The sequence below is a fragment of the Ictalurus furcatus genome, chromosome 12 (assembly GCF_023375685.1).
Source record: "Ictalurus furcatus strain D&B chromosome 12, Billie_1.0, whole genome shotgun sequence".
NCBI lineage: Eukaryota > Metazoa > Chordata > Actinopteri > Siluriformes > Ictaluridae > Ictalurus > Ictalurus furcatus.
The window spans coordinates 9,693,893-9,836,726 of record NC_071266.1 but is presented as its reverse complement, the minus strand read 5'-3'; the positions used below and the strand labels follow the sequence as shown (position 1 = coordinate 9,836,726).

The following is a 142,834-nucleotide window of genomic DNA, read 5'->3' as shown; positions in this document are numbered from 1 at the left end:
GCCAACCCTAACCATTTTTATTTATTAATGAACAGCTGTACTTTTTATCCATTTATAGTTATATTTAATGTTGTGGAATGTCCACAAGACAAGTTAATGTTCTCACAGCTATACACACTTGTTAATTCACCATCCTCTTTTTTTCTCTCTCTTGAAGTTAAAAAGATAGTAAATGCAGATTGTTACTGAGAACCCGGAAGCCCTCTGTCCTGAAAACTTTCCTGTGTCGGAAAATTTTGTATAATATAGATTTACCTCTGTCGGTGTATCTATGACTATGACAGTGTGTGTGTGTGTGTGTGTGTGTGTGTGTGTGTGTGTGTGTGTGTGTGTACCTCTTTGCAGTGTTTGGCGACTGCCATGCCCAGTGGGTGTTCGCTGCTGGCTTCCGCAGTGCCCACTACGGCTAGAACTGTCCGGAGAGGCAAACGTGCTCGATCCCACAGAACCAGCACCCGGGTGACCCGAGGAACCCCGTTAGTGATGGTGCCTGTTTTGTCAAACATCACCGCTCTGATCTGCAGCAGGCAACACGCAGAAGAGTTTACTGTCTTTGTGCCACATAAAAAACATGCCTCAATGACTGAAGATCCAGTTACACTACAGATTTTACTTTCATCAGCATGCACAGTTCAAGACCTTAGTGAAACATCATATTAAACCTTTGAAAGAGCGGCAAGAAATCATGCGGAAAACAATACATAGCATAAACTTTATTATATAGCAAACTAGGGATGGAAATGAATGAACAATTTTTACTATAATCGAATGAGGCAATATCACAGATTTTAGTATATCATTATATCATCATGATATGATATTAAATTATGTATAACATATAAAACTATACAGATTAACCTTTAAAAAGAATGCCTTAACCTTAACGTTTGGTTAAATATTTAGAGCAATATTTGAAATATTTATATGAGTGGAAATGATAATGAAAATCCATGCCTTGTGGGCCATCTCCAGCGGCTCTCCGCCCTTGATAAGAATGCCGTTCTGTGCCCCGATCCCAGTGCCCACCATCACCGCCGTTGGGGTCGCCAGACCGAGAGAGCAGGGGCAGGCGATAGACAAAACGGTGATGGAGGCTTGGAAGGCAAAACGCACCACCACGTCTGTCCGGGATATATTCTTATCATAGTCCTAAACAAAACACACCGCTGTTAAATACAGGGGATTTGGACACACCGAAACATATGGGATGAATTGATAAACAGGCTAACAGGATAACTGCAGTAGGAAAAGTAATCAAGGAAGCCATGTTGTTAAACAGCTGTCATTACTCACGGGAAAATACTTCGCCACGATGTCAAAGTCAAAAGTCCCAATAATAAGCCACGCTGCCAGTGTTGCCACGGAGACAAACACGATGAATGGGACGAAGTATCCACTCAGCTTGTCTGCAAATTGCTGGATTGGTGCCTGAGAAAGACAATCAGGACACATTCATAATCACAATCTAATTAACTTCTAAGTAATTAAAGGTGTGTGTGTGTGTGTGTGTGTGTGTGTGTGTGTGTGTGTGATGAATAAGGGCCATTGTGTGTAATGTTTATCTTGTACAATCATCGTCTTGAAGGGTGCCAATAATTCTGGAGTTGTCTGTGGCACTCCCAGCTGAAATCTGGCTATGTATTTTGTAGGTAAATGTTTACATGCATGTTGTGTTTGTGTATATGTGTGTTACCTTAGACGTCTGTGCCTCCTCCACCAGACGGACGATCTGGCTGAGCGTTGTGTCTCCTCCTACATGTGTGGCCTCGACTAGCAGCGCTCCATGAGCATTAATCGAGCCAGCGATCACACAGCTGCCAGGCTTCTTCCTGACTGGCATGGGCTCTCCTGATGTAACACAACGTGACTAATGAACACTGCAGTCCGTGTTTAGACATTGGGCTAATTGGGTCACAGAGTGATACCTCACTACCACCCACAAACTGAGCCTCAGCTTGGACAAAAGTGAGCGAAAGTTTAAACAGAGTAAAGTGGAAATGTGATGATAATGATCCAGTTATATTCAAGAATTATATTAAAATTCATTATCGTCATTGTGTAATCACATAGCACATTGTTGCCAGTCATATTAGTCATATACATATATATATATATATATATATATATATATATATATATATATATATATATATATATATATATATTAGATAACCAAGTTAGCTAGCGAGTATTGTTAGTTAGCAGTCTAGCACACAAATGCTAATGCAGGTAGTGTTAGCAAGCAGGTGATATTAGTTATCTAAATTTAACATTAACATTAATTTATAGCTAGCTAACCAACCTTAACCAAGGCCATAACTATATCTTGAACACTGGGGGGAGACCAAACCATTTGGTGGGGGTGGGGTCACAAATGTAATAATCCTTTATAGTTCTATATGTAATAAAGGCCCGAATTTTTATATATACATTATTTATATATACTGTAATTTATATTTATATAAACTTTATATATAATGCAAGACCTTTCTATTTAGGACCAAAATAACTACAGTAAGGTCAGTGTGTATTACAATACAAAAACAAGTTAGATTAGATGGTTTATTATATTTCAGATGTACTCATTCTCAACCCCAGGCAGGGGACATCTTATTATGCACAGATATAGTGAATAATATGTTCCAAACAGTAGAGCAGACCAAATATGCATTACAAAACTTCCATTGTGTTTATACTGCTAACCTTTTTCCTGTTCCTGTCAGCTTACCCATTTTTTTTGCTGTCCCAATGAAAAAAACAAATATAATTTCATTCTCTTTTCATTATTGTCATAATGTCTCTGTAAAACAACATGACTGTGTCAGCTAGCCAGACAAAGTTAACTTACACAAAAGTATTTACTCACTCTCAAGATGTTCCAAACCTGTACACTGATTTCAGTGTAACACAAAAGGAGAAATGCCCACTTGCAGTATAGTTTTTATGGCGCCTTTATAGTGCACCTTTAAAGCATGATCGCTATCTTCTGCAATTTTATGGAATAGAGCTGTTATAGAGTGGAAAAGCGTAGGGAGAAATCTTCATTTATGTGGTGAAAAGTAACAGTATTTAGGTTTGGAATGACATAAGGGGAAGTAAATAATAACAGAATTTTCATTTTTACGGGAACTATCCCTTTAACTTTTTGAGCACAGACCTGACAAGGACATACAGACTAGCATCAAAGTACAATGGTTGCAGACACTTCAGGGTTTATTGTCCAGAATAAAGAATTAAAGGAATAAAGAAAAATAGATGAAGCTAGATTTGCAAACAATGTATTTTTATTTTAAATAAATGACTCCGTGCTAGCCACAACCTAAAAATACATGAGTCAAATCCACACGTTTTACTATGTTCTAGTAAGTCTGAGGATGATAACTCTCTGACTTTTAGTTTTATGAATAATTTTCTTAGCTAAGTGAATTCATTGAAAGGCTATCGGTAAAGCCAGATAACCATGTTCACTGGTTTAGTTAAATGTAGTTTAGTGTTTCATGATGCTTTAATGTCTATGGTGGTTACAGCCCTGATCTTAACCAACACCAACTTATAGTCAGCTAAAATGATAAGGTGCTAGCATTAACATTAGATGCAGGTTTGTTAGTGAATAAACTGACATTTCATACAAAGTAACTTTTGTTACAAATCAGTCATTAAAGTCACTTTCTTTTTTAACAATAAATGTATTTAGTAAATTATTAGTTATACATTGTTTAAGTTCACCTTAGCTGGCTAGCTATAGAGTAGATAGCGAAGTTGGATAGTGAATAATGTTAGTTAGCAAGCTAGCAAACAATAGCTAGCAAAATTTAGCAAGCAGGTGACATGAGACAAAACACTAAGTTTGTTGTTAGCTACTTTATAGTTAGCTTACAGGTTAGTTACTGAGTAATGTTAGTTAGCAGGTGATGTTAGCTAGCTAAGTAACATTAGCCAAAACACCAACTTGTACTTAAGAGTTAATATGATAAGTTGTTAGAAAGATAGCATGAATATTTGGCAAAAATTTAATCAGGAAAATCATTTGAGATTTTATAGAAGGTATGTGTTTAACATAAAATCAGTGATCATAAAATCAGAGCCTATTTTTATGATCATTTTAGATCATTTTAAATGTCCCCATGAGACATAATAACAAATAATAATATAATGGAAAAAAAACTCTTCTAGAAATATAAATGTAATATAATTGCTACAGTCAATTAGCTCTATTCTATTAAAGCCTTAATTCTATTTAAATCTTTTGAAAGGAGTACTCGGCGAAGTATCACAAGCTTGATTATCAGAAGTGAAATTCATTGGTACCTGTGATCAGAGACTCATCAGCCATGGAGTTTCCCTCGATCACTTTCCCATCGACAGGAAACTTCCCACCAGGTGCCACTTTAACCACGTCTCCTCTCTGCACCAGCTCCACGGAGATATGCTCCTCGCTTTAGGGGACGTAGTGGAACATTAGGGCACATAGCAGGGCTGCTTGTGTGTATGTTTATGTTTAAGGATTGTACATAGTGTTTTACAGTTTTAAGAAATAATTAATGAATTCTTTTTTCTGCCTCTAACAGTCAGTTTTCCCAGAGACCTCCAATTAGTCATTAATATTCATGAAGCAGACCCAATATGTTTATTAATATCTATTAGTTCTATTGTTTGTCATATAATTTAACCTAAATTTGCATAGCATGCCAAATTAGCATGTGGTTACCAGGTGTCACCTAGTTTACAAGAGTAGCCTACTATTTAGACCAATATGAAGTAGACGTTTGTGTATGTCACTGTATGTTAATTCTAGCTGTGAGTTATTCAAAATGCAAGCGATTTGCCACTGCTGAACTGAAGGAACTGCGCTAGGTAGAGATGACATGTTTTCTCAGTGGCTATGTTTACACGCACATCAAATTCCATTTAAGGTCCATATTCGGGTTGCGGCCATATTCCGAATACGATGCTTATATGCGTACAGACATCGGAATATTCCTGTGAACATGGTTGTTGTAAGTATGCATGAGTTGTCATTCCTAAATACCTAGCCTACAACTAAGCATCTGTTAGCACCCACAATTCCTTGCGGACTGAGCGTGCGCATATATCTCCATTCAGTAGATTTTCTGAATAAGGGGTTTACATGCAACAAATTTCCAATTAAAACAGCCATATCCAATGGGTGGGAATCAGAATATTGTCCTAATCTGAACTGGGCAATTGGATTGTGGTGTTTACATGACTCAATACTAAATATTCCGATATCGGTATATTGATGCACATGTAAACATAGTCAGTCAGTACGTTTACATGGACAACAATAATCCAATATTAACTCGATTAAGACAATACTCTGATTAAGAAACTACCATGTAAACAGCAGTTTTTTGTTACCTTAATCCGATTAAAGTCATACTCGAAGTAAACACAAATCGAATTAAGACATGTGGAGTATTCCTGTTTTAGTCGCATTTATAAAACTTCATAAATCTTTTTGCTGCAGACGACAGTGCCGTTTACTGAGACTGAATAACTTTCTGAAGGGAGCTTGAGATTGCCATTAAAGAAAATGAATATATTGTCATTTGAACATCAGTTTATTTGAAATGAATGTAAACCCACTTTACACTTTTTTCAAATCCAATGTGTGTGAGTGCAGAGCGAAAATCATACTGTAGCACTGTCTTATCGCAGCACTTTAAATATTTTATTTTAACATTCTTGTAGTACTACCGTAATGCCACTAATGTTGCACTACTGTAACTGTGGCATTTCATTTTTGACAATGAATCAGTAATGTGATTTCATATGAATAATTCATACCTGATGATGGAGTTGTCATGGCTCAGTGTCACTATAGTCGCATCTGTGGCCTGCAGAGACATGAGTTTTGCCAGAGCCTTTGATGTCTTACTCTACAAAGACACAAAATAAATACTGTATGTGCTGATCATTTAAATTTAATAGTAAAAAAATTAAAATGTATCCCTTTTCTACAGAGCAGTAACAACAAAGTCACTTACATAATAAGCAATATCAATTTGAGCTTTTTATCACCAAAACATACACAGGGCATTTTAGAATTCTGTTACAGATTAACCTAAGAAAGCAAAACCCAGACTCAAGAACTGGATTTGATTTCAAAAATCACAGAACCTATTTTATGACACTGTCATATCTGGACCACGTGAAGGAAGTGAGTGTGTAGTATGATCAGGCAGAGATAAGTGGGCATGACTTTAACCTCAGATAGATGCCAAACAAAGAGCAGCTTAGAGCAACAACCCACAGAAATCCAGGATGACTCAACCAATTATCAATATTTCTTTACATTGCGCAATATAGAATGTGAGAGTCTTATTGTTTTTACAACACTAAGCCTCAGTATGTTGCTGTTACAAAGCATAATCATTTGGTATCAGCTAACAATCATGAGTATACCAAAACACAAATATACTCTCCCAAATTCTATACATTATTATTACATACAGAAAATATAGTATCATATTTACAAAGTAAGAAGCAATATTTAAATACATTTTCCCTAAGTAATTATATCACTATGGTCTTGCATTATTACAGATATTGTCCCTCCAGAATTTTGCAATTTCGCAATCGCAGAAATGAACGCAAAATCAAGCAAACTCCGCAATATTCGGAGGAGCTTGCAATTTTTCCAAATTATCGCAGATTTTCCGGAGATTTGGGCCGAGACGTATTATGTGACATCATCATCGAGCATGAGTACAGCTAAAAGGTCTCATTTACCATTAAACACAATCACTGTGAAAGAGAATTTCATGCACATGAAATTTCGACAGTTCAAAAAAAAAAGCACAAAAAATTCTGCAAATTGCATCACAAATTTTGAGGGAAAAAAAAAGCTGCAGCAAAATCAAGCCATAACAATCACAAAAAACTCTGCAAAATCCTGTACGGACTGTTTAAAGAACAGCTATGAAACATTAGACCGATCCACTGATGCACATCATACATTCATAAGTTAAAGTAGGTTATACATAATATGCATTTACTGCAGTTTAATTACCTTATTTCTATTGATTTTATAGCGTATTTGCATGGATTAACCTCTGTAATAGCAGGTTTATATTAATGCACTCATTTTCTAATATGTTATCTTTTCTATACCAACAACTAATTCACAGGCAAATGCTCCATACAAACAGAATAGAAACCGTGAGGAACTGGTGCTGTAGTAAAGCGTTTCTGTGAGAAGAATTTTATTGAACATTTTTGGAAGGAGTCCCATGTGTCCACACTTCATACATTTTTTATTAAAATTTCAAATTCAGCTAACTTCCTTAAAGACTAATAGAATTAATCTAATGTCTGCCAAAGGCAGACTTCCAACCCGTCAAACACAATAACAACATCAGCAGTTCAACTGTAGCCGAATTTTGCAGGAAAACCGTGGCCTGGCAACACTGACTGAAACAGCTGGAACAGCCTGTCTGTCAGAGCTTGGCATGTGTGCTGAATTTTGTGTGAAATAAGGCAAAGTCTGAGGTCTACAAACAACCGAAGCTTCGGTTTTACTACTTAAAAATATTATTTAATATTTATACTACCTTCATTTCTGACCTACTATGATTTTTACCCTTTCAGCAGATTTATACAGCAGATCAATTTATGTATGTAATCTTTTTTCTTTTTTTTTTGTAAATATGTAATCTCTTTTTACTTTCAGCTCAAACGCATCTCAGTGACAGGGCTTCCAGGAGTTTTATGACATTTTATTTTACCTTGGCAATGTGCTCCAGCCAGCGTCCAAGGGCAATGAAAACAAACAGCATGGGAGGTGTGTCGAAAAAAGTGACTGGACTTTGCTTGGCCTCCTCGCTCATGGCTACAATCAGCACCACACAGGAGTAAATGTACGCAATAGTGGTGGCCAGAACGATGAGCACGTCCATGTTGGCCACACCATGCCTCAGAGAACGATAAGCTTGGATATAGAAGTATCGACCTCCAAAGATCTGACAGAGGTGGAGATAGAAAGATGGACAGAATCAAATTGAGGCAAACTGCTCAAGGGCCCAACAGTGGCAGCTTGGCAGTGCTGGGGCTTGAACTCACAGCCTTCTCATCAGTAGTCCAACATCTTAACCACTGAGTTACCACTGCACCATATTATTCCTAACAATATCAAGTAACTGTATGTCACTAAGATGTTCTCACATAACACAATGTGTACTAAATTGTATGTGTATTAATAATTAAACTCAACAGAACTTTAAAATGATGTATATTTAATTTAGATTTTTTAATACCACAGCACTGTTGAATTCTCAAATCTGATTGGTCAGAAGGACAAAATACAGAAATGTGTACTGCCACTGCCAAGCTAAAGTAAAAATACAGTAATTGGAATATTTGTTTTTTTTAGAAAAAAGGCCTGGAATTTGAGCACATACTGTATAACTTTTGATAACTGCTAACAATTGATAACTTCTTTCTTTTCTATGAGCTTGACTGGTTTATCCTTATAGTGCACATACCTTTAATAAAACACTAATCTAATCTGCTTCTCCTTTCTCAAATGCAAAGATTGAAGTCTTTGCCAGAACACTTGCTTAATATTTTCCTTATCATTCTGTAGGAATAGTCAGGATTAAACTGTAATAAAACTTTCGAGCTTCAGCGTGCATGTACTGTACTCTTCGATGATAGAAACGAAGCATCACCTGGACCGGGGTACAGAGCAAGAAAAAGATCAGGTTGAGGAGCGAGAGTCCAGGCAGCACGTTCTGCATTTCTGCCATGGATCCTCCATGTTCTCCATGATGCTTGTCCATCACCATCATGTAGATCATCAGACCCATGACAGGGATCCCGAACAGCAGATTCAACAGGAAAGATTGACGCCAACTGCAGGAACAAGACACAGAGTGACGTTTGGGTTTAACATGGCTGTAAACACACTATACATCTGGCAAACACCTTGCCTCCCCTATGTACCGATGATCTATTTTAGCACACTATTACTATAGATACATGCCCAACATATTTTCAGTGGAGAAGGACATCATAGAGGTGCTCGTTTTTTGTGCATTTGGCTCATTATTGTGATAATACTGTATCACTGCATTTTAAAATAGATATATAATTGCTGTGAAAACAGATACTTGCAGTCGTATCTCCTTCTGGTGATCCAAGCCATCATTTTTCCTTAGGGCATCATTCTTTATCAAGGACACACCAAACCCAAGACCCTAAACCACAGAACGTAAATAGTGACACATGAAAATCTGAAATATGGCTGTATATGTTAGCTTCAGTGTATGTGGTTTGAGAAATCCCTTTAGATGACGGTGTGGCTGAAATTTTTTTTCTGCTTATAACATACAGTACTGCGCAAAGGATTTAGGCACCTTATTTTCTCAGTACAAACTTTTTTATAGGTTTTTATTTTGACTTTATTACTACATTATCGAATCAGTATAAAAAACATTTTACATTTCCAAACATTAGTTTTCCAGCACAAAATTAAATGTTACAGAAAAATGTTTGTACTTCAGTAAAGAAAGCAGTATATTATGTAAGAGAACAGACAAAAAAACACGATGAAGGCTGCTGCGTTTCGCTGCAAAAATTGTGCAATAGTCAAAGTCTCCAGAAGAACTGTAGCTGGTTCTGCAAGATGCTCAGTAAAACTTACAGCTCATTTCCTTATTAAACTGCACACACTGTACCGGAGACTACTAATACATTTTTTAAAGCAAATGGTCATCACACCAAATATCGCCTTTGTTTCATTTATTACTGTTTACTGCTCTTTATAGTATTTTTTTTATGTAGAAACATTTAATTTCATTATTTTTGAAGGCATCTTTGCTCTACAACATTTTGTTGCAAGACTATTGCACAGTACTGTACTTTAACACTTCTGTCTTAAACTGTAAATAACAATAAATACTGTTTGCCAAAACATTGCACTTTATTCCCTTCTTAATCTTATCCAAGCCATCTTCCTGGGTAAAGATCATGCTGGGTAGTTTAACAAACAGTCAGTCTGCCTAGAGATATCTAAAACTTCACTAGCTGATTTCATCACACAGAGAATTTCAGGCTTTGATCAAGTTTTTGGATAGCCATGTGCCTCACTGGAATTTACATAAACCCTCTCAGGTCAGTTTGTAATCAGATCTCAGCTATAAAAATGCTCACGATGCTTCTGCACCACAGCCAGAATTAAATCTTTAAATGAAAGTAAACGAAATAAACCCTTTTCACATTTTTGGGGGTAATTAAACTTTAAAATGCTAGAACTTTACTTTTGATTGAGATACATACAGTATTTCAGTTCAGGAAAACATATACACTGATCAGCCATAACATTAAAACCTAATATAGCCTAATATTGTGTACGTCCCCCTGGTGCCACCAAAACAACCCTGATCCATCGAGGCATGGACTCCACAAAACATTTGAGTGTGTGCTGTGGTATCTGGAACCAAAACATTAGCAGCAGATCCTTTAAGTCCTGTGAGTTGCAAGGTGGGGCCTCCATGGATCGGACTTGTTTGTCCAGCACATCCAACAGATGCTCGATCAGATTGAGCCAGTTGCTCAGATCCTTATGCTTGCCCATTTTTCTTGCTTCTAACACATCATCTTGGAGAACTGACTGTTCACTTGCTGCTTAAAATATCCCACCCCTTGACAGGTGCCATTGTAACAAGATAATCAATGTTATTCACTGCACGTGTCAGTGGTTTTAATGTTATGGCTGATCAGTGTACAACACTTCATAAATGAAAAAATAAAATAAAATAGTAATACGTAACATGTATAACCTAAAGAACATTAGCATTAGCTGCTTTATTTCAGTTATTCATTTACTACATAAGAAACATGTTTGTCCATCAATCACCCTGTTTCAACTCCACAACCCTAAACCCCATCATCAGACCATTCATTTGTAAAAAGGCACTCAACCACCTCTTGAATCAGCGCAGCCATTTTTCATCAGGGCAGTAATTACTACTGCGGGACCAAAGCCAAGGCCAGAAGATACAAAGCAATCAAAGCTCTCATTTATCAAATTGGATGTACATATTTAAAAAAAAAAAAAAAAAAAAAAAAAAAAACAGAAATATCTCGTAGGTACATGGATAAACATTCAATTTGTGCAAGGGCACTCCTGTTTACCTCGATAACTCGGATGATGTCACGTACCCCGACCACTTCGGGATCGAACTTAATGCGAGCCTTGTTGGTTGCCAAGGCAACAGTGGCCTCCAGAATGCCATTTGTTCTGTGGAGTTTTGTTTCGATGTTATGGACACAAGAAGCACATGTCATTCCAGTCACCTGTTGAAACAACAAGTATAGATGAGTTCCAGGAGCACATACAGCACATCAATGATAATAACCCTTATAAAAGTATAATTGTGCCCCTTTCTGAAAGGTCCTCAGTGAGTGCGATATGCAACTCAACAAAAGAGCAATAACAGAATATTTATATCATATTTAGAAGGGGAGATGCAAATTTTGAACTATTGCTATTTTTAGGACATCTTACTATATGCAAATTTTTCTTAGTCGTAACAGTGAAATAATATGTGTAGGAATCTAAAACACGAAATATCTCATTGGAATAAAATAAAATTATTTGTCTTCTTGATTTTGTCCTTTTTCTGCACTCAATTTATATTAACATAAACAGTAGACTCATTTACAAATACTGTAAATGATGATGTGTATCAGAATTGTTCAATAAATATTATTTTGCATAAATTATATCGGCAGCTAATAAACTTTTGTTCTAGCTAAATTATCTTTCTTTATATTCTACCGGATATAACCAACCCAGAATGTTAGCTAAAATATTTAAGTGGAGATATAGTTTAGATTTTCCCTTGTTGTCCTTACTACTACATACAAGTTACTACTTTTAAATTTAGGCTATTCTTAATAGGACTCATACATGAAATTGGCCTTTAAAGCTAAATTAATATGTATTGTTGTCACCATTTTTCAATTTAGAGTCAAATCGGAATCTTGTGAGCAAAGGGTCCACCATTTGATCCCTTTAACCATGACTATATAGAAGTAAGCCTTTAAAGTAATAGTGCGTCAACATTTTGCTCAGGAATGACTACAGATTTCAAAGTACTTGTTACAAATGTGATCATGACTTTTTTTTAAAATCTTTTTCTGAGCTCACTCCAGTCAATCCAAATCCTGCATGTAAGCATCCCCAAATCAATCATCTGTACACATGGACTGTATATTACTACAACACATCACATAATCTAGAATCAGTTCTTTTTTTTTTAGTATGACGTCTTTCAGTTAATCATTTACATTTTAAATACTTTAATATATATAAGTGTGTGCTTACACTTTGTACCTAAGATATTGAGAAGCAACGTCCACGTTTAAATGAGACAGATCAAATATTGAGTAAGATATTAAACTTTCAATTTAGTATAATTTTTCTGCGCACAATTCACATGATAACACATAATAACACATAATAACACATAATAACATAACATAACATAACAGCCCAAGCTCACAGAAAGGTCCAGAAGGCCGTTGCTTACTGCACCCTCATCCATTAGAGAAGCTCCAAATCCCAGTCCAGTGATGAGTTTAACTATCTGCTCTGAATCCACGTAGTCTGGGTCATATCTGATTTCAGCTTTACCTGCCATCAGGGCTACAAGGACAGATTTGATACCTATACACATAAACATAGCTTTAAATGAAACATCAAACACAATAGAAAAAGCACACCATACACATTAACACAGATTAACAACACATTAATATAATGGGACATATTATCATAATAACACATTAACACACCTGTATGCTTGTGTAGCTTTCTCTCGATGTTGGCCACACATGAAGCGCACGTCATCCCTGTGACCCGTACAAAACATTTCTGTGTCTTTTCTTCTTCAGGAACCTCTATTCTTGTTGAATTGACTGAAGATTTGGGGGTCTGGGGCATAGTTCTTGGTGGAGTCATGTTCTTGAGGTGTGAGGATGTGCTTTTTTTTGATGCTTGTCTACTGTGTAAGACGTCATTAAGGCCAGAATCTTAGATGGAGAGACAGAAACAGTAAACAGTGAATGGTATACAGAAATATATCATCGATAGCAATCATCAATGAATGATGGAAGGAATAAAACACATGGGGATGTGCCGTTATAGGAAATATTAATATTGTGGAACGTCCACAAAACATGTTAGTTCCTGTTATCACTTACAGTGGAGGAAATAAGTATTGAGCGTGGCAATATTTTTTTCAGTAAATATATTTCCAATGAGGCTAGTCACATGAAATTGAAATTGAAATCCAAACATTAAAGTCCATAAATGAAGTTATGTGTAATAATGTGGAATGACAGTGGAAAAAAGTATTGAACACGCTAATTGAAATTTAATTAAAATTTATTTAAATAAGTGGAGAAGCCTTTGTTTGTAATGACTGCTTCAGGACACTTCCTGTATGAAGAAATGAATCAGCCGAAGTATTCAGGTGTGATTTTGTCCCATCCTTCTAAACATATTGTATTTAAATCTTGTTCATTTGGATTCAAGCCAGGTGACTGGGCCATTCTAACACCTTGATTTTTTTTTCTCTGAAACTAATTGAGAGTTTCCTTTGCTGTATGCTTTGGATCATTGTCCTGTTGGAATGTCCACCCACGTCTCATCTTCATCATCCTGGTGAATGGCAGCAGATTCTTCTCAAGAATCTCCTGGTAAAGGGCTCCATTCATCATTCCTTCAATTATATGAAATCTACCAGTACCATGTGATGAAAAACAGCCCACACCATGATGCTTCCACCTCCAAACTTCACTGTTGGTATAGTGTTTTTAGGGTGATGTGCAGTGCCATTTCTTCTCCAAACATGTTATGTAGTATGTGAGCCAAAAAGTTTAATTTTGCTCTCGTCTGACCAGACTACACTCTCCCAGTACTTCATAGGCTTGTCCAAATGAGTTGTAGCAAACTTTAAACGAGCTTTGACATGCCTTTTCAGTAGTAATGGAGTCTTGCAGGGTGAGCGTGAGCAGTGAAGTGCATTGCCTATTGTTTTCTCTGTGCCTATGGCACCTGCTGTCTCCAAGTGTTTCACCCATTCAATACACATTCAATACTTATTTCCCCACTGTATTATAACTGTACCAGCTTCTCTTTTTCTCTTGAAGTTAATAAGACAAGAAAATGTTACCAAGAAACTGCAAACCATGAAGCCGCCTGTCCTGAAGACTCTCCCGTATTATAACACTTACAGCTTTAACTCTGACTGTTTAGTAAGACAAAGCGCTTACACTGGAGACTCCTTCCAGAAACGTTAAATAAACAACCCCTTGTGTTTATTAGCATTTGCTATATAAGTCTCAATATAGAAACAATGACATATTAGAATGAGAGCATTAATATAAACTTATGATTTACCTTTCAGCCAGAACTATTTTCAGAGTTGCTTTTTTTAAATTAAGAAAATTAATCAACATCTTCTGACCAATCAGAATCGAGAATTCAACCGTGCTGTTGTATACATCATAACTACTTAACAACTACATATTAGTAAGCAAACATCACAACTAGAACTTATAACAAATAATAATAACAACTTGCAAGTGTTAAACTGGGTAGAAAGTCATTTCTGTATCTCTTAACTAAAGTGCTACAGTCATGCTGAGTACTGATACTAATGGCTGCTGAAACATAAAGCAAGCATTAGCCAGAGGGAGAAAAAAAGTAATATAAGCCCTCTATAATCCGCTTAGCTGTTCATTCTCAATCCTGGCACTTGCATACTATTTAAAGGTTGCTAAGTCTGGTTCTGAGTCATTCAAATTCACTATTGAAAAGTTTCTTATTATTCTTCAATGCCCACCTTCTGACGGTTACCAGAGAAACACAGCATCTCAAGATCTCATTTAATGCACATAAGATCATTAGATGTGGCTGATTTTAGTGATTTTAGCCCCCCCCCCCCCCCCATTTATGGCAGTTGCAGCTCAATGGACTTTATCCATTTAATATTTTCTGATTTTGAAATCATGTGAGTTTTAGTTCCTGCATAATAACTAGAAATAAATCAGGAAAAAGTATCTGAGAGATTAGAGTGCCTGGCCGTGGACTTTAAAATCCAACATTTACAGAGTTTGCCTATGGGAAATGTTTGCTTTGACTCCTTTACATTGCCTTGACTTTTTACACAGCTCCACACAGGCAGATCAATCACATCATAAGTCAGGTGAGGTAAACTGCAATGATTAGCAGTAAACATTAGGAAAGTTCATTGATATAACTTAAAATTCCTGTCAGAAATTCAGTCAGGTTAGCGCATCCTAATGAGCTGCCTAACTTAAGCAGTAAAGATTGTGAATATGACCTAAATTGCTGTCAGAAATCATTAAGTTAGTTCGTGTTAGCTAGCTGGCTAGTTTTAGTAGTGAAGATTATTGATATTTGTAAAATGTGAGTCTTAGAAAATTCTGTCAGGTTAGCTTGCTGGCTAGCTTTAACAGTGAAGATTGTGGACATTCCTAAATATGAATTAAATATCATGTCATGTTAGTTAGCTCGCTAGTTGTCTAATTTTACTAGTGAACATTTTAGCAGTGTACATATTACTAAATGTAACTTAAAAATCCTGTCAGAAATCCTGTTAGGTTAGCTCATGTTAACTAGCTGGCTAGTTCTGGCAGCAAAAATTGTATACAGTTGAAAATATGACTTCTTGAAAATTATGAATATGAAAATCCTGACAAATACTGTCAGGTAAGTTCACAATACATTCTTGGCTAGTAGTGAAGATTGTTTACATTCGAAAATATGACTTGTACACCTTGTTTTCCTGCGCAGCATGAGATGGTGCTAGTGTTTCAGTTTCAATCCCTTTACTGGTTTAAAAGAAAAAATTGTCGTATATCCATTTTTCCTCACACTGACTGTGTGAGCTAGTGTTTGCCAGAATTGAGAGCTGTCAGCCAATAAGACACCAGTATTTCCACATATTTTCCTGTAAACCCTGTCTGGTCAAGTCTCCGTTCACTGAAGATATAAAATTGCAACATTGCCGTCTTCTTTTACTGATGTCTAGAAATTGGAGAATTGGAGAATTACTCGGAGCTAAAGAAAAAATCTTCAGAGCTACAGCCCCAAATGCTCAGGCCAGGTTATGCCCAATCATGCATAAAGTGTGATTTATTTTAAAAATGCATTTTACTTAATATTGTTTTCTTAACAATAAATTTGTAATGCAAGTAATGTAATTTTATTGACGTCAGTAACTGTAATCAAATTACATCAATTTAAAATGTAATGCGTTACATGACTGTGTTATCAGAAAAAGTCATTAGAATATAGTAATATGTTACTTTGTAACACGTTATACCCATAAAATTCCTGTCTGAAATTGTTGCACTACTTAATGTTAGCTTGCTGTCTAGTTTTAGAAGTGAAAATGATTAACATCATATAAAAGTTGTGTTAATCAGGTTAGGTCAGGTTAGCTCATCTTAACTAGCTGGCTAGCTTTAGCAATGAGTATTGTGTACATTTGTAAATATGGCTTTAAAATCCTGTCAGAAGTTCGAAGCACTTACTGAAGATAATGAATTAATGAATTAATTAATTAATTAATTTAAAAAATACAGTTATGAATGCAGATTCTCCAGTATGCTACACCATGACTGTTGATGGATATGTGTGCACAGTTTACCTTGTTCAACGGACGCCTCAAAGCCCATGTCCTCAATGGCGTCCCTGAGTTCTGCAGGACGGGTCACTCTGGGGTCAAATGTAATTATTCCCTTCTGTTCCTTTAGATAAACTGTGATAGCATGCACACCAGTTTTCTGGGATATTACTTCCTCTATGGACTCCACACAAGAGTTACATGTCATGCCTTTTATTATAATCATCACTTTCAGGAGTGAAGCGCCGTCCACGGAATGAAACCCACATATTTGAGAGTGCACAAACCCATTAGTCCTGGAAATTTGTTCCTGGAATTCTGGAGTTATTCTAAAATTCCCAAAAGGAAGTTCCTCTATTACTGCTTTGATTGTGACCAAGGTAACTAGAGAGGGATCATATTTCAAATCCACACTTCTGCTTTCCAGAGACACCAACACACCCTGGACACCTGGCATTCCAGATAAGCTCTCTGTAATATTTTTCACACACGACCCACAATGCATCCCTTCCACACCAAAGCTCGCCTCCACCCATTCGGATTGTGCCTTCTTCGGAAAAATATAACTTGAGTCTGTCTGATTGAGACAGGCATCAAAGCCTACGTCTTGTATGTGTTCCCTTAGATTTTCTGGATTCACTTGCTTGGGGTTATACCATATAACGGCTTCCTTGTCACTTAAAGATACGTTCAAACCCTTAACCCCTTGCAGTGCTCCAATCCGGTCCTCGATGGAGCGTACGCATGAGAGGCAGGTCATCCCTTCCACTCTGATCCTTACCAAGCTCCCTTCCTGAGCTGACTCTCCAGGTTGAGGAGCATTTGTCACATCTCTCACTCCATATCCCATCCCCTGAATCTCCTGTAGGATCTCTTTGGCTGTGACTGTAGATGGATGGTAGGCTACCCATGCTCGGCCACCAGACTGGGGAATAAACACATCGGCTACACCGCTGAGCACAGAGAGACATTTCTGGAGGGAGTGAGTGCTGTCTGGGCAGGAAGGGCTGCTAGTTAGAGTTAGAGTTAGTTGAGAAATGGGGCCGACATTGGGTCGAAGTTCACTCAGACTTCCTGCCATATAGGCAAGATTATCGAAGGCATGATTGTTGGAGACTCCTGTCTCACACGGACCTCCATTTTCCTAAAGACAAGGAGTGTGATTAAAACCAATTTGTGCATTTTATAATCCTAAAAAACGTATAGATGCCTCTCTTGTGGCAAGACCTGCACACTGGGAGACAAATGAACCCGAATGAACCCGAAAGTGAACTCTGGAGCTGAATGGAAATCCCACTGCAGATTAAACACACACACACACACACACACACACTACAGGGTATTGTAGGACTAAAGTCCCCCCACCACAAAGTACATCAAAGAGCAGCTTATACAGCAGGAAGGTAAGTCTGACTGATGTATCGTATCACCTCAGCTTATCGAGAGCTTATAGCCTATACATTCAGAGATGCTATTGTATTACGCTCACTTTATTAGTCCTTACTCCTGAGCTTTTATTTGGAACTTTAAGCCTGTTGTTTTCAAGGCTAACAAGGCACTTGATTTATAATTATTTCTCCCTACACAGAACCTTTCCCCTGAAAACCATTCAACAATTTTGGTAGGTGAAAATTAACAGCAGTGTACCCGAAGCACTTTTTAAAATAACTTTTTATATCACTTTTATAACCTCTGCACACATACAAATACATACTGTACATATTAAATATGCTCAATTATTTCCTAAAAGAATTTTACACGTTCCATAATAGTTTTCTTTCATCGGTAGTTTTCAACCACTATAGTTTTCTTTCACTGCTTTCATTCTGTCTGAATATTATTTTATATTACATTATATTAGCCTATATTATATTTTTGGGGGTCTTGGCCTCACACTCCTCCATACATAATGCAAAGATAAAGAGCATTTTGGCTAGACGTATGTAGCTTTATTAAATGACTAAGTTTTTGGAGATGGATTTACAAGCATATTTTTAGCGTAATATATTCTGAGTAAAAAATATCCTTCTCATTAAACTTTAATAATACTTTCAACTTTAAAATAACTTGAAACTTTCAAAACTAGAATGAGCTGCAATGAAACCTAATAATAATTCAGAATAACTGATTGCGTGCACGTTTGTGCGTGTTGATTTGTTGTGCTCATTAAGTCACCGACCTTCAGTTCTTCCAGTCCGTCTGTTTCTCTTGAGGATAGACAGACGCACCGCGGGGACTTGGGGCACGGACACGGGGGCGCGCACTCCACCATGCACACCTGCTCACCGAGAGCCGCGCCGGTACGCGCCAGCTTCACGCGCTTCGCGATGTTATTGAACGAACCAAACTTATTCATGTTGACTTCTTCCTGTCTCAGCTCTCTCTCTCTCTCTCTCTCTCACACACCCACACACACCGCACCTTGCACGGAGTTAACGGTAGATCCGCGGGCAGCGCATTTAAACCGCGTAAGATTTTTTTTTTTTTTTTGCACTCGGTGTGACGTCAAACCACTTTTACTTGTGCTTGTGCTACATTCACGTGTTGTTGGAAAAAAGAAAACCTGAAATACAAAATGCAACGTGTTGTTGTTGTTGTTGTTGTTAATAATAATAATAGTAATAATACTAATAGTTATTTCTCAAACCCAAGGTCACTTTACAATATTTTTTGTAAATTACAAACATAAGCCAGCATTACACTTGAAAATATGTTTATATATTTATATATTACATTATCAACATGTCATAGTGTAGTATAGTATAGTAAATATAGCCTAGTAAAATATGTCATAAACAATTTTTTTTTAATGGCATATTTATGTTTAATACTAATTAGTTATTGTTAGTGTAGTAAGTGATCAACACCCTTCTTAGCTTCCCAAAAGGGTTGTACTTGCAAGCATGTCTGATAAGGAAACACTACTGTTTTGTAGTTATACTCTATCTATAGTGTGAATATACAGTTTGTGAATACAGAATAACCCCACCACCCCACCCCACTCGGTTGCACACCGTTTAAGAGCAGCTCTTGAATACTGCTCGTCTTTGCGCACGGCACAGCTGTCACCGTAGCGCCACATTCCCTGTAGATGATTTACCTGGACGGCTGTTACCGAGTGCACAACATTAGAGATGTAATCACGTGACGTCAGTCACACTGTGAATATTATAGCCTGCTTTGTGTTCAGTCATTTTCTTCCTCTGATAGCCCATGGTGAAAACGAAACTAGGCAAATAATGGGCTATTTAATTGTTTCTATTCACAGAACAACAAATGCAGTGAATTATTGCTTTTGAGATCTTACAGTGCTACAATAACTCTTAACATGCTTATTTGCCTCCTGTTGGTCTGACCAGTGATTGCACTTTCCTCTAAACTTTGCAGTTAAACAACGAGTACAGGCCTAAATGTTTTATTTCTAGGGCAATAACAGGAAAAAAAAAAACATTAGAGTGTAACACAAATACAGGCATTAAATCATTCACCTCTGTTTATAAATGTTTAATTAAGTAATTTAATTAAATTAAATATTTTTAACTTTATAATTGTTTTATTTCTGTATTTCTTCTTTCATCAGTACCTTTCAGTCCCAGTAGAGGAGGAGTGGCCTCGCTGCCTCTCAGGTCAGTAAAGGAGGCGTGGCATCAGTATCTGTCAGTGCCAGTGGAGAGGGTGTGGTCTTTCTGCTCGTCAGGTCAGTAAAGGAGGTGTGGTATCAGTACTTTTTTTGTCCCAGTAGAGGAGGTCTGGCCTCTCTGCCTGTCAGGTCAGTAAAGGAGGCGTGACATCAGTGCCTGTTAGTCCGAGTGGAGGGGGTGTGTGTCCTCTCTGCCTCACAGGTCAGTAAAGCAGGTGTGGCATCAGTACCTGTTAGTCCGAGTGGAGGGGGTGTGTGTCCTCTCTGCCTGACAGGTCAGTAAAGGAAGAGTGGCATGAGTACCTTACCTGTCAGTCCCTGTGGAGGGGGCGTGGCCTCCCATTTCTGAACTGTAATCCTTTTTTTATTTTTGTTTTTTTATTTGCTCAATACTGAATCACATTGTTTCTCAGCAAAACTAAATCTTGCTGAATCGTGGACACCTTTAAATGTGTTCAATATATGTATGATAAAAAAAGTGTAAAGGTCAAAGCACCAAAACACAAAATACACAACCCTTCACATCATACACACACTGCAAAGAGAACCGGTTAAAATGACTGCAATAAAGAAATTACACTCATTTTATTTGATTCTTATCATTAACTATTATAGCATGTCACCAGGGGGGCGCACCAACACACATATGTATGTAAATGATTGGTAAATGACTGAAAACCAGCTCACTGTTTTATAAGCTGCTTTACCCAATGAAAAGAAATAAACAATCCAGCCTCCTTCATAATGATCTAACATGGTCTATTTAATGCTTATTTAAAAATTGGAGTCTATTATTTTAATGTGCATGGATCTCGTAAGCCTAATGGACTGCATTAGCATGTTTTAATAAAGGAAAAAACATCCAAATAAAAACTGGCATTGCTTGTGTGCATTATTCTCAAATGGGCTTTTTTCATTATTGAATTTTACTGCAACCACGGCAGCAAAATTGGGAAAGCATAGCCATTAAAAACAGAGATTCAAAGTCTGAATTAATTAGAATGACTAAACCCAGTCGTTTAAGCTGTACAGTACAACTCCCTCCTCTTGCGACGAGCTACGCAGAGAGCAAAGCAATGATTAATCAACTCTGAATAGGTCTAACAGTTATCTGAGCTCTTAATGTCACTTTTCTAACCAAGTATTCATTTACACATTGTTTTTGTTATTTTGCTATATAATGTTTTGGATTATGCATTAAGGCTTATAAATATTTTAGGGCAAACAAGTTCCTAATTTCAGTCAAAAGTCAACCTGTGATGACAATGATCAATGTGCTCAAGCATAAAACAATGTACTGTTCTGTACAAATGTACTAAATGTTACAACTTCACTAAATACTACTATATTTCATAACAAAACATATTTATAATTCAAAACTCAAAGTGTTGCAGCCTCAATGTGGTGCGCATTCTGAGATGCTTTTCTGCTCACACCGGTTATAAAGAGTGGTTATTTGAGTTACCATAGCACTTCCTGTCAGCTTGAACCAGTCCGGCCATTCTCCTCTGACCTCTTTCATCAACAAGGCATTTCACCCTGCAGAACTGCCGCTCACTGGATGTTTTTTGTTTGTTTGTTTTTCATAACATTCTGTGTTGTGTGCAAAAATCCAAGAAGATTTTCTGAAATACTCAAACCAGCCCACCTGGCAGCAACAACCATGTCACGGTCAAAGTCATTGAGATCACATTTCCCCCCATTCTGATATCTGATGTGAACACAAACTGAAGCTCTTGACCTCTATGACTGGTTGACTGGATAGTCACATGACTGAAAAAAGTGGCAGATGAGTATGTATATAAAGCAAAGCCAGCTTACCCGCTGTGTGAACCATGTAGAGCCGTACATATCTGATGGTTTAATTATCAGCAGCACAAGGTCTGATTAGGAAAGAATCCTGCTGGACCTTTTATAGACTTTATCTAAACCGAATTGCGCTAGATTCCAACTATAATACTCCAACCAGAGTTTTCATAATATCCCTACCGGGTTTATTGGGGCAACTCAGTCTACATTTTTTCCCATGAAAGCAGAGTTGCCAGTTTAATAGGTAGTGACTAATAAATTGGCAACTAGGTGTAATTTAGAATGGGTTTCTTGCATTTGGATTCATTTTAAACCTTTTTTTGTTGGTACGGCCATGTGTTAGCTAGTGTCACTGTGATTGACAGGACAGAGAGTATGCCCCTTCCACCCAGTGAATATGATCATTTCTACAATACAGTATCAACTCAAAAATAAAACATTCCAGAAAGTGCTATTATTGGAAATTAATCAACTTTGTGGTGTAACAGTAACTCTGCTTCTTCACACCACCCGGTCACTGATTGTTTTCCTATAACAGCACACCCCCAAGTGTTTTATTCCTTATTATTTGCCCAGACACATTAAGTGCTCCCATCCAGTTTATTCTATTTACATACCCACATACATTTCAAATTTATGCACAGGTATTTATTATCACACAGAGTTCATAATCCATTAAATATTGTTTCCCAGGATACCGAAAATACAATCCATAAAATCCTTTAAATCCCTCAATATTAAATTTCCCTCAGGATTGTGAACCCATGACTGTAAAAGCGCATTTAACTCAAATGCTATTCTAATCAGCTTTCAGTTCATCCTGAAAAAAAAATTCAATATGAACCCTTGAGAAATCAGATTATGCAAAAGACGGTCAGTTGGATGAATAAGTCAGAAAGCTAGCTATCAAATTGGCAATGCACAAAAGAACAAAAGACAATTTCAGTGCACATGTATAAATAAATAATGAAGCAGCAAAGTCTCATATTTTCAGAATGTGTTTCCCAGCCAGACACTTTTTCATTAAAAGGCAAGTCCCAAAGAATTGCTGCAGTGAGCAGCCCACCTCTGGGACCATCTTTAAACAACAACAACACCACCGTAAAATTGCATTTACTAAAAAGTGTTATATATAGATGGCATATTCGCTGTATTAGTCCTTGAGAATCTGTAGCACTATTTCCTGAATCCTGGAGCCTGAGCAATCCTTATGTCCATAACATAAATGCAACCATTTTGATTTCAGACATGACTCACCATCTCATCTCCTCCATGCTTGTTCAGAGATTCTACCTGGTTCATGTAGGAGGATGTCCCAAATTCGCTGTCCTCTTTCGAATGTCTTAAAGAGTCGTCTCCCTGAAGTGGAAATTTGGAGGAGTGGAAAGCCAAAGGAGGGATTGTGTTGACCAGGATGACCTGGAGCGGCCTGCTTGGCTCACGATATCGGCAGCACATGTAGCGGGTGAATGCTGCGCGGTACGTCTTATTGAAGAGTGTGTAGATGAGTGGGTTGACTGCAGAAGACAGGTACCCCACCCATACAAATACGTTAAGCAGGCTGGTCATGAGCGACGGGTTGCATGCTGAAGAGGCACACGTCACCGCCATGACGTTTGTAATGAAGAACGGACACCACATGACTACAAACAGGAAAAAGACCACACCAAGGACTTTGGAGGCCTTCTGCTCATTGCTGATGGACTGTGCAGTGCGGCGGATGAACGGCCTGGCAGACGGGACAATAGTGTCAGGGCAAAGCGAGGTCCGAGAGAATAAGCGCTCAGAGGAAAGAGAGCCTCGAGGGAGAAGATCCAGCATGGACAGCCACTTGGGACGTGCTATGAGCTGGTCCAGACATAGTGTGGCCTGGCTTTGCAGAGCACTGATCGTCAGGAAATACGTCACCACCATGACGAGGAGTGGAATGAAAAATGCTACGAAAGAGCCGATCAGGACAAAACTGTCATCTGTCAGCTGACAGCTGCCATCTTTGAAGACTTTGGAGCGATCGTGGAGGCCAAGAACTGGGACAGGCATGGAGATTCCTAAGAAAAACAGAGATTAATACAATAAGTATTGTTTCACGTACAAGCTTGTCATGAAGTTATCATAGTAACACACTATTTAAATAGAGTTCTCTAATTTTTATTTTTATTTTTTGGATAGGTAAAGGTTCCTAGCTTCCTAAAGGTGTTCCACTTGGAACTTTTCTGTACATAAATCATTATTCCTACACACCACAAGCTTTCTTGCTTGCTGAAAAGACAAAATCATGACTATTAACATTACCAAATGTTTACTGTTTGCATTTTTAAAAATCCACCAAAAGTTAACATGCAGATCATTTATATTATTAATATAATATATACAAAACAAATACCCCTCAACCTGAGTACAAAAGTATCCAAAGCACCTCAATTCAATCAAAGCACCACAAACCTGGCAACCCTGCTGACTCCTTAAAATATTATCACTAACATCTACAGTCCATTGAATAAAGATTCTGTGTCTGATCTGACGTTGATGCAAATGAGAGCGAAAACTGTTGAAAATCAATCTCGCAATTCTTCAGGAAAATCTGATTTCCACTAATTTGCTGGAAATGACTCAAACATGCCAGAAAGCATGACAGGACGTTTGTATTAATTAATTTGCCTGATGCTTTTATCCAAAGCAACTCGTTAAGAAGGCCCGCTATGAGTGGGAGTAGCCCCAAAGCCATCGTCATAACATCGGTGATGGAGGCCTAGAAGATCATGGACACTGGGCCTGGAGGTTAGCTTTAGTTATTCAAAGCGCCTGGAGCTTCTTTAATGAATCCATTTATGAGATACATGATTGTTGTCCTACAGATCAGTTGAATTTCTGAATTGAAGTATGGCAAGGCATCTGTATTTGTGTTACAAGATCTTATCTTCTTCTTTATTCATATACTACAGGATATAAGCTCTTACCCACAGAGATGGTCCACACAGCTGTGATCTTAACCCGGGCTCGGGCTCGGGAGTTGGTGCGGCTGTGCTGGATGGGATTGCGGATGGCGACGTAACGGTCCAGAGAGATGGCACACAGGTGCATGATGGAGGCTGTGGAGAACAGCACGTCCAGGTAGATCCAGATAGGACATAGAGCAGATGGGAAGGGCCAGGTATAATCTGCAAACAAGAAACACTGCAAGACAACAGGCCTATAGAGCAAAGGAAGAGGTAATGAGGACAGATTTGCTAATAGGTTTAGTATTATAAATCGACTCAAAACTTTTTGTCCAGCAGAGGGTGGTGTAATTCTGAGTCAAGTCATCATATACAGCTGTAGCAAGAGGTGCTTTCCATCAGCTAATTTAGGAGTGCCTAATATCTAAGTACACATCTAACAGAACATTACTATTAATTCCAAAGATCACTTTCAAATCAGCTGGTGGAAGATGTTTCTCTTAGGAAAAAAATGGTTCAGAGTCTACTGGGAACACTGGGTGCAAGGTGGGAGTACACTGTGGATGGGATGTCAGTCCATCGCAGGACACCATGCCCACACAATCACACACTCATTCACACCTAGCATAGCCAATCCACCTACTGGCAGGTTTTTGGAATGTAGGAGGAATCCGGAGAACCTGGAGGACACACAAGTGGACATGGAGGGAGCATACAAATTTCCATAGAAAATTATCCAAGTTAAGGATTGCACCTGGAGCTGTGAGGTGGCAAAGCTCTACTTCAAATATTTTGATTAAATAGAATATTTTGAGTGGATTCAACAGAAAATCTGTCTTTAGAAATAAATATAAACTAGAAATTCAATTGGGCATGGTGGCTTAGTTGTTAGCATGTTTGCCTCACACCTCCAGCATTGGGGATTGATTCCGGCCGTGGCCCTGTGTGGCAGAGTTTGCTCGAGTTTCCTCCCCCAGTCCAAAAGTGTCTGTAGTGTGTGATCGTGCCCTGTCTGGGGTGTCCCCTGCTTTGTGCCCCATGACTCCTGGGATATGCTCCAGGTTCCCCGTGACCCAGTAAGGATAAGCAGTACAGAAAATGGATGGATGGATAGAAATACAATTAAACTAGGAGGATCGTAGTCATGAAGTTTGTGAAATGGGAAATTTATAGTGATGGGAATTCTATCTCTTTTCAGTGAATCAGACAGTTTAACTCAATAAGAGTTGACTCAATAATAGTTGACTCAATAAGAGTTGACTCCAAAAGGTTCATCTTCATTTTTCTCTAAAGTGGACAAAAGTTTGAGCAGTGATTGTTTTTCTTTGGCTGAAATTGTTTCATGAAATATTATTCTACCTTCATTAAATTGCATTTTATTTAAAAAAAAAAAAAAAACAAACAAAAAAACTATTTAAATATTTAAAAATCAGCAAGGCACTTCAACCGTGTAAGCACTCTTGCATTGTTCCTGCTGTCTGTGCTTCATTAAGGAGATTTATTTCTATTTATTCTGATAGCTGATTGCATCTTTAACAAGCAGCCCTCATAAACACAGCTGAGAGGCAAACACATGGCTCAGCATTCACACTAACAAAAAACTCAGATGCTGAAAAGAGGTTTCCATGGAAGTAATTTGATTAAATTAAGTGGTAAGAGCATCGGCATTGCTGACATCTACACAACAAAGAAAAAGTAAAAAGTGCTCACCTAAAAGAGTCAATTCAAAGAACCAGCTCACTGATGAATGACACATCACTAGAAATTCTCTATTAGAATTAAACTAACATGTTTATCTGCCTTACATGTGAAAAAAACAACCTTCTTATGTAATTGCCATGAGGGCTTCCAAAACACTTCAAAAACACTTTTTAAAACATAAGAAAATGAGTCTGATTAACAGTTTCATTTCAGAAAAGCGTGAGATGTATCAGGTTATTAGCAGTTCATGTAACATAGAGAGCAAATCATGGTCTATAAATTACCAAAACACATTCTGGAAGCAGGCGCTTATAACCTAAAATGATGCTTGCTTTTCATTTTGTGACAGCACATCATATCGAACAGATTTGTGCTCTTTGGAGCTAATTGTCATCCCCTGAGCTAACTCTAGATGCGAATCCGTCTGAGACGAGGTTCATTCTGCTTACAGTTGAAAAGCTTAATGACTATTAGTGAACAATTGTGCTGAACAGAAAGGAAAAAGGAAATCATTTGGGAAAGATGAAAGAACTCTGGAGATTATGTGCTGAGGGATTTTGGGTGTGAATGCGCTAGAGCGAGGGGCAAATTTAGAGCTTAGCCTTGGAGCTCATTACAGCTCTTCAGTCACACTCTGGAGAGATATTACATTGTGTAAGGATTCCCAAAATGCATCCAACTCTCATCAGAAGATGACGGAATTAGTCTGACAACAACAAGGCTGCAACGGAATGCCATTCCTACGGTTAAAAAAAAACATATATTCTATAAAACTACAGAAAACAATATTGAAAAGAGACTAAATGTCAAAGACATCCAAAAGTTAAGACCAGCGATAAGCACTGAAAGATGTTTAGTGTTAATTAAACACTCATTTATAACCTTGGGATCATCTATAAGTGCTGTTGAATTCTTGATTCTGATTGGTCAGAAGGCATTGATTAATTTTCTATAACAGCAGCTTTGACAATAGTTAAAATCACAGGTCTATATTAAAGCCATTTTCCAATACATTATCATTTCTATAGTAAAAACTTACAAAGGGACTTGTATCTTGTATTTCGGATGCTCCACATAAACAGATTTTAAAATGTCTAATCATGAAATATTTTGGTGAGAAGTCTCCAATGTGACCTGTGTTTTTTTTCTCTTATTACCTTCAAGAGAGTGAAAAAAGAGGCTGGTGAGAGAAATATATGGTTTATAGCTACTATAATGTAAGTGATAACAGAAACAAACTTGCTTAAGCAATGTTCCACAGCATTAAATCAAACTATAAGTGGATAAAAAGCATGACAGTCAGTTAAAAATGAAAAATTGTAATCATTGGCAAATTTCTGTGTTATAAGAGAAATAAAACACTTAGTAACATGGTGTTATAAGAAAATAATCAATTTCAGGGTGGTAAAAGTAACTCTGCTTCATCACACCACCCTGTTGTTGAATATGTTTCATATAACATAATATCCTGTTGTCTTTATTCCTTATGCATACTCCATCAATCCATCCATCCTCTATACCACTTATCCTTTTCAGGGTCACAGGGAACCTGGAGCCAATCCCAGGGAGCATCGGGCACAAGGCGGGGTACACCCTGGACAGGGTGCCAATCCTTATGCATACTATTTCATATTAATTCAGGCAATAATAGACTATCTAGACAGCTGGTTCATGAAGCTGCACATATTCCTGAGGTAAAAGTTAAATAAGGTCCTGAGGTAAAAGTTAAACAAGTTCCTGAGGTAAAAGTTAAACAATTTCCTGAGGTAAAAGTTAAACATGGTCCTGAGGTAAAAGTTTAACAAGTTCCTGAGGTAAAAGTTAAACATGGTCCTGAGGTAAAAGTTAAACAAGTTCCTGAGGTAAAAGTTAAACAAGTTCCTGAGGTAATAGTTAAACATGGTCCTGAGGTAAAAGTTAAACATGTTCTTGAGGGGAAAATTTACACATGTTCCTGAGATACAAGTTAAACATGCTCCAGTGGTAAAAGTTATATATTTTCCCGAGGTACAAATGACATGTTTCTGAGGTAGAAGTTAAACATGTTCCTGAGATACAAGATAAACATGCTCCAGTGGTAAAAGTTACATATTTTCCTGAGATAAAAATAACATGTTCTTGAAGTAACCATTACACATGTTCCTGATGTGTATAATGTGTACAACTTTTATCTCAGGTCATTTTACTGAAGAAAATGTTACACATTTCCTGAAGTTCCTGAAGAAAATGATAAACATGTTCCTGAGATACAAGTTAAACATGTTCCAGTGGTAAAAGTTATATATGTTCCTGAGGTTAAAATAATGTGTTCTTGAAGTAACAGTTATACATGTACCTGAGATAAACATTGTACACATTTTTCTGAGGAAAATATTAAACATATTCCTGAAGTGAAAATAAAAAATATTTAAAAAGATCCATTTTAAACTTAAAGATTTGTTTTAAGCCTTTGCTTTCTCCATGGGAATGATTTTATGGTATTTCCAGAGCAATTTAATGAGATTTAAACAACAAATTTAAAAAATAATTCGTTTTTTTTTTTTTTTCCCCCAGGCTGTGTAAATGTAGATGTGCTCCCAAGCATTTCCACCATTTTCCCTGATTTTTAAAAGCTCTTTGGACATAGAGTAACATAATTGCTAATCACCTGTATGACCTCTAAGAGCACCTGCTAAGCTAACAAAAAGTTATTATTTAATTCCGTCCACATCAAAAGACTTAGCAGTATCTTTTCATTTCTCATAAAATGCCAGCCAGAAACAGAATCCAATTTACAAACATGTCAGCAGTGTTTGATTCTTTGTTTATGATAGGATGTTCCCCCATCTGCCATCTTCTCAGCTCTGAAATACAGCCCAAATTTGTGCTACTGGAACTGCTGGTGGTGAATGGTATACATGTCAGATTTGTGCTTTTCTCTGTTATTTGATTGACACTGTGTTTTTAGACTTGCTAACATTTTCCTGGGCACTATTTTGGCACCCAATATTTAAAGAAGAAATACATGACCTTCAACACAGTGTGTGAATTAGAGCTCAGGACAGGCATAAAATTGAAGCCTGAGTAAGGAAGTGTGATAATAAATCTGTCTCTCACCGACTCTGACTTGCAGCTGCTACAGGATGGAATGGTGGCTGGAGAGAAGAAAAGCCAGGTCATAGCTATCAATGCTCAAAATATCATTATCAGTGCTGATGCTGTACACCGGGGCTATTCGAATTCTTTAACAAGTGAGCCATGTGGGGAAATCATGTGGGAAATACAGGCCGAGCCACAGTAAATGTAGCACAGATAAGGGTTCTGTCAGAAAAAAAGGTACTGTACAGATATATTCTTGCTAGTTTTATAAGTAATCCTGTGGGAAAATAATTTTTGGTCACAATGGAGTTTCCAATTTTTCAACAAAAAAAACCCCAGTGATATCAAGCGCTTCCAGTAAATAAGGTTTACCTCCCAATTAATCGGACTGCAAATTGGGTTGCAAAGAAGAAAAACAGCATGTTTTTCAATTAAAATATTTGAATGGCAACTTTTCATTGTTGCAATAGACTAAAAATAGCAACTTGCACTATCATTTACATTATAGCAGCTTATATACACCTCTCACCATTCTGTCTTTAACATCATCTATAACATCTCATTATACTGAGAAATAAACATCACACTGTAACAAGAAAAACAACTTGTTATTATGAGAAAAACAGAGTCTTATGAAGAGAAAATCATCATGTTATTACAAGAAAACTACAAATGGCAAAGATTAGACAGAAAATGACAGAAATTAAGGAATAACCTGATATTTTCTCATTATAGCATGATGTTTTTGTAGTTATAACGGGATGTTCCCTTTCAAAGGGAACTCAACGCTGCGTGAGCTTCACACTGTGGGAAGTGCCCTCATGCGTGACCGGTATCTGAAGTGTGTGAAATCACGCCTATTTGTAGGCCTGCCGTGGTCAGGTGATGTGGCAATTTCACGTGTCCCGTGACTATAAAACGGCACCTATGGACCATGTCATCAGCCTTATTATCTTCAGCGAAAGACTGCATGTCAGTTGTTTGTGTGACTGCTCGCAAAAAAAGACTATTCATTTCCTCTTAATTTTTTTCAAAAAATAATTCTTTTTACTTTTCTGTCCTTTAAAAAAAAAGTATGAGTCAGAGAGAGTTCAGGAAGTGTGTCATTTTCTGGTTATAACATGATGTTTTTCTCGTTATAACATGATTTTTTTTCTTGTTACAACATAATGTTTCGGACATTATAATTTGATGTTTTTGACGTTATAATGTGATATTTTTCTCATTTAATGTGATGCTTTTGTTGTTATAACGTGATTCTTGTCTTGTTTTAAAGTGATGTTTTTCTCATTATGACGTTATGTTTTTGTCATTATAACATGATGTTTTTGTCGTTATAACATTTTTTCTGGTTGTAGCGTTTTTTTCTGGTTATAACATGATGTTTTTATAGTTATAACTTGATGTTTTTATTGTTATAACTTTTTTCTGGTTATAACGTGATGTTTTTCTGGTTATAACGTGATGTTTTTCTGGTTATAACGTGATGTTTTTATCGCTATAACTTGATGTTTTTATTGTTATAACGATGTTTTTCTTGTTATAACTTTTTTTCTGGTTATAACGTGATGTTTTTATTGTTATAACTTGATGTTTTTCTCATTATAACATGACATTTTTTTCTTTATGACGTTTTTTTCTTTATAACGTTTTTTTCTGGTTATAACGTGATGTTTTTATTGTTATAACGTGATGTTTTTATCGTTATAACGTGATGTTTTTCTGGTTATAACGTGATGTTTTTATCGTTATAACGATGTTTTTATTGTTATAATTTTTTTCTGGTTATAATGTGATGTTTTTCTGGTTATAACGTGATGTTTTTATCGCTATAACTTGATGTTTTTATTGTTATAACGATGTTTTTCTTGTTATAACTTTTTTTCTGGTTATAACGTGATGTTTTTATTGTTATAACTTGATGTTTTTCTCATTATAACATGACATTTTTTTTTTATAACGTTTTTTCTGGTTATAACGTGATGTTTTTATCGTTATAACGTGATGTTTTATCGTTATAACGATGTTTTTATTGTTATAACTTTTTTTCTGGTTATAGCGTGATGTTTTTCTGGTTATAACATCATGTTTTTCTGGTTATAACATGATGTTTTTCTGGTTATAACGTGATGTTTTTATCGTTATAACATTGTTTTTCTCGTTATAACTTTTTTTCTGGTTATAACTTGATGTTTTTATCGTTATAACAATGTTTTTCTCGTTATAACATTTTTTTCTCGTTATAACGTGATTTTTTTCTGGTTATAACGTGATGTTTTTATCGTTATAACTTGATGTTTTTATTGTTATGATGTTTTTCTCGTTATAACTTTTTTTCTGGTTATATTGTGATGTTTTTCTGGTTATAACGTGATGTTTTTATCGTTATAACTTGATGTTTTTATTGTTATAACTTGATGTTTTTCTCATTATAACATGACGTTTTTTTCTTTATAACGTTTTTTTCTGGTTATAACGTGATGTTTTTATTGTTATAACGTGATGTTTTTCTGGTTATAACGTGATGTTTTTATCGTTATAACGATGTTTTTATTGTTATAATTTTTTTCTGGTTATAATGTGATGTTTTTCTCGTTATAACATGATGTTTTTCGGGTTATAACGTGATGTTTTTATCATTATAACTTGATGTTTTTATCGTTATAACAATGTTTTTCTTGTTATAACTTTTTTTCTGGTTATAACGTGATATTTTTATCGTTATAACTTGATGTTTTTATTGTTATAACTTTTTTCCTGGTTATAACGTGATTTTTTTCTGGTTATAATGTGATGTTTTTCTGGTTATAACATGATGTTTTTATCGTTATAACGTGATGTTTTTATCGTTATAACTTGATGTTTTTATCGTTATAACTTGATGTTTTTATTGTTATAATGATGTTTTTCTCGTTATAACTTTTTTCTGGTTATAACGTGATGTTTTTATCGTTATAACTTGATGTTTTTCTGGTTATAACGTGATGTTTTTATTGTTATAATGATGTTTTTCTGGTTATAACGTGATGTTTTTCTGGTTATAACGTGATGTTTTTCTGGTTATAACGTGATGTTTTTATCGTTATAACTTGATGTTTTTATTGTTATAACTTTTTTTCTGGTTATAACGTGATTTTTTTCTGGTTATAGCTTGATGTTTTTATTGTTATAACTTGATATTTTTATCGTTATAACTTTTTTCTGGTTATACCATGATGTTTTTATCATTATAACTTGATCTTTTTATTGTTATAATGATGTTTTTCTCGTTATAACTTTTTTCTGGTTATAACGTGATGTTTTTATCGTTATAACTTGATGTTTTTCTGGTTATAACGTGATGTTTTTCTGGTTATAACTTGATGTTTTTATTCTTATAATGATGTTTTTTTCATTATAACTTTTTTTATGGTTATAACGTGATGTTTTTCTGGTTACAACATGATGTTTTTCTGGTTATAACGTGATGTTTTTATCGTTATAACGTGATGTTTTTATCGTTATAACGTGATGTTTTCTGGTTATAATGTGATGTTTTTCTCGTTATAAAGTGATGTTTTTCTTGTTATAATGTGATGTTTTTCTTGTTATAATGTGATGTTTTTCTCGTTATAATGTGATGTTTTTCTCGTTATAATGTGATGTTTTCTAGTTATAACAATGTTTTTCTTGTTATAATGGGATGTTTTCTGGTTATAACGTGATGTTTGTCTTGTTATAACGAGATGTTTTTCTCATTATGATAATAGTTTTCTTATTTTAACATTCTTCTCATTATAACAAGATGCAACGTTTCTGTAGTACGGAACAAAAACTTGACATGGGTTCTTGTTGCTTGGACAGCAGGCTTCAAATATGAATTCAATTACACGGACGCTGCTATCTAATAGCATTACATCATTGTTATTGTGATAACTAACTTCTGGTTCACAAGCATGCCATATGGATATCGTTCTGGAAGAGATAAGGGCATAGAGAACAGGAAGGATAACAATAATAAACATTGGACTACGCAATTTTATTCTGCTTTGTTGCGCTTTTTGTATGTTGTGATACAGGTTTTCATGTTTAACTTATCTTGCCTTAATTTACAATTCACGTGAATTTCTACTAGCAGCGAATGCATTATTTATTATGCCATTAAGGCAAATCTGATAGTAAGGCTTACAATACCGGATCATAATTCTGAGTAATATTATTTTTGTATACATGAGCCAAATTATTCAGCTCATCAAAGCAGGAGGGTCAATATTTTTTTGATCACAGATTATCAGCAGAGCTGCATCTGTGCATTTTAATTACTCCAATATCAAAGCAAAGCTAATTCCACACACATGCTCATCACATCCTAATTCATTTTGCTTAAATGTTAAATGTCATATCTGTACAGAATGCAGAAAAGAGCTAAGACAATTTAGGCACAGCTGGATTGTGTTTCCAATCAACCCAATGCTGCCAGTTCACTTGCACACAAATACAAATACGGTCAAGTGTTCTTGGGCGGTCTGTGGTAAAACATGCTTCTTTTTCTTCCTAAACTGTTGATTTCTCTTTGAATAAACATGTATGTTCTGTTTCTTCTTTCTTTCTTTCTTTCTTTCTTTCCTTCTTTCTTTCTTTCTCTGACCTTTTGGCAAGACAGCTGCAGACAGTTAACATATTTCTAAATTTGGTTGTGAGGAAAACAAGAATATTAAGTAATGGATAAAACACTTGGGGGTGTGCTAAAACTGAAAAAAATTCATTTTTGAAGGGGTGAGGGGGTGCTGTGTTAGGGGCTGGGCTCTGTGTGTGTGTCTGTGTAATATATATATATATATATATATATATATATATATATATATATATATATATATATATATATATATATAGTAGATTCATTACACATAAAGTGAAACATTTCAAGCCTTTTTTCTTTTAATCTTGATGATTACAGCTTATAGCTCATGGAAATAAAAAATCCAGTATCTCAACATATTAGATATGCCCCATGTATAACATATTATAAATAAAGAATTTATAATACAGAAATGTCGACCCTCTGAAAAGTATGTTCATTTATGGACTCAATACTTGGTCAGAGCTCCTTTTGCACAAATTACTGCATCAATGTGGATCAGCCTGTGGCACTGCTGAGGTGTTTGTTCTGGAAGCCTAGGTTGCTTTGATAGCGACCTTCAGCTCGTCTGTATTGTTGGGTCTGGTGTCTCTCATAGATTCTCTATGGGGTTCAGGTCAGGCGAGTTGGCTGGCCAATCAAGCACAGTAATACCATGCTCAGCAAACCAGTTACTGGTAGTTTTGGCACTGTGAGCAGGTGCCAAGTCCTGCTGGAAAAGGAAATCAGCATCTCCATAAAGCTTGTCAGCAGATGGAAGCATGAAGTGCTCTAATATCTCCTGGTAGACACTGCATTGACTCTCGACTTGAGAAAACACAGTGGACCAACACCAGCAGATGACACAGCACCCCAAATCATCACTGACTGTGGAAACTTCACACTGGACTTCAAGCAACTTGGATTCTGTTCCTCTCCACTCTTCCTCCAGACTCTGGGACCTTGATTTCCAAATGAAATGCAAAATTTACTTTCATCTTCCCCATGATTATGGTTGTGTACTGAACCAGACTGAGAGATTAAAGGCTCAGGAAACCTTTGCAGGTGTTTTGATTTAATTAGCTGATTGGAGCTCTTCTCACATCGACACTTCTATATTATAAATTCTTTATTCTAATATTTTGAGATAATGGATTTTTGATTTCCGTGAGCTGTAAGCCGTAATAATCAAGATTAAAACAAAAAAAAGGCTTGAAATATTTCACTTTATGTGTAATGAATCTAGAATATATGACAGTTCCACTTTTTGAATTAAATTACAGAAAAAAAAATCTTTTCCATGATATTCTAATTTTTTTAAATGCACCTGTATATAAATACATCTCTATGACAGCCATGACACATTCATGACATAATTCTTAAGTAAAATATGTTTAATTTGACTATTTACTATTTACAACATGTTATAAAGCACTGGTGTCTTATTCAAGCTGTATTCTTGCTTCATGCCTCTGCTTTGGATCCACTATAACCCTGACCAGTATAAAGTGCTTAGTGAAGATAAATGAATGAATGAATGAATGAATGAATGAATGAATGAATATATATAATAAATACTTATGACAAGGCATAGTGCCATAATACCATTGTTATTATAATGTTATGTAATTTCTCTGACCCTGAATTAGAGTATCTATGTGTTTATCTGTGAGTTTAAGAGAGACGATGTTTGGAAGGAATTAAACTTACTTGGCAAGCTTCATCACATCACCATTATGTGACTGACATAAGCTGTAATAACATTTTAATATAAGTCATAACACGTACATGTCAAACAAAATCTGTCACATGACTCAGGTATTATGTCAGCTTGGCATCGAAATTGACAAAAGCACTCTTTATGTCAGAGGACACGTCTTTGAATATGTCATAATATCTGTTAATATGAGTGGATGTGTGTTTAAGGTTTATGAAAGCATCATGTAGCCCTATGCACAACATCCATAAGAAAGGTGTAACTGCACATTTTTGTTATTAAAAGCCTATAAATAAAAAGTTACCCAAATTTACCTTATCTTAATTTTTCCTTTTTTTTCCCTTTGTGTTCTCCCGCTCTATCTCATATATAATATTCACATTATAGTCAAATAAATGTATATGCCTTCAAGTGACTCACTGTAAAGTATGGTCACCATGGCAATGGGCATGACCAGCAGGCCTAGCAGCATGTCCGTTATAGCCAGCGACATCAGGAAGTAGTTTGTGGCATTCTGCAGCTTCCTTTCCAGACTCACAGCCATGATGACCAGGATGTTGCCCGTCACCGTGACGACAATGGCCAGCAGGATCAACAGAGCCAGCCAGTTCTTCTGCACGGTCCCGAGGGCACGTGACTCCATCGGCACGTTTATGCCCTCACCAACCTCGCTGGAGTTTGCAGAATCATTGGGCGAGACGTTACCCAGAAGCCCCGGGAGCCAGAGGTCTGCTCCTGGTCTGAACCCATTTGTGCTCCTGTTTGCTCTTTGTTCCTCGTCCGACATGGTTGTGACGTGGTGAGAGGACAGTCAGTGTAAACAGCAGATCAAATCCAGATACGTAGAGAGGGTCATTGAGGAGCAGTAAATGTCTGACACCAGATTTTCTTCAAAGACACACACACAGAATGTATGTAGAGTGAGGCAGGTTCTGACAGAAGCCAGCTGTGATGATGTATAAATGACTGAAAAAAAAATTGGAGAAACCCAAATGTGATTAACGTGTGCTTGCTTTACCCCCTAAACTCCTTCCTTATTATGTGGTTATCCATCTTCAAGCATATTATTCAGTGACTGAATTGACACTAATAGGAAATGTATGAGTTATGAGGGTGAAGTCTAGATTTGTTGATGGTTCCTGTGAGTTTAAGGTGTTAATTAATACATTAAGCACACACACACACACACACACACACACACATATCAATATATGTACATGCAGGTGTGGCTGATATTATTGTGCTAGCAGGGTTAATCACTCCTATATTTCAAAACATTTTTTGCAGATTATTTGCAGTTAAAAAATGTGGATTTGACTCCCGAGTGGTGCAGCAAAGATCACAAGTTCGAATCCCGACATTTCTACAGCCATCTGTGGCTGGAAGCCAAGGGAGTAAAACTGTTCATGCTTTCTGGGTGGGTGGGTGTAACGGCATATTCTTTCTCCCTTCTCAATCATAGCAACACTAACCAATCATGGGCATCTGTGAGCTCATGTATGTATAAGAGGGCAGACAGTGCTTTTGTCCAAATGTGTTATGCAGCAGCTCAAAAAGATGCCACTGGCTGGCTTCTAGGTTTGGCAAGTGGGAATTGGCAGGTGACCAAATTGGGGAGAAAAGTGGATTATTTTGAATTATAAGTGGATTATTTTTGAAAGAATTTCTCATAAAAATGATATAAAGAAGCAAGACATGAGAAGCGAGGCTGATTTCCTTCTTGCCCAAACTGTAGATTTATGCAGCCAATCAGTGACTGTGGTAACAGGTGATTACACAGACTGACACGGCCCCTAGATTTCATCTCCAGCCACTGTATATGGGCTGATATGTTCTTCACTGAACACATCTGTAACGCATCATCAGCAGTGATATAAAATACAGACGCAATTGTAATGAACATGAACGAGGTGGATTATTCCACCTCAAAATCATCATCTATCATCCTTTTTTTCCCCCAAGATGTGTTTGGAGGAGAAACTAAAGTAGATAAAGTAGTGAAGCATGTATTGTCTAATCAAAATACAAATTCACAAAAATATAGGCAATTGAACTAGTTATAAAAGGGTTACAACTTTTCTGTTTAGGGTGTTTCATATTCGGAGGAATCATGACATGAGCATTACAGGTTTCAAACTCTTAAAAAATATATCAATTCAGAATGCAGCTGCGTATCTAGCTTTAAGTGTAAAGTGTGTGTGTGTGTGTGTGTGTGTGTGTGTGTGTGTGTGTGTAAAATAGAATTCTTATTATGCCATCAATGAGACCTCATGTATAATGTAATCCATTACACAACCCTTATAGTTTCATTCCCCAGGTATTGATACATATTATGTTTTAGCCGCTCATCTAATATCATTGTGTATATATACAGTTACATATGTGTTTGCTAATTATTACCCATTTAAGACTTCCTTGAAAGTTTAGAACCTCACACATCTAATAAATATCAAGCAACCTTTCAAGTTTACCTTCTATTGACTTCAGAAGCATTTCCTGAGCAACACAATCCTTTCTGCTCTTTTTCCATCCAGAAATACCCTCAGAGCTCCAGAGTGGTCAGCATCCAAGTGAGATAAACTCATTGCAGAATCCATTCCCCGTCTCTCTCACGCTCCACACCTCACTGCCTCTATTCCATCTCTCTGTCCCTTTTCACCCTCCCTCTCTCACACTCGCTTACTCACCACTCTCTCTCTCTCTCTCTCTCTCTCTCTCTCACGCTTATTCTTCACAATCCTCTCAGGCGCTACAATCCGTAACTGAAGGCAGCTCGTTTGAGGTCTCTCCAGAAAACCTTTTCTTACTTTGCTCCTTCAAGCGAGACAAAAACATCCAAACACGTGCACAAGAACACATTCACCCACATTTCTCTCCTCATCCTGTATTTATAGAATTACTGAAGCTAATTTTTCATTTCTTTAGCCTCCTCAGAGTTCTCTTCTTTTTCTCTGAAGCCTTGCCATCATATCCAGATGGGTGACTAGATCAGATAAGGAACATCGAATATACAACGATCAACCATAACATTAAACTGCCTAATATTGTGTAAGTTGAGACAGGGACTCCACAAGACCTCTGAAGGTGTGCTGTGGTTTCTGGCACCAAGACGTTAGCAGCAGATTCTTTAAGTTCTGTAAGTTGTGAGGTGGGGACTCCATGGATCAGACTTGTTTGTCCAGCACATCCCACAGATGCTCGATCGGATTGAGATCTGGGGAGTTTGGAGGCCAAGTCAATACCGTGAACTCTTTGTCATGTTCCTCCAACCATTCCTGAACAATTTTTGCAGTGTGGCAGGGCGCATTATCCTGCTGAAAGAGGCCACTGCCATTAGGGAATACCATTGCCATGAAGGGGTGTACTTGGTCTGCAACAATGTTTAGGTAGGTGGTACGTGTCAAAGTAACAACCACATGAATGCCAGGACCCAAGGTTTCCCTGCAGAACATTGCCCAGCGCATCACACTGCCTCTGCCAGTTTGCTTACTTCTCATAGTCCATCCTGATGCCATCTCTTCTCCAGGTAAGCAACGCACACGCACCTGGCCATCCACATGATGTAAAAGAAAACCTGATTCATCAGACCAGGCCACCTTCTACCAGTGGTCCAGATCACCATGGACACACTGACTGGTCTGTTGCCACATAGCAAGCTGCAATGCACTGTGTGTTCTGACACCTTTCTATCATGTAGCCAGCATTAAATTTTTCATCAATTTGTCCTACAGTAGCTCTTCTGTGGGATCGGACCAGACAGGCTAGCCTTCGCTGCCCACATCAGTGAGCCTTGGGCGCCCATGACCCTGTCGGTGGTTCACCGGTTTCCTTCCTTGGACCATTTTTGGTAGGTACTAACCACTGCATACGAGGAATAGCCAACAAGACCTGTCATTTTGGAGATGCTCTGACCCAGTCATCTAGCCATGATAATTTCGCCCTTGTCAAAGTCGTTCAGATCCTTACAGTTGCCCATTTTTCCTGCTTCCAACACCTCAACTTCAATAACCGATTGTTCACTTGCTGCCTAATATACCCCACCCCTTGACAGATGCCACTGTAACAAGATAATCAATGTTATTCACGTCACCTGTCAGTGGTTTTAATGTTATGGCTGATCGCTGTATATCACAGACAACAATTTTCAGGAACAAGATGGAAAGAAGCTTTAATACCATATTGCGTTTATATAAAATATCACAACTGACCACATACAAACAAAGTAGAAACAATAGAAATGGTTCAATTACAGTAGATATGAAAAAGTTTACACATCCCTGTTGCACATCCCTGTGAAAAACAAATGGAAATGATTTAGGGGGAAGAAAAAAAAAGAAAAAACTTACAAAAACCTGAATGCATAAGTGTCCACACTCTTTTATAATGGGGCATGTGACTGTGTTCAAAACGAATCAATCACATTCAAACTACTTTTCAAAAGTAATTATCATACATCCATAATCAATGAAGTGATTAACCTCAAATAATGACCAGTTGTTTCTGTGATATTTTCTCAACATTTTATTGGTTCTATCTGGCTGCGGAAGCCCTAGTACTCAAAGAGCTTACGGGATCATTGTTGGATGATATCAATCAGGAGAGGGATACAAAAGAATTTTCAAAACATTGCATGTACCATGGAACACAGTGAAGGCCATCATCAACAAGTTTGGCACATTACCAAGAACAAAAAAGGGCATCCCTCTAAAAAAGATGAAAGGACAGGATAAAAAACTTATCAGGGAGGCTGCCAGTAGACCTACAGCAACATTAAAGGAGCTGCAGTAATATCTGCCAAGTACTGGTCACTCCTTGCATGTGACAACAATCTCTCATATTCTTCACATGTCTAGGCTATGGGGTGGGGTGGCTAGACGGAAGCCCTTTCCAAGGCTGCCTAAATTTTGCCAAACGATGTGGGAAAATGTGTTCTGGTCTGATGAGAGCCAGGTAAAACATTTTGGGCATAATTCTAAAATATACATTTGGCACAAAAACAGGACAGCATGTAACCCAAAGTATTCTATACCCACAGTGAAACATGGTGGTGGCAGCATCATGCTATGGGACAGCTTCTCTTCAACTGGAACTGGGGATCTAGACAAGATGGCTGGAATCATGGATAGCTCCAGCTGAAGAAAAATTTAAGAAAATCCAAGTCAACAAAGGAATGTATTTAGAAGAAGAAGACCAAAGCTTTAGAATGGCCAAATCAGATCCCAGAGCTAAATCCTACGGAAAATTTGTGGAATGACGGAAAAAAAGAGGGCTGTGCACTGCAGGTCCCCTTGTAGTTTGATAAATCCGGAGCATTTTTTAAGGAAGAGTGGCATAAAATTGGCAAATCAAACTGTGCTAAGTTGGTAGACTCTTACCCAAAAAGGACTGAATGCTGTATTACCAGCAAAAAGTTCTTTAACAAAACAATATTTAAGGAATGTGCAGACTTATGCAGCTAGGTTATTGTAAACTTTTTCTTTTTCCTTTCCTTAAAGTTTTTTTTACTTGCATTTTGTTTGTTGCACATTAAAAGTGGACCTGGTTAAAAATCTGATATTTAATCTTTTTTTTTCTTTACAATTTTACTTTCTCAGTACAAGGAAATGTGTTAATTTTTCCCCACAGTGGTAATGAAACACACTCTACAGATGTGATAGATAGAGACTGGGTTGAAAACTGCTGGCATATTCCTTTAAAATAATCCAACTTAGTTGTCAACCATTTTTAGCCTAAGAGCTCTGTCATCAAAAGATATTACAAATGTATTATTAATCCTTATTATCAATCAATATTTAATATTGCCCAAAAATACACGTCTAATTTCTACCTTTATGATGGGAAAGATTACTGATGGCACCTCTTCTGGGGGAGAAAGGGAAGAGCGAAAAGGTGGTGTTTGTGGAAAAAAAGAGAAGAAAAGAGAGAGAGTAAGATATCAGAGCAGCCCCAGAACGGTTCGTATTATCTTTCACTTTGTCCACATAAGCAGTGGAACAAAAGCATAAATATCGGAAAAAGAAAACAACAAACAAACCTCCTTTTGCATCAGCTGATCTTTTGGGCCTCTAGAGGGTTGAGGATTGAGTATTGAGTCCAGAACGAGTGGGAGGGTGAGAAAGAAGGCCATGGGGCGGAAGAACAGCAACGGGAGACTGACAGGCTGCGGGGAACAGCAAAAATAAAGCCTCTGTCACTTCCCCTCCGCCTCTGCAGCTCAACTCTGACAGATGAGTCCTGAACCTGCAGAGGGCCCTTGTCCTGATAAGTCTGGGGGTGGCAGTGTTATGTGTGTGTGTGTGTGTGTCTGTGTGTAGCGTGGCCGCTGGCTGTGCTGTAATTGCTCACCTGGGAACAGGCTGCTGCTTCAGTGTCTATCACTCGGACTTCTCACACACAGATCCACACACAGATCTGTTTGATGTCCCTCGGTGGTCTCAGGGTGCATCCGCTTATTAAAACCGACTCTAATGCTGCCGATTCACATCTACTTATCGACATCTGCAGGTCTCTGCACTTCAACATAAAACCGCATAATGAACATGACAAAGGTTACACTGGGTTACTTTATGCAGCTAGAGGCTTTATTAGGACCTAGGACTACAGATGCTATGATAGCTTTAGGACTGCAATTGCCACGAACAATTTTGCACTCAAGTTTCCATCAGTGAACAGTTCATAACTTCAAACAAAACAGACTTATCAGACTTAACAGAACACGATAATGAATTTCCTGGTTACACAATTGCACTTTTTTTGACCATGTAGTACATAATTATAGAATTTATTTGTAATCGCACTATTCTGTGTTACCCAGATGAGGATGGGTTCCCTTTCGAGTCTGGTTCCTCTCAAGGTTTCTTCCTCATGTCATCTCAGGGAGTTTTTCCTCACCACCATCGCCACTGTTTTGCTCATCAAATGTAAAATGTATATCCTGAATTTGTATATTTTTGTAAAGCTGCTTTGTGTCAGTGCCCATAGTTAAAAGCGCTATACAAATAAAATTGAATTGAATTGAACTGAATTAGAGTCGCAGCATAGATTCATTTTATAAACTCAGGGTACGTTTACACCACAACAATGAGTGAGTGCAAAATTGAAAACTTTCAGACCCGTTTTCAAAAGTTTGCGTTTTCAGACTCCAAAAAGCCGTTGTCGGGTAAACGAACCGCCAAACCGCATTAAAAGGTTCCCGTTTTTAGTTGAAAATGTTGTTGTGTAAATGGCCCCTTAGTCAAATAACAAACACGTTAGGAGTGTAGCATTAAGCACATCGTGTAGCATCACATTTATTTATCCATTTGAAACAAAATGTATGAAGTTTGATATTTATATTTATCCTTTATATTTTCCAAATTGTTTGTTTGTTTTTATAGCAAAAAAGTAATAAACTATCAAAAAGTGTAAAGATTCATACTTATATATAGTCTAGTGTTTGTTTATAAAGAAACAAAACATTATTAATTAATGTATTTGTTTGTTTGTTTCTTTGAGTTATTAGAGATTTAGACAAGAGGGGGAAAAAAACAAGAGAAATAAAACAAAATGTAATTGCTTGTTTGCTTGCTTGTTTGTTTTATTTGAATTTTCCACCCTGAGAACCCAAGCCGTTTACAATGTTCTAAAATCATATGAACAGCACTTTCTGTAGTTTTTCTTCTATATTTCTGCTTGTTTGTAATCGATTGAGGTTTAGATTAAAACTCGTTCAGTTTAAGTGATCAGTCATTTCTCTGATTTGGTATATCTCTTGTGCAGTCCCCAGACCCCACTGTGAGAACCACAGCCTGAGAAAACTTCATTTAAATGTCTACATGCCCACTGGAAAGTAAACATACCATCAGGAAGACTTGAGTCTGAGTACTGAAATAGTTTTCCTTCAGAAGACTCAGCTTACAGGTGCATATCATTTATAGGATACAGATTTGACACTCAACTTAATAGAAGAAATGTCCTATATAGTACATGTTATATTCCTATCATCCCTATCAGATTGTCTTCGGAGATTCTGAAGGTTGTGGCCAGAAAAGTGTACAAAAAATTGTGAATAATGGGACAGGGCCTAAGTGAATCTCTAATAACAGGGTTAGCAGTTCATAAAAATGCAAGAAATAAAAGCAGTGACAGAAAGAAGAAAATTATTTATAAAAATTAATAATAGTAAAAGTAACACAAATATCCATACATCCATCTTCTATACCGCTTATCCTCTTCAGAGCCACGGGGGAACCTGGAGCCTATCCCAGGGAGCATGGGGCACAAGGCGGGGTACACCCTGGACAGAGTGCCAATCCATCGCAGGGCACACTCACATACACATTCACACACCCATTCATACACTACGGACACTTTGGACATGCCAATCAGCCTACCATGCATGTCTTTGGACTGGGGGAGGAAACCGGAGTACCTGGAGGAAACCCCCGCAGCACGGGGAGAACATGCAAACTCCGCACACACAGGGCCACGGTGGGAATCGAACCCCCGACCCTGGAGGTGTGAGGTGAACGTGCTAACCAAAGGTGAACGTGCTAAGCTACCGCAAATAATAAAAGTTAATTAAATGCTAATGTAAAAAAAAATATTTTAGCTGGGTTTTTTTTGTTGTTGTTTTTAGTCAGTTATAAATGGAACCTGACAAATGTTTAACAGTAATGTGTTCCTGCTCTCTGCTGCTTCACCACTCTTTTTACTGACTTGTATTATTTTCTCAGTGTGAAACATAAGAAACTCTGACAGAAGAGTTATTTGGGTGGTATTCTAGGTACTCTGGTTTCCTTCCCCAATCCAAAGCCATGCGTTGTAGGCTGATTGGCATCTCTAAATTGTTCGTAGTGTGTGAATGGGCGTGTGAGTGTGTCTGCGAATGTGCCCCATCCAGGGTGTCCCCCGCCTTGTGCCCCAAGTCCTTTGGGATAGGCTCCCGGTTCCCCCAGGACCCTGTGTAGGATAAGCAGTATGCGGATGCATTTAAATGTGTAAATATCATGTACAGGAGTTATGATACACACAATATACACAGGCATACAGTGCTGTGAAATGGTATTTGCCCCTATCCTGATTTATTCTGTTTTTGTGTGTATCTCATACTAAACTGTTTCAGAAATTAAAACAAAATCTAAGATAAAACAAAGGCAAACACAAAATACAGTTTTAAATGATAATGTTGTTTACTGAATCAAAAAAAGTTATCCAAAACCATCTGGGCCTGTGTGAAAATATATTTGCCTCTGTAGTTGCATTTTGAAACGGCATTCATAATGGGGTTCAGCTGGACTATGTCACAATTCCCCCTTGAAGCAGCGTGCTCTAAGCGCGAATGCGCGAGCACCTGCTTTTCCGTTGTTGACCGTAGTGATATCTGGACACGTGTGTTTTGTTTATGTTTCTGTCATGTCTCCTCCCTGTTCTGTCATTGGCTGGGATTTCACGTGGGTCTGAATTGCTCTCAGCTGCTAGCGGTTTAGACGCTGATCATGTCCGCATATGTACCACGCGCCTCCCAGCACACAACTCGGAAGATTAATACTTTAGAGTTAGTTTAGTTCGTGTCATAGTCATAGTCATAGTCATAGTCATAGTCCATGTTTAAAGTCAGTTCGCGCTGGATTATCCGCTTCCAGTCCCTCGTCATAGTTCGTTTCTTGTTTTGTTTATCGACCTAGATTCCTGCCTTGCCCCGTGTATGCCTGTTTGCCAATCGCCTGACCTCTTGCATGTTTGTGGATTACGTTTTGGATCACGTTTTGGATTTGTCTGCCTGTCTCTCTTTCCAATAAACAACCGTTCATACTGCACTTGCATCCGTCCTATCTCTGCTCCGTCACGATTCGTGACAGAATCTTCCGCCAAAACATGGATGCAGCAGGAGAACGCAGGAGACGCAGAACCCGGAAGTCGACGCCAACCGTCCCCGCTATGGACTCCGTCCACTTCCCACAAAGGACATTTATGGAGCTTCCTGATCCATTTGACGGATTTTTCGGTGCCCCTGAATATTTTCTGGTAGACTGTCAATACTATTTCGCCAGCCTGTTAGACCCTAAGCCAGAGGAGAAGCAATGGCTCCGATTCATGTGGTCCCGGTTCTTTGGACCGGCCCGTCAATGGGTGCAGCTCAAACTGGATAAGCACTGTAGGAACCTAGACGGTGTAGAACAGTTTGTGGGGGAATTCATGGTGCGATTCGGGAGTCCGGAGGCGAAGGACGAGCTAGAACAACTTCTCAGGGGGGTAAGTCTGGCAGGCGAACCTGCCCTGCCGTTTACCTACTACTACAGGCAACTTCATGCAGAGCTCAACTCTGAAATCCAAGTCAAGTCTCAAGTCCCTGAGATCCAGGTCAAGCCTCCAGTCCCTGAGATCCAGGTCAAGCCTCCAGTCCCTGAGATCCAGGTCAAGCCTCCAGTCTCTGAAATCCAAGTCAAGTCTCAAGTCCCTAAGGTCCAAGTCCAAGTCAAGCCTCCAGTCCCTGAGATCCAAGTCAAGCCTCCAGTCCCTGAGATCCAAGTCAAGCCTCCAGTCCCTGAGATCCAAGTCAAGCCTCCAGTCCCTGAGATCCAGGTCAAGTCTCCAGTCCCTGAGATCCAGGTCAAGTCTCCAGTCCCTGAGGTCCAGGTCAAGCCTCACGTCCCTGAGGTCCAGGTCAAGCCTCACGTCCCTGAGGTCCAAGTCAAGCCTCACGTCCCTGAGGTCCAAGTCAAGCCTCACGTCCCTGAGGTCCAAGTCAAGCCTCACGTCCCTGAGCTCACGTTCAAGCCTGCTGATCCAGTTGACCAAGCTCTGCTAATATCTCAGCCTAATGACCAAATGCTGCTCATGCCCAAGTCTACCGACCCGGTCGCCCAAGTTCAGCCCACGCCCCAGTCTGCTGACACGGCCAGCCAAGCTCCGCCCGCGCCCCAGTCTGCTGACACGGCCAGCCAAGCTCCGCCCGCGCCCCAGTCTGCTGACACGGCCAGCCAAGCTACGCCCGCGCCCCAGTCTGCTGACACGGCCAGCCAAGCTCCGCCCATGCCGAAGGTTCACCTGGTGACCTCAGAGCCTCAGCCCGCCTGTTCAGCTGAGGACGTCGCTCAGCCCGCCTGTTCAGCTGAGGACGTCGCTCAGCCCGCCTGTTCAGCTGAGGTCGTCGCTCAGCCGTCCGGCTCCATGGCAAACGTCGTTCCTCCCTACTGCTTCGAGGAGACCCACGGTCCTCTCCCTGGCCGCACGGAGACCCACGCTCCTCTCCCTGGCCGCACGGAGACCCACGCTCCTCTCCCTGGCCTTACAGGGGACTTCGCTCTGCCTTCCAGTTCAGCTGGGGTCGTCGCTCCGCTTTCATGCTCCACCGAGGACTTCGCTCAGCCTGCCTGCCCGGCTGTGGATGTCGCTCTGCCTTCATGCTCCGCCGAGGACGTCGCTCTGCCTTCATGCTCCGCCGAGGACTTCGCTCAGCCCGCCTGCCCTGCTGTGGTCGTCGCTCTGCCTTCATGCTCCGCCGAGGACTTTGCTTAGCCTGCCTGTCCGGCTGTGGATGTCGCTCTGCTTCCCTGCTACGCCGAGGACGTCGCTCCGCTTCCCTGCGCCGCCAAGAACACCGTGCAGTTTCCTGGCTCTGCCTGGGACATTCAGTCCAGGGGGCCGGGTCCGCCAATTAAATGGGATGACTCATGGCACTCCGGGAGGAGTGCCTTGGGGGGGGGTTCTGTCCCGATTCCCCCTTGAAGCAGCGTGCTCTAAGCGCGAATGCGCGAGCACCTGCTTTTCCGTTGTTGACCGTAGTGATATCTGGACACGTGTGTTTTGTTTATGTTTCTGTCATGTGTCCTCCCTGTTCTGTCATTGGCTGGGATTTCACGTGGGTCTGAATTGCTCTCAGCTGCTAGCGGTTTAGACGCTGATCATGTCCGCATATATACCGCGCGCCTCCCAGCACACAACTCGGAAGATTAATATTTTAGAGTTAGTTTAGGTCGTATCGTAGTCATAGTCATAGCCATAGTCCATGTTTAAAGTCAGTTCGCGCTGGATTATCCGCTTCCAGTCCCTCGTCATAGTTCGTTTCTTGATTTGTTTATTGACCTAGATTCCTGCCTTGCCCCGTGTATGCCTTTTTGCCAATCGCCTGACCTCTTGCATGTTTGTGGATTACGTTTTGGATCACGTTTTGGATTTGTCTGCCTGTCTCTCTTTCCAATAAACAACCGTTCATACTGCACTTGCATCCGTCCTATCTCTGCTCCGTCACGATTCGTGACAGACTAGATGCAGCCAGGTCTGATTACTGCAAACCCTGTTCAAACAAATCAACACTCAAAGAGAACTTTTTCAACAGCATGTTGGTTAAAATGTCTTACCCAGTAACACACTATGCCAGAGTTGAAAGAAATTCCAGAAATGATGAGGAAGAAGGTGATTGAAATACATCAATCTGGGAGGGTTACAAAGCTATTTCAAAGGCTCTGGGACTCCAAAAAATCCCGATGAGAGCCATTATCTAAAAATGGAAAAACTCGACACAATAGAGAACTTGCGCAGAAGTGACCGACCTTCCAAAATTCCTCCAAGAGCACAACAACTACTCATCCAGGAAGTCAGAAAAGAGCCAAGGACAACATCAAAGGACCTACAAGCCTCTCTTGCATCAATAAATGTCACTGTTCATGACTCCACTATCAGAAAGACACTGGGCAAAAATGGCATCCATGGAAGAGTGACGAGGTGAAAACCACTACTAACCCAGAAGAACATTAAGGCTCGTCTAAATTTTGCCAAAACACACCTTGATGATCCTCAAACCTTTGTGTGTGGAGTCGAAAGTGGAACTGTTTGGAAAACAGGGGTCCCGTTACATCTGGCGTAAACCAAACACAGAATTCCAGAAAAATAACATCATACCTAAGGTCAAGCCTGGTGGTGGAAGTGTGATGGTGTGGGGATGCTTTGCTGCTGCAGGGCCTGGGCAACTTGCAATAACTGAGGGAAACATGAATTCTGCTCTCTACCAGAAAGTCCTAAAGGAGAATGTCCGGTCTTCAGTCTGTAAGCTGAAATTCAAGCACAACTGGATTATGTAGCAAGACAATGATCCAAAGCACAGGAGTAAGTACTAGTCCTAGAAGTAAGCAAAATACTGATCTCCAGTTATCGGAAGCGTTTTGCTGTAATTATTGATGCTAAAGGCAAAGTTTAAGGGGGCAATTAGTTTTTCACATGGGTGATAGGTGTTGGATAACTTTTTTTTGCTTCATTAAAATAAATAAATAAAAACTGTATTGTGTGTTTACTCAGGTTGCCTTTGTTTTATCTTGTATTTTGTTTGAAGATCTAAAACTATTTAATATGAGATATACACAAAAACAGAAGAAATCAGTTTTTTCACAGCATTGTATATACAGTACACACATAGCTTCATATGCTGCTGTTTCACACCTAAAATGTGTGTGTGAAGGGGGGTCACATGCCAACATACACACACATCCACACACACATTATATTAATTTTGTTATTGGCATGAGGCCACACGCAAATGCACCATACTCTGTAGGTGCTGGAACAAAAGATAATTGAAGTTAATACCAAGCCAATCTAGCAATCTGGGTTTCATTTCCCAGACCTGTGATTGAGCGCTCGTCCTGATGCACACCCACACCCACATACACACTCACACACAAGCTGAAGCTCTGCACATCCTGCACCTGGTCCAACCAACACTGCATATTATCTCATAAATGCGGCATGGCGACACAATTAACCATGTCCTCTACGGACCAGCAGACAAGCCCTCAATCCCATTAGGACGCAGTGTGATTGAATTAGGAGCAGTGCGCAGCTTTGAAGAGAAGTAAGCCTTCTCCACACACACACCACAAATGGCGACAGAGAGCCGCCTGTCATATCTGGGGGTGGAAGAAAAAGAAAGAGAGAGAGATAGAGAGAGAGAGAGAGAGAGAGAGCTAAACCCTCCATTCAGTGAAACGCTGATGAGAAATTAATGACATGAAGATAAAAGTGACCCTCGAAGGTTTATACAAAAAATAATAACATGCACTTGTATTTCAAAAGCTGGATGATTTATTGTCCTAAAGGAGCTCTTTCAGTGAGATCAGTTTTAGCTACTTATATAATAAATGGTTATTAATTCAAAATGCAAACTACGAGAGGAGGCCGCAGGAGAGCAGAGCTGAGCTGTGCCGCCTCACCTTTGTTTGAGCTCCAGGACTATAATTATAATGGAAATATAAATCATAGCATGGCATAATGGCATTAATACGGAAGATGTAATGCACTTTCACACTACTTTATAGAGAAATGTCGAGAATACTGCATGTCATCCTTCACAGATGTAACACATTGACAATACCTGTATCTATTTAGTGATCTAAATATTCAGATCTGTATCCAGATTTAAAACCTAAAGAGGGCATGGCCTAAACCATAATCGGAAAAAAAAAAAATTCCAGCAGTGTCAGCATGGTGTGAGAATTGTGGCTCTGACAGTTCCTCAACCTCAGCTACATCACACCAGTTCAGAACTGATCTCAACTACAGGGTGTCCAAAAAAGTCAGGAATCCATGAGAGTAAACATATAATTAAGTATGAATTTATTATTTACAACACATGCTCTATATGTTCATCCTTACACGCATTTTCTCAGCCCCTGCATCATGTTTTTGCAGATTTTGATCAATATATTCCCATTAGTTCATGACTGTTCAGACACCCTGTAGAGATGACTGTTTGACACAGTTAATTTTTTTTTGTTTGTACCCGTTTGCGATATTTTCTATCAATCTACTGTAGTTGGTTCGATATCCCAAAATATAAAAAAGTAGGAGCTAAATTGAAACCACTGTGACCTGACCAGGCAGTTACTAAGGATGATTAAGGATTAATGTTCACTGTAAATGCATTGCACAGTGATTCGCGTTCACGTTAACAATTGTGGACTTTCTTTGTCCCACAAGCTTCAAATCTGACTGCATACTCACAAGACCATAAGATCAACCAGCCTTAACACACCATGTCATCATGGAGCTTGCTTTGTGCACAGGGGCATTGTCATACTGGAACAGGTTTGGGTCTCATAGTTCCAGTAAAGGGAAAGCTACAGTATACAATGTCATGCTATACAACGGTGTGATTCCAACTTTGTGGCAGTTTAGAGAAGAACGGGAATGATGGTTGGGTGTCCAAATACTTTTGGGCGTATAGTGTATTTTTATTGTTACACAAATGTTAGAGATGTCTGGGATATGTCTCTATCAGATTTGCACATCTGGGTACAGATATTTTTGCCCATTCCTCTTCGTAAACGCACTCAACCTGTGTGAGATTGGATGCTGCAATTTTCAAGTCTTGCCACGCATTCTTAATCAGATCATGGTCTGGCCATAGACTGGGCTGCTCTAATACATCTGTCCTCTCTGGGGCTTTCCAGGAACAGGTGTATATTTATAGTGACATTTTAATTGTACACAGGTGGACTCCATTCAACTAATTATGGGAACTGGTTGTGCCAGGACTAATTTAGGGGTTTCACAGTAACGGGGCGCATGCTTATTCAAGCACAATTTTTACGCTTTTTATTTGTGAATAATTTTGCAGATTTTACTTCCTACTTTAATATTATGGGCTATCTTGTGTAGATTCGTTTCATATAATCCCAATTAAGCCCATTTCAGTTCCGGTTTTTAACACTACAAAATATGGAAAAGTTCAAATGTGGTGAATACTTGTGCATGGCACTGTATAAACTGAACATTACTGTTCTTACAAGATCATAAGGTGTGTGTCATATCACCAGTTTGTACGGTTTAACTATAAATATGCCTTCTTTTTTGTTCCTTAAACAAAGACGCAGTGTGATTAAATATGGTAATGAAAATGCAGCAGCTATTAAAACTGCTTGAAGCTCATGGCACATCGTGTATTCTCAAACGTAATATAATTCATTTTTAAAAGTTATACTGATAACATTTCTCAATATTGAACATGCTTAATTGGACTGTATTATCATCATCTCCATTTTATAATTTAGCTGCTGGATTTGACGGCACAATCATTCTCAATTTATTACACATTGATAAGAGTTTAAAAAAAAAAGTTCCTTGTGCTTATTCAGTTACAGGAAATGGGTGGCATTAAATCAAGACACACACACACACACACACACACACACACACACGCGCACACACACTTTGAGTGTTCTGTGTCTATCTTTGTGTATGTTTAGTCAAAAATTCAACGTTCATGATTTTCACCAAATTCACAGGGTGTGTTAGGGAGGTCAAGACACAGCAGTGCATTTAGTTTCATTCGATCAAACTCCAGAGCTGAGATCTGAGCCTCTCATTTCCAATATATTACACTCAATAAATTATACAGTTTTGGGAAGCAAAAATTTACACATTTTAATGGTTAATATCAGTTAAAGTACATGTGCATTGCAGGAGCTTGGAGGTAAATATACCTATTTGGTCTGCTATGCTGATCTATACTATACTATACTGTATTTTTACTATACTACACTATAACAATTCATTCTACTATACTATACTATGCTTATACTACACTATAACATTTTATCTGTACTGTAGCATACCTATTTTCACTACTATACCTTACTAAACCATGCTATACCTTGCTGTACAATGTTTTACTGTACTGAATTATACCACTTTTATTGACTATACTTATTTAATCTACTAAATATACTCATGTACACTATAGTATTACTATTTCATACACCCTGTTGTGTACTAAATGTACTACGCTACACTATACTACACAATAATATACTTACACTATAGGGTACAATACTATACTATTTCATACACTGTCCTTAACTGCACTGTACTATGCTACAATACACTACATAATAATATACTTATACTATACAATGCTATACTATACCATACTCACAATATTTCATACATTATACTGAACTGTATTGTACTATGTTACACTTTACAACACAATAATATACTTATACTGTACTTATACTATACTATACTATACTATATCACAGCTTTGGGGCATGGTAAAAACAACGCTAAATGCATCCATCCCTAACATCCATCCATTTTCTATACCGCTTATCCTACAGGGTTGCGGGGAAACTGGGGCCTATCCCAGGGAACATGGGGCACAGGGTGGGGTGCCAATCCATCACAAGGCACAATCACATACACATATACACTATGGAAACTTTGGAAATGCCAATCAGCCTAGCATGCATGTCTTTGGATTGGGAGAGGAAACTGGAGTACCCACAGGAAACCCCCCGCAGCACGGGGAGAACATGCAAGCTCTGCACACACAAGGCCACGGTGGGAATTGAACCCCAACCCTGGAGGTGTGAGGCAAATGTGCAAACCACTAAGCCACCATGCGCCCCACCTCCATAACACATGGTGGGAATTTGGTGTAGATCTGAACACGTCAAATATTTCACTCCCCCCAAAAAATTCAAAACCTTTGTTTTGACTAACACGGGTGTGCAGTTACTTTGTATCCTATCACACTCTAGAGCTGAGATCTGAGCTTCTCATTTCTCAAATATTTATAGGTTTGGGACACACAAATTTATATTCATATTCTCTAGACTTGACTTACCAGAAACAAACTGAGCTATAAAGTTATCTGTTATAACACTCTAATGTCATTCAGGCCAAAAAGAGTCCTAACACATTTTTATTGCAGCAGAAGTCTGAGGCGTTATGTAAATTTGACATCAGAACTGATGAATGCAGTCTTTATGACAGCTGATGCTTACTGGAATTAGCCTTTATAAGTGTTTATGCAGATTCATGCAGTTACTATGTAGCCCTATAAACACTGTCCTTAAATATAGTGTTATTAAGCCTTTTTTGGATCGCTCAGCTCTGACATGTATATTGTATGCCATCACAAAAAAATCCTCTATGGACTGTAAGTGCTAATGGATAAACAAATCCTGGCTATTAATCTGATATTCATGAAGTGAACGCATAGACAGCAGATGCCTCAGAGTTGCATGGAGAAACTAGGCTACATTACATTTGCATCTCATTCTCATAGACTCACTCTTTCCTCAGGAAGTCGTTACTGGAGTCCTCACAGGAGAGATATCAGCGATGCTCATAAACCACAGTGACAGCGAAATGAAGTGAAAGCTTTGACTTTGAAATGCTGAAATGTCTCACACAGTGTTTCAAAAGCAATGAAGCTCTTTAAAAGGCTCAGCGGCAGGCCGAAGCTCACAGCATTGCTCTTGAAGATTGAGGCTATAACATTTGAAATATGGTTCTCAAACATTGTATCACTTTTTCCAGAAGTTTCTCGAGTCCTGGTGCAACATTTCACACAGAGTTTTAAAGTCTTTATCTGCTCAATAAACCTGATGTTGCTAATTATAAGCTTTATGAGAATGATCAAGCTGATAAAGTGTGCTGGGAGCAGGTTAAATCCTGCAGTTCCAGAGGTATTATTGCACCAAGGGGTTAAACATGGGAATTGCAACAAGCACTACTAGAGGCCCATTGGGGCAGGAATCATGCTGCTCCATGCTCACTCTGTGAGCATTTTCATTTCTAATTTAAAAATACACCTGTGCTCAACAAGATCTTGTTTTATAGCAAATAATCTAAATTAAAACTAATAAATTTCTGCAAACAAATGTAAGTGTACACAGTCTGTGTATGACATACAGAACCATTTCTATTGTATGAAATATGGCCACAGTTGCTTCACAGATTGCAACAAAAGCATGATGTTATCAATTTTAAGTCTTCAAAATACAAATTGATTATCATTTTTTTCTACAGTGCAGAGGATTGTGTCAAAGTTTGTGGCCCTTATCATGCATGCCAATAAAGAGTCATTGCTATGAACTGAGTTTCAGTTATCATCTGCAGTGTTCTGCATGTTCTTCTCATGGATATGTGTGTACATATGGTAAATGGCGCACTTATATAGCGCTTTTATCCAAAGCGCTTTACACTGTGTCTCATTCACCCATTCACACACACACACTCACACACCAATGGTAGCAGAGCTGCCATGCAAGGCGCTAACTTGCCATCGGGAGCAACTTGGAATTCAGTGTCTTGCCCAAGGACACTTCGGCATGTGGAGTCACGTGGGCCGGGAATCAAACCTCCAACCCTACGATTAGTGGACAACCCGCTTTACCACCTGAGCCACAGCCACCCTGTGTATGTGTGCATGTACATTTGTACATGTGTGTGTGCATAAAAATACAAATAAAGTAGGGTTGATAAAGGTGGGTTGACAACCATGGCTCTAGGGTACATCATTTGGACATCGTCGTTAAGCAGTGGACTGTTTGGACTAAAGTACAAAATAGCAAAACTCCCAAATAGTGCACTTTATAGTGACTAGGGTGAGTTTTGGATCTGTTTGAATGATGCAGTTAATAGGGAGCAGGACGTTTTTCCTGTTCTCTTCAACATAATCAGCTAAATACTTTAGGATACATTTTCTTCAAAATTACTGACAAACTAAATGATGACTCTGGTGGAAAAGTAATCGGACAAAATGGAACCTGGAACTGAAATAAACTTTTTTTCCTTGTGTGATCAGAGGTAAGAAAAGAAAAAGAGACAACACATGATTTAGAAGAGGGTTAAAGAGAGGAAGGATACATGTTTAATTTTTTTTCGTTAAACAATAAAAGTTACACTTCTTGAATATAAATTCTTTTCTGAAATGGTCACTAATATGGCCTCTGAATACAGAACGCTGTTATTAGAATGACTTTAATTTTCTTTCATAATGCCATTTTCACATTCTGAAATGTCATAACTGATATTACTAGAATCGTCCAGAAATGCTCTTTCATTAAAGCTTTTAATAATTTCACCCTCTCCCACCAATGTGACCTTTGCCAAAGTCAGTGCAAGCCTTCTGACTAACAATGACACCAGAGACTGTCTAGAAGATAATACAGAGAACGTTCTGGTAAGTGGGTTTGTATATGAGAGGTTTGCTTAGGGGAAATAATGTTAAAAATGCTTGTGATGTAAACATTTAGGCAGATTGTGTTTCGTACTGGACATGTCTGGCTAACGTTACCTAAACAACTGTGTTTGCTGTACAAAATGTGATTTCCTTGGGGGCGTGCTATAATATAGTCTATGTCTATATTCTAGTCTATAGAATATAGACATAGACTATATTATACATAGACATAGACATAGAATATATTATAGTCTATAGTCTATATGTTATAATAAAGTCATCAATGACAGGGTTGTGTAACGTGGCCCGCACAATTTTTTCCTTGCTTCTGTTCCTTTAGGTTTATTAACGATTAAAGATTTAGATATATCCAACTATATTTTTTCCATACCACTTATCCTACACAGGGTCACAGAGGACTATCCCAGGGAACTTGGGACACATGGTGGATCGCACACATATTCACACACAACAGACACTTTGGAAATGTCAATCAGCCTACAATGCATGTCTTTGGACTGGAGGAGGAAACCAGAGTAACCAGAGGAAAGTCCTGATGCACAGCGAGAACATGCAAACTCCATGCACACAGGGCTGGGGCGGGATTCAAACCACCAACCTCGGAAGTGCGATGCCACCGTGATAACCACTAAGCCACCATGCCCCCAGGATAGCCACATTTTTGTAAATCTACTTTATGACAATAACAATTGTAAAACAAAATTAAAGAGCACTACATGAATAAAACTGGACCGAACATACAAGAAGATGTGAAGATTGATAGTATCATGAATTTACCTAAATACCAAGATATTTTAGTCCAAAACCTGCTCAGCTCTGCCAGCGGGTTACATTATGGCTATAAACAGAGCTTTCAACAAGATAATGAACCAAAACAATCACTGAAGAGGTTATGGGACATAAAATCAATGTTTCAGCAAACCTTTCAGACATTAAAGGAGGACGCTCAGTGCTCTTCTTCTCTCCAGCACTGGCTTCATGAAATTGACGATGCTGATAGTTTTGCAAAAAAATAAAAAAATGTTGGGGTTAAAAGTAAACTACAGCGTCCTTGAATAACATCACTCATGCATGAAGGGTGCCAACACTTCTGGAATTGACTGTAGTATAGGAAAAAATACATGAATTAAATAATCCTTATGCAATTTAATATTTAACCCATGGTTTATTTCTTGTTTCCTCAGTAACAGTGAGAAAGAAAAAAGCTAAAAGCAAACAAATTCAACCAAACGAGATAATAGTAAGAAAAGTGAAACCCCTGGAGGACATGTGGTAGGAAGTAACCAAGGCAACTGGGTGCTCTTCCACACCAAACTTTTTCACCCCTATGGCACCCTCTTACTCACTTTCACCTCCCACTTCCACGGGAAACAGAGTGTTACGTCCGTCTGGGCAAGACAAATCCCACAATACACATGATTTCCTAACACGTTCATGAAAATACATCGGCTCCTTGGTGAGCTTGTTAAAATAAGGTCTCAGGTAGCTTCGTTTCGATCCTGACACTCTGGAACCCTTTATCTGACATGCATCTGGTTTATAGCTGCTCTGGGTGAGAGGTGAAAATCGCCGTTTCTTCTTCATCTTCATTCACTGTCAATTCTCCCAGCCGAAGATTTATGAACTGCCGTCAGGGCATCACGACTAATGAGTGGGAATGATGCGGCGGGATGTGGAGCGATGAATGGATAGAGAATGGAAAAGACAGCAGGGAATATTACGAGAGTAAATAATAAAGTAGTACAACTTTGAATAACTGTCCGTGTGTTTTAGCTGAGAATTTGTTTACGCCAATGAGTATGAGCTGAGATTCTGTATTTATATACACAATCTGTTATTAAATAGTTCTACATTAAAGCTCCTACATGTGATCTTTTTCCCTGAAGCCTATGTATAATAATAACACAAAAACAGTCATGATAAATTTTTTCATAACACTTTCCACCCATTCCAAATTAAACAGGCTGTTTTGATTACTGTCACTTTAAAACTGCTACATGTAAATGACCTCTGTTCTGTTTGGACAGTGGACTCTGCAACTACCATAATGAAAATTAAAGGAAAATCCCACCCTGAAACACTTTAAATATGTTTATATTGAAATATAATGAAATGTCTTTAGCAATTCTGGTGCTAGTCCATCGATGTATTTCCGTTATTTCTGTCAGAAGTTGTGTCCCGTGCTGATGTCACAGGGGGACATTGTTATGACTAGAGCAGTTACAATTTTCAAACGTAAGTGCTAACGATCAGATTTCTCTGTTGATTCATAAAAACAAAAGAGCAAGCGTTTCTGTTGTCATCTTCCAGTGACGTTTAACATCATATGAATGAGAAATCCAACGCAGAAGTAGTGGAGACGTTGAGACGGAGCAAACATTGAACTCAAAGTCCCAGAATGCAATGCAGCTATACGATGCAGATCCATGCTAGTTAGGGATCTACGAGATGACAAGCGCGATGGTCTTGACAGCTGTATTAGCATGAATGATGAAGCTTTGGAAGTTGCTCTATTTTTGCAGAGTGTACAGATGAGGAGGTGAGAGAGCTGGACAGAATAAAGGACTAAAGCTCTGCTGCATCAGTCTTTTTAGGTAGAGATGAAGCGAGGGCTAAATCTCACTGCACCACTATCAGCACAGCACTGTGAGAATGTGTGATGGTGAGAATTGTCCAATTTGGTAAAGACAATTTAAAGCCAAATTCAGAAGTTCATGACACAATAAATATTTTGTTTATAATTTACCGAATGTATCAACGGCCAAATTTTACTTTGAACGATGAGAATACTGTTGTTGATGCACACGACTGTCTGATTATATACATATATATATATATATATATATATATATATATATATATATATATATATATATATATATATATATATATATATATATATATATATATATATATATATATATATATATGCTGTTCTCTTTTTGAATAAACTGAGAAACTTTGCTATCTGTGTGTGTGTGTGTGTGTGTGTGTGTGTGTGTGTGTGTGTGTGTGTGTGTATGCATGCCTTATGGCGAATCTCCAGAACGTTCGATACAGGACATAGCTGTGGCAGTGTGATGGCGCCTTTTATTCTCATGCTCATCAGTTTCATAGTTTATATTTTCCACTTCATGTTGGATGTCATATTTTCAACATCATCCATGTTGATTGATCTAAAGGAAATACTTATGTATGTATATACAGTATAAACCCATTTATAAGGTACAAAGTGCTGCTTTGTTTACTTGCTGAGCTCTGGGTTAAGGAGACCTTCCTGAGAACCAGAGTAAGAATTCTTTTCGAGCGTCGAGGGAGCATTTTCTTTTGGGGGTTTTTCTGCTCTGAGGTCGGGAATTATGAGTTACGACCTCCAGATGAAAGCAGAATTAATTAGAGCAGGAAAAAAAAAATCTGCGTGTAATACTTGACTCCAGACCTCCATGAGCATGGGCATGGTTGTAGCACATCTGTCTTTTCCTGCTTGATTTCTGTAACACTGAGTTATATAACAGAGTGAATAAGGTACTGTGGCCTTTCTCCCATTTTCACCTCGAGTGGCTTCATCAGACATCCTCGAGACAAATTCAAATCCCCAGGAAATAACGCTTTACTGTGCCAGTTTAATTTAGCTCTGCTGATTTCACAGGCAAAGCCCTCACACGCCTTTACCCCAAGATAAAGTTGCACCTTGAGGTGTCACTGGGGAATAATGTCAGCTTTAAAGTTGCAACATCTCTCTCTCTCTCTCTCAAAACAAGCAAACAAAAAAACAAGCACGGCATGCTGGGCAATTATGCTAATCTCAGTTTCAGGAATATGGATAAGAAGGAGCTGTGGTGTGAGGAGACCATAAACAGTAATGATTACAGAACTCACCAACTGTAAATAATATACTGTGACCTCCAGAAGTATTGGTATCTTTTAAGAAAATGAGCAGAAATGTACAGTATATATTTTCTAGAAAATGTCCTAAAAATGTAAAAGCACAAATTTTTAATATACAATTAATATATATATATATAAAAAAACTAAAAAATAAAAAAAACTATTAGTGCCTCCTAATAAAATGTACTGCATTCTGAACTTTTATTTCTCATACTTTTTGAAATTGTTACTGGAAGATTACTGGAATCTGAACGTTTACTGGACAGTCTCTCTAGGATTTCACGATCGCAGAAATGAAAACAAGATCGAGGAAACGCCGAAATATTCATAGGCACACGCAATTTTTCAAAATTACTGCAGATTTCCTATTTCCCGCTTCGATTCATGTGCACTAAAAGGTCTCATTTACTAACAAACATCACTGTGAAAGATCATGCAACATCATTTTTCCACGAAATCCTGTCCAGACTGACTGGAATACATCATTTCAATGGGGTTCAAATTATTGTTATGAATTTGTTTTAGGTTAAAGTTGTAAAGTGAGTCCCCCACACACACACACACGCTTCTTTTCTTTCTTCTTCCTTACTGTCCTGCTTTCTTTATCCATCTACTGCATTTCCTTTTCTTTTTTGTTTTTTTGCAATTGTTCTTTCTTTCTGCAATTATTCCTGAACTCTTTCCTTCCTTCTACATTTATGTATTTATTCTTTTCACAAGTCTTTAGAATGGAGAAAGGGTAAAAGGACCTTCTACATGTGCTTCTTTTTAACAGAGTGATCTGGGCAAAAAAGATTTGAATCTTACTATCTGTTCCAGTTTTAGAAAAACATTTGGCCACAAGTTTTAGCTGTCACTAATGTCATGAAGTCATTTATCGAGTAAAGCCTTTAACAGTTCTTTCTTCTGGCTCATGATAGATGCAGAGACAGAGAGAGAGAGAGAGAGAGAGAGAGCAAGAGAGATAGAGAGAGCAAGAGATAGAGAGAGCAAGTGAGAGAGAGCAAGAGAGAGCAAGAGAGAGAGCAAGATATAGCTAGAGAGAGAGAGAGAGAGAGAAAGAGAGAGAGAGAGAGAGAGAGAGAGAGAGAGAGAGAGAGAGAGAGAGGCAGGTGTTAAACATATTTCCGGAAACATGTACAATGGGACATACAGTGATGTATCCCTCACATTAGTTTCTTCCCACCATGTCTGAAAGATATTTGTGAGGTGTGTGTGTGTGTGTGTGTGTAAGGAGGGCTAATGAATACTATCTTTAATCTGCCCTCGCCCTTCTCCTCAAACCAAAAAAAAATGACTCGCCACGTCTCCTTACGAGACTCACAGCATAATTTATAGCCGTCTGCAACCATTTAATCATTTCTTTCCATTTATGATGAAGCTGCTCCAACGAGGCCATTTACTAATGGATTTATTGTTTTAATCTCCTATTCCACAGTGAACGTACACCTGTTCGGGCCCGAGGAGGAACACGAGTTCACCCAGCAGGCTCATTTTAAATTTATGTGCGCATTAACACCTGACCAAGACCGAATATAAATCCCTTTACACTTCAGCGCAAATAGAGCAGCTCTTTAAATCCGTCTCGAGTCGTCGAGAAGAAAGGGACCGGTCACTGCACGAGAGCTTTACGCCATACAGAATCGAATAGGAATACCGAGCAAGCTCATCTGCAGTTATTGTTTGTACAAGTTTACTTGGTTTCATTTCAAAAAATAGAAACAAAAGTCCAGGTGATGTTCGTCCAATCTTCACCCGGCCTCAGATTCCTGTTCTCAGCTTCCAGGAGCAGAACCCAATGCGGTCCTCTGCTGTCAAGATGCTTTTCTGCTCATCACCGGTTGTAAAGAATGGTTATTTGAGTTCCCATTGGCTTTTTGTCAGCTCCAGATAAAAGGTCACTCAAATAGTTTGTTCAGAATGCACTGAAAGTTTATCTGGTTGGTTTCTAGACAAGATCGCTCTCTCTAAAATTGACTATTTGTCAAAACTAGTGAATAAAATGACCTTGTAAGATCCAGGAAAAAAATGTATATTCGTGTGCCAGTCTGGAAAAACGATCATGAGTCAATTCCATGCTGTTGTTTCATCATGTTTTTGGCATTTTTGGATTTATTTTTGCCTTTTACAATCATTGATAATGGATTTCGGACTGCCTTCTTGCCTCCTGCTCGCACTTTGATCTAAATTTCTGTGAAATTAAGGAAGGAAGATTTTATTTTTTATTGACGCTCTACATCAAATTCTAACCACTTTTCTTTTCTAAATAAATAATAGAATGCCCTTTTAATCTCTGCATATATATGCATCTAATTCTACATGCATGCTGTATCTTTTACTGAGTCTCTCTCACACACACACACATACACGAGAAGTTCTTTCAACTCGAAACCTTTGAGCAGAATTTATCCTCCTCATGATTATCAAAAACTTTATTTTTTCCTTTCTTATTTTATTCATTCCCTCCTGCTAACCAGCAGTTCTTCATACAGAGCCAAAAGAACACACAGTAAGATTACAGAGATTCCCCAGAGAAGTGGTTTGTGCGTTTGAAGGGGGTAGGAAACGGTGACGTGCTCTTCAGAAAACACTGACTGAAGCAGAAAATGAGGCTCTTCTCCAACAACGCATGCCGGGAGATTTTTTTTTAAATCAGACTCTAGAGATATGTGTATATGTTTTAAACATATTCTACGTCCAGCTTGCTTCACCTCAGCATCCTTCCATATAAATACAGTCCCACATAAATAGATCCACATCTTCAAAAAAAAAAAAAAAATTTAAAAAAATTTTAAAAAACCAAGACATTAACAAAATAAACAAGGGTAAAGAACAGGTAGTAAGACTGACCTGACCTAAACAACAAACCCAGACAATGCGTGATGAGAGCGTATCTCATATCTAAGCGCTGAAGCACCTTATGACGAACACAGAAAGTAGCAGAACACAGTGGAGGAGTGGGATGTGAAATGTGGGACTGGGTCAAGTCAGTTCATGGAGTTTTGTAGTTAATAGATGTGGAGTTCTTTAGATGGGCAGCTGGAACTTTACATCCACTTGAGCCTCTTTGGCCAATGAAACGATTTCAGAAAGCTTTACAACCTACAGGAGAGAGCGAGAGAGAAAAAAGTGAGAGGCATAGACAGGAGTGTGAATGCACATTTAAATCCAGTGTCAAAATGGTGTTAAATATAATTCTTTTTGCTGTGTCCAGCTAGTTAAAAACAAAACAAAACAAAACAAAAAAAACACTATGCTGATTAACATATCATATTGTAAAGGTTGCCACTCAGTATGTTTACATGGACAACAATAATCTGATATTAACCCGATTAAGACGATACTCTGATTAAGAGACTAGCATGTAAACAACGATTACTGATGACCTTAATCCGGCTAAAGTCATACTCGAAGTAAAGACAAATCGAATTAAGACATGTGGAGTATTCCTGTTTTAGTCGCATTATCGAAGTGCATTACAGACATGTACACACCTTAATCACACTATTAACGTCGTGTGAGAGTTTTCACCGCATTTTGCGACCGGACACGTACACACACGGCAGTGCTCAACTGTTTAATGGCAAACGAGAGAGTACGGCTGCGTCCGAAACCGTGTACTTACCTACTATATAGTAGGAGAAATACATGTAGATATGGTTTAGGATGCAGCCCGCGGCTTCAAGCAGTCATCTATTTGCACGTATAGCATGACAAATAATCAACTGCACTTGAAGCTTTCGTAAAAATTTAAAATAAAAAACACCCAAAACTGTATACGGTACCATAACGAAGACCAACTGTATGTTGAAACGTGAAATTCTGGAGGGACGTCAGACGGCGTGCCGTTAATCGAACTATGTTCTATAACATGTAAAACATGAACATGAAAGGAGTATTCTAAAAGCAACTCATGTAAACACCTTAATCACAATATTGTCTTATTCAGAATAAGCTCAATAATTAGATTACTGCTGTCCATGTAAACGTACTCACTGTTACAACTTCGGTTTTATGAATCCGTGATGTTTGGGAAAGTAGAGTTGCTGAACTACAGCCAGGTTCTGCTACAGTATTTTCCAAGCGCTCATTTCAATCAGATGCAGTGTTGGCTAAGGTACTTCAAAAAAGTAATTAATTACGAATTACATCAACAACGTTGAAATTAAGTTACTGATTAATTACTCTGCCTGAAAAGTAATTGCACTACTCACTATTAATTACTACTTTCTTATTACTTCTTTTCATTTGAGTCAAACATGGAATAGTTCAGCCTGTTAAGCACAGCTGTATTAAACCATTTTTTAATACAAAAATGTAAACAAATAATATAAACTGGCTTAACAATAAGCGCTACTACTTTAGAGAGAGGCTGATAGTGTTTTTCCCCAGGACATAACTTATATTTTACCGTGATGTTCTTGTCTACATGCATCAGAAAAATGAAGTAGTGGGAATAATTACATTTAGCCAAACAGCCACTGGTTTCCTTTAACTTGAGCAACTTCACACTGACCTGACGCGAACTTGAACGCACGCATGCACACACGCACTCACACTTAGCCTACAACTAACGAATATAAAGGGGTCGAGTTAAATTACAAAGCAAATTAAATCTTTAGATGATAAATTTAGATTTTTATTTCAATACTTTTTTATACAGAATTGTTGAAAGTCTATACAGTATGTAATTTAAGTACATCATAATTAACTGTAATTAAATTACTTAAAAGTGCAATCCGTTACTTAACTTTTTTTCCAGAGGAAAAGTAATTGAATTACAGTGATGCGTTACTTAGAAACGCGTTACACCCAACATTGATCGGCGGAAATAATTTGCTGTATCAGCATCGGGACCGTTGTCCATTATCAGCTGACCCCTCTGCTACACATATAACAGGAAGAAAGAAAAGTTTTTTTTTTATGGTGCTGTGTTTTTGAGTGTACCATCTTAGCCGCCTCATCTAGGTCATCACAGGCTAGGATCTTCAGAGGACTAGCAGCGATAAGAGCCTTTGCGTCATCCACTCTTGTTCCTGCAAGACACACCAACAGCAATGAGGATTAACACACACACACACACACACACACACACACACACACACACATGAGAGATAGAGAGAGAGAGAGAGAGAGAGAGAGAGAGAGGACTTCTCTCCAAAGAACCCACATCAGCTTTTGTGACCTATTCTTTGAGCCTTCGTCCACTTGAACTTTGTTTTTCTGCGTACTTCTATACGCTTTAGTGCAGTCATAACAATGAAGCATTCGCACGATATGTTCAGTATCGTCTGAATCAAACCCTGGCGTGTTCTCTTCCTCGGTGCAGTTCTTAAGGCAGGTCAGAATACAGCAATCACATTCGGGGGAGAACCGAGGTGCGTTCAACCCACTTCCAAGTGAACTCTTGTGAAAAAGTGAGTCGACTCTGAATCGACTCACCTTATGACTCAGGAAGTGATTCAAAAACGCCATGTGTTTTCAATGTGAACTGCCTAACTGATCCAAAAGACAGAACTGTAGCACTTTCGTGTTCCTCTGTGCTTGGAGCATTTTTTTACGTGATTTGTACACTCAATTGATAAAGGGTTGTTTTTTTGTCCGTCGCTGTATTTCTGATTAACAAATAAAAGACATTTTACAAGTCTGTTTTCAGCCCCTACGCACCTCTCACCCAGCAGTCTTACTTTTTTTTACTTTCCGGTTTGTTTAAATATTAAACTAAATACTAAAACAAAAAAATAGCAAAAACTATCAATTTCACTCAGATTCAATTGTGGGAAAATGGACTAACAGGAGGCACAAACTTAAGTGTCAGTGAGACATGTTGGACAGGGACAGCTGATGTGTTAATTACAATTACAGTTAATATGGCTGTGGCTCAGGTGGTAGAGCAGGGAGAACAGGTTGTCCACTAATCATAGGGTTGGCGGTTGGATTCCCAGCCCACATGACTTCACTTACCGAAGTGTCCTTGGGCAAGACAATGACACCGTTGTAGATGATTTTGAAATTCGCACCATGTAAGAGATTTGAATGCATCTTTATGGAGTTTATATTAGACTCGGCGTGTAAATCCAGCACAGCAGGACACACGCCTAACAGAGAGTGGATTGAGTGATTGATTTAAACACGCGCGTGTTAGCATCACAACGAACTGCTGCGTGACGTGAATCTTCAGAAAAGGTCTGGAGAACGAAAACTGAGATTTACGAAGAGAGCAGCACTCAAGTAAATGAAGCCGATTGTTCTTTTCTTTGTTGACTGTACAGCAAAAATGTGCAAAAAAAATTAATAAGGGTTCATTCAAACCTTAGGCAAGAATCCAACTAGTTTCCAAATTGAGGAGAAAATTAGTGGTATGAATTCTGTACTGTTTCCATGGAAACGCAATCATGAGCTTGCTGTTTAAATCACTGCAATGAATTCTGACAATTCAAATTGAGCATTTTATTATCAGTTATAATGCGAAGTAATACATAATCCGATCTAATGAAGCCTTTACTTCCTATTTTGCCAAGTTTTCTGTGCTTCACTATTTTAAATGAACGTTGCGTGAAATGCCACACGTCATGCTCATCACCTTTTCCCCCCTCACTGTAATGACTGCATTTCAACACGACATCATTTCCTCTCCACCAGTGAAAGAATAACTCTCTTTACCCATCTGTCAGTTTCTTCATTCCCTTGCCCTTTTCATCCACTTCTCCCTCGCTCACCTTGTAACCGCACTACGATGGGGATTTTCAGATCTAAGTCCCTGACGGCCATGATGATGCCCTGAGCGATGACGTCACACCTCATGATGCCGCCAAAAATGTTGACGAGGATGGCCTGCACCTGCCAAAAAAAAGAAAAGGGGAAAAAAAAGGTGGAATCAGAGCTCGCTTTCTAATCAGTACGACTCGCGGCGATTCCGTGATGCATTACATCACAGTGTTACCTTTTTGTCCGAGGTGATGAGCTTGAAGGCTTCCGTCACTTGATGCGCCGTGGCTCCGCCTCCTACGTCAAGGAAGTTGGCAGGCGTCCCGCCGTGGAGTTTAATGATGTCCATGGTTGCCATGGCGAGACCGGCTCCGTTGACTAAGGAGAGATACAAGCGGGGGTTCTGTCATTATATCATTATTAAATCTTTCTTAGCAGAAAATAAATGAACCTGAATTAATTTGTCATCATCGAAGATTTATATTTAATTAAAGTTAATTCTAAAAGCGTTAAAATGACTTGCATTTTACACAGTTTTCTTTATTGCACATATTTTTGCACATAATTTCTGCTAATTTTGTTTCACAAAATATGTTTATTTTGTGGTAATCATTTAGGCTCACTTTTCTATATGACGTAAATCTAATAATAAGTGCTGGATGAAAATGCTCGCTGCATCTTATAAGCACTAATAAGCTTCATTTTCAGAAGCAGTGTGTGTACATCAAGAAGAGGACTGTAGATTTGATTGTTTGCGTTTGTAAATTGTGTAAATACAAGTTTAAAATTAAAAGAAAGACAAATAACTGTTCAGTGGCAATCCCATGTTTGGTGCAGAATGAGACTGTAGCATATACATTAATAATCATGCCTGTAGTGTTGGAATTAAAGCGCAGCTATTACGGTTTTGAAAAGTGCCTAATTTTGTTTTAAAGGTCTCATAGAATAGATTTACATGCATCTAAGATCAAAAAACACCTTAATGTGCTCATAATTTAAACTGCAGCATCACCTTTTTCCCCCAGTGTCACAAACGACTCATTAAATGATCCATTCTAAATGATTCATTCTAAACACCTCCTTTCAGAGAGCATACTCTGCTCTGATTGGTCAGATGTCCCAGTCTGTTGTGATTGGTCTACCACTGTCAGTGTGTTTCAAAAAGGAAACGCCCACTACCATAACAAGTATCAGCTCCGTCTGTCAGTGAGCAGCCGATGAAGACCAGAGGCGGGGTTTTTTGTTACAAACCTACGTAAATTAGTATAGGATGTAAAGTCTGGAATTACTAACAACTCGTTTCAGCTGTTCAGAATCACTTCCTTCTTTTGGGAGTCAATAACTCAGTTTGTCGTGCGCTTTGATTTCTGAAATTTTGCAGACTTTTAACATTCAAAAACAGCTCTATAAACACACTACATGAAACACGTAGGTGCACTTAAAAATAAACGGTGTAAGGGTTGTTTAACTGACCCAGGCAGCCGATGGTGCCATCCAGGCCGATGTAGTTCAGATCGGCTTTAGCTGCCTCTCTGTCTCGTATGTCCTCCTGACTCCAGTCCTGCATGTCGAACACTTTCTTCTGTCTGTATGCGGCGTTGGAGTCAAAGTTGATCTTAGCGTCCATGCACATCACTGCACAACCCAAAGAGGAAAATACTGATAATGATACAAACACGTACAACCAATAACAATAATCGCTGTGCCAACACTGCTAGCATGAAAAAAAACATAATTTAAAAATAAATACAACAATACATGGATAATCCAATAGTATGTACCTCTCTAAAAATTTTCTATCAGTTTCGCCGTCATTTTAAATCCATCTCGGCTTCAACCATGGCACCTATATGTAATAGCCACCTCTTTCCCCCTCCTTTATAGATTCCACATTCTCTTTGTGGGAAAAGAAGGGTCTGAAACACTTTGAGGATCTTTTCATTAATAATGTGTTTGCAAACTTTTCTGAATTATCCTCGTCATTCGGCCTGCCTCCGTCTCACCTATTCCGTTTCTTTCAAGTTAGGCATTGTGTCTCCTCCCTATTCACTGGTTTTCCCTCCTTACCTACAAAGTCTGCATGGGAAGAGGTGTTCAAGTTGAATCCTAATAAGGGTGGCATTATTTCACGGATATATGCAACGATCTGGTCACAGGACGATTCTTACAATATCAAAACCATTAGTGCTTGGGAAGAGGAATTGGGCCTGGAGCTTGAGGATGATTACTGGGGCAGAGCGTTAGATAATATACGTACCACCACGTCCTGTGCTAAACTTAGTTTCATACAATTTAAAGTGGTCCATAGAGCTCACCTCTCTAGGAGTAAACTGTCTAAAATATATCCTAATGTCCCTGACATGTGTGAAAAATGTAAACTTTCACCCTGTAACCTCAGTCACATGTTTGCACCCTGTCCCAAATTGCAGAACTTTTGGATCTCTTTCTTCAAAACTATGTCCGACGTTCTTAAAATCAAATTAGATGTCTGTCCTTTAATTGCCATCTTTGGTGTTCCATCTCAGCGTCAACCTCTGAACCATAAAGAAGCGAGTGTTGTGGCCTTTGCATCGTTACTTGCTCGGCGCAGAATACTGTTGTCTTGGACCTCTCCACAACCCCCCTCTATATCAGTCTGGCTTAAAGATTTAATCTTCTTTTTAAAACTTGAAAAAATCAAGTATAACATCAGAGGCACGGGTGAATCATTTTTGGGAAAATGGGCACAATTTATTACCTACTTCAATGATGTACACACCCTGGTGGTGGATTGAGGAGAGGTAGACTGTAATTCATGATCATCTTACCACTTTTTTTTTGTTGTTGTTTTGGGTTGTTACGTTTGTTAGTTTTTTTTTCTCTGGTTGTTTGTTTATTGTTTTTTGTTTCCCCGTTTCTTTTGGTTTTGGCTGTGGTTGTTTGTTGGGGTTGTTGGGTGGGGTGTTATGTAAAATGTAAATTCTCAATAAAAATTCTATGATCAAAAAAAAAAAAAAACCATAATAATAATGTATTACACACAGACACGTATATGTGTATATGTATGTATTTTTTTCTATTTCCCACGAATAACCCTATGTTGTTGGACAAGACAGCAGGTTTACTTTCTCCCAGATGTGCACCATGCAACAATAAGACAGTCCAGTATAATGCTACTTAATAATAAGCAGCTCCGCCATCCTTTTTTATTCTTTTTTTTTACCAACTATACATACAAACATACTATAATCTTGTTTCCTATTGGCTCAAAAAACTGAGGTTTGCGTCATGACAGGTCAAAGTTCACCTTCGGTTAATTGGCTCTTCCACTGGACGAATTGTACGCGTGTTTGGTCGGTCACTGGAGCAAAAACCATAAACCCTACAGCTAACGTGTAGATGTTAGCACCTCTGTTTGTACACAACTTTTATAACCCAGAAAGATGAAAAAAGAAAAAGCTGGCGAGTGTTAATTCAGATTGCATGAAAAGCCTTGTATGCGTGCGTGCGTGTGTGCAGTATACCAATGCCAGAGGAGTCTTCCACCATAGGGTTGATTTCCACCATAGACGCGTCGTATTTGATAAAAAGGTCGTAGAGTTTGATCATGTTCTCGGCCGCTTCGTTCACCAAAGCCACTGGGAAACCCATTTTCTTAGCAACCTGGAGGAAGAAAGTGACGTGTGTGCTTGACATCACGGCTCATACGACATGTCAGTGCTATTTCTTAATCTTTCATCTTTCCCTCTGCCTCACCTTTATGGCTTGATCCATCTTGATGCCCTCTACGATGTCGATGGGCTCTTTCACGATGGCGTCTGGATTCTCAGCTGCCACGTCCTCTATGTTCACGCCCCCCTGAGAGCTGCCAATCAGCACCGGGCCCTAAGCACAGACCATCATCATCATTATCATCTTTAGTGGTGGAATGAGACTAATCTACAGCTATGACATATAAGGGAATGCTGCAGCTCAGAGACTATAGTGGGCGGGAAGATAAACAAAGGTGACTGTCAATCATTTTTTTGCATCACCCATTTAAGTAACTGCTTATGCCCATCAGCTACAGAGCATCCCCAAGTACACTATTGGACAAAGAGATCAATCATGTAAGGAATAAAAAACTTAGGGACGTGATGTTATAGAAAAATAGTCAACAGCCAGACACCCCAAAGTGATTATTTTCCTATAACTGGATTTTCCAGGGAGTTCTATTGCTCTTGTACCATAGCAATTTTCCAACGATTACATTTTTTTCACACTTTTTATCCACGTACAGTTTCGGAACGTTCACAAAACATGTTGCTATCAAGTATGTTGTTATTTCCTCACTAGATTATTTTTTTATTCTCGCCGTCTTAAAGTTATTAAGACCATAAAAACACCGCTTGTCATGTTCCCAAGAAACCGTAATAATACAAGTGGCTGATGTATAATATGACGAACGTGTACTTCTAAAATTTTAATGGCTCAATGTAATTTGCGATTGATTGTGATTAAATGATTAGCTAATCCTAATCCTGACATTAACCCTATATGATTGGTTGATGCGTGGAATGATTGACAGTGTGTCTGCTTCCTTGTCACACCCACTAGTTCCTCTGAGAGGCAGTTTAATCCAGTTTTGAGTGTGATATAACGTTCTTGTGACCCCTGCTGGACACTTCACACACTAATATCTCCAGAATACTGCACCAATCTCCACCCATTCGAGTTTTTGTGCTTTTCTGCACTGATATTGATACGATTGAGGCAAAACCACCATAACGGGATAAAGTAACATTTCAGAGTATGTCGATAATCAAGGCCTGTATAAAAGAAGCAACGTTTTAGTCTAAAAGCTGTTGAAAAGTTTGTTTAGGCAAGGGTGTGGTGTCTCTCGAACACTATTGGATGATGGGTAAATCAGTCACGCGCATTAAAAATACTGAATCAAATCACTACTGTCTAGCCATTTCATGGGGGCTTTAATAATATGAGTAGGGGTTTTTGTTTTGGATAAAAATAACCACTCAGTGATTTATCTAACGTGTCTTTCCTGGCAACGTATGGGCTTCTGACCAACTACATGACCCGTGTGCGAAAGGGGTTTCAGTGAAACTGTTACCAGGGAGTGGTGGTATCAATCACAATTCAATGTGCTGTACACCAATATCCCACCCCACTCCAGTGACATCATCAGGGCTCAAACCTGGAAAGATCTCTCCATGGTGATGGCGAAGTAATACTCTCTGCGGGGATAACGGCGCTCACAGATGAACACCTGGTTACAGATGCGGCCCGCCTCGCCCGTCTGCTTGGTGAACAGCTTCTTACCGATCATCATTGAGGAGATTTCCCTCGCTTCCTCTGGCCTGAGAGCACAGATGGAGAGAACAGATATGGATATAACAGTGGTGTAGTAGCACAAAGGATTCATGACATGATGGCGTGATGGCAGATCCCACTCACGAGTAAACGATTCGGACTCCTCCTTTCAACCCTCCCTCAAACGTTCCTTTGCCTCTTCCTCCAGCCAACACCTGAGCTTTCACCACCAGATCCTTAGAGCCTGCGCAGGAGACAGAGAGAGAGAGAAGCATGAGAATATCATCATCATTGAAATTACGGGTCAACTCCGAAATAATAAAATTCTATGCACAGATGATTTATATTTAAGGACTCCATAGAATTTTCACGAATAACACATTTCTTCTGCAAATGCTCTCATGAACAGCTGATAAATCCATTTGTTCAGATCCAACTTGATAAACGAGGCTCACTGTTTTTACATTTTCCACTCAAACAACTGAAGAAACGACCCACAAACAGGCTTCTCTTAACAATTTCATATTCATATATTACACATACACGCATATATATGTGTGTGTGTGTGTGCCAAAGTGATGGCAAGCCCACAGAATATTAAAAATAAATATTCTCCAGAAATTCTATTATCACAACCATAATGTGCTTGTTGGACGTCCCATTCCAGATTTAGTCCTCTTTTGCTCTTATAATTAGCTCCGCTGTTCTGGGAAGGCTTTCCACTAGTTATTGGAGCGTGGCTATGGGGATTTGTGATCATTTAGCTAGAGGAGCATTAGTGAGGTCATGTCGGGCGGGGAGGCCTGGGGTGCAGTCGGCATCTATCTATCTACAGTCCCCTCCGAAACTATTAGAACAGCAAGGCCTATTCATTCGTTTTTGCTGTAGACACAAGACATTTGGGTTTGATAGTCATCAAAAGATGAACATGAGAAAAGAGTTTAGAATTACAGCTTTTATTTCCTGGTATTTATATGTAGACGTGTTAAATGACATAGAAGTTAGAACATAGCACATTTTGTATCAGACCACCCAATTTGTAGGCGAGTAAAAACATTGCAACGTGTGACTGATAGGCATTTCTTGCTATCCAGGTAGGTCCTGTTAGACTGATCGTTTAAACAATAAATAGCTCTGAACAGTTACTCTTGGTTTTAGCCTTCAGTTTCGCCTGTGAAGACTGTTAAAAAGGATCAACCGACATGAAGATCAGAGAGCTGTCTATGGGAGTAAAGCCAGCCATTTTCAAGCTGAGAAAAAAGGGAAAATCAATCAGAGACATTGCACAAACATTAGGCATAGCCAATATAACCATTTGGAATGTCCTGAAAAAGAAAGAAACCACTAGTGTACTGAGCAACAGACACTGAATGGGTTGGCCAAGGAAAACAACAACAGCTGATGACAGAAACATTGTGAGAGCTGTGAATAAAAACCCAAAAACAACAGCCAGTGACATCACCAACCATCTCTAGAGGGCAGGGCAAATGAATTGGCCTTGCCATTTCAATAGTTTCAGAGGGAACAAACTATCTATCTATCTATCTATCTATCTAATAATGTAAAAGTGTCGTTATTTATTTCATATAGTCAGTTTTGCATGTTTTCATGCAGGGTGTCATTAAATCTGCCGTTTATCATCAGCTCGTGCAAAATGAATGTGATTATCTGAAATTCCTGCAACCGTATAATTAAGGTTTTAAGTTTTAAATTCACATTACATTATCTGCTATGTAATTAACGCTACATTATAGATTTAAATGTTCTAACATTGTCTGTGGAATAAACTTACTGAACACATAAAACATTCAATAATGACAAGTGCACAATCTGTCTCGCTGTACTGTCAAAATTTTTTAAATGACACACCCTAAGTGTGACTTAAATGTAATCCTCCACTTTTTCATTGAGATACTTTCACATGTAGGACTGTACGATCACAAACCGACACACGTCCATGGTTTGGATATGTTCTCAAGCTGAGCTGTATGTAGTTGAAGCGACCTTCTTAGAGCCCAAGGTGATATATAAGACACACACACACACACACACACATATAGTATCAGCTAAGTTTAGGAGGTTGGTTGCAATGGTCTGTGCATGCCTCTACAACTCCGAAATTCCATTACAACTTCAAACAAGCTAACAAACGAGCAGCGACATGCTAAATGCACTAACACTGTACAGCATTTTAACCATACAGTATGATAATCATCTAAAAATGATTATAAAAATATGAGTCAGGTGGAGAAAAAAAAAAACAAGCATTTACATGAGGCGCTTGTTCTAATATATTTTTGTTTCTATAGTAACATCACACACAGGACACGCCACACAAACAAGTGTGTAATATTGTTGATGTGGTGAAGTTTCTGCAAGGAGATGTTTATTTAGCTTTTATGGAAGGAGTCTCCAGTGCCAGCGCTTTGTCACAGTCAGAGGTAACGATTTCCAACACGGGAAAGTCTTCTGGACAGAGAAGCTTGAGAGGCTGGTGAGGGAACGACTGTTTATAGCTGCCATGACGTTAAGTGAGAACAGGAACTAACTTGTCTCATGGACGTTCCACAACATTACATGATTACGTTACATTACATCGCACACACTTTCACAGTGATGCTGGTTGGTAAATGAGATGGTACTCATGTTTGACGCACGTGAATCAAAGATGGCTTTGACTGAATGCAAGTTGTGATGACATCACATGACGCGTCTTAGCCCAAATCTGCAGAAAATCTGTGGTAATTTTGAAAAATTGCAAGCTGCTCCAAATATTGCGGCGTTTGTTTGATTTTGCGTTCATTTCTGTAAAAATCGTGACATCCTAGAGGGACTGTAAAAGTCTGCTCCGACAATAATGGGGGGGGGATCTTTTCTCCCTGTTTGGAGCAAACTAACTTTTAATTGGAAGGTAGAATTTTTTGATGTGGGAAATTGAAACTGTAGAAAATTTTGTCAGCACAAATAATCGCAATGAAATCAAGACATTATGATGAAGCCCAGGTCTGCACCGAATATTAGATGAATATACAGTTTATCGCTCACTGGCTTCTCAGCTTAGCTAGAAAATGAAGACATCACGCTGCTTATTCCTGATGCATGGCTCCTTCTGTCTTGTAGACGTCATCTCCGACTCCGATGGTGTGAGCGAGTCACCTGATGGGTATCATTACAATTGCACGCTCCACCTGGAGAACAGCCAAGTAACACCAAAGTTCAGAGGCATGCTGTTTCAGCAACACACACAGCTACGCCGAAAAGATCACATGTCCACAAAGTCTAAGAGAATCATACAAGAAAAACAAAAGAAGGAAACTCTAACTGGCACAAGCGCTGAGATTCTCCATCAGGAACGTCGTCAAAACCCTCAGATTACACATGATCAAGAGCTGCACAATCAGGACTGAAAGGATCGTCTGGATTATTTACCACGATTATTTACCCAAGTTAGGAACAATATGATGACGTTGCACTTTATTTTGCGTTTTAAATCAACAGAAAACATACAAGTTCTTTCGTATTTTACATTATTTCCAGAAACTCGTTTATTTTGTGTATAAATACGCCACTAGAGTATGGATCCATGGCCTGATCTATGAAAGCTGAAACCGGAGAAAAATGCCAGAGTGCACTGTGATGTCTAACATCCATCTAACATTAATCAATTCGCTAATGTTAGCTGAGACCAACAATGTTGGTATGTTAATTGAGGGCGCCAAAAATTTTGATCACGATTCCAACATCGTTCACTTTGCAGCTGCAGAGCTCACATAATGATCTGACGTGTGTGTGTTTGTGTGTGTGTAGGATTGCACTACAAACCCATTTCCCTTCATTCAGATGCACACGTGCACACACACGCGCACACACACACACCATCATCAACCAGTTGTGTGTGTCAATGCCTAATCAGATTTAATTTGTTTACAATTTTTAATTTTTTTTTTAAAGTAGAACAAAAAAATAAAATATTTTTAATTCTGTTTCACCTGGTGCTTAGATTAGAGTTGAGTTTAACCAAGAATACTAAGGAAGGAATAAAACACTTGGGAACATTCTGTTACAGAAAAACAATCAACAGCAGAGTGGTTTTGGATCTGAACAGAGTTAATATTACCATCGTGAAGCTGAAAAAAAAAATCATGTTACAAAGTATTTTATTCCTCTAATACCACAGCGATTTGCCAACGATTAATAAACATAGACACTAATAAACCTGTGATCTGAAATCTGGCAAGTACAAGTATCAGAGCTGCTGTTATAGAAAATTAATCAACCTTCAGACCAAAATATTTATTAAAATTAAATTTAAAATATGTGGATGGAGTCATAGCTAGTGATAGGGCTGCACAATTAATTCAATATTGATCTCGATTACGATTTTGACTGCCCACGATTTCATGAACATGATCGACTGCGATATTAACGTTTAAAGTTCGTCCTCCGCTCATAGAAAGCTCCGCTGCAGATCAAGGCAAGCGCTTTCTAAACTTACAGCCAATCACCATGGAGTGGCGCAGAGATGACGTCATTTTGTACGCCAAAACTCGGAAACAAGTTAGCATTTTAGCACTCGAGCTGCCATCTTCGCTTCGGGTTTCAGAGCGCGCTGCGTGCTCCAGCGCTTGTGCGAGGGGAAATCATGACACCAACATATTGCTAAATGGGACTACAGACGTTGTCGGGGGACATTAAACGTCATCACGCCGAACAGGAAAAGTCTCTGCAGATAAACTAGTTCAGGTATGCTGTGCACAATTCCCCCAAAAAAGTGGAAGAAGATTCATCCACAGAGTAAATCTGTATTATGGAAAATGTTTTAAATCAAGTTTGGGAAAGTTGTGGGAAGCTTGGTGATCGTGACGTTGAAGCTGAGCAACTGTGGTGTAATTCGTTTATAGCATACGGTTAGCTGTTTATTTCTGGTGATTGTATTTAGGATTCAAACATAAAAGTTGTGTTCATTCGTGAAAATCATCTTGATGGACAGAACGTGTTAGTATTGTCAACTTTTGTTGATCACAGAGCTTATTTTTTACAATAATCCAAAAGCCTATGGGAAAATCCTATTGGGTTTTTATCGAGCGAACCGGTGTGATGATAACTTCCGGGTTCCGGTATAAATTGACGTCATCCCTGTGTCACCACTCTATTGGGTGATTTGTCTGCGTCTCTCCTCCTGTAAACACTGTTACTGCCTTTTCTGCATACGCCTGAATTGTTTTCATTTGGTTGCATATTGTTATATTTGATGCATATTTTCCTTTGGTTGATGTTATTTTTACTTATCCTATAATTTGGGTACTGTTTTATTTATATTTTGCTTCTACGAGATGATGCACTTTAAGGACCAGTCTAATTTGAGTTTCTAATTTGAGTAAAATGTGCTACATTTTTGGAATGTAGCACAACATGGAGGTGAAAGCAGCGGTCTGTTTATTTAAAAGTGAAAGTGCAATAGAAATATGTTCTCCCTAAAATCAATGAATAATCGTGATAAATAATGGTGATCTCAATATTGATCAAAATAATCGTGATTAGCATTTTGGCCATAATCGTGCAGCCCTAGCTAGTGATGTGCAGTACATGTGAATGTAGTAGTTTTATATAGATTTAAATAAAACACAGATTCTCAGCCTTTAAAGCGTAGCGCTATGGCGTCGCATGTTTTTACCGATCTGTTTGGCGACGGCGTAGGCTTCATCAGGTGAGCTGGCCACCATTCCCGCAGGCACAGAGATCCCAGCCTCCTTCAGCAAGCCGATGCTCAGGTACTCGTGCAGCGACAGGTTCCTCTGCTGCTGCCCCATCGCCAGCGGAGACGGCTGGTGGCCATGGTTAACGAACAGCCCCGATTTCGCTGTAATTACCTGGTACGGCAAAGAGACAAACGTAGATAATGTGTTCCTGTAAACTGTAGTCAAATCCCACATCTCAGGGTCCCAAGTGCTCTTCTAATACTTTCTAAGTGAAGTCCATGAGGTGAAACCTGTATACCATCTATGGATAAAAACAATTCAGCAATAGAAATATATTTCAAATATTTAATTAACAGACATTTTCACTCAGTATAAAGAAATTAATAATTTTATCCCCACGAGCATGTTATAAGATTAGTCAGGACACTGTTTGGTTTCTGTGTGTACAGTATGGTGACTTTTTGACCCTGTTTACACTAGTGGGCTTTCAAAATGCCGTTTTAAAATGAAAACGATCCTCGTCCACACTTGCGTTTCGCAAAAACGAAAACGCATGTCACATGACCATTCATGCACACTGGGCATGCGCATACAAGTGTTGGTTGCTAGTCCAAGTTGTAGGACTTACACCGCTTGAAATGAGATTTGTTGCCGATTTCTCTAATCATAGCTTGTCTCTTGTGCATGTAGGCAGCTGCAGTATTATAAAATACAGAATTTAACTGCACAATGGTTACTAAGAATGACAACAAAGCCAGCAAAGCTTGCGGTTCAGCCTCCGTGTTGTCATGTATACGATCAAGTTAGCATAACAGTCATATGGTAGGGGCTTGACGAACCAGGGAAGAATACTCAATGATCCAGACGACCCAATCAGGGGGCGAATGTGGGCGAACCACGCCTTCATTTTCAAAAGTCTTCGTCTTTGTCTGTTTACACTGAAACGCGAGCCCGGAGTTTTCAAACTAAAATGGGGTCTTCGGCGTTTCCAAAAGTCTACCACTACCAGAGTAGTGTAAACGACAGGCGTAACCGTAGCAACAGTTATGCATTTTAAAACGAAAATGCACTAGTGCAAACAGGGCTTCTGTGTTTTGCTGCTACTGAGCAGGGCGGTGGGAAAGGGGAGGGATGAGATCCCCTGCTAGGCAAACTATTCACACACTGGTAAAACTAAAGCTTTTTTGATAGTACAGCACTGCATACAACCGCAACAATATAATTATAACACTTAAACTACTACTACTAACTGCAAATACTTAAAGCCCTGAGTGTCTACTTTCACATGAACCATTAACCACTACTGTGGAGTGTGACATCCTAAAGGTGTGAACACGGGCACCATCAAAATCAGCAGCAATAGATATAATTCTGTACATTCAGCTGGGATTGCTGATGTGACTGTAAATAAAACAAAACTAAAGAACACACCGTGTGTTCACTACAAGGTCAAGTGCCTCAGCTAGACTGTAACACGAGCAAAGGCACAACCTTTCCTCTCGTTCCTGGGGGACTTACAAACAGCTGCTCAGGATAACTGCAAGATTTAAAAGAGCGCAATCAGTCGGACTAGTAATGGGAAGGTCATGAGTTCAAACCCTAGCACCACCAGGCTGCCACTGCTGGGCCCTTGAGCAAGGCCCTTAACCCTCAACTGCTCAGGTGTATAAATGAGATAAATGTAAGTCGCTCTGGATAATGCCGTCTGCCAAATGCCGTAAATGTAAACGTAACAACAATCATTCCTTCTCAAAACCATGTCACAAATCGCCAAAAAGGGCCCAAGGAGCAGCACTGGGACTCCGTGGGGGTGGAAACTGTACATAAGCCAAACCGAAGCACAGATTTGGGAGGGGCTTGAACTTTGATCATTAATACGCTCTTAAATATTTGATGTTCCAAACTAACATAACACTCACATGGTGCAGATGATTATAGACATGTCAGATATAATGTTTGAGCAGTAATTGCGCTTTAATGATTTCGTTTAAAAAAAAAAAAAAAAAAGTCAAAGTCATAATTAAGATTCATTTATATTTAATCACAGAAATGAATTAGTTTGTTTGATCACATTTTGCTGTTATGGTGAGAAACAGGATTAAACAATCGTGCATGAATCATGCATTTCCCCCTTCCCCCAATTTCTGTCTGAGCTCAGGGATAACAAAGTGACAGACGATGAAATACTAGAGGTTTACTACAGGAGTATGGATAGATTAGATTTTATATGCTAAGACATATCCCTATTATTATGCTTGATGTTAAATAAATGACAAATTCTGAACACTGCGGCTGCTCCTACTGCTGTCTGGCATCCACCCGAAACACACAACCGCATCGCACTTATCAACTTAATTGTACAGATATTTCCTCATCCTCCTGAAATTAATTCCTGCCTACGTCACCGAGGCCAAATCATTAGATTTGAGAGCAGAGATTTATTACACCAAGCGTTTATTATCTGACGGCTTATTACCCAATCAGCATACTATGATATCTCGTACCACATTACATAAATCCGATGAATACACCCGGGATATGTGTAGCTTATAACTGTCCTGTATATAAACTCACAGAGTTTTAAACTCCTACACACACTCATGATAGTGTTATGAACTTCATGCAGTAGTTAAGAAAATAGCAGACTTTAATGCTGAACTCACACGAGACAAATACACAGGAAGCAACAACCTTTTTATATTTTAAAATTACTGTAAATCAACCTTAAATGCCTTGCATATTGATTTTCACCTCTACCTAAGGACAGCGATGCAGCGGCACTTTAGTACTTTCAGACTGTCCAGCTCTCTCACCTCCTCCTCCTCCTCCTCATCTGTACACTCTGAGATCATTTAAAAAAGAATTCTCTCTGTAATTCTAGTTAACAGCAGTGGGTTGTTCGTTGTGTTTGTGTGTGTGTGTATTACAAGATTTGTGCACTTTTGCTGCTCTGCGCTGTTTCTTTGCAACAACAGAACAAAAGCCGTGAAACTTTAAACACGACAAAACCTTTTTATCCGTGATCGAATGCTTTTGTGGACTGCTTTTTAAGGAGAGAGGGTTAAATATAACCGTCTCTAAAATAGGTTGTGTTTGACTAGCAGTGGTATCTAGCTGGTTAACATGTTAACTAGCTGTTCTACATGACCTTGAGTTGAGCTGTCTGATTCGTACTTTAAAATCTTAATGGTTTATTAACTGGGTAAAATTCAGAATCCTATTCACTGGAGGTCAAACTAAGCCAAAATAATACAGAAGGCGTGTTGACATGGCTGATTTCCAAACCAGTCTCTTTAAAACAACAAGTGCACTATATAGACTGTGAGATAACAAGCTTTGCACCCTATGTAGTGCACTTTATAGGGAGTAAAGCGCGATTTAGGATTCGGATACAGCTCTGTCGATACAGATTTATAAATCCTACTAGACTTTGTGTATACAAATTGTATTATACAATTTGTGTAGGAGATAAATATTTAGATATAAATATTTCACGTAAAACAACAACAATAATAATTTTACAGCTATAATAACAGAATAGCTTTAGCTAACGCTATTTGCTAAGGATTAATGATGTTGACAGCTAGCTGGCTAATGTCAAATTTGGAATACATCCATTTGGATTAATTCCTTATTTCAAAGGAATTAAAAACATGCAAAATATATCATATATAACCCCTTGATATTTCTTCTCCAAAACCAACCTTAGCTGTTGAACTTAAAGCCGTCCTGGACCCAGAATTCCTCAGTCCAGCGGACAACCGGCCGCAGATCAGGGACGCCGCCATGTTTCTCTCTCCAGCAGCTGTGCTGCGGAAAAACAAATCACTCACTGCGCATGCGTACGTGGAAAGAACTACGCACTTTTCGCATCCGCGCTCTGTGAAAGTGAAAATGGCGTGAATAAGGGCTTTCATTCATCCTCAGGCCAAACACGGCGCCTGGGTTTTAGGACAAAATGTACCACAGTTTAAGAAAATGTATATTATAGATGTTCTCAAGTATTCAGATTGTATTTCTGCTGCTAGAATGATCTAATTTCACCTGTTAATTAGCATGTTATTAGTCAGAAGATTCACAGGCACAGGAAGACATCAGTAAGTATGTTTCTCAATACATAGACATATACAGGAAGGAGTGAGTACTAATCACATTAGTCCACAGCTTGGCTAAGATGGCAGGAGTTGCTCAGAATCACACCCCAAAGCGGCCAGGAGTGGGTCTCGGAGTGATCGTCACTGATTCCTCCCACCCAGGATGTGTGCTTCTAGGAAAGAGAAAGAGTTTGGTTGGGAAAGAGAAGTGGCAGTTACCTGGAGGTCACGTTGAATTCGGGTGAGTGGTCTAAAGGGGCTCTGTATTTTAAAGGTGCAATATGTAAACTTTGAAAGCGTTTCTAGACGTATAATAAACACTGTCGGAGATACCTTAGAACACTTGAACTTGATTCACAATATATTTCTGCATATGTGGTTCTTTATTTTCAGGTCTCTTGTATACAGAGCTGCTCAGTTCTCCCCTGTTTTTTTTTTTTTTTTGACTCATCATTCTTGTCCCCAAAACAAAAATATCTCTATGGGTATAAGACTTGTCAATGTTTGTATTACATCACAGGAGAGAAATTACACACAGCACCTTTAATTGTTTAGAGTACAAAAACAGGGGTAAAGCATGGATTAGATGCTTAATGTGGCATTACATTCATTTCTGTATTTTAAAGGTGCAGTTTGTAATATTTAAAAGTGTTTCTAGATTAATAATGATCAAATTCAAAGATATTTCACTGTTTTAAATAATAATCACAAAAAAGTACCAGTTGTATTAATACCCAGGTTTATACACATTAATCTACATATTACAAAGAATGTATGAATTTACTACGTGGTGTTTAGCCATTTTAACCCAATAGCAAGTGTTATAACATAGTTATGCACATTATATACACAGTGGACCACCTAAACCCCACTGGCCAACTCACAGATATTCCTTTATTTCTTATTTTTTTTAAAAAATTACATTTCCTGCAGCGAGACATGGGAGGAGTGCGCACAGAGAGAGGTGATGGAGGAGGCCGGCATTCAGTTAAAGAACCTCCGGTTTGTCTTCGTAGTGAACTCCATCAAGCTTGAAGAAAACTATCACTACATTACACTCTTCATGCAAGGAGAAGTGGACAAGGACTTCATAACATCCGAGCCAGTAAATATGGAGCCCGAGAAAAATGAAGGTAAACATGTTTGAACATCAGGGCCTGTTAGTGTTTCTGTAATATATGTCAGATTAACATAGACAAGAATTTAACACATTACCTTGTACTGAGGGGTAAAAAAAAAAAATGGGAAACCTGTTTTCTCAAAACTCAATTAGTGAATTCTGTCAGCAGCTGATATGCTTGTTGCAATAGCTACTGTATGTTACATAAACCATATTTGACCAATAATTCTATTTCGTGTCACGTGTGTTCAGGTTGGTCATGGAGAGCCTGGGATGACTTTCCCCCTGAGGAGCAGCTTTTCCTACCACTGGCCAATGTGAGACAGCAGGGTTTCCAGCCATTCAAGAAGACTGAATGCGATCAAGGAATACTTTCCTAAGTGAAGGCCCTCAGAATAAAGTCTCCATCCAGTTGCCCTAACCTTAGAATTGACATGAAATGAGCACCGCAAATATGGCTTCAAGCTACAGCAATAGCATAGCATTTAATGTGTAAGTAATATTAAACATATTTCCAGTTTAGTCCAACTACAGAGACATCGTTTTTTTTGGAGTGTCCCCTGTATTTATAGCAGTATACTTATTACCCATGGTAGTATGACTGATTCATATCTTAGATTTACACTTACAGGATTTACTTTAGTATGAAGCAGATCCATGCATTTGGAGAGGTTAAATTCACCTAAACATTTTGAAAGTGTGGTTTTAAAGCCTTTAAAGGAAATTAATGTAAGTGTGCGCACAAGTCAAAGGAAGAAAATAACCTTTTTGAAAATTCAGTTTTTAAGAAACAGGGTTGAGCTGAAAATCTCTTTAAAAAGCTAAGAACTGAACAGATGATGGGCGAATGTTATTGCATCATAAAATATAACAACCAATCATGTTTCAGTATGCAAACATATTGTTGTACAGTAACAGTGAAAGTGATGGGGATGATTTAAAGGTTTAAAATTACCTTATGGGGCATATTACAGGAAAATCCACCCTGAATCTCTTGCATGTTAATCTTTATAATTAAAACATTATCTTCAGTGGCATCCAGGATTTATTTTATAGTGAGCGGAACTTTTTAATTTAAACTTCTTTCATCAACATGTTGGTCTGTTTTCACTTTGGGTAACGGTTTCCTGTATTACTCGCAATACTGTTCAACACCCCCCCCCCCCGCCCCCCCCGTCCAACTTGAAATCTTGGTGTAGTCTTCTCAATTTCCATACCAGTTTATGGAGTGACATCAATTCACCATGGCTACACACAGCACCAGAAATAAACAAACTAGCATGTTTTACCTTTATATAAGTTATGTAAACCCAATTATTTCCTTTAGATCAATCAACATACAGACATATTCACTTTTTGGAGAAGGAAAATATACTCACTCATTAGTTAGATGGCTTGCTTGTTTCTAACATAGAGACATCCATGTTTTTCCCCAACTGAGGTAAAAAAAAAAAAAAAAGCCATAATTCCGACCTGCGAATGAACACTTAAGTGGTAAGTCGAATGTAGTATTAGCCCTCACTAAATCTCTACCTAAAGAGAGCGATGCAGCATAGGGCACTATGTTTACCAGCACCACGACTCTTGTGCCTTCATCAGTGGATAATTGTGGATATCCACTTCTCGATTGGTCCGCAGCACTTATATAAGACTCTTTTATTTGTTACATATACATTACAGCACAGTGAAATACTTTTCTTCACATATCCCAGCTTATAAGGAAGCTGGGGTCAGATCACAGGGTCCCCCTGGAGCAGAGAGGGTTAAGGGCCTTGTTCAAGGACCAAGCAGTGGTAACTTGACAGTGCTGGGGCTTGAACTCCTGACTTTCTGATCAGTAATACAGAGTAATACGATCTGTTGAGCCACCACTGCTAATAAGTTTAGCAACAGTGTCTTGTGTTATGTGCTTGCCATGTTTCCTGTTTGAGTCCAGGTCAACCTTGCAACAGCTTCCAAATCAAGCCATGAGAATGCTTTCAATGCGTTCTTCTTTTGAGACATTTTTAAAGGCTATTCTGAATATACAGTATATATATATATATATATATATATATATATATATATAAGTATGAATGAAGACATTTTTGCTAAAAAAAAATGGTACATTTACTCAGTTTAAACATTTGATGTGTTTTCTATGTTCTACTGTGAATAACACATGGGTTTATGAGATTTGCAAATCATTGTATTCTGTTTTTATTTACATTTATTTACATTTTACACAGCATCCCAGCCTTTTTGGAATTGGGATTGTATTTGTAGTGGAAACCATTAGAATTTCTAATGGTTTCTATTGGGGGGGGGGGTTCAGTAGGGTTGGGACACCCTGTATGCTGAATTTCTTATTAAAACGATGTCACTGGAAAATGGTGAGAAAAAAGGCTTTAGAAATGTAGTTACAGTTGCATTTTATATAGCGCTTTTCTAGGCACTCAAAGCGCTTTACACTGTAAGGGGGGAATATCTCCCCAACCACCACCAGTGTGTAGCATCCACTTGGATGATGCGACGGCAGCCATAGTGCTCCAGAACGCCCACCACACACCAGCTATTAGTGGAGAGGAGAGGAGAGTGATGTAGCCAAGGGATGGATATTATTAGGGGGCCGTGATAGAGAAGGGACAATGGGGGGAAATGTAGAAATGTATTCTCCTGTTAAATAGCGTTGTTGAGCAGCATGCTAGCCTGTCACCCTGTGGCACACAACCCCTAACTTCTCACAGGAACAGCAACAATACAGCACTAAACAACAAATTAACACCAAAATCACTCAACACATCACAAATACTTTTCCATAAAAAGAATAGAATAGAATTAGAATTGGAATCAGAATTAGAATTTTAGACTGGAGTTTTACTTTAAAGTAAATTAAATAAAGAAAAAAAGGAAGAAAGAAAGAATCCAGTTTAATTTGTGGTTTGTTTTGTTGTTTTGCGCCGCCTGGTGGCCGCAGCTCCAAAGTGAAAGTGGATTTTCCTAAATGCGCCACAGTTAAGTGGAAGCACACAAACATCGGTCTTCACTCGGAGTTTACAGCCAGACAATCAAGTTTACTCGGTGGAGACGTTTTTCCTTTCAGGTTTTGCTTATTTAAACCAGGTTCAAGCATGGTTAAAGTAACATTTAACTCGGCGTTGGCGCAAAAAGAGCTGAAGAAAGGAGAAAAAGACGAGGCTCTAATCCCACAGGAAGGGGTGAGTTAAGTTTACAAAGGCCATGAAGACTTTATTTATTTATTTTTACGTAACACGTAGTAATAACACATTGTAACTCATTATTATAACTAATTACATGAACCGTTAACCCGTATTTTAAAGCCAAAAACAAGCATTTAAATTGAAGAAGAATGTTTGTTTATTTATTTATTGCTGCATAGGTGAGTATTAACGAACCAAACGTTAAACGGTGTAGTCATCTGAAGAGGAAGAAAAAATCGCTAGCTATTATGCTAAATGTTTTATTATTATTATTATTATTATTGTTGTTGTTGGAAATATTTTAAAGGCGCAATAAAAGGGTGTTTGTAGAGTATTTTCAGTTTCAGCCTTACAAAAAAAGGAGAGAGAGCAGGCTGTGAAGAAAGAAAATGGCTGACCTGATTAAAAAAAACGGGAGCTAGGCGACATGGCCGGTTAGGAAGATTCACAATGCACATGTCTGCATAATTGTTAAATGTTATGCTTTAGTAAATGATTACACGTGTATTTGGGTAATTATTTGCTTGCTCTGCGTCCTCCAGAGTCGTGTTTTGTATTGCAGAACCGCACAGGAGGCACAAACCGCAGTGTTTGAGTGAGCACTTCCGGTTTTCCCTCCAGGCGCCAGACTCCAGCCTTGTGTTTCAGCTGAGTGTGAAGCTGCTGCACACAAATCAGAGCAGATCAGATCAGACCGTCTGATCGTGATGAGTCAGTGTGATGTGGGCAAGCTGCGAGGGAAGGGGGGGTGGAGAGAGAAAAGGCTGTGAGAGATTAATTATACAGAGAGAGGATCTCACTGCAGCTCTGCTCTTTTCATCCATCAGAATTCTGACGGATCTCAAGGTGTTGAAGTAAAGAATAAAGCAATAAGGAAAATAATCAACAGAGCCGTGGTGTGAACGGGGCCTGACGCAAACCTGAGCATTACTGTTTTGAAGTGTTTTATTGCTCTTATACCACAGCACTTTGTCAACAATGGGCATTTTGTCATGTGTTAAGGAACATACTTTTTGTCCATTTCTAGTTACGTTTTCTTTTTGTGGAGCGTCCTATCACCACATGCGTTATAGCAGCAATAAATACTCGTTTCGTCACCAGCCCCTCTCTCTCTCTCACTTTAAAAACAATGCAGCTCATCATGTTACAAGAAACCACTCTGTCCTGGTGCAAAGCTTAGTGTTACAGAATCCTAACAGTGGAGACTCCTTCTGTCTTCTTTTTAATTTTTTTTAGATAAACGTTTTCCCCTATTTTCGCAACAGTTTGTTCAATTATAGCTGGAACTACAGAGCTGCTGTTATAGAAAATGAAGCAGCGTTGTTGTAAAATTATCACTTTGTGTCAGGTCACATCACACCATCCGGTCATCGATTATTTCCCTATACAAGCAAAATGCTTGGGTTTTTTTAATATATCTTTATATCTTTTCGAAAGATTCTTTGGACAACCGTTTCACAACATTTCCAAACAATTGATGTCACTACAGCCCCACTACAGTAGTATCAGATTGTTAAATCTCTAGTTAAAAGGATTGTCTCACTGTGGTATGCTGTCAGTAATTCCTCATCAGAACAGTGTGTGTGGTCTGATCAGGTTCCAGACGTCTCTCTTTTCTGCCACACGGCTGATCAAAGCCTAGTTGAGTCTTAAAAAAAAAGCCTCATACCAGACCTCACGTTCCAACAAAGACCGTCTCTGTTAGGACAAGGGTTGTGTGTGTGTGTGAATGGGTGAAACTCATACCCCTGTTTCCGTGTTTGAGTTTCAGATTAGCGAGAATACGTCACCCGGAATATCACAGGCTCTGATCAAACCGTGTTTAGAGACGTTTATTGATTAATGGATTATTTGGAGCCTTTCCGCAACATAGTGTGCTCAGATTGGATTTGTCTCTCAGCTGAAGTCCATTTTTTTCTCCCCACTTTGGATCACGGTTATCCGATGGTTAGTTTTGTATCCGAATGGAAACGGTTTGGGGTGTGTGTGTGTGTGTGTGTGTGTGTGTGTGTGTGTGTGTACGTAATTACTTATTTATATTAGGAATGAATATTATAACGGGGAGAATCCAGAAGGTTGTTCAGAGGATACAAGAGCTCGGAGGCAGGAGACTTGTATAACGTTCAGAGGGGAAATTCGAACCTCTCGGGTGTTACTAGGTGAAAGGAAAGCAGGAGGTGTGACTGTGTTCCACTGCAGGATTGCACCATCGTCGTGGGAGAAAGCAACTCTCAGCTGTATACACACCTGCATTACCTCAGCGTTGTTCTTCTGACGCCACTTCAGCAGATACGCAGGATTAAAGGAGCAGCTTGTCTTTTTGTTTTAGAGCAAAATAAATACATAAAAACATTAAAAAAGAAAAATTCTGGAGTGCTGTATATAAATTTGTCAGCACTAACTATTTTTTGTTAACACTTTTTTTTTTTAAATCCATTTATAGTTACATTTAATGCTGTGGCACAGTTGTGATGCATCATAGGAGCAGTTCCCTCACATCCCCTCAATTTTGTTTCTCTCCTGAAGTTAATATGACAATTTTTTTTTTTAATTCCTGCAACTTGTCATGTGAGCGAGAAAGCACAAACTCCTTCTCAAAGTGCTGACACTGGAAACTCCTTCCATAAACGTATCATTACAGAATACGTCAGTGTTGATGTAGCGTCTAGATCTTCTGGATGCGAAAAGCAAACTTTCGCATTCACTTTCTCGCTCACACACACACACACATTTATGTGTAAATTTTCTTGGAAATCCCTTAAAATTTTTGGAAATCTCCCAGCTCGGCTCAAAGCGCTTTAGAAAACATGTAGAGGTTCTTGTAAATCTTTTGTATCGTGCAGGTTTACTTACAGTACGTCTATATCCTGTGTAATAAAACAAAGGATTGAGGAAACAGTCCCTGAGTGCTTATTGTCCCTGAAGAGAAGAGAATAGAAGTGCCTTTTAGTCCACAGTTGGCGTTATATTGTCAGAGCGCGGGGGGGGGGACTAAAATAGGAAGCGCTGGCCGTATCCTCTGTTATGACTGTCAGCAGTAAAGCGCTTTCTCCTAACCATCTGGTTTAGCTGTCGCTGTTTGTGTCCTGGTCGTGTTCCAGAGCAGATCGACGCTCGTGGGTTTGGATTCAAATAACAGCCAGCTCATTCATTAATGCCTTTTGCTCTTTTGCAGTTGAATTGTATAAAAGCTGTTCCTACAAAAATCTGTGGAAACAGAGATTATGCTGATGACCAAAATAAACACTACCATATATATATATATATATATATATATATATATATATATATATATATATATATATATATATATATATATATATATAATTATACGGATGTGTTTAAAAAAAAAAAAGTAGCACTGTCGCTGGGTCCCATCCACACAAAAACAGCATTTTGGCTCATTGAAGCTTCTAGGGGGGGAAAAAAAAATATAAGCTTTGAAAATGTGTGTGTGGACAAAAACCCAAAACTGGATATGTTTATTAGCAGTATTAACTCTGTGTGTGTAGGATGTGGAGGAGGTCGTGCGGGTCAGGCAGCAGTCTTGGGCCTGGTGCTGGTGCATGTGCCTGGGTCTGGCCTTTATGCTGTCCGGGGTGGTGGTCGGTGGAGCTTACCTGTACAAGCATTACATCATGGAGGTGAGAGAAAACACACACACCGTCTTAACATTTGCTTTCTTGGAGTACGTAGATGTATTTCAGCATTCATACACGGGTCTTAAATGTGAAATGTTTTGACGGAAGAGCTTGTGTAAATGATTATTGGCTCATGATGATGAGGAGGAGGAGGACAGTTAATCAGAAGCAGGAGATGTTTACACACACACAGGGTGCTGTCAGTGCCAAGCGCGACCATGATGGTGCTGTTGTTCCGCAGGAGGAGGGAGTGTATTTCTGCGGCGTTAGCTACAGCGAGGAGCGCTACATGATCCCCGACGACGACGACGCCGAGGAGCACGGCGCACCTCTCAAGAGACTCGATGAACGAGTCCGGATCCTAGAGAACGAGCAGGTGGAGCTGATCAGCGTGCCCGTGCCAGAGTTCAGCGACAGCAACGCAGCCGAGATCGTGCACGACTTCGTCCTTGTAATATCTCTCTCACACACACACACACACACACAAATAGGGTGTGTGTATATAGGTTGTATTCTCACTCAGCTTGGGCCATAGGCTAGAGGATACACATACACACACCTCCTTTTAGTCTTTTCTAACAAAAACTGAACATTTCTCTCTTTTTATCGCTAAGTCGAAAGTATTATCATGCAGCAAGTGTGTGTCAGTGTGTGTGTGTCAGGCTCTGTAGGGACTGCACCACACTCTGGATACACACTCTAAGCTAGAGGCTTTTCAATCACATGGTTATATAATGAGACATTAAATAAGAGCACACAGAAGAGCACGCGCAGTGATGCATTACTCACTCTCCCTCCCCCCACTCTGTGTTGTGTCTCTCTCTAGCGTCTGACTGCTTACCTGGATCTGAGTCTGAATAAGTGTTACATCACCCCTCTGAACACCTCCGTCGTCATGCCACCCAGAGATCTTCTCGATCTGCTCATCAACATCAAGGTAACTGACAAAGAAAGTCAAGAAAAAGAAAGAAGAAATAACACTCTGGATTTCTGCTGTTGTGTTAACCATATATATATATATATATTAATAATAATAATAATAATAATAATAATAATGTGTATGTGTGTGTGTGTGTAGGCCGGCACCTACCTGCCGCACTCGTACATGGTGCGTGAGCAGATGGTTGTGACGGAGAAGGTGGAGGATTTGGAGCAGCTCGGTTACTCCATCTACATGCTGTGCAAAGATAAAGACACTTACAAACTACAGCGCAGGGACACCATACCAGGTGGGTACACACACACACTACAGATCTACAAGTATACTCATCTTCACACAAGAACACATGCATACACACACCATGCACATTAGCACACATATTTTGCCATCATCATGTAGATATTAGTCAGAGTAACAGAGTAACTTGGTGTCAGTATAAAAGTGGAGTGTGGTGATGCTCTCGTTCTCTCTCTCACAGGCATTCAGAAGCGCGAGGCGCTCAACTGCCACAAGATCCGCCATTTCGAGAACAAGTTTGTGTTGGAGACGCTGATCTGCGAATAGTTTCAACACGAAGTAGTGTTTCTGAGAAATTCCACTCGAGTACAGTGAGATGTTAGCGTGTCACCTCTGACCTCCTGCTCTTCCTGTTCCCTGTGTGTGTGTGTGTGTGTGTGTGTGTGTGTGTGTGTGTGTGGTGCTCTTCTGCTTTCTGACCTTTTGTTCTGTACAGCAGCAGGGTGGTGGAGACCGAAAGGAAAGTGTGTATCTAAAAGTGTGTGTCTCTCTCTCTCTCTCTCTCTCTCTCTCGGAGTGAATTAACGATTTCCTGGGCTTTTTGTAAAATAGGGAAGATTATTTTGGTGGTAGTTTCACTTTGAGATCTGCTCAAGGAGCGCAAAAATTAATTCCCCTGAAAGGACTTTAAAACACATTTTGTATAGCTTAAGGTGTGTGTATAAACACAAGGCAATAGAAATCACTTTTGTGTCTTTATAAAAACTGTGAAAATTATTTTATAAAGTCACAGGCCAGTCCAGCATATTGTACACTGGAATGTGTGAATATGTAGGAGATATACATATATATATTTTGTCACAGTTTAACTTCACCATCTTGTACACTGGAGCTTCACAAAATAAACACAACTGTAGGAATTTTGTCGTATTAATTCTGTTGATTAGAGGTTGTTTTTCTTAACTTGCTTTTATTAACTGTAATATTAATCTAAATGTAACTGCATTAAGACATCAGGAAGAATCATACAGAAAGTTGATTTCAGACCTTTCACATTTCAGTTATTTGTGATTTAAATATTAAACCAGAATTAGAAGCGTTCTATGGTTTAGGTCGTATACCACAGATGTTTATTTCAGTTAAACATTTTGCGGTCATTTATTGTGGATAACATTTACAGTCGAAATGAATAAGTGTAAAGGGTTAACTCAATAAAACTGGACCACTTCATTTGTCTTGTGCTTTTTTGTTGTTGTTGCTGCTGCCTAGACAGAACCGTCCAAAAGAAATGTCCCTGTACAGTCCCCTCAAAAAGTATTGGAACAGCAAGGCCAATTCTATTGTTTTCGCTATACATTGAAGACATTTGTGTTTGAGATCAAAAGATGAATGAGACGATGGATCAGAATGTCAGCTTTCATTTCCTCATATTTATCTCTCAACTGCATTGAACCAGTGTCCCAGTGGCATCACCAAACTGGTGCATTTTTCTTTTGTGATGCTTTTATTGCAGCCTCTTTCAGTTGTTTATTTTAAGGGGGGTTTTCCCCCTTCAGTCTCATCATCGCGAGGTGAAATGCTGCTCAATTGGGTTATGGTTTGGTGATTAACTTGGTCAGTCTAAAACCTTCCACTTTCTCCCTGATTTCGCCTCCTTTTGTTCAGTTGGCAGTGTGTTTTGGATCATTGTCTTGCTGCATGATGAAGTTCCTCCAGATTAGACTGAATGCATTTCTCTGTAAAGTGACAAACTGTTCCTGTAAACTTCTGAATTCATTCTGCTGCTACCATCATGAGCTACATTAATTAATATTAGTGATCCTGTCCCAGAAGCAGCCGTGCAAGCCCAAGCCATGATACTACCTCCACCACACCTGAATGATGAGCTTGTATGTTTTGGATCATGAGCAGACCTTTTCCTTCTGATTCTTACTGCTGATGAGTGGTTTGAATCTTCTATAGCCTCTATATTTCTGCTGTTGAAGTCTTCTTCAAATGGTGGCTTGGTGGCAAACCTTCACCCCTGCCCTGTGGAGGTTGTTGATGAGGTCACTAATTGTTGTTCTTGGGTTTTTCTTCACAGCTCTCACAATGTTTGTCATCAACTGATGTTGTTTCCTTGACTGACCTGTTTCCATGTCTGGTTGTTAGTACACTAGTGGTGTCTTTCTTTTTCAGGTCATTCGAGATTGACGTATTGGCTATGCCCAATGTTTGGGCAATGGCTCTGACAGCTCTCGGCTCTTTTCTCAGTTTCAAAAGGGCTTGCTTTTCTTCCAGAGACAGCTCTCTGGTCTTTATGTTGGTTTATCCTTTTTAACAACAAATGCAGTCTTCACAGGCAAAACCTAGGGCTCAAACCAAGAGTAGACATTCAGAGCTATTAATTCTTTCACCAATCATTTTAACAGGGCACACCTGGGTAGCAGTAAACACCTACGTGTCATGTGTTCCAATATTTTTGATCACTTGTAACAAATTAATTGGGTGGGTTCAAACAAAAGGTGCCATGTTCTAATTTTAACATATCTAAATGTAAAGATGAGAAAATGATAGCTGAATTCCAATCCATCATCTCCTTCATCTTTTGATCCCAAATGTTTTCAATGTATAGCGATTAAAAAAAGGATTGTCGTTGCTGTTCCGGTACCTACAGATGGAGCTGTGTGGGAAGAATTAATTACGTGTTTAAAAAAAAAAAAAAAAAAGAAAGAAAAGTGTCCTATATGTAAGAAAGGAATTTTGTGAAAATAACAACCATGCAAAAATGTAATTAAAAGGACACCCATCCCCTACACATAAAAGGAAATTAATCGGGGGGGGAGGTAAATAGAATTGTAAAATAATTGTTAAATTACTGTTGTGCTTGAATCATGTGGAAATGTTTAAAAAAGTAAAAAATTAATTACACAAAATGCAATTCACATAAAAACTTTTTTCAATGTGCTAAAACAGCGAAAAGTCAAACTCTCCTAAAAATTCGCGTGAAAATAATTTTTCACATGTCCAGCGTTTGTTTAATGTCAAAAATAAACAACGAACTAATCATGTGGAAGAATAAAAACTCATGCTCCACATGTGAACAATTACAGAGGAAAAAAAAATTAAGTGGGGTTTTATTGTGTGAATATTGTATGTAAAAACAACAAAAATAAAAACATCTTTAAAAATTAAATAAATAAAAATTTACGAGTAAAATGAAAATGTTTCGATTTTAAACCCTGAGGTACTGAACAGAGCACGTGATGCAGAGTGTGAGTTGTGCAGACTAGATCAATCCAGTTTATTCTCCATCAGCAGAAAATAATAATAATAATAATAATAAAGTCACAGAAATGATCAACATGCAGGAGTCAGTTCACACACGACCACTAACCCTCCATAGAAAGAAAGAAAATTTGCACGGGCGAGCAAATAGTTCACAACCATCGGGATCACACAACACATTCATGCTCACATCACACACACACTCTCTCTCTCTCACATACACACACACACACACACACTCTCTCTCTCTCACACACACACACACACACTAACACATGTATAGACATCGTTGTACCTCATAGTGTAAAAAATTAACTTAAAAAAAAGAAGGAGAACAAACCACGGCTCTGTGAGGATGTTCAGCAGTTTGGGCTGGTTTCAGTTTCTTCCACTCACACAAACGCTTGTGCTATCTTCTCTCTGTGCTAACCTTATTGCAGGTGAAAAGGGGGAGGGTCTCTTATTCTTACATCGTCATATACACCGACATCATCATCATTAATAATAATAATTGTAATAAGCAATATAGTATCACATCCACATAGTGTTGTATTTTCAAGTCCAGAGCTGGTCCAAAAAAATAATTATTCTAGAGCTTCAGTTATTTTTCCCCACAAACACAAACAGCGGTGGCGCGAGCTGTAATAGAATCGTAAAGAATCTTCTTCATAAACATCTCTCACTATCTATAAACACTTCTTTATGGCACGAGCTTAATTTCAATAGCTTTAGCAAACACACACACATACACACACACTCACACAAATACAGAGAATCGGTAAAGTCTTCAATGTAAATCTCTGATGTAAAAGTGTCAATGGTAAGAAAGGAAACGGAAAACTCGTCCCGTCGTTTACGCTCCACTGTGCACATCTGACGGTATCCTTTGGTATAAACTACCGCTAAAGACTGCAAAGTGACGAAGTGGAATGAAAAGGGGAGAGGAGGAGAAAATAAATAATAAAAACAGACTAGAGCTGGGCAATGTGGGGGAAATTACCACAATCGATGTTTTAGAAAATGCCTTTATGAGGGTTCAAAGGAAAACTCCGCGCTGAATAACCCGCGTATTAATCTTTATAGTTAACGTTAGTCTCTTCACTTCTGACTACCCACAGTGAAGATTATCCGAACACAGCGATGCAGCGGCGCTTTAGTGATTTACTGTGTCTCAGTCTCTCATCTTCTCATGTGTGACACTCCCTCAGGAAGGATCCACGTGTGAATCCTGACCTCGATGTCATCGAGGAGTCTCTGCCGTAACTCATTTCCTCTGCTGAAGCATCATGTAGCTGCTCTGCGCTCTCTTCGAGGGAGTAAACATCTCTAATACTCCTACGTTGGCTTTGGCATTAATATGATGCTGAACGTCACTGGAAAACTGCGAGTGAGAATAGAAGCCAGTTTGTTTTTTGGCGCCAACGACGATTCGCCATGATGTCAGCATGTGACACGCATTATAGGCTACACATATTTATTCAGTCCATACAGGATTTCACTGAGGGTTTTTTTTATTTTGCAGAAAACTACATGAATTGATGAAACTAATTTCACTGAATTGTTTTGCGCGGTCTTTCGCAGTGATGTTCGTTGCTAAACGAGACCTTTTAGCTGTACTCATGTTCGATGCATGTGAATGGAAGAGGGCTTCGGCTGAGTGCGCGTTGTGATGACGTCACGTGACGTCTCTGCCCAATTCTGCGGAAAATCTGCAGTAATTTAGAAAAATTGCAAGCTCCTCCGATTGTTGCGGATTCTACTTGCTTTTGCGTTCATTTCTGCGATCGCAAAATCCTGGAGGGACTGTATAATGCGTTTCAGAGTAGAGTTTTCCTTTAAGAAACAGATGATTTAAGAGCAGTGAGCTGAAATAGTTTGAACAGGCCCCGCCTCTTTTCTAGATTAATGTCAATCATTTGTGCCAGGTTTGCCCTGATTGGCTGTTTGCAGCGAGACCATTCATTATCAACATTTTCAGAGATGGTTGGGAAGTAAAAATCGGAATAATCGCCCAGCCCTATACTGAGAACAAGACCCCTTCCTTAATGAAAGAGAAAACGAATACTCCGTTTCATGTGCTGATCGTGTTCGTGTCCACAACACTGAGTGTCAGGAGAGTCGGGAAAGGAGGAGCTGAGAGACGACGTCCTTCTCACTGTCCTTCAGTAATCTCTCAGTGCAGGAGGGGAAGAAAAAAAAAAAAAAACGAGTCAAGGGAACAGAAGTACACAGTCTAGTTCACCTAGTGTCGAGCAAAACCAGCAGCAGGAACATTTAGTGTTTCTATAAGACTCAAATTAAGACAAAAAAAAAATGGTCCTTATAAATCTTTAAGTCTAAATCTTAAAAGATATCAGTCTCCCAACAGTCACACACACAAAGTTCACTAATGAGATAGATCTGAGTCTGGAAAAAAGACAAACAAAATTTTCACAAATATACAGATGTGTATCGTCCTCTTTGTCACATGTCCAGATGTTGTTCTGTGTCACCTCTGGGTCAGTGTGTGATGAGGTCTGTGCGTGTGAGCGTGTGTATGGGTGTGTAAGAGAGAGGTTGTCGGTTGAGTGTGGGAGACGGAATGAGAGAGTGAGAGATGGAGAGCAGCTCCTCCAGGTGGCTCAGTCAGCGTAGTGCATGATGGACTCGACGTAGTTTCCGGGGAAGAGCCCCGTGGTGCCGCTCATGACGCCCTCGAACCATCCGTCGTCGTTCTTCTTGATGACGTAGATGATCGCTCCTTCCTGGAAGGACAGCTCGTCCTCTTTGTCGCGCGTGTAGTCGTAGATCGCCACCACTGGGAGGACAAAAACAAGGGCAGAAATTACAGAGGGCAGGCAAAAAAAAAAAAAAAAAAAAACTGCCATAGTCTAGTGTTCATCTCGCTATTCTGCAACAAAATGAATTAATTATTGGCACCCCTGGTGAGATGGGATTTGAGGGAACGTAATGATAATGTCATTAAGCCCAGTATAACCCCTAACTGATTATTTTACTATACTTTTTTTTTTTACACCTTATATTTTATCATATCTTACTTTTACTACATTGCACTATTTTAATAATATATTTATTTATTATTTAAATCTATTGCTTGTTTATTTTACCTCACCATACGTTATTATTATTGCTAATCAACTCTAGAGGAAATGGCACCCTAACTAACCATCTAACTCTAAAAGTATTAGCAACCTATCTACCTACCCTACCATGACTCTCTTGTTTTCTTAAAACTGCAACTTACCTTCTGTTTTCAAACTGATTACTATTTAAAACTTTCAGACGGCTAACAAGCTAAGATCAAAGTTTGTATTGATGAACTTTGCCTATCTAGTAACTAATAATATCATACAATATATCATATCAAGTTTTATTATTTATTTAACTATTATTTTATGTGATACTACTACAGCCCACCCTTGTCTACTATTGTCTGAGAGAAGGGTTCAAATTGATCAAAATGCATAACTGTTGATTGTAACCATTGGTTTATTACATTTAAATGTTCATCCAGTTATGAGTACCTTATTTAAATAAAAAAATATTTAAATAAAAAAAATAAAAAAAAGGAAGGATCCCTAGAACATTCCTCCCAGCACTGTACAGGATGCTATTTTTTTGTGCTTTTTGTGACTTTTTATTTTATATAACATAGGTACAGTTAAAGGTACAGTTTGTAAATGTTTAAAAAGTGTTTCGATCTTAAAACTTTGTCAAGCTTTGCTTTAGAGCTTAATCTTCACTGATGGAACACTTTCATATCTTGGAAAACTGTGATCTAGCTTCACAAAAGGCTCGTTTCCTGTTGTCTGGCCAGGAAATTAGCCCCGCTCCCATCTGCACCACCCAAACGTGCCAGGTAGGTGAACCATGGAGTTGTTTTCTTGTTACGGAAAATTCAATACGTTGCCCAAATGTCTGTATTGAGCATCATATTATCATAAACATGCTCCATCACTGTTTTGAAACAAAGCCATTTTAAAAACCTTTCTCCAGGTAGCTGCGAGGAGCCCATGGCGGATCCTCCTCGGCATACGGGTCGCTGTACTCCACCACTGCCGACTCTTCATCCTCGTCGCCCTCCTCATCCTCATAGTCCTCTGGTGGAGGCGGGGGCGGAGCAGAGTCCACAAACGCCGGCTCTTCCGCAGGGGGCAGAGGAGGAGGTGCGTCTGAGACTGAAGAGCAGAGGAGACATGAAAATGATTAGAGACAACCCAGACTGGTGTGAATAAAACCTAGAACAAATGCGAAACTACACAAGTAACACATATGGAATCAGACGATTGTACAGAAGTATAGCATGCGCTACCCAACACCCCTACACCCAATCGGACTATACGACAGACTAATCTTTTATTTAACGCTTCTGATCCTAGAAGTAGTAAGCGTGGAGCGAACACTGCATGCATACACACACACACACACACACACAGTTTAAACTGCACACTTACTGGTCTCCTGAACCCGAGCCACAAAGCCCATCAAAGGCAGCTGGGGTGTGATCTGTAATATGGAGGGAGGAGGCGGTGCCATGGAGGCTACCAAAGATGAGGTAATGTATGAGAAGTGTGGTGGAGGGTTGGTGAGGACAAAACCAGAAAACAGAAATTTTAACGAAAGCTCATTTTGGGTCAGAGAAACCACATTTAGGGTCACTCTCAATAGAAAAAAAAAGAAAGAAAATAAACCCAAAACAACAACGACAAAACACACAACAGCCCACCTTGGTTCTGGTTGTAGTGTGGTCCTCCGTTAAGCTGGGTCTGGCTCATGCTTGCGTGAGTGTTCTGAGGTGCGTTGCTCGGCTGGTTGGTGACCGAGGACGGCCTGCGATACGGCAGAGACCCGCCTACCGAAGGTGTATTTTGCCGTGCCATTGGTCGGTTCATGCTGTAGAACTGAGGTCCATTTCCTAGAAGGCAGAATAAGAGAATGCTCAAAATCAAACGTACTGAATGAGGAGTTTAGATCCGATTACACAAACACATACTGTCTGACGTCTGCAGTTTCATTTTGCACTAGAGGCTGATGGCTGAGCTAACAATTAAAGCAAAACCTGCCACATCTAAAATCAACAAACCTTCATATACTTGCTTCAAATTATTTTATGTAGGGTAACATTAATACATTTATTTATCTACCTATCTAGCTACTCACCTCGACATCTGTCTACACTATAGGCCCAAAAGTATGTGGACACCTGACCATCACGCCCATCGTACGGGCCTTCCCTAAACTGTTGCCACGAAGCTGGAAGCACACAATTATACAGAATGTCTTTGTATTACAATTTCGGTTCACTGCAACTAAGCAATGCGATGCCCAGGTGCACAAAGCGAGCTCCATGAACACATGATTTGCCAATGTTCAAGTGGAAGAACTCAAGTGTTCTGCACCCTCAACCCCACTGAACACCTTTGGGATGAACTGGAACACCGACTGCACCCCAGGCCTCTTTGCCCAACATCAGTGCCTGACCTCACCAATGCTCTTGTATCTGAATGAACACAAATCCCCACAGCCACGCTCCAAAATCTAGCTGAAAACCTTCCCAGAAGAGTGGAGCTTATTATAAGAGCAAAGGGGGACTAAATCTGGAACGGGACGTCCAACAAGCACATATGATGGGTGTGATGTTTAGGTGTCCACATACTTCTCGGTCAGACCTTTCATTTAAGCTCATTCTGCTTGCACAAATTGAGAGATGCTTGAAGATAAAAAAAAAAAAAAGAAAGAAAAAGAAAAGAAAGAAACACACACAACCACCAACAATCCATGGAGGAGAAGAGGAGGGAGCGGTAATGTGACAATCACAGCTGATATATCTGACACAAGAGCAGGAAATAAAGATGATCACTACAGAAGTACAAGTGAAATGACACAATAAAAAGCACAAAGGAAGTGGAACCTGACACCAGTCAAGCCTTGGACGTGAACAATATAAAAATGGAGGTAGGGTGTTTACAATATTTCTTGACTAATGATGACCCAAATGAGGATGTGGCACAGGAACACGGCGATGTGGGTAGAAGGGACAACTCACCTTGCGCGGTCACGGTGCCAGTGGTGGGGGGCAGTTGTGGGGGAGGAGGGATCTCAGGGGGAGCAGGAGGGGCAGCAGGAGGTGTGGGTTCAGGGGTAGGAGGTGGAGGAGGTGCTGGGGGAGCCGGGATAGACACACTGGGAGGGGGCTTGGGGGGGTTCGGGGATGTGGAGGCAGTACCTGCTACAGAACAGGCCGCAGAGCGAGGGAGCAGAGCGGAAGAAGAGAGGAAGAACGGAGAGGTCAGGAGCAGAGAGAGCACAAAACGTGTAAGACGGCAAGAAGGAAGAAACACAGGGAGAAAGAAAGAGCTGGTAGTAGTAGCGCAGATCACGTGTCAGTCATAAGAGACAACAATTACAGCAACGTTTACACATATTCAACGAATTATAAATAATAATGATCGACTGAGGTCAATTTCCATTTCAATTTCATTCACTCATCTACAGTAAGCACTTCATCCTGCTGAGTCTGTCCCAAGAACACCGGATGTGAAGCGGGAATACACCACCACGCACACACACACACACACACACACACACACACACACACACACACACACACTTATTTAAACCTGGGGGTACTTTAAAGGCCGCTTGCACATCTATGAAAAGGATTACCTTGCTTACCTGGGAATGCAGTGGGAGGGGCCGGCGTCGGCACGGCAATAGGCACGCCCACACTGCCACTTCCGCTGTTCTCTCGGCTGCTGCTGCGACTGCTTGGGTGACTTCCTCCGCTACTGCCACTGCTGAAATAGCATGCAGAGAGAGAGAGAGAGAGAGAGAGAGAGAGAAAAACACAAAGGAAAGAGATTTTCTAATGTCTACTCACATACAATCCAGCATACTTTGGGGTGGGGGGTGGGGGGTGTTTGGGAATCAGGTTAAACACAGTGCTGGGCTAATAAATAAATAAATAAATAAATAAAAACATTCAATCAATAGCACTTCTCTACTTTTTCAGGAAGGTGACCTTTGGCAGGACGGCAGCTATAAATTTCATTCAGTCCAGGACGATCAATTAGCTTTGTAAGGGCAAGCCACAGGAAAGAAACAGAACACTTTAAAAAGGGTTTAAAATAGCACCGTGGACCAGGAAGCGATTCACTGATCCCGTTAAGGCCCGGAAACTTGAGCGTCTGCATTTAATTCTACGTTTATCCCTTTTCCAATCAGAGCGTGCGTGTAGTAACATGCTGCTGGGAGCTGTGTGAAATATCATCTTGCTCTTGCTGTTCCTTTCAAGTTGATCCTTTACAGAAGTCTGGGAGTAAGAGTTCTGCTCAAAGAGACAAACAGGAAAGAAAAAAAAAGAAGCAAAAAAGACGCTGAAAGAGAAACAGGAGAAAGGAGTGTGAGGAGAAAGAGAGCGCAAGAGAGAGAGGTCTTCTTTAAGGATGTCATGACTATTTCAAAGGTCAGAGGATGAAAAAGTAAAAAAGCCAGAGAGAGAAAGAAGGAAAGAGGAAGTTAGTGAGTGGCTAGTTAGTGATTTTCAGCACCAACAAAGACGAGACACAAAAAGACAAGACAGGTTAATAACACATAGAGCTGCAGAGACAGAGAGAGAGAGAGAGAGAGAGTGAGAGAGAGAGAGAAAGTGAGGATGGATAAGTAAGGGATAATGTTTCCTCAGATAGAATATCGCCTCTATGAGTTCTAAGTGTGTTGTTGTTGTTGATGATGATGTTGTTGAGATGTGCGTGTGTGTGTACCTGTACGTGCGGGTCCTCTGATTAACGGAGGCGGTGCGTGCCGGGCTCTGGAGGGGCGGAGCTGTGTTGCGGGTCGGGCTCGGCACATAGTCGTTAGGAATGACGGGGGGGCGCACGGGTTCGAGCGTCCTGTATGGTGAGTGGCGCCTGCCGGATGGGGGCGGGGTCACAGTTTAACATCTCTTGATGGCAATAATAATTTAAAAAAAAAACGCCCCACCCCACCCCCTTAATGACATCTGATCATTTAGAACCGTGACTGAGTGACTGACAGCTGTGTTACCATGGCGACAGTGTGAAGGAGCAGGGCATGAGGAGAAGAGAATCACACAATAAAAAGGGGTGCAACAGGAACAAAACATCAGCATTAAGTACACAAGGACATGAAATGCACGACGTTCTGAATAGGACAAAGCGACAGTTTACAGGATGTTTTCCAGCGCGGCCTGTCAGGGAAGAAAAGCGCACACGTTTAAAGGGAAGAGAAAAACACAAAACGAGTCCCAGAGTCCTCAAGTGAAAGAGAACAAAAGACATTAAAGCTTTTGTGAGTGAGACTTTCCAGGAGCATCTGGACTTGAGCATAACATACTGTAAAATAACATAAAATCCGAACCGAAACAGAAACCTTGGACGAGAAACGATGTTTTCTGATATGAATTCGTTAGTTTGCAAAGTGGGCCTTAGAAAAAAGTGTCATCAGTATCGATCACTTAAGAAACAAACTCCACCTCAAGTCTCTGATCATTCCCATACAAGTAATGTCCGAATGGGCGTGGTCTAATATTCTAATGAGCACGATTGTTTGGACCAGTATTATCTCACGTGAAGTAAGAAATGAGTCCGTGTCCACTCCAGGAGAAGAAATGATTGCAATCCAATAAACCAGCACTCTCTCTCATTCATACACACACATACCCAATAGTGCCCTTCCCCGGGCCTGGAGGGCTGGGTGGTTTCTGCGTAGGGGCACCTGTGCGTGGGGTCGTGCCTGCTTTCATGTTCTGGGCGTTCACCTGTAAAATTCAAACGTCAAGGTGTGGCTTAGACTGTCCTTACTCATAAATCTACAACACACACACACATGCAAAGAGATACCTGGACGACGTCTTACCTTGAACCTTAACAACCACTACATTGTTACGAAGCAACAGAGAGAAAAGACACAGAGTGTTAAGAGTGCAGAGGATTAGATAAACACACGTGAGTACCACGTAACAGCAAACAGCAAGGTTAGAGAAGCTTTAAAGAAAATGTTATTGCAATTAAACGTAAACATTTCGCGCCGGTGTACCTTCACGCCATGTCCTACGTCGTCCAGCAGGCTGTAGTCGATAGGCTTGCGGATGTAGCGCACAGGCCTCTCGGGATTGGCCGGAGCGATGATCTTGTGTGTGCGAGAGGTATTCTTATTGGTAGTGAGGATGCCAATCTCACGCCTGGCCACCTTCTCTTTGTGGATGTCGACCGTCTAGAGAATGAACAAACGCCGGGTCTCATCTGTCAAGTCTTTTCGTAAAAAGTCATGCGGAAACGTTTGAGCAGCCAAACCAAACTAAAACTTCCCGCCAGATTCACAAAAAAGTTTCGTTTTTAACGCCGATTTTCTTCGTAGTTGTGTTGATTAAATGCTGATCGGCAAGAAAAACAATCCAAGCTCATGTTCATGTTGCAGTTCGGTTTACATTGAGTGACACACATACAACTGGATGAAAGAGCGCCTTCTAAACATGATGTACACCAGAACCTCCAATAATGCAGCTCAGCCTCTGCAGCACGTCAGCTACCATTTACACACACCACCTCTTCCTGTGTTTAATTGTGTCACAGCCTTAGTAACAAAACCCAAAAGTACCCAAAAGTAACCCAAAAGTAACTGTTTATACAATTTGAAGCCGACCAGTCAAAGTTCAAGGTTCTCCGTATATGTACGTTCACACAAACTCGGGAGATCTCAAACGCTTCTTTTCTTCCAGAATGTTCTGAATTTTCATGAACACCGTGTTTCTTATGTAAATGCTCCTATTAATAAATCGTTTTGTATTGATTGTGATCAATGAGGCGCATTGTCCCATTAACTACAATAATAAATTTGTATTGAGCTTTATTCAAAATGGCCGCTGTGCAAATTATATCTGCGAGCAATGCAACAACAAAAAAACACAATATTCTAAAACATGTATATACCTACATATAAACATATATCCTTATATACTATATTTATGATGTCATGTATATCACCCAGCCCCACGTGTGTACCTGTGAGATGTGGTTGATGGAGGACTCCATGCGGCGTAGCTGAGACGCCTGGATGTCGAGCATCTGCAGCACATTGTTGGCGAGTGTGTTGATCAGGTAGGCGACGCTGGCCAGGGATTGAGTAGTGTAGCTTTTAGTCTCCTCTAATGCTCTCTGCTTATCAGGAGACTGCAGAGAGAAACGAGGAGGACAGATTAATGCCGGAGCGTAATTAATGACTCCCACTCAGTGACATGATGCCAAGTGATGACAGGAAGTGATGCGTAGTGTACCCTGTTCTTAACAGGGTTTCCATCCACCTGCTTTTAAAAGAAACACTCAAGAGATGTTTGTCTAATCCTTATCTCTATCCACGGTGAATAAATGGGAAATAAACAACTGGAGTTTGAAACATTTTCGCTTGTCTAATGAGGAAATTCAGGGATGTGTGGCATTTCTTTTCCAACACCAACTTCTTCTCCATCTCTCTCTCTCGTTCGCTCTCTCTCTCTCTCTCTCACACACACTCATTCATGACTGATCTCCAAGTGACAGAAAGAGCGTGAACACCGAAACCAATCACAAACCAGAAAGCCATCATCCAAACCCACGGTAGGGTGCCACCTTATTGGTCGCCTTAAGCCATCAATCATTTTGTGCCAGTGTAACCATGGTGACGCTGTCACTTAGACGAAGTGTGGACGATAAATGGGAGAGGGTGTAAATGCACACGTGTGTGCGTGTGAGGAAACGTGGGCGAGCGGATATTGAATAGTGCAATCTATCGTTTTTTTAAAAAGACAAAAATATATCCTGATTATGCAACTGTTAAAGAACCAGGTGTACATTTCTGTATCTGTGCTCTTTTTTGTTGTTGTTCTGTTTGTTTTTTGCCCTGGACTTTTTAATATTAAAAATGAAAGAAGTGAAGAGACATGTTACACAGCTTACTTACTTTGTTGTATGCAGGCCTGCATACAGAGGTTTAAAAATAGATATAGACAGCAGGCTTTTAAAATAAATGGAGCACGCTGCCATTTAAAGAAACCCCATCTCTGAGGAACACTCTTTTCTCTTCACAATTCCCTCTACACTTCACTACGTTATCGACTCGTCGTACGCTATACGGACGTGACCTCGATCGTTTTTGCTGACCTCGATATCGCCCGTTACCGATGTTTCGGCTGTTCATGCTGCTTCTGTAGTCTCGTCTGCTCTAGGGCTGTCAAATTAAAATTCGAACTTCGAATACTCGTCGAATTTAACGCACATTCGAATGCAAAAACTGAGTGCATTCGCATTTATGATATAATCGATGCATTAACAATGTTTTTTTAAGGAAGAAAAATCTAGAAAGAATAGTTCTAGCATTTCAAATAATCCAGTCATAGTCAGTAATGTCGGGGATCGAGCCGCTTAAGCTGAAGCTTAACAGTGAATGTACACTGGTAAACTGAAGCGCTTTACTAGCGGGTTAATTAACTCACCCAAACACATCTTATACACCAGAGGTTCTCATCCCCCCACGCCTCCCCTATCATGGGGCACTCCCCCCCCACCTTGGAGGAGACCAAGTATAATGATCATCTATTCTATATAAAATCTATTTATATATCACCTAATATCTAATCTGTTTTGATAGATAGATTTTTTTTTCACCTTTGTGTTTTTGTACTTTTTTCATTACTTTTCATAACTTGTTCTTTTTTAAATAACATTTATAAAACTATATAACAAACAGGTATGGAACATGAATGATCAGAAATGTTTCTGAACACTATAACTACTTTGAACAAGAGAAGTAGGCTGTAATAACGTGGACTATTTTACATGTAAAACATTCTAAAAACATTCGCATGTGAATGATGTAAATTGGGATGAAGGATGCATTTCCTTATTGACATTGTTAAATCTCCGGCTCTCAGACTCTCACTGAACAGAGCAGACGCAGAGAGAGGTGTGAAGCCTTGTTTATACTTCCGCCTGGCTCCGCACCACGAGCCTCCACTGATTGTGCGCGCACCTCCCCAAACGGATGAGGCGTTTATACTTGACGCGCTCGCCGCTGTAATAATCTTTGAAACGAAAGGGGGCGACTCGAGTAATCGTCCTATAAATCAACAGGAAGTAGCTGAGAGAAGAAGTAGTTTGTCGGAACAACCATAGCAACGCTATGGTCTCGCGTGGAGTTGCTGAATGCTGAGGAAGAATCGTTGTGTTTGTTGTTGACGATGTTTGTTTTCAGTAAACTTCACTAAAACCCACAGTTTGAAAAAAGAGCAAAGAATCATATAAAACCCAATAAACCCTGAGATTATCACTTGTCACATTACAATAAAATACAGCTATAAATATGAGAACATGTATAAAACTAAATTGAAAGCCGATTTTTGTATTTTATTCATTTCATTAAGATTTTTATTAAACATGGTCATTTACTTTCTTGAAATATACTGTTATTGTAGGCTCATTTTGTAAATGTTAGCAATTACTGTAGACATAAGCAAAAAGTGGGAGCTTCCTGTAAATGTCATTTCTCACATTTACAAAATCAGGTGATAATGTTCGCCCATCAGTGTAAATGTCTCTATGTATAGAGACAAAAGAAAGATATTACAGAATGAACACTCTGTATGTTCTCCCATCAGTGTAAACGTCTCTATGTATAAAGACAGCAGAATGAGGTTTAATCAGGGTCTGACGGTTTAGTGTAGTGACTGTGTTTATTTGTGCAGATACTGATGAATGAAAACATGGTACACCACCAAAAAAACCTTTCAGCTTTGGCTTTATTCTTTCAACAGTATGTACAAAGCAAATCAAAACCACTATTTTTAAAAACCTTTCCATGAATTTTGTGCCATCTGGATCTCTCTATGGTCCCGCATGGATGGATTATAGAGATGCCTGTACAATCGTACCTTTCGCAAGAGTCGCCTCCAAGTCATTCATTTTCAGACACGGCACCACGTAGCAAAAAAAATGCCATGCACACTGCCACGCGGAATGAGGCCTCGCACACTCAACACGCTCGAATGCCCACTACGCAATGACACCATTTTTAGCACACGCTCCCTCGCGCTATTGCGGATGCGTTAAGCATAAAACAGGCTTAAGTGCAGCAGGAAAGCAAGACCTCGCACTTGCAGGACAGTATTAGCGACACTTGGTAAGTTGCTAAAGTTTGTCCAAAAAGTCGCTAGATTTGTCATTAGGCACTCTATGTTTTTTTTTTTGCAAAAAAAGTCTCTAAGTTGGCAGCGCAGGTCTGCACTGACAGCTAGATAAAAGGCAGATAAGCTCCACCTCTCCCCAGCTAAAAGAAAATACAGAGGGAGAGGGAACACGGGGTTTTTCATTTACGCACATTCTATTTGAAAAGCAATAAAATACACCGAGCCCCCAAATGATGCCCTGTCTGTGTTTTTTTTTTCTTGAAAAAAAAAATTCTCATGCCCCCGTGTTGAGAACCACTGCGTTAGAGAATCATGGCACAATATTTTCGTCCTATCGCCCAATCCTACTAGGTGTGGAAAGATGATGGACGACACTTTCCGATTCAACTAACAAATGTTTTATTTGTTCACAGCTATCCCCAAAACTGACACACGGATCGCTTCCTTCACACAAACACCCACAACGGCTTCCTGAAACTTAACACCGCAACACTAATTACTGAGCCGTACAGATTCTGTCTTTTCATTACGCAAAAAAAACAAAACACCTTTCTCTTTCGAGAAACTCAATCTGAACCGGTGAGGCGAGGAGGAAGTGAAATGAAAACGAAGCCATAGGTGAAGAGCACACAGAGACAGAAGGTAAAATAGATGAGGAGAAAACACTTGCAGTGGAATAAAATAAGCAAAATAATATATAATGAATGCCCTACACTCCAGGTGTGTAAATGATACGCACCTGTGTTTCCTGTTGCTACAGGAATGAACAAACACTCACAAACATACTAAAAAGATCTGTGATGCTTTTGGGAATCTGGGTTATGGTCTCCGAGGAGGAATCTCACATCACTAGACTGATCTACTCAAACAAAAGTTAGGCTACACACACACACACACACACACACACATACACACCTTTTCCCCCCTGAGGTAACCTACCAAAAACAATTGTCATAATTATGTTAATGGAGATAAACAAGGTATAAAGATGCTTTGCATAACCAGTCTGTCGTGTTCGAAGTCACTGAGCAAACACACTTTACTAAAATATCTATCGTCCTTCAGACACAGCGTTTCAATAATGTGTGTGGTTTAGTGTGCGGTGTGACACCACCGTCCCAACTCCACACCGATGAACTCTTCCTGGTCAATGTACACGGCATTTTTTTTGTTATGCAAATTAAAAGCCAACCCCCCCCCCCACCATTTTCATAGGAAAATCGTAGTTTTGTGTTCTTGCTGATCAAAAAACTGGACATAAATTAAACGTTGCCGTCTGGTAACACTATGCAGTAAAGTGATTGAAGGAATGAGTCTCCAGCATCCACGCTTTGTCAACAGTCAGAGGTAAAGCTGTAACTTTTTTTTTGCAAAGCTTCCCACCATGGGAAATTCTTCAAAACTGACACGTTCCTGCTTCCTCTGTTCTCCGTCAGCATGTTTTTTTATATAATTAAATATAAAATATTAAATATAATAGTGGCTGGTGAAGGGACAACTTGGACAAGCAAAAGGGGACATGCACGCAAAAATGTCCCCCTGTGACGTCACCGCGGGACACGACATCTCACGTCTCACTGGGAATAACGAAAATACACCACCAACCAACACATTAGCAACGGAATTACTAAACACATCAAAGATATCTCTAGCTAAACAAATTTATTATATTTTATGGTGGACTTCTCCTTTAATATGTATGGCTTTTTTTATGCAAGATATTTTTCTTCCTAGTACTGTATCTATAATTCTAGCTTGTGGGTGTCTAATGCGAATCAATTCCTCCATAATACATACATACATATATATACACATACATATATATATATATATATATATATATATATATATATATATATATATATATTAATGTTATTGACGTATAAATGCTGTAACTGTTAGAAATAAGCCAATACAGAGCTACTACTGAGCTAGCTTTATAACGACACACACAAAGCATTAGGCGTTAAATTCTACAACAAGATGGCCGCTTAATACAACTAATAAAATACATATTTTACGCGTCTTGTTTAAACATTATAGCTTTACATAAATATTATTAATTAGCACGTCGTTATGTAACGCAACACAACCATACTGTCGTCGACCAAGCTACCGAGTTAGCCTAGCTAGCATCAGTGGCTGTTTGCATCATTCCACAGCAGTCAACAGCACTCAGTGGCTCAATCCCAAACAGCAGCCTACAGTGTTGCACTGCGCACTACACGTGACGTAAAAGTCATTACGTCACGCCCTATGTAGTGCACACCTCTAGGTAGTAAGCAACCATTTGGGATTCGACCATCATCATGTCGATCCTTCCGAGTAATGTTTACTACGTTGGAGGTTCTTTATAAATTTTTGTAAGATTTGGCGATTACCTGAATGTAATTGCTCTCGCAATATTCGGCGACTCGCTCTAAATTCGCATAGCTGTCCAGTAAAGCTCCTCTGCCCGCAGGAATCTCCTCTTCCAGAAGCATTTGTAACTCCGCCATCTTCACATCTTTTTACTAGCTGCCTGTCACACAATCCCAGGATTTCGGGAGCGCACCGCGCGTGCGCGTTGCAGAGCAGTGCGCGTGCGCGTTGCAGAGCAGTACGCATGCGCGGTGTGCTGATGTACTCTGTTGGAGAATTTCACATTAATTATTTGAAACAAAGTGGTTAAAAAGAACAATTTTCAAGGTGCTATGCAGATTCAATGGATAACAAATAATAATAAAAAAAGTTCTTAATTTGTAAGGTGACTGCCCACCTCCAGTATATATTCATAATGTATTTGTTTTGTTTAATATGTGGAGTATATATCATTTTTAAAAATGTCTTTTTACAAAAAAAAAAGACATCTACGGCTGAATGCAAAGGTTCATATTTTTGTTGTTGTTATTGTTGTTTTAATATAATATAATTCCAAAAATTAAACATGATCATGCATTGACAGTCCAAAACACAAGACAAAATTAACTGAAAAACAATTTTTAAAAATTTAAAAAATTCAAAAGTAAAAATTTTGCTGTGATCCTCTGGTCTCCGGACATGAAAAACAAATAGGCTAGCTTGTACAAAGGCATACAAGTCATGTATTTGTTCAACATTCAATCAATGAATCAATGATTGTGTTTCTATTTAACCTAGTAAATTTAGTTTTATTACACTGAAATTAAAACCATGCATATAATATCCATTCCAAAAATGTATTAAACATGACTTTGTTTATTTTTATTTATTTTAATTTTTTTTACAAGGTTTCTTTACTGAAAGTGGCTCCAAATGACTAACAGGGTGGAAAGTAACGTGGTTGATTTTCTTTTCTTTTTTTTCATAGAAATATCCTAGAATTATAAACTGTATTCATAGCATGAGAACATTCTAATGACTTACTTAAAATTATTATTATTTTAATTAATAATTTACCCTCAATTGATCATTTGGGGTACATGGAAAAAAATGGAAGAAAATAACTTACTTTTCTACTCCTCATGATCTGCAGGATATTCAGACGTTACTATGTCCTGATAAACAAACTTGTGGAGTAACTCAATGCATAGTGTTGTACATGGGTTGTTATAAAGGAAACTTTACCTGCTTAAAATGTCTTTTACCTTTATTTCCATTATATGCTATATATGTAAGTGTAATATCAGTGGGACATAGACAGAACACTGATTGTAGAATCACTGTAATGTCATTTTATTTCTTCTTTTTAAAATTATCCAACTATATTCATTACAAAAGTGATAAAGAAACATCAGTCTTTTTCATTTTGTCCAAAGGGTGTGCAAATTTTTGGACCCAGCTATGTACAAATACAGAATTCTTATGATTGTTAATCCTCGTAACAAACAAAAGACTTTTTCATTTCAAGATATTTTTTCATTAATGGAATGACCTGAAAGAAGCACACTGCAGCAAACAAGTTATTTATCTAAAAGGAATTAGATATTAAACGGCTCACTGAAATTACTCATTAGACTTAACACTTTAGAAGGCATTAGAAATCATTCTTGTCCAGTGGTCATGCCTGATGTTACGAGCAACAAAATCATCAACACTCCAACAACACGGCACCATGTTTGATATCCGACGTCCTGGAAAACCGATCTCTTCAAAGTGTCCTTTACGGTTGTGTGTGACACGCGGGAACCTGCCGAATCAGTTTCTCTTGCTCACTGTGATCCAGGTGTCGTCTTTCGGTGTGGTCACGAGCTCATACCTGGACTCCACCACCTGGCCATCGAGGCGCTGCAGCCGCAGTCTGCGCACCAGTGAGCTCAGCAGCACCGCCGCCACGGTGTATGCAAATCTGTGCGGGGAAAGAAGGAATGAAGAAAGCATGTTTTATACTTTTGTAATTGTTGCCATGAACTGGCAACACTTTTCACAAAACTCTTACTGCAATGTTCCTTACTACATAAAGAAACATTTTGAACATTATCACAAAATCACAGTGAAATCATCCTGTAGTAAGGAGTACTGGGTTAAATGCTGAAAATATTCTGCAAATATTCACCTAAGCTCAGGGCAGGCCCGATTTCCTGAAAAGCCCAACAGCGAGAAGCTCTTCATCACCGTCTCATCTGTAAATCGATCTGGATTGAACCTGCACAGGAAGAGACATGATCACGAAAAATGTTTTTGTTTATATATATACACATATACATACAGTATAAAATGGGGTTTAGTGCATCCTGATAAAATATATCTGTTATAATATCACAGAAAACAATGACACAATCAATCATTTCTATGACACAAAACAGCACAAACAAGTGACAATGAGTTTAGTCAATTTCTTTTTATATGGGCTTTTACAACATCAAGGAGGCAAAATATTATTATATCTACGTGGATATATGCGTACACACACACCTGTATGGTAATGTCCACGTTTCTGCATCCTGAAGGACAACACCAAGCGCGTAGATAACCAAAGTCTGTTTGAGGGAGGAAAAAACAAACATACAACAAAAAAACACGAAATAATTACAGCAACACACACTGACTAATGTCAAATCCCCAAATTTTGGACAATGTCTTTTCAAATACTCTTTCACACTACGCTAGACTTTTTTCTGCTGGATTTTCACCAGTGATCCTTCACATGATAAAAAATTATACTGAAAAAACTATTATGCTTAAAAAAAAAAAAAAAAAAAACACAATCAAACGTTTTAGTTTTCAAACTCGTGTAAATTATTAAATCCAATAAATAAATAAATAACAATTACAGATCTAAATTTACAAGCTCCATGTGCTTTACAGTGTAAAAACTAAAAAGAAAATAACAAAAAGTGGCCAAAAAAAAAAAAAACAAAACAGAAAAAAGACCCAAAAAAACCCAAATATAATTTAAAAAAATATGTATATAAATAGTAATGTAAAAATAAAGTGCCAGTACAAATAAAACACTTAAATAAAATCATTTTTAGGATACATTTTATTATCGCTAAAGTGAATAAATATGTTTCAGGTGCATTAAAGTCATACAGTAAGGAAGAAAACAAATAATAATCAAGTAATTAATGAGGTTGAAGTGCTGTCGCAGTCGAGCTGGTGTGATGTGAAGCAGAGTCACTGTTACCACCCTGAAGTTGAGTGTTTTCCTTTCACGACATGTCCCGAAGTGTTTTGCTCCTTACATAATAAACATTTCAGCATAAAGACTACTGACCTCTTTAGGAATAACATGTCCATCCACCTTCCCTTCTACCTCCTGAAGTCTGGCTGCGATCGGGGTGAGTTTGGCCGTGCGTACCGTCTCGTTCAGGACCTGCTGGCAGTACCTGCAGAGAGACAACGCCACTACAGAGTCACTCAGCTAATTCTACAGGCACTCAATCATTACAGCACACAGGAGCGCCCTCTAGTAGCAGTGCAAGAGGCTCAGGACAAACCTGAGCTGTGGAATCTTGTCCAGGGACACAGGCTCATCACCCAGCACCTCTGCTAATTCCTCCTGCAGTTTCTCCTGCACTGCCTCCGACAGGGACAGAAAGTGTACTGCCCAGATGCACACTGGGAAAAATAAAAATTCAGTGAGGGGAAGAAAAAAAACAAGGAAAGAAACAGCAACAATGCCAGCGAGAAGTCAAATATTGAAACACGGCTCCAAACGATTTTATTTATTTTATTCTCTTATACCACAACAACACTGAATTAGTTATCTATCTATCTGTCTGTCTGTCTATCTATCTATCTATCAGCAGCAGTTTCTTCGACAATCCACAACATGAATTGTAACTATAAACAGACAAAAAGTATAATGTGTTGTTATATAATTGTACAATTGTAGTGGAGGAATAAAGCACTTCAGGATGTGCTGACATAGAAAAATAACACCCTTTCTTTCTGTATTTTCCTATAAGGACACGCCCCTGAGGGTTTCGGACTTATAAATTATCGTGATGGTAAAATTAAGCTACTTTCAAAATCATCTTGAAATCACAATTCCTCTCTAAATTCACCAAATCAGGGCGATAACCAAGAACGTGCAAGCTGCAGAATGACACGCTGAGATCGAAGCGAAAGAAGGAAACGCCAAGAGAGCGAAAGAAGGAAACGCCAAGAGAGCGAAAGAAGCAGCTTACGATTTGCAGTGATGACGGAGCCGGCGAGGGTGAACACCATGCTCTCTTCCATTACCTGTGGAGAAAATGCAGTACACTAAACAACACTTAAATGGAATTCCAAAAAAAATGCTCACTTCCTTAAGCCCGGCCTCGACACTTGCTGCGTCCCAATTCGCACTAAAAGTATGTACTCTTTTTTGTGAAGAAAAAGTACATACTTTTGAGTGTGTAGCAAATAAGGAATGCAAGTACTAGGACATACCGACTCGTCATATAAGGGAAGAGCATTGTTGCTCAGTCTCTTCATCTGACCCTATGAGATAAACACACTACTATTTTTACACAACATCTAACCATTAATCTTACATGACAATAAAAATAAAATAAAAAAACTTTGGTCACTGCTTAAATACTGAAACACTGAAGACGCATCACTGACGTTACACTCTTCTGCCATGTTTGCAGGTTGAATTTGGCAAAGCAAACAGTCACAAAACTCCTCCTCCCTCGCGCAAAGAGTTGTGGGTAATACTAGCTGAAAAAGTGTCCATGCTTTGAAAATCTACCGGAAATAGTAGATCATCCAGGATAATCATTTATACATACTAGGATTCGCGACACACTAATTCTAATCTCGAATACTATTTAGGACATATAGTAGACGAACTGGGACGCAGCGACCGTTCTGTTTTATATTTTTATTATTCCTGAGACTATATTCCCTTTTTTTTCCCCACCTGAAAACATCAGAGGGATGTAAACTTTCGCTCTGAGCTGTAACTATGACCGAATGCTGTGTATACTGTAGATCAGTCTCTGTGGTGTGTGTTGCTGGGACGTCACCTGTCTCTCTGACAGTTTGGCCTGCAGTAAAGAGTCCATGAAAGCCGACTGGCTCGAGCCACGCCCACTTCTCTCCTTTATAACAGACTTCAGCATGGACTCCATCTCGGACAACGCTGTAAGCACACCCAGTCAGTTTGAAGTTATCGAAATGAACTACAGACAACAGATATGTAAGGAATTAAACACTTGTGTGTGTGGTGTTATAGGAAAATAATCAATGTTGGGGCAGAATAATTGTTCTCAAGTTAATTCTTTTCTGATCGCGGCACGTCCTGTATATGAATGGATTATTTACCAAGGATTACAGTGTCTCACGTATTAAAGAATGATGTATCGTACTTTCTATTGGTTTATAGTTACATTCAATGTCGTGAAAGAGTTAGTTCCTGTTATTATTAAGTTATTTCAGCTATAATCAGTAACTGCAACTTGTCACGTTACCAAGAAAATAGCTGTTACTATAGAAACGGTTACATATTATAACGAGTGCATTAATATAAACATGTGACTTGCCTTGCAGATGAAACCACTGCCCAAGCTGCTGTTATAAAAAATGTAATAAAATAAAAAAAATCAACCAATCAGAATGGAGAGTCAGATGCCGTCACTCACCGCTCTCATAGTGCGCCTTCCTGCTGGAGCTCTTCTCCATAGAACCGTCCAGGTAACCTTTCCCAATCTCTGACCAGATCTGCGCAACAAAACTACAACTTGTTTCTAATTACAACAGAATACAATCTCGACATAAAGCGCAAGAGCTTATAACTACTCACGGCCTCGTGGTTCTTGCGGAAGCGGATGACTTCGGAATCTTCTGCGAAACGACTGCCCATGGCAAGCTGACTGACGGCCTTCATGGCCAATCCTAGCAGGTGAGCACAGATGGGCGTGTGCTGGGACTTTGGATCCGACTGCCACTTTTCGACTAACTCCTCGACCAGCTGCAAACAAAAGAGCACAAGGAAACCAGTTTATTACAAACGTAAGAAACCAAGGAAGACGGTTGCATTTGATTAAACACAGTCCAAATTCCGTACTTACTTTGAGCAGAAGAGGGAAGTTATTCTCCAGTGTTTTGTTAATAGCCCCTTCATACACTTTCTTCCTCATCAGCGCCTCAGCCCCTCCCACGCCTGCTCCTGACTGGTAACCGAGCAAGGACTTGAGCATCGTCTCGAAGGAATCCGCTAAAGAAGAAAGGAAATAAATGTTGAAATCAAATCTTCAGTATATAACTGGGTGCAAAAGGTTGCACACCCTTTGAATAAAAACGAGAAATGTAATTTATAATGTGGCCAGTGTCACAAATGTTTCTTCAACAAATGTCACAAATAACAAAATGGTCCTATATGTTAAGATAAGAGAGTTATGACTAAACTAATTTTTTTCTGTTTGGAATATGCGTCTTGTTTCAGAATGCACACGTTGCATTTATATTTTCTTGGAATTCTGGGTTTGGGAAACATTTGCACTCAACTAAATCCTGTACGAAAGAAAATCATGCAATTGATCATATGTGTAAAGTAGTGTTGCTAAAAATCCGGTCTGTGATTTAAAAAAATAAAAAATATATAAATAATACCTTCAGTTACAGTGGTGACAATCACAAGTCAAAGTTATACTTACTTTTGCGTTTTTGAGTTCTTCTCACTTAAATTAAATGGACCTAATCCAAACAAGAGTTCAACCGATACTGGATTTTACCGATACCAATAAATAAGTTGGGCAGTACCTGCCGATAACCGATTAATCAACCAATACTTTTACTGATACTGACTGATAACTGATAAGGAATGAAAATATAATGCTCAAAGAAAATACTGCTGAACTTTATTACAAAAACAAACAATACTGACTGTACCATGAAAATATGCTGTACTTTTTTAATGAAATATATATTAATATATCCTAACTATTAATAAATATTAACATAAATAAAAGATCTACATCCAAATTGAACCAAAAAGTAATACTCCAAATAACAAATAAATATAGACATCTAAAATGTACCAAATAACACAACAAAATTGGTTAGTGATAGTTTTTATTTCGCCTCTAGAGGCTGCTCTCGTACTGTATAATGGCATTGGACCCTTCTCAGTCGCTCTGCAACCGGGAAAATCTATCGGTCTGGATTTTTGCCCATAACCGATATTTCCAGCAATCATTTATCAGTGCAGTACAAGTTGCCTTAATGTCATAAATAACATCACCTTGAAACTAATGTGTTCTATTAGAGACATGTTCAGAAATAGAAAGGACCTTGGCTGTAATAGATAGACAAAATATTATTGTGCCGTTTTAAACAAGCTTCGTGAAATAAATCGGTACAAAGAAGGTCTGTGTAATTTATTTTACAGTTAAAGGAGTTCTTCAGGGTATTTTTAAAAAAAACTGTCAGCACTCATTAAAAGGGGGGACTTGAAGATGTCTCGCTACTCACTGGTCCAGTTTGGGTTGATGTGCTGTCGCAGTTCATCTACAGAGCCTAGACTCACTACTGGTCTCCGCCCGAACCAGAACGACGCCACAGGACCGAACCGATCATGAAGCCCGACCAGGAACTCATGCAGGCTTCCCTTGTTTACAATATCTTGCAGGTTACCGTCCCTAAAAAGCGAAGGAAGCATAGCACAGAGTGTGTGTTTATGTGTGTGTGCGCACGGGAGAAAGGTCAAGGAGAGGAACTGGTTTGTGTTGATGCTTACTTCTCTTCAGTAGGGTTTAAGCCAGGAACACCGGAAGCTCGCCTTGATGACTGTAGAGTGTAAATTAGAGGTCAGGACACTGTAGGTAAGGTCAATGCTACTCAGTGCTATCTACTGGATGTGTAAAAGTTTACACACCCTTCAAAAAAATGAATGAAATTCCTCCTCCCACTGCTTAAAAACAAACTAGTATGCAGATTAGTGTCCCTTATTTGCCCCCCAAGGTGTGAGTAAGTGTGTGAATTTGTGTGCTAGGTGCCCTGCGATGGACTGGTGTCCCACATCCAGGGTGTATTCCCACCTCACGATGAGTGTTCCCGGGATAGTATCCAGATCCACCATGACCTTGACCAGGATAAAACACTTACTGAAGATGAATGAATGAATGAATGAATGAATTTGCAATACATTATTCAGGTTTTTGAATATTTTACGCCCATCCTCTGCCTTTATAGCTCCTCCAATCTCCTTTTAAAATCCTTTCGGTTGTAATATTCACCTCCAGTTATTATAATTTAGCCATTTAGATTTCATACTCTTCATACTTCTTCAGTTCAGGTCTGCAGGGTGACAATGTTTCCAGTGAAAGTTGAATTGCTTTTGCAGGACACACTCTCAATTAATGCTAAATCCTTATTATTTGTAGCGAAATGATATATCCATATATATATATATATATATATATATATATATATATATATATATATATATATCCATATATATTTTTAAAAGGTCAAATTATATTAACATTAAACTATAGGGTGCACAAACGTTTGCACTCAACTGTATAATTTGTCTGTCTTTCTATAGCCCCCACATAAGAAGCATGAAGTTTGCTTTAATAACTTCTGCACTTTAATTCTCCTTAAACGTTTAGTTTCTATCAAACACTTCACAGAACTTCACAGAAGCGACAAGCTTCTTCACTTTAACAGAAATGAGCTAGAACATTTAAAAAGCTAAGTATGTATTTGAAAACAAAATTCTTACCGGATATAAATACAGCACAGCTCCGACCAAAATAACGACAAACGTCACAGCAAATATAGCGAAGTCCAACATATTTGCAGGCTTAATTATTCTTTTTCTATCACTTAGCTCAGTTAGCTAATGTAATGTAAGTAATGCCGTTACGTATTAGTTGTTAGCTAGCTAATATAAACTAGCTAACTGTGTACCACGTCTACAAAACATTCTCCGACCCCTGAGTTCGGCTATCGATTTACAGGACTAGTAAATGGTTAATCGACTGAAATGGCCAGACATAACCAACTGATTATTGAGAACATCGATGGCTGAAAACCTTTTTCCACTGCACCATATACAGCATACAGAAGCTTAAGATTTTGAATTTCATTCTATGGTTATGTTATTTTATATTACTTATTATTATTACTAATACTATTTTGTAATGGAAATTCTATTTCTATCTACTGAACGTACAGTATTGTACAAATTTAAAAAATGTTAATAATTGTCTGTCTTTTTCCAAAATGCCTGTTTCGACAGAGCTGTTTCCCATAAAATGAAACGTCCACAAAAAAAAGTGTAAATATTTTATTTTGCAAATAAAAATTAAATCAGAATAAAGAATATCATTGATGTCACTGTTTGTCTTTTTCTAAAATGCCCATACTGACAACAGAGACTTTTCTAATTATTTTTTTTTATCTCCAAACCCACACCCCCACCCCCAAAAAAAACACACAAATTTTTGTAAATCAATTGCTCAGCTTAAACTTAATTTTAAAAGGAAATTTTTCCTTATTTTTACATTATTTGTCATAGAAAATATATTTGTAGCTATTAAACATTACTGTAACTTCTTGTCATACCACTATAACATAAGCTTAAAATACTACTACTAATAATAATAAGAAGAAGAAGAAGAAGAGGAAGAAGAAGAAGAAGAAGAAGAAGAGGCATCCATCCATCCATCTTCTACCACTTACTGTTTTTCAGGGTCACAGGGAACCTGGAGCCTATCCCAGGGAGCATTGGGCACAAGGCGGGGTACACCATGGACAGGTGCCAGTCCATCGCAGGGCATAATCACATACACATTCACACACCCATTCACACACTACGGACACTTTAGACACGCCAATCAGCCTACCATGCATGTCTTTGGACTGGGGGAGGAAACCGGAGTACCCGGAGGAAACCCCCGCAGCACAGGGAGAACATGCAAACTCCGCACACGCAGGGCCCCGGAGGGACTCGAACTTTAATAAAGGAAACAGTGAACTTTATATGAGCTACCTCACATGTAGCTTTAAACATACCACTATAACATATGTTTAAAAATAATAATAATAATAATAATAATAATAATAAGTAGTAGTAGTAGTAGTAGTAGAAGAAGAAGTTTTAAAGGGTTTTTTTAACCCTTAATAAAGGAAACAATGAACTTTATATGAGCTACCTCACATGTAGCTTTAAACAATTATAAAACTCTGTTCAAGAGACAAATTAATTGTGGGAGTGACCACCCCAAAGCAGGGTTGCCAGGCCCTCAATGAAATCCATTTCCATTAAAAACAATCTTCTTATTTTTTATTTTATATGGATTAACCATACCTAATTTTGACAGATAAACTGTTTTGCCTGTTAAATTCACTACATTTTAGTCATAACCACTGCCCATTTACATTGTAAACATACATTTATGTTTACATTAAAAAGTAACCAGCTTGTGGCTTGAAAATCATTAACATCTCATGTGTGCAAAATAGCTATCCCCAACCCAGAGTGATGACCTGGCAACCCGAAAGCCTCTTAAATAGTTCTCAGGCGGTGTTAGAAAGTTTATTTGTTTGAGTAAATATGGTGGGTAAGGTGTTGCCTGTGCTGGCATTAGTTTTCCTTATCCTATATGCCAGTTTTTGTAGTGCCCAAATGACAAAAGTCCCATCACGGCACGTTCCATCTTTCCAGTCATCTGTGGATCAGAGCCAGTTAACACAATCAGGAGTCACTCAGCAAGAAGGAACCCTGCTTCAGGAATCTCTCCCGAAGACTAATCAATCATGGCAGCAGATCCAAAAGGTCTCAGAAGCTTCACAGCTCTGTGAGGTGGATGAATCTTCTCGGGTGGGTTGTGGTGAACCTGGCATCAGTCCTGTTGAGTGTGAAGCGCTGGAATGTTGTTATGATAACAGACGGTTCATTCAAGCTTACGATGGCCCCATGTGCTATTATGGAAATGCAGGTGAGGAATGGAAACTAAATTGCTTTTTTTTGGTCATTATCAGTTGTTCCATTTAAACCAATGGGACATGGCAGGTTGCTCATGCAAGAGCACACAACACATCTTGCAGCATTCATTCATTCATCTTGAGTAAATGATTTATATTGGTTGGGGTTGCAAAATATAATTTCCTTATTTTGGGAAATAGAAATAATTAAGCTCATTAGAAAATCAGTATCAACATATTTTGGCAACAGTGAATCTGTAAAACTTGAATGACATACAAATGTATACAAAGGCTGAGGTTGGTGTTGGGTTGAGCTTGTGAAATCACAATAAATCCAATCACATTGGCTCAAAATTCATACAGATGTCTCAAGATCAGTTTGATATTTATCGCTTGACCCAATTATATCTAGGCATTGTGAACTCCAAAAATGCCAAGATTGCACTGACCACCGGTTGCTCTTGTACTTGGCTGTTTCAGTCACTGTGCAATGCACCATGGATGGGCAGTTTGTATTGGTCATATCCAGAGACGTCACAATACCAAGCATCAGTCTGGACAGCATCTGTATCCTGGAGGCTACTGGCAGCCCCTGTACAGCTGTTGATGGCAATGATGACTTTGCCATCTACCAGTTCCCAGTCACAGCCTGTGGTGCTAAAACAAAGGTCTGTTGGTTGTCTATTAGAAGTGTGTGTGTGTGTGTGTGTGTGTGTGTGTTTTTATTTATTTATTTATTTATTTATTTATTTATATTGACCTTCAGGTTACCCAAAGTACTCTCATTGCAAGATAAGCTTAAGTGTGAACCTGAGTTTGTAGATCAAAGGTTCTTAACTTCTTGGTTCTCCTCCTATCAGTACCTTCATACTTCCATGCTATGCCTTGTCCTGTCTTAGTCCTTTCAAATGTATTTCCTTCAGGTGGAAGGTGATTACATTGTTTATGAGAACATTATGGTATCATCTTATGAAGTGGGGTTTGGTCCTCATGGTGCAATCACAAGAGACAGCTCTTTTGAGTAAGTGGTAGCCATTATGTACTGACCTTAAAATGGCTTTGCAACTTGGTTAAATCTAAACTCTAGATGGTTGCTCTTCTTTCAGGCTAACATTCCAGTGCAGATTTTTGGCCACAACAGTGGAGGATTTAGTGGTAGATGTGAACACACTTCCTCCTCTTCCTGTGGTTCAGCAAGGTGCCCTGAGAGTGGAGCTCAGGCTTGCTAATGGGGTGTGTACGACTAAAGGCTGCTCTGATGGTAAGCACCATGGACTGCTTAACATTTTTACCTTGGAAGTGTTGCCCTGATGGATGCCACAAAGTGGGTAAACTGGGGATGATTGTCTGGGTTGGGGTGGGATGAGGGCTCTGGCAGGGCCGAACAATAACCATGGGAGTGGGCAATTTGTATTTTCATGCAGTTGGGAGCAGATGGTGAGATGTGAAACTAGTGGAATATAAGAATGGATGAGGTTAAATCTAGTCTGAACAGGTCAATGAATTGTATGGTAGTTTGGGTGGGGGGGGGGGAGCCTAATTTATTGTAGTGTCATTCCAGCTGAGGTGTATAGGTCACACTACACTGAGGCTGACTACCCTGTGACCAAGGTATTGCAGGATCCAGTGTATGTGGAGGTACGTGTACTGGACAGGGCAGATCCAAATATCGCCCTTGTGCTGAACCACTGCTGGGCAACTAGTTCCCCAGATTCCTCAAGCAAACCTCAGTGGGACCTGCTGGTTGATGGGTAAGCATTTTGCCTTGGTAATGTTGGCCAACAAGCCAACATCCCCCTTACTTGATTACAAGCTGAAAATGATTCCTTTGGACCATCTGATTTGAATGAAACATTCTTACTGTTGTGCCTTTACAAGGTGTCCTTATGAAGATGATCGCTACCTGACAACACTGGTTCCTGTCGGCCCGTCTTATGGTCTGCAGTATCCAACTCACTACAGGCGCTTTGTTGTAAAGATGTTTACCTTTGTTGACAAGGACTTACTAATGCCTAAAAAGGAACAGGTATGCCTCTTAATTTTGCTGTTTGTGGAGGATGGGGATATAATATATATGAAGCTCAGATCTTTATGGTTTTGTCCTTTTTTTTTTTGTTTTTTTTTTTTGTTTTTTTTTTTTTTTTTTCCCTTCAGCTCTACATCCACTGTAGTACAGCTGTGTGCCAGCTCTCAGCCACAGAGTCCTGTGAACCAAGCTGTCATAGGACAAGTAAGTTAGTCTTGGACTAAGGAAAAGCTCATACTACTCCTTATCCCCCTTTGCCTTATATCTATCAACTTCTTGATCCAACAGAAAGATCAGTTTCAGCTGTGCAGAATTCTGGGAAGAAAGTCCTAGTCTCTAGTGGTATGGTCCTTGTTCTTGCCGACTTGCCAGTTTCGTCTAAGAGCCAAGCAGATGGTCTTCAGGAAGGTAAGACCTTGGTTGAAAAGCTCTTCAATCTATAGGAACTAAAACTGTCTTGATATTTTCCCCCATATGTTTAGTGCCTCAGGGTATCTGCTATGGACTGTATGGTGTAGCTGCTCTCGTGGTGATGAGTGTCTGTGTGCTCCTGGTGGCTGTTCTGAGACAAAGGCCAAGATGGTGTCCTCACCTTCAGATTACAAGGCTGTAGTGAATAAAGTGACTTTCTTTAACAAACTACCCTGGTATGATTTTTAATAAAAGTAACTACAACCAATTGGGTTTTGTTGCTTAAGACACCCACATCTGCTTGGAATACTTAACCCTTTAAATCCTGGTGGTTATGGAGAGCAATCCCAAGTTCTCAGTTCAAACACTATTTACAGATTAAAAGGTTTACTTCTAGCTTTAAGCAAACAGTAGTGGCGCAGCAGCAGCATCCTACCACTCTGCCTTCAGAACCCCAATTTAAGTCGAAATGCAGACAAATGTATTTGTTCTTCTTAAAACTTTATTTACAAATGTACATGGTGCAGCAGGAGTACAAATATGAAACCTTTCATCCAGTGCTACTTCTCAGGCACTGATGCCTCCTTTCTCCTCCACACTGGGATATTCTATCTTCATTGCCATCAAGGACTCTGCACAAATAAAACACCAGGCATTTTGGCATCTGAGACAATGCTACAGCTGAAGTGCTCAATTTTGACACACTGAGAACTTGCCTTCTGTGTAATCCACATCTGGGGTGGTGGACACTAGGACCCAGGCCAAGCCCACCAACAGAGTGACCACCAGCTGTACTATGATCCAAGGATACAGCACACTGTGCTCTGACCCAGGCAGCCTGGCAGAGAAATGTGACATGGTTTGTTGGTTCAGAAGGACAGGAAAGCATCAATATAAAACAAATATACATTTGAGACCGAGACACTGATTAAGCAGCATAGCTTCCCTACTGGTGGTCCCTCTGTGCACTGTAAATTAAACTGCATCTATGAACCCAACATGCAGATATAATGGTATTGTTTCCCACCAACGCCACCTAAGGGGTGTGAGTTAATGTTGGAGCTCTCAGAAACACTTATGCAACTGTCAATCATTCCAGATCTATATGCTGATCAACTCCTCTGCCCTTTTGGCCTATAATGAGTGATAACTCATACTCTGTTGTTACAATGTGGAACTCCTACACAAAATTAGTGAATGTGACTTGTCTGCCTTCAGTCAGTGGGTCATTGTGTATTACGTAGGAGACTCACCATAGTGAGGCGTTCACACTGCGGTAGAGATTAATACGATCACTAGTCATCTGCTGGCTTAGAGACAGGACCAGAGCTGAGAAATACACTGGGGGGTACACACAGAAGAATCAGAACAGCACATCTCAAATACTTCTGAATTAGTTAGAAAACAAACTCACAGAAGGAAGCGAGGGCCACAGGATCGAGAGTGAGGAAACTCCTGATGGCGGTTGGTGCTCTGGCAAGATTCACTCTTAAACATTAACAAAAGAGGAACAGAAGTCATTTTTATTTCCATATAAACATATTTAATGTGTTTCAGGGTGGGTTTTTTTTTTAAACAGTAAATCACCTCCGGTGTCCTACCTGTCGAAGGCTGAAACAGTGCTAAGGGCCAGGAGGAAGTAAAAGAGGCACTGTGCAGGGTAGGCCAGACTGTAGTACTGCTGCAGTAAGTTTGGCAATGCGCTCATCTGATCTCCAGCCAATACGTAGAGCACAATAATATTCCAAACAGCATAACCGGCTAGAAAGCCATGAGAGAACAAGCCGATCACCCTGCAGGAAAGGAATGCGGGTATTATTGAGTGATATTGAAGGAGTAGTTCATTTAAAAAAATTATTTAAGACTGGTTCAGTTACAGCTTCATAATGTGTAAAAGTTTAAGGGGGTGAATATTTATGCAAGGCACTGTACATCACAAAAACCCACCTGAAGCCATGGTGCACCCTCATGGACACATCTCTGGTGGTCCACGTGGACTGGACGTCCATGAAATTGTGCTCCATCTGATTGCTGGTCCTACGCCGAACTGTACGCTCAGCAGGCTGAAAACGGCCTGACCCCACACACACAAACACACACTTATTATAGATTAGATAAACTGTATACAGTGACTTACATAAGTATTCAACCCCTTTGAAATTTTATAGATTGTCCATTTAATTAAAATTATTGTGTTGAATCTAAACCAAATAACCCATAATACTGGGGGAGGGTCAATATAGTTTAGATTTTAAAAAATGTAAAACAGCATTATGAAGACCAAGGAACTATTGTAATGAATCTGGGACAACCTTCTGGAAAAGTATCAGTCAGAGGGTTTGGTTATAATAAAATATATTTTAAAAAATTGTTTACATTATTAAAATATTAAACATATTATATTATACTTCTTTGAAGAGGTTGTCCAGAGAAGCAACAAAGAAGCCAACAGTAACTGTCAACATGATGCTACCACCACCATGCTTCACTGTGGGAATGCTGCTCTCAGCAAGATGAACAAAATAAGTCTTGTTCACCGGCCATGGAACTACATGGTCAGTGAAAGTGTGAACGTACGTTCCCTCTCGATGAACACCTTGGCCACAGGTTGACTTTGACCCTGAGGAGCGGAGAACAATGCATGCTGGGGGATCGGAGGTTGGGTGCCTGTGATGATGTCATCATCTTCGATGCCCAGGTCATTATTCTGCTCCGTTTCTGTCACTTTAGGCTTCGTCCTGTAAAGACAAAGACAGAAAAACAAGTGAATGAAGGATTTGAATGGAAAGTACACTGTATTAGTAAATAGTAACAACATGAAGCATCTTTTATTGATGATTCACTTCTTCTTCTTCGGTTTCCGTGTCGTTTCCTCGTCCGAGTTCTGATCCGCCATGTCGCTGTTCAGCACCAGGTTGGCCTGATCGCCGTCTTGATCTGACCAATCACAGCATCACCAAATGGATCAATCAACTGAAAACTGCATTTCACCTAATACACGATTATGTTATGCTATTTTGTGCTTTGAGTCACACCGACTGTCTCAGCTTTCTTCTTCTTTTTCTTTGTCTGTGGCAGGTTTTCAGGAGGTTCGGGCGTTAAACGCTCTCGGCTCGCCGATTGTCTCGGACTGGGCAGGCCTCCCATCTCGATCCCGCCATCTCCTAAAGTAAAAGAACCATTACATTACATACAGGCTGTATGCTCCTTCAACAGGAAATTCACGTCTTATCATCTTAAAGGGGCAGTTTGTAAAGTTTAAAAACACTTCTAGACCTGAATCAACTCAAAAATATAATTTCAAAAATACTAGTATTGTTATACTGCTAGCATTTTCATTTCTGGCTTCTGTTTATATTTTTTCTGGCCCAGAAATTATCTCTGCCTTGCACAGCTGATCAGCTTTGCCTCTTTTTCCTTAAAAGGAAACTGACAGAGCATAACTAGTTTCACGAGTAGGTCAGTTAAGGGAAAAACGGAAGCTCGTCAGTGTTCTCATTGCAACGACTTCACAAAAATATGTTTTGTTTGAAAATCACAAACTGCCCCTTTAAGATATTCTTTAAGAGAACCAGTATCTTGAGTTGAATCAAATCATCTAACTCTCTGCTTTTCTATGACTATTATTTGAGTAGTCCACAATAACATTTGGTTTGGCTTCCTTCATATAGCTTAAAATACAGTGTCTCTCAACACGCCTCATTGACTCTCAGAGCTATGACCTTGTGGTGGTTAAACATTTTCCAGTGTAAATTCTGACAGAAAATTCTGAAAGGCTATAATAATTTTCAGGGGGGATATTTGCTGTAGGTATCAACAGGGAATAATAATAATAATAATAATAATAATAATAATAATAATAAAGGTACTTATAAGAGGTTGAAGAATTCCTCCTAATTGTGCACTGCATACTGGGTAAGGTGCTGCTGATGCAATAATAATGTGAATTCTTTGTTTAATCCTTGGTTTATCCTCCTTTTAAGAATGACTTAAGCTGGAGCTGAGGATCTCGTGTGATCTCACCTTTAGGAACCTCGGCCGCCTCCGTGCTCTCCGCCGGCTTGGCCTTCTTCTTCTTTTTCTTCTTTGGAACAGGCATCTCGTCTGGGCAGACGAACAGCAAAGATGAATAAACCTCAGGATTTTGATTATAGATGATATTTCTGAAGCTGGAAATGAATTCCAACGTTGACGAAAATTTCAACCAACAGTAAATCCCACCACCCCTTCGTTGATTATTTTCTTAAAACTGCAACCCCCCAAGTGTCTTATTCATGAACCGGTTTCATTAACCAATGAAGATGTCGTACTAACCTGCCGTATCTTGGCTTATTTTAGTGAAGGGCGAAGCAAAGGTGGAGGAGAGAGACAAAGAAATCAGGGGAAAATGACCCAGCTGACACACTGTGCATAAAAAACAGTGAAAAGTAACATCGGACTATATACTAACTCTGGTGCTTACCTTGGCAAAGACGGCAATGCACGTGGACCCCACTAATAAATAATAAAAAAAAGTTACATTTATTTACTTTGATTATATATTCACAGAACACACAGGTATAAAAATGGACAAGCAGATGCATTTAGAGATCACAATACACGCTCTTTAACCATTCTAGCTCTCTTTTCTGTCTCCTACACAAGCATGTGATGTCTTCAGAAAACTCACCGGTCGTATCTTCGCCTACACAAAAACACACATACACACATGGAGGTGTGTGCATGGATTAGTGCTGAGCTAAATCTGAGGCCAGGATTATCACTACTTACTCAAGTGTTGACATTAATGAGCTTTACTTCACTTTTTTTTTTTTTTAATAAAATACAAATGGACATACACAGTTTACGGAGACATTCGGAATTTGTTTTCTGAGACTCCTAAGCTCAGTCCTGACCCAGAGCAAGATCTTTAAGCAAGATAAAGAGTGTGTGAGGAAATGGTGTTTAGTCTGATGATAGGATGCCCCTAAGCTCTGGAATTAATTCCCCCATCACATCCGCAACTGTGAATCCATTGCAAGATTCAAAAGTTCTTTAAAAACTCATCTCTTCAGGCTTGCATATTCTCTGTGACATGGTTACATAATACTTAATTATAATATACACAAAACACTAAAGTACATAATATTGTATAGTGTATATATGCATATGCATAATTCTGTGTGTATATATATATATATATATATATATATATATATATATATATATATAGTGTTTTAGTGTTTTGTTAATTGTATTTGCATGTTGTATTTGTAAAGTGACCTTGGGTGTCGTGAAAGGCGCTTTTTAAAAAAATAAAATGTGTTATTATAATAATAATAATAATAATAATAATAATAATAATAATATCACGATCATGATATAATTACACAATACACTTTCTTGAGTATGGTCTACATGGTCAGGTGTCAGTGCTTTTACAAATCCTTTGTTCATTGTAACACAAATGATTGGACATTCTAACTATATTTCCCCATCCATCCATTTTCCATACCGCTTATCCTACACAGGGTAGTGGAAAGCCTGGAGCCTTTCCCAGGGAACTCAGGGCAGAAGGCAGGGGACACCCTTGACGGGGTGCCAACTATCGCAGGGCACAATTGCTTACATATTCAAGAATGTCTTTGGACTGGGGGAGGAAACCGGAGTACCCGGAGGAAACCACCGAAGCACAGGGAGAACGTGCAAACTTTGCGCACGCAGGACGGAGGTGGGATTCGAACCCCCAACCCTGGTGTGATATGATATTTTCACTATATCACCCACCCCTAGTGTATAGATTTCAAATCCAGACAAATTTTCTGAATCTATTCAAAGATCAAGAAGGTCATGAAGGCTATGCATTTTTTTCTGTCTGGTGTCTTGAGAACACTATAAGCAATTTTCACCAGCGACAGGTTTTGTTTTGTCAGATTTTTTTTTTGACAGTAACTGTTGAATCCAGACCTCATAAACGGACTGGGATTCGAGGCTTGGAAATGTGTATGGACTCAAACTCAATAATGCATAAAGTCTGGGTTATTTTGTTTTAGCTACATGATTAGTCAGAGTTATTACCTAAGACTTAAAATGTTTTGGAATTAATGCAGGGATGAATGTTGTGTTCCCTGCTGAAAAAAACCCCACAAGTAATAGAAACCATCACATAAATTCTAATGGTTTCCACTACAAATACAATTAAAAACCATCAGTTGTTAACCATTAAAACCATTACCAAATAGTTTCCATTTGTAATATGCAGTAGAACGTATTAAGGAGGTAGGGCCTAAAAGGTATCCACTAGAAATAACATGTCAGCAACTGAAGGTGACAAATTACCAGTAGAGCCCCATTAGAGTATCCATTAAAAACAATACAATTCCCATTAAAACCATTACAAATTCTATGAGAGTTTCTACTGTTTTTTTTCAGCAGGGTTTTTTTTTAAATTAAATAATGTTGTATTAGGGTTAGTCAAAGCAAATATGTAGCACTTAGCTGATTTTTAACATTTAATTAAACACATTTAAAACGTTTTTTTAAGAAACTGACAAGAAGCCGTTCTTATGGTTGATGAAAGATGAAAGAGTCGATTCTTATTGGAGAGCTGAACCGAGTGCATTGACTCACTGAAAAGAACTCAGGTGTCGACTCAGACAACTCGTGCTTTGATTCCTGAAGCACTGAAGCCTGGGTTATTCAAATTCAGGTGTAGGTTTACTCAAGAGTAGGCTTTTAAAAACCTCTTATAAATCATCGCAAACCAACACCAGCAATTTCTGGCCACAGCGTAAATACGGTCAATCTGGCAACCGGTTTCCATAGTAATGCGGCATATAGAAGCAGTCCTTAGCATGCAAAACTTACTTTCTGCACCTGTGAAATTGGCGGGAGCTCTCTTCTTCTGGTGCTGTAAACCTGCGTTACATAAAATTCATGAATATATATATATCTTTAAAAAAAATACTGTGATTAACGTGCTTACATCAAGCTAGCTAGCAAGCTAACTCCCGTTAACCAACCAACATGCTAACAACATCTCTATCTCAACACTTACCTTTTCATCGTCGGTGTCCATTGTCATTTTTATTTAAAATAAAAAAACACCCTTGTCAACTCATAAATCTCAGCTTTTAATCTATTGTGAATTTTAATTAAAACGCTCAGATTTCTCTGTTTTCAGCCTTTACGCGGCTAAATCTCAAAAACACCCGTATAGGGTATATCGTGCACTAGATATGACGTAGACATCCGTTAAATCATGCCCTATGTAGTGCACTTCTGATCCTGTAGGGAGTCGTTTGGAATGAAGCCGTTGTGTTGTTTGTTGCCGTTGGATGCAGAACGTTCACTTCCGTCTTCTGTTGTTAAATCTGGGTTATAAAGTTCATTAAACTTTATATATATATATACATATATTTTTTACACACACACATATATATATATTAATATATACAGAGAGAGAGAGGCTATAATAATTTTATATCTAAAATTGTGCCAATATATTCATTTCTTTCATTAGAAAACTAACATTTTATTTACAAAAAATATGTTTTTAAATGGATGACTTGGAGCGAAATATTCCGAAAAGCAGCCAATAAATGTTAAAAAGCATCTCAGGGGTATTCCTCAAGAAATTGGTTGAGAAAATGCCAAGAATACATTTCTGGAAATTCTAGCCAAAAAGGGTATCTACTTTGAAGATGCTAAAATATTAAATTATTTTGATTTATTTATTTTACTCAAAAATTATTTTCCATTTGTGTTACTCCAGAGTTTTGACGACTTTATTATTATTCTAAAATGTGGAAATAAATAAATAAATAATGAGTGTGTCTAAACTTTTGACTGGTTTTGTTTAGTATGCAGTGTTTGAATATGGGGCATAATTTATGCTAAAAATGTAAGAAACAAAAAAATGTGCAAGTAACGTCATACCCCGAGTTAAAATAACCACACAGAATACAGTATAATATATTTTTAAGTGAATTTCATGAAAAAAAAGATCATATCAGTACAGTATCTATTCACACAATGTAAATTGACATGTCCCAGCTCCATGCCTCAAGGGCTTCATCGCACAGCGTTTTTACTCCACTAACAAGGTTCTGATTCATCTCATGAGTGTTTTGGTGTTAGGAGTTAAATCAGTTGTCTTTAAAACCAGCAAAACCCCTTAAACTGAGCCCTAAACATCATGTTCACATTCAGATTTGCTCAGGCGGTCTGATCCATGAGGCAGGAACCCATTGCGGCTCGTCCTGAGCTCTCCTCACCGCCGTCATCAGCCGCACGCAGGCCGCCTGCAGGCCGTCGTTTATGATCACGTGATCAAAAAACTGACCGTAATGCTGCTCCATCCTGCAAGCTGCCTCCTCGATCTCATGAAAGTCCTCATCCTGCGAGAGAGAAATGAAAAAGGTACAACACAAATGACAAGAAGGCATTCTGTTCACTATATTTGGATCTTCATACACTTAAATAATGTTATTATTTTGCTCAGGTAATCTCTAGGCTATATATTGGCAATTCATTGATGTGTGTGATCACACAAACCCACCCTAAACGGTCGACTGGTGCAGTAATTAGTCACCTGGGCTTTGAGCCGTGTTCGTTTCATTTGGGCTAAAGGAGGAGGTTTTATATAGATGATGTACGCTTTCAGCTCATGAGTCCGTACTGACGCAATGGCCTGGGGAGTAAACAACAAGCACAGACCATTCTCATTGTTAAATTATATATTAAAAGTATATCTTTTGCTCTCAGAAACTCAACATTTGACTATTTCCTGTTTCCCCAGAGTTCATACAGTGTACTGTATGTGGTGACACACATCTGCCATCCATTACCCTTGGAGAACACCCAAGACTGAGTCAGGTAATGGATTTTAAAAACTACATTTAAGCACAACTGTAGCCAGAACAAAAGATTGAAACTGCTGAAAATTTTGCTAGGAAGAAGTTAATAAGACCCTACTATCGAAAACAAGTTTCATGCTCACATATGGATCAATATCAATGGTGCAGATCTTTCCAGCAGCCAGAACGTCCTTAATTGCGTCCACGCTAGTGCCGTAGAGGTGACCCCTGAACTCCCCGTATTCCACAAACCTGAGGAAACAAACATCTCACTGCGACAGCTGCGTATAATTTTTACAGTATCAGTAAGATCAGACCAGTAAATACAGTTCCTGTAATTAGGTATGACTAAATATGACAAAATCCTTTCAGAGAACATGAAAGACATCATGTGGGTATAGAAATGATTAGGGAATTAATTAATACCCCCCCACACTATTAATGCCTCATCGTGTACTATCTGACCACTGCTGTGATAATGAAGGCGATAAGAATCTGTGAAACCTAATGCACTACATATCTTATTGCAATAAATTGTGCTAAGGGCGCACAAACTTTTGTACTCAACTACAAAGACCCTTTAAAGTGTGAAATCACCTGTTGTTGTACACCATGCTCTCGAACTGATCCCTAGTGATGTAGTGATACTCCCGTCCAGGTTCCTCGTACCATTTCCGTGGCCTCGTCGTGTCTGTAAACGGAAAAATACAGCACACATGGCGTAGAACGCAGAGAGAGATCATGTTTTTCGATCAAACGTGTGAGAGCGAGTGCGTACTGACGTGGTGTGGCTCCCTGGAAGGTCCTCGGGTTGATCTCGATCAGTTTCCTGCGTAACTCGTTCACACCGACTCCAGACGGACCTGAGAGAACCGTGCATATATATTGGAAATAAGAAGGCAAACAACGTTCACGCATACAAAATCAGCAGAGTTCCAATGTGTAGTTAGTATAATTTAATACAGTTATACAAATGAGTTGTTCGGCAATAAGGCGATAAGGTTTGTGTGTTCTGAGATGCTTTTCTGCTCACCACGGTTGTAAAGAGTGGTTATTTGAGTAACCATAGCATGTTCAGCTTAATAACCAGATTTATTCTAATGATATGTTGTTATTATTATTATTATTATTATTATTATAGTAATTTATGGTAATTTACAACTTTTGAGAGCAAACATTTACATCCCCCATGATGTTGGTTTGGAACGAAGACATTTAAGGATAATTAAAGGATATACACTAAAAATATAAAATACATCCTGCCATGATCCTCTTGCAGAACAAATTGGTATGGAGAAAGTGGGAATTATTAGAATAGATGCTGAATATTTATATTATATTCAGAAAAGGGGTTTTAACTTAATTTTTTTTATAAAAAAAAATTTCACAATTAATATCTTAACACATACTATGTGACTATTTTTTTTTTACTTTATATATATATTAGAGATGCACCAATACTAAATTTCTCAGCCAATACGATAACCGATTATTCAGAGTGATATCGGCCGATACCGATAACCAATATATATATACGCGAACACGTACACCCCTGTGCACACCCAGACTCACCCAGCAGGGCAATGAGGCGGTGTCTGTCCTCTGGGTGGCGCTGGTACCGTACCACCTCCTCATACGGGCTGACAAGGGAGCTGGAGCTGGAGCAGCATGGGGAGCGGTTCAGGCCTAAACCTCCACCTTGAACCCTATGCCGACGACACACACGCAGACTCCTCCGGAACCCAGCTGAGACAAACAAACACACACACACACACACACACAGCATGTAGAACTAAAGGTTCCAGCACACAGACTCTCAGTATATTAAAAGCATTAACAAAGCTACAAAAATTTTAAAGAGGGAAAATAATCTATGTAGAACTAATAATAATCTATGTCCTTTCACTGTTATAATACTTGTCATTTGTTTCTATCAAAATATACATTGTGTTATATTTGTGTATAAGTTTGTACATAATTGAAATCGCCTTCAGTACACAAATATATACTTGTACAGGTACTGTATATTGTATCATACAGTTCGATAGCTATTGCATTTTAAAACATGAAAAAATGTATACTACATATTTAAGTCCAGATGTTGTACAGCAGTACTGACATCGAGATGCAGCCTTTACACAATACTCGAGTGAAAATGGAGCTCTACCGTGGTCCTGCTACAGATATGTTGTGTTGAATACATTTTCATAAAGGATAATGGTTGACCCGTACCGAGATAGATGCCATCAACGCTAGCACTAAACTCGCTCTCATCTGAAACCAGAAACAAACCAATAAGCAGATTATGTGTGACTGATAAACAGCACAAATAAAAACAAGATGATTAAATGTAATTAAAGTGCACTTACCCTCCTTTAGTTCCTCTTCTCAATCACCAATAAATGGAATAGATGGAAATTTAAGTCTTAAATCAAACTAAATCATTCACATTATATTCATTTGACTATTCTAAAACCAAAGGACTTGCCTACCAGATTCAAAAGCTTCCTCATCTAAGAAAAGAATAAATCTCATTAGTCTCATTCGTGGAATACTGAAATTGTGGCAAGATTTTTAAGATGAAGATAAAGATACCCGTTTCTACAACAGACACATCTATTGCCATCATGTCATCCTCTGAAGAAAGGAGAGACGAAACAGCATAGTTATATTGATTTATTGTTTTTTTAAAAGGTTATTTATTCATAAAATAACACTGATGACTGCTTCTTACCTTCATCCACTGTGCTCACTTCAGATTGGCACAAAAAAAAGCCCAAAGACATTTTTTTTCCAATATGAAATTATGATCAAAATAAACATTACACATGATTCAGTTTTTTAAACAATTAAAATGATTTCATCTAACAACCGTTTTCATCATTAAATTATCCCAAAAACACAATTATTGGCACACCTGAAGAACACTTAAAAGACCAAAAGTAATTTGTGAGAATTTATTTGAATTTAAAGTTCTGACCTGAAGGGTGCGCAAATATCAAATCCCTGTTAGCGATTCCGATGGAGAAAATAGCTTGTTAACACAAAAGAGACGGATGCTTGTTGACCCGCACAAAGAGGAGAACAACAATCTGTTTGGAAGGGTTGCATGAAAGATGCTTTCCACAAAATGCAGCGCCTGAAGTTTACCACGTGTCAGTGAAACTACAACTGGAATCATGTGGGGTTCATACAAGACCAGATTCAAACTTTTGGCAACATCATCAACGGTTGTGGCGAAACAGAGGGCTGCATGTGAGGAAAAGCGCCTGACTGGCACTGTAAAATATAACGAGGCGCCACTGATGTCATTTGTGGCTCTTGTAAAGATTGATGGCTATGGATTATTCTGGTAACTTCCACGATATTCCAGTATGGAAACCATATTGCCTCTGCCAGAAGGTTACAACAATGGGATGGAAGATCACTTACATACACATTATGGCTGAAGTACACACAATCAGTGTTTTGCATTGAACATGCATAGATATGTGCGAATGTAAGATTATAAAAGAGTTTAAAATGTTCGGCATGGAGAAGTGGACCAAAATGTTCTACAAGTGACTCAAACCTTGTTAGACATTACAGGAAAAAGGCCGTTATACTCTCCAGGAACGACCTCGCCAAAACATTGTAAGGGTGCCAATATATAAAACTATACGGCGTCCCTATATGGTTCAGTTCAGTTATGCAGGTGTTATTCATTTTTACTCATTTTAATTAAGGGTGCCATTAATTTTGGACTGTTACTCACAGACTTTGTTGCAGGTGTGGGGCTGCGACCACCAGAAATCTTTCAGCTTCCTTGACACCCAGAACACAAAAAAACAGATGATGTGAAATGTTAATGCTTTTATGTATTAGGTTTATATTTTAACCCACTTATACAGATCATTGAGTATAATCAAGACATCTTGAACCCCTGACCTCTTGAGCATGCAGGCGGAGGGGACAAGGCCAGCGCAAGTCAAGCTACATGGCAGTTTCTTTGCCTGCCACCAGAGGGCGTCTGTCTGGTCCACTATCTCCAGCAGGTTGCCCTTCCTGAAGGCCATGCCAGCATCCACACACGGGATGCCAGGGTCCTGGTGGGGGTTGTAGTCCACCATGGCTCGCACAAACAGCTACGGTCGAGACAGACATGAGTGCCAGAACAAAGAGAGGACAAAGTAGCAGTTGTTTAGAGAAGAATAAGCTGTAACTATTGATCTGATGCTAAAATAGTATAGAAACCCAGGAAGAAAGAAAGAAATAACTGACCGTGGTCTTGTTGTTGACGGGTCTGTCAGTAATCGGGACTACTTTAAACATAACGGTCCCGTGTGAGTGAGCCTGTTGGGGGAGGACACGACTCATCAGGTCACATCCAACACTTTTCACATAAGACAGAAAAAAGTGAGAATGGAATTAAAAACCCTAACCAGTATTTTTATTATCTGCTCTGGTTCCAGTCCAAACACAGGATGTCCGTTCACCTCCACGAGTCTGTCTCCGGCATGCAAAAGACCTGCAAGGTCACACGGAAATAAGATAAGAAAATGCTCAGAACAGCTGGAGCTATCCAATCCCATGAAAACAGATGCACATGACACCATGATCAGCTACATCTGACAGGTTTTCCCCCAAACTGCCATACAAATACTATCCATCCATTAACTTTTCCATATCGCTTATCCTACATAGGGTCATGGGGAAACCTGGAGCCTATACCAGGGGACTCGGGGCACAAGGTGGGAGACACCCTGGCTGGGGTGCCAACCCATCGCAGGGCACAACTGCACACCCATTCACACACTACGGACAATTTGGAAATGCCAATCAGCCTACAACGCATGTCTTTGGACTGAGGGAGGAAACTGGAGTACCCAGAATAAACCCCCAAAGCACAGGGAGAACCCCAGAGGTGCGAGGCAAATGTGCTAACCACCAAGCCCCCCCCCCCATAGACTAATGCTTCAGAAACATACTGTAAATTACCTTTGACTAACATTGGTAGCAATTACCAGTGCTACCAATGTTCCCAATGTGTCCATCATGTATTAGTGTGTTCCCTGCTCTGACACACTGGGGAACCTGTGGCCTAGAGCATAATGTCACATGTGCTACATGTGAGTATGGTCAATAAGGCATGGAAGTAATCTCACCACTGCGGTCAGCCAATCCTCCATGAATAACTCGAGCCACGTAGATCTCTCCTGTCATTTCATCTCTCCGTATAGTCGCTCCCTGAAATGAATGAATGTACTTAAAGTGGACAAAAACTTTTACTTATAAACGGTGGTCAAATGATCAATAAAGAAAAAGATGAAGGAGTGTCAGGTCAGGAAAGATGATGAAAGAGGAGAGTTGCATCCAAACTAGAGTGGGTGATGAATGATGATGTGGAAGACGTTGAAGACAATTGGATGAAATCCATGATGATGATCCATGAGATGTAAAAAATGAAAAAAAGAAGACAGATTACTCTATAAAAGTGGGATAAGTGATAAGAAAAGAGAAAACCACCTAATTTATTTCCATTCTTTTTCCTCCGAATATCGAAACACCCGATTCCACCACTCCTATCCCTGGGGTTTTGGGAATAGCTGGACAGTTGCAGGTCATTGGACACATTGAAGTGTTTGTCATCCTGATGCCTTGGAGATGTGGATGGAGGTTTGGGTTTGCCGCTTACTTTTGGCGAAGTGGTGCTGGTGGAAACCTGAGATGCCATTGGCTGAGCTGGAACAATACTAACAGAGCTGGAGGAAGAAGAAAAGGAAGACGCAGAGGAACAGTAGGAAGGGCAGTGAAAATGGCCATCCAGGCTGCCAGCGGGATTAGCATGCCTAGAGATGCTTTTGACATCAGCTCGCTGAATATTAACAGAAACATTAGCACATAAATCTGCATTTCCACAGTAAGGAGATGCTCTATAATCATAGGTTTTTCCATCCGTAGATTCCCCAGAAGCTGCTTGTGTTGTTAATGCTGCATTGGTAAGATTTTCCAGTGCCCGTGTCAATAAGAGAAGCACCTTTGCATTTTCCTGCATATTCTCAGATATGCACTCAGTGGCTGCAGCCATCTTCTGACTAAGTAGCTGCACATCCAGACTCTCCTGCTTGGTCAGATTCACTCGAGAGTTGGTTGGTGACTGCATCACTCGATGGTGGGGAAGAGGACTTGAAGGAGCAGTGCATACATATCGGAGAACTTTAGGGGGAAGAGGAGGAGATTGTGAGATTTGGGTCCATGGAGAAAGAATGGCATCATGTGGAGGGACAAGAAGTGTAGCGTTTCTTATATCAGAGCCAGATCCAGCATCCAAGTCTTTGGTAAAATCTTGAAATCCAGATCTATACCCCCTAGCAAGAAATACTGAGTAACTGAGGCGCCTGTCCCAGCATGCACTGGTCTGCTGGAAAGCAGGTATATCTCCAGGTGTGATATTGAATTTCTGTAAGGTCTTCGTTCTTGGGTCTTCTTCATACTTGTTAGTATGAAGAGCCACTCTTTGGGCCATCTGGGTTGGGGTGAGGGTTTTGGTATCCCTTTGGTTATGGATCCCCCTACTTACACCATGTTCCTTCACAGGATACAAGAGCCAAGTTATTCATCAAAGCACAAAGGGTCAAAAAGATAACACGTGGAAGACTTAAAGTCAAGCATCAACAAATTAAGCTTACCATATTTCTACACTGAAACTTGGTGGTGCAATAAGCTAACAACGAGTTTCTTCAGATGATGCTCACCAGAGGTTGGTTGTTCTTGACCATGCAGACGATCCTCATGGCCTCCTCATTGTTGACCAGGTCTTCAGGCAGTGCAGGCAATACAGGCTCGTAGTCCTTCAGTCCCACGACATCATGGGCTGAGAGCAGAGCCTGAAAACACATACCTCTAAATTTCTCTGCATGCAAAACATCGTATTTTCAGATAATAGCCGTGTTTCGCGGACATCAAGTGCTGGAGTAACCCTACACTTTCCATTTCTCTAACACCTGATTCAAGTCACTAGTTAAACATCAAGCCTTGAAGTAATTATTAGCAGAGGTGGGAATACTTGCTATAATTAAATACCATTTTAACATGGATACGTATGAACTGAATTAAATTTCCATTAAAAACATTTTTTTACTCCTTACCTTGTCATTTTAGGCTTTCCACATAATCATTACACAAATTTCAAAAGTACGTGACTCAAATATGTTTTCTTTTGTCCAGCTAACAATTCAGCTTGTTTTCTGTGTATATTTTTTATTTATTATCTGTATTTTAAACATATTTTAATTAAATCCATAGCAGTTTGTAACCTGTGCAAACTGAACCGCGAGGTTTTACTATATACGAAAATGTCAAACTCTACCAAAGTATGTAATGATTTAATTTCACTTAGTATAAGCACTAGTTACCTGCATGTGGGGCTCCATGAGAAGGCAGTAAAGTTCTCTGGCTTCATAGGATGGATACGGCAGAGCTCTCAAATCTGACAGAATCTGAAACATGCCACAGGTACAGTAGAGTCAGGAGTAGTTATTTATTCATATTGTTCAGCTGTTTGGGAGAAAGTGAGAAGCTGAGTGAAAAGTTGATCATTAAAAACATCAGCATTCTTAACCTCAAGCGAGAGCCCAGAGGCGTAGGAGAGATACGGGGTAGCCAAGGTCCTCAGATATTGCTGCAGACACTCATAAACCTGCAGAGAGAGAGAGAGAGAGAGAGAGAGAGATTCTGATTGGTCAGAAGGTGTTCTGACAGTAACTCCAGCTACAAGGCAAATCACAGGTTTATATTAGTGCACTCATTTTGAATATATTATTGTTTCTATAGTAAAAACGTTGTATGGTGGACCCTTATTTGGCATTTTTGGAAGGAGTCTCCAGTGTCAGAAAATAAACTTCAGGGTGGTAACAGTAACTCCAGGTTGTGTCAGGCCACATCACACTGTAGGGTGTCCCAAAAGTCTCCTTACATATGCTAAACTAACACTTTTAAGCAAAACGTCTTCCAAAATATTTCATATTTAGTTTATATAAAATATAATACATACACACACACACACACACACACACACACACACATATATATATATATATATACATACATATATATATATATATACACACACACACACACACACACATATATATACACATAAATATGCATACATATGTACATATGTACATATGTATATATGTACATATGTACATATATACATATGTATATATGTATATGTATATACATATACATATATACATATGTCATATGTACATACATATGTACATATGTATGTATATATGTCTATGTATATACATAGACATACATATGTACAAATACATATACACACACACACTCTCTCTCTCTCTCTCTCTCTCTCTCTCTCTCTCATATATATATATATATATATATATAAATTTTTTCCTGCTGGCCTTTAAGACAAAAGAAGAATGTATTGAAATCATTCTCATGGCTGGATCGGGAAGCTGTCAGAAGGTTGCGGTAGACTTTAACAGGAAACATGGCGAGCACATCACACTCGACACTGCTGCCAAACTTATTAACAAATTCAAAAAGTCTGGAAGTGCTGTTGACCAACCGAGAACTGGACGTCCACGAACATCCATTGACGAAGGCACAACCAACGTGGTGCTGGTATACATAGTCCCCTTTGTATGGAGACTTTTGGGACACACTGTGTGTTGATTATACTCCAACGACAGCAGCCCCAAGTGTTTTAATCTTTACATAACTGACCTTCAGTAAAGACTGCAGCCATGGAGTGTTCAGGAGACTGTGCAGCAATTCAGTCCCATTTATGTCCCTGCCAGTGGAGTCCTTCACTTCTTTGAGCACGTGAGACAAGATCTGCACAAGATCTGGATGTGGTTTGAGGCAGATATTTAAAGAAAATATTTCGGGTGAGACAGATTGCCATTACTTGTTATCTACATAAGTTTTGTAGCTCCAGTGCAAAATTTCAGAATCATCCACCAGACACCAAGCATATCCTGGCAAATCAACAAACTTCTTCAACAAACCATAATGAACCGCATCATATCACGTCATCATGATTCAAATTCGTCCCATCTCTTACCCTCGTCTTTTACATTGAGTAGATCCACTTTGGCTCTGTTCTCCATTGCTGGTTTCATTGTCCAGAGATCTGAAGTCTGGATGATTTCACATCCACCACTGCACACAATAATTCACATCTTCATTAGCACTAATGATGCACAGGACAAAGTTTATTTTAATGATGTCAAAGTCATGAGACTGGTTCTCATATTAGCATCAATAAGCAAGCTGAACATTTATGATTGGAAAGATGGAACTATAATAACCTTAGGACAAGAAAACATTTATTTCATAGCAACAAACATTTTGTGTGTGTGTTTCTTTGCTTTCTTTCCTTTTGTTGATCTTCCTGAACACACTAACATTTAACTTTTAACTGTAACTTCTTGTAGATGAATTGTACAAGAGAAGAATATTTCAATTTTTTTCATCCACAAGCCATGTGGGTGCAAACTTTTGCACTTAACTGAAGTTTGCTTTAAGCCCTGTGCCAGTGTGCAGACTGTTACTGCTGTAGGAACTAACTTGCTTCACAGACATTCCACAACATTAAACAATATCATAACTATAAGCGTATAAAAAGTATGCAGTTCTTTAATGAATTGCTAGCAAAATGTATATGTCCGAGAATAGATTGCAGGAGTGTATGCTTTCTTGCATGCTACAGAATTTGCATTAAAAAATTCACCAAATTTGAATTCCTGGTGCCTTTAAACTTTAAGTAGAAATAACATTCGTTTAAATATGTCAGGCTATTTATAATAAAGTTCGATCGGATTGTGGTCTGAATTAACATGCAGAATGCTTTCATCCATATGAAATGCTACATAAAGATCTTAGCCCCTAAGGAGGAAGCTACTTAAGCGACAAATCATCATTTACCTTTTTCTCTCTCTATGTCCTCTTCTTGTTAGTGTCCTTTTCCAGTCAGGAGCAGAGTTCAGACCATAACCCGACCCGAGAGTTGTGTCAGGACAGAATGTAATCCCTCTCTATCCTTAATCCCTCGCAAACAGAATGAGGAAAGCTGTGAGTGAGTGGGGGAGGGGATTAAAGCTGCTGTAAATAATTTTTTTTAATGAATACACTGGCTAAACTGTCTTTACATAATGATAGTTATCACTAAGATTAAAAAAAATATTAAGAAAAAATGTCACTGTGTACATCCCTGACTCTATAATCAGCAAAAAAATAAAAAAATTCACCATGGTCCAGCTGTATTGACCAGTCAGGATGCATTTTTTTTTTTTTGTATTCAATTGCAGTATATTCTAGCGTTCTACAGAGGGTCTTCTTGGAACCCTGTCTGTTGTCTATAATCAGGGAAACCCTCCATTATAGGGGTCTACACAGAACCTTTAACTGTCCTCCCAAAAGGACGATATGTTACCACCTCGAATGTATGTTTTAATAACAGCAAATGCCAAACATTAATACATTAGTATACATCTCATACTACAGCAATTTTCCAACAATTATAATAAATATAAAGTTTTATCTACATTAAATGGAGAATCCTTACATGTTCTTCAGTTGTCTGTTTGGGGAAAACTTTAAAGGTTTAATATGGAACTCTACGACTGAGTGTTTCTTGCGGTGAAAGGATTCCAAGTAGAAAACAAAGACCCCATTAAAGCAGGGGTCTTCAATCTTATCCAGGAAGGGCTGGTGTGGCTGCATTAAACCTGATTTCACTTGTTTAATCGGTTCATCTTAATCTCCCATCAGCTATCAAGTATGCCTCCAATTTGGATGTAATGAAATCCGACCCTTTGTGGATAAGATCGAAGA

The 142,834-nt window shown here is 39.1% G+C and overlaps 10 protein-coding genes across 29 annotated transcripts in view; 3 read left to right on the top strand and 7 right to left on the bottom strand.

The window, feature by feature from the left end:
• atp7b (ATPase copper transporting beta) overlaps window positions 1–19,148 on the bottom strand; it is a 25,100-nt gene extending 5,952 nt beyond the window's left edge. Inside the window, exons 1-14 of the mRNA XM_053638350.1 lie at window positions 18,865–19,148; window positions 16,710–17,829; window positions 12,823–13,059; window positions 12,531–12,694; window positions 11,158–11,319; window positions 9,136–9,218; window positions 8,691–8,874; window positions 7,749–7,982; window positions 5,809–5,900; window positions 4,309–4,436; window positions 1,694–1,848; window positions 1,294–1,428; window positions 955–1,149; window positions 336–518 (exon numbers count right to left, since the gene is read on the bottom strand). Of these exons, the coding sequence (XP_053494325.1) occupies window positions 336–518; window positions 955–1,149; window positions 1,294–1,428; window positions 1,694–1,848; window positions 4,309–4,436; window positions 5,809–5,900; window positions 7,749–7,982; window positions 8,691–8,874; window positions 9,136–9,218; window positions 11,158–11,319; window positions 12,531–12,694; window positions 12,823–13,059; window positions 16,710–17,829; window positions 18,865–19,041 (3,249 nt within the window). The 5' untranslated portion in view covers window positions 19,042–19,148. The remainder of the gene's footprint in view (window positions 1–335; window positions 519–954; window positions 1,150–1,293; window positions 1,429–1,693; window positions 1,849–4,308; window positions 4,437–5,808; window positions 5,901–7,748; window positions 7,983–8,690; window positions 8,875–9,135; window positions 9,219–11,157; window positions 11,320–12,530; window positions 12,695–12,822; window positions 13,060–16,709; window positions 17,830–18,864) is intronic.
• Window positions 19,149–23,376: 4,228 nt separating this feature from the next.
• On the bottom strand, window positions 23,377–37,368 carry htr2ab (5-hydroxytryptamine (serotonin) receptor 2A, genome duplicate b). Its single transcript, XM_053638080.1, has 3 exons — window positions 36,584–37,368; window positions 25,092–25,292; window positions 23,377–24,182 (listed from the first exon to the last, which is right to left on the bottom strand). The coding sequence occupies exons 1-3, from the start codon at window positions 36,948–36,950 to the stop codon at window positions 23,377–23,379; spliced, it is 1,374 nt and encodes a 457-aa protein (XP_053494055.1). The 5' UTR covers window positions 36,951–37,368.
• A 25,027-nt stretch (window positions 37,369–62,395) lies between these two features.
• On the bottom strand, window positions 62,396–81,540 carry sucla2 (succinate-CoA ligase ADP-forming subunit beta). The gene is made up of 11 exons (XM_053638305.1): window positions 81,418–81,540; window positions 77,689–77,884; window positions 72,159–72,258; window positions 71,899–72,061; window positions 70,464–70,592; window positions 70,232–70,370; window positions 68,202–68,363; window positions 66,964–67,106; window positions 66,740–66,860; window positions 64,968–65,056; window positions 62,396–63,122 (listed from the first exon to the last, which is right to left on the bottom strand). The coding sequence occupies exons 1-11, from the start codon at window positions 81,499–81,501 to the stop codon at window positions 63,048–63,050; spliced, it is 1,401 nt and encodes a 466-aa protein (XP_053494280.1). The 5' UTR covers window positions 81,502–81,540; the 3' UTR covers window positions 62,396–63,047.
• Window positions 81,541–81,643: 103 nt separating this feature from the next.
• Window positions 81,644–84,042, top strand: nudt15 (nudix (nucleoside diphosphate linked moiety X)-type motif 15). The gene is made up of 4 exons (XM_053638306.1): window positions 81,644–81,810; window positions 81,878–82,048; window positions 82,741–82,940; window positions 83,180–84,042. Exons 1-4 carry the CDS (start codon window positions 81,770–81,772, stop codon window positions 83,305–83,307), a joined length of 540 nt encoding a protein of 179 aa, XP_053494281.1. The 5' UTR covers window positions 81,644–81,769; the 3' UTR covers window positions 83,308–84,042.
• A 1,776-nt stretch (window positions 84,043–85,818) lies between these two features.
• itm2ba (integral membrane protein 2Ba) lies at window positions 85,819–92,175 on the top strand. Of its 2 annotated transcripts, none has more exons than XM_053637529.1 (6): window positions 85,819–86,124; window positions 89,640–89,771; window positions 89,962–90,219; window positions 90,595–90,705; window positions 90,847–90,997; window positions 91,187–92,175. In XM_053637529.1, exons 1-6 carry the CDS (start codon window positions 86,038–86,040, stop codon window positions 91,270–91,272), a joined length of 825 nt encoding a protein of 274 aa, XP_053493504.1. In that variant the 5' UTR covers window positions 85,819–86,037; the 3' UTR covers window positions 91,273–92,175. The 2 variants fall into 2 exon arrangements, with proteins under 2 accessions (XP_053493504.1, XP_053493505.1); XM_053637530.1 differs by having other exon boundaries at window positions 85,823–86,124; window positions 90,010–90,219.
• A 2,025-nt stretch (window positions 92,176–94,200) lies between these two features.
• Window positions 94,201–109,928, bottom strand: abi2b (abl-interactor 2b). Of its 13 annotated transcripts, XM_053637526.1 has the most exons (12): window positions 109,771–109,928; window positions 104,235–104,402; window positions 103,270–103,446; window positions 103,090–103,107; window positions 102,894–102,991; window positions 101,976–102,122; window positions 100,888–101,009; window positions 100,259–100,438; window positions 98,939–99,127; window positions 98,667–98,753; window positions 98,199–98,390; window positions 94,201–97,009 (listed from the first exon to the last, which is right to left on the bottom strand). In XM_053637526.1, exons 1-12 carry the CDS (start codon window positions 109,885–109,887, stop codon window positions 96,834–96,836), a joined length of 1,671 nt encoding a protein of 556 aa, XP_053493501.1. In that variant the 5' UTR covers window positions 109,888–109,928; the 3' UTR covers window positions 94,201–96,833. The 13 variants fall into 13 exon arrangements, with proteins under 13 accessions (XP_053493501.1, XP_053493490.1, XP_053493491.1 ...); XM_053637515.1 differs by lacking the exon at window positions 100,259–100,438 and having other exon boundaries at window positions 100,879–101,009; XM_053637516.1 differs by lacking the exon at window positions 100,259–100,438.
• A 1,108-nt stretch (window positions 109,929–111,036) lies between these two features.
• Window positions 111,037–118,750, bottom strand: LOC128615857 (cytochrome P450 20A1). Its single transcript, XM_053638214.1, has 13 exons — window positions 118,506–118,750; window positions 117,516–117,565; window positions 117,251–117,417; window positions 115,849–115,994; window positions 115,581–115,748; window positions 115,420–115,498; window positions 114,805–114,920; window positions 113,980–114,034; window positions 113,287–113,407; window positions 113,064–113,175; window positions 112,262–112,326; window positions 111,903–111,992; window positions 111,037–111,695 (listed from the first exon to the last, which is right to left on the bottom strand). The coding sequence occupies exons 1-13, from the start codon at window positions 118,575–118,577 to the stop codon at window positions 111,545–111,547; spliced, it is 1,392 nt and encodes a 463-aa protein (XP_053494189.1). The 5' UTR covers window positions 118,578–118,750; the 3' UTR covers window positions 111,037–111,544.
• A 1,493-nt stretch (window positions 118,751–120,243) lies between these two features.
• On the top strand, window positions 120,244–123,351 carry zp2l2 (zona pellucida glycoprotein 2, like 2). The gene is made up of 9 exons (XM_053638079.1): window positions 120,244–120,758; window positions 121,096–121,380; window positions 121,636–121,733; window positions 121,819–121,973; window positions 122,274–122,463; window positions 122,591–122,738; window positions 122,867–122,942; window positions 123,027–123,146; window positions 123,221–123,351. The coding sequence occupies exons 1-9, from the start codon at window positions 120,342–120,344 to the stop codon at window positions 123,349–123,351; spliced, it is 1,620 nt and encodes a 539-aa protein (XP_053494054.1). The 5' UTR covers window positions 120,244–120,341.
• On the bottom strand, window positions 122,915–130,448 carry tmem237b (transmembrane protein 237b). 7 transcript variants are annotated; one of them, XM_053638216.1, is made up of 17 exons: window positions 130,186–130,448; window positions 129,996–130,046; window positions 127,819–127,833; window positions 127,612–127,643; window positions 127,464–127,477; window positions 127,173–127,253; window positions 127,019–127,072; window positions 126,185–126,313; window positions 125,993–126,086; window positions 125,727–125,887; window positions 125,097–125,223; window positions 124,751–124,942; window positions 124,564–124,637; window positions 124,403–124,490; window positions 123,866–123,987; window positions 123,697–123,781; window positions 122,915–123,345 (listed from the first exon to the last, which is right to left on the bottom strand). In XM_053638216.1, the coding sequence occupies exons 1-16, from the start codon at window positions 130,210–130,212 to the stop codon at window positions 123,717–123,719; spliced, it is 1,326 nt and encodes a 441-aa protein (XP_053494191.1). In that variant the 5' UTR covers window positions 130,213–130,448; the 3' UTR covers window positions 122,915–123,345; window positions 123,697–123,716. The 7 variants fall into 7 exon arrangements, with proteins under 7 accessions (XP_053494191.1, XP_053494190.1, XP_053494193.1 ...); XM_053638215.1 differs by lacking the exon at window positions 122,915–123,345 and having other exon boundaries at window positions 123,599–123,781; window positions 130,186–130,447; XM_053638218.1 differs by lacking the exons at window positions 122,915–123,345; window positions 127,464–127,477 and having other exon boundaries at window positions 123,599–123,781; window positions 130,186–130,447.
• Window positions 130,449–131,091: 643 nt separating this feature from the next.
• Window positions 131,092–142,283, bottom strand: mpp4b (MAGUK p55 scaffold protein 4b). The gene is made up of 22 exons (XM_053637348.1): window positions 141,926–142,283; window positions 141,063–141,160; window positions 140,723–140,844; window positions 139,587–139,664; window positions 139,381–139,464; window positions 138,721–138,852; window positions 137,131–137,212; window positions 136,408–136,493; window positions 136,247–136,318; window positions 135,914–136,110; window positions 135,741–135,790; window positions 134,721–134,738; window positions 134,582–134,623; window positions 134,479–134,499; window positions 134,356–134,370; window positions 134,219–134,260; window positions 133,559–133,732; window positions 132,769–132,849; window positions 132,584–132,677; window positions 132,130–132,238; window positions 131,689–131,820; window positions 131,092–131,527 (listed from the first exon to the last, which is right to left on the bottom strand). Exons 2-22 carry the CDS (start codon window positions 141,118–141,120, stop codon window positions 131,336–131,338), a joined length of 1,881 nt encoding a protein of 626 aa, XP_053493323.1. The 5' UTR covers window positions 141,121–141,160; window positions 141,926–142,283; the 3' UTR covers window positions 131,092–131,335.
• Window positions 142,284–142,834: the final 551 nt, after the last annotated feature.

What these genes read in the sequence shown, in the direction of transcription:
- htr2ab (XM_053638080.1), bottom strand. Translation starts at nt 36,950, where the DNA reads ATGTCGGACGAGGAACAAAGAGCAAACAGGAGCACAAATGGGTTCAGA. An exon ending in CATGGTGACCATACTTTACA is followed by an intron (nt 25,293 to 36,583) that starts GTGAGTCACTTG and finishes TCTTGTTTGCAG; the next exon opens with ATTATACCTGGCCCTTCCCA. An exon ending in TGTGTGGACCATCTCTGTGG is followed by an intron (nt 24,183 to 25,091) that starts GTAAGAGCTTAT and finishes TGTTTTTCTTAG; the next exon opens with GAATCTCCATGCCTGTCCCA.
- sucla2 (XM_053638305.1), bottom strand. Translation starts at nt 81,501, where the DNA reads ATGGCGGCGTCCCTGATCTGCGGCCGGTTGTCCGCTGGACTGAGGAAT. An exon ending in CGCCGTCGCCAAACAGATCG is followed by an intron (nt 72,259 to 77,688) that starts GTAAAAACATGC and finishes TCTCCTGCGCAG; the next exon opens with GCTCTAAGGATCTGGTGGTG. An exon ending in AGATGGATCAAGCCATAAAG is followed by an intron (nt 70,371 to 70,463) that starts GTGAGGCAGAGG and finishes TTCTTCCTCCAG; the next exon opens with GTTGCTAAGAAAATGGGTTT.
- nudt15 (XM_053638306.1), top strand. Translation starts at nt 81,770, where the DNA reads ATGTTATTAGTCAGAAGATTCACAGGCACAGGAAGACATCA. An exon ending in ACAGGCACAGGAAGACATCA is followed by an intron (nt 81,811 to 81,877) that starts GTAAGTATGTTT and finishes ATTAGTCCACAG; the next exon opens with CTTGGCTAAGATGGCAGGAG. An exon ending in GGAGCCCGAGAAAAATGAAG is followed by an intron (nt 82,941 to 83,179) that starts GTAAACATGTTT and finishes ACGTGTGTTCAG; the next exon opens with GTTGGTCATGGAGAGCCTGG.
- itm2ba (XM_053637529.1), top strand. Translation starts at nt 86,038, where the DNA reads ATGGTTAAAGTAACATTTAACTCGGCGTTGGCGCAAAAAGAGCTGAAG. An exon ending in CTCTAATCCCACAGGAAGGG is followed by an intron (nt 86,125 to 89,639) that starts GTGAGTTAAGTT and finishes CTGTGTGTGTAG; the next exon opens with GATGTGGAGGAGGTCGTGCG. An exon ending in TCGTGCACGACTTCGTCCTT is followed by an intron (nt 90,220 to 90,594) that starts GTAATATCTCTC and finishes GTCTCTCTCTAG; the next exon opens with CGTCTGACTGCTTACCTGGA.
- abi2b (XM_053637526.1), bottom strand. Translation starts at nt 109,887, where the DNA reads ATGGCGGAGTTACAAATGCTTCTGGAAGAGGAGATTCCTGCGGGCAGA. An exon ending in GCGAGAGCAATTACATTCAG is followed by an intron (nt 104,403 to 109,770) that starts GTAATCGCCAAA and finishes TTCTCTCTGCAG; the next exon opens with TCTCCTGATAAGCAGAGAGC. An exon ending in ACACTACAACCAGAACCAAG is followed by an intron (nt 98,754 to 98,938) that starts GTGGGCTGTTGT and finishes CATCTTTGGTAG; the next exon opens with CCTCCATGGCACCGCCTCCT.
- LOC128615857 (XM_053638214.1), bottom strand. Translation starts at nt 118,577, where the DNA reads ATGTTGGACTTCGCTATATTTGCTGTGACGTTTGTCGTTATTTTGGTC. An exon ending in ACTTCCCTCTTCTGCTCAAA is followed by an intron (nt 115,749 to 115,848) that starts GTAAGTACGGAA and finishes TTTTGTTTGCAG; the next exon opens with CTGGTCGAGGAGTTAGTCGA. An exon ending in CTCCGTCATCACTGCAAATC is followed by an intron (nt 113,408 to 113,979) that starts GTAAGCTGCTTC and finishes TATTTTTCCCAG; the next exon opens with TGTGCATCTGGGCAGTACAC.
- zp2l2 (XM_053638079.1), top strand. Translation starts at nt 120,342, where the DNA reads ATGGTGGGTAAGGTGTTGCCTGTGCTGGCATTAGTTTTCCTTATCCTA. An exon ending in ACAAGAGACAGCTCTTTTGA is followed by an intron (nt 121,734 to 121,818) that starts GTAAGTGGTAGC and finishes CTCTTCTTTCAG; the next exon opens with GCTAACATTCCAGTGCAGAT. An exon ending in GACTAAAGGCTGCTCTGATG is followed by an intron (nt 121,974 to 122,273) that starts GTAAGCACCATG and finishes GTGTCATTCCAG; the next exon opens with CTGAGGTGTATAGGTCACAC.
- tmem237b (XM_053638216.1), bottom strand. Translation starts at nt 130,212, where the DNA reads ATGACAATGGACACCGACGATGAAAAG. An exon ending in TGGACACCGACGATGAAAAG is followed by an intron (nt 130,047 to 130,185) that starts GTAAGTGTTGAG and finishes TATGTAACGCAG; the next exon opens with GTTTACAGCACCAGAAGAAG. An exon ending in TGTGGCCCTCGCTTCCTTCT is followed by an intron (nt 124,491 to 124,563) that starts GTGAGTTTGTTT and finishes TGTACCCCCCAG; the next exon opens with TGTATTTCTCAGCTCTGGTC.
- mpp4b (XM_053637348.1), bottom strand. Translation starts at nt 141,120, where the DNA reads ATGAAACCAGCAATGGAGAACAGAGCCAAAGTGGATCTACTCAATGTA. An exon ending in GGCTGCAGTCTTTACTGAAG is followed by an intron (nt 139,665 to 140,722) that starts GTCAGTTATGTA and finishes CTCTCTCTGCAG; the next exon opens with GTTTATGAGTGTCTGCAGCA. An exon ending in TCAAGAACAACCAACCTCTG is followed by an intron (nt 137,213 to 138,720) that starts GTGAGCATCATC and finishes CATTCATTTCAG; the next exon opens with GGAGCGACTATACGGAGAGA.